At 53.1% G+C, this 143,664-nt stretch overlaps 1 pseudogene; it reads left to right on the top strand.

The window, feature by feature from the left end:
- The first annotated feature begins 31,781 nt into the window (after positions 1 to 31,781).
- LOC132215061 (U2 spliceosomal RNA) lies at positions 31,782 to 31,956 on the top strand (annotated as a pseudogene).
- Positions 31,957 to 143,664: the final 111,708 nt, after the last annotated feature.

Below are 143,664 nucleotides of genomic sequence, written 5' to 3'. Positions count from 1 at the left end.
AAGTTACATACCCTATGGAGTACTGACCTCTCCTCCATGAAGCCGAGACAACAGTGAGTACTTCGTAAGGGTTGTTGGGGCTCAAAGAAGATAATGCGAGTGGAGTTCCTAGCCCGGCACCTAGAAGGAGCTTAATGAATGAGGAAGGAGGAGGAGGAAACTTTGGGGGTGATGTTTCCAAAATGGGTGGCTGAACCCAAGGCAGATGCGCCCAGCGTAACAGGCAGAACTGCTTTCCCAATGCACAGCAGCTGGGGAGGGCCTGTCACGATGGGACCAGCCTGTCTCTCGGTGATGCTACTTGAGCATGAATCATCGGGTGCTTACCTGGTAGGAAGCTCAAAGATGCAACAGGCTGATACCAGCATGAGAGCAGGGGCCCGGAGAGGCCTCAGGGACCCTCCACGGGTTAGAGACCAGCCTCAGCTGACACTTTTCCCAGATGAAATACAGGGCCGGCTTCTGGTCCCACGGTGTGCCCGGCTGGGTGAGCAGCATGCCAAGAGCCTGCTCCTCCGAGGTGTGTGCCAGTGCCAAAGGCCAGATGCTCCCTCCCAGACCTTCCATCAGCAATGGCATCTGCTATCCTCGAGGCTGGTCCAGCTGCGTCGCAGGCAGGGGGCTCATTTCCAGCTCAGAGCCTTCTTTCTGCCGTCACCCCCACCCCAAGCGTTTCCTTGGGGTCATAGATTGTTGTGCATCCTCCGGTCTGCATGGCCTTTAGCTGCAGTGTCCACCTTCTGGTTGCCCATGGTTCTATCTGTGATTTCATTGGGAGCCTGAAAACCCCTGATTGTTTTATAATTATAAGGCAGAGAAATTACCAGGGCATCAAAGGTTGCTCCCAATTGCTATATGAATTGTACTTCGTTATCGCTCTGTATAAAAGATCTCTTGATAGAGACAAGAGCCAGCCAGCTTTTATTCTCAGCCACCGGACAAGAGCATGAGAGGCCATTGCTGGCTCCTGTTCATTTCCTCCCGAACACAAACCTCTGCTGCTCCTCACCCTCCACCCCACCCCAAGCAGGCCGTACCCAACCCAGGACCAAGAGTGAAGCCCAACACCACCCAGGCTCAACCACCCAGACCCGGGCTGTCTCCTGACCCAGCACTGACCCAGTGGCACATTCACACGTGCTTTTCCTCGAGTGCGGGGTGGGAGTATGTGTAGGGACACCATGCAATTAATCACCAGGGTTTATTGAGGACTTCCTATGTGCCAGGATTCATGTCGAGTGCTTTTCATGCTTCTTCTCTCCACAACAATAGTCATGATGGTATTTTCTACATATTTTTCAGATGGGGCTGGAAGGGGTCAAGTGACTTGCCCAAGGACACACAGCAATGGTGAGCTGGAGCCAGGATCCACCTGGGCGCTGACGGAGCTTACTCACTCTGCAGTGCTGCTCTCTGACTACGCCTCTGCAGGTGGGTGTGGGTGAAGCTGTGGGTGTGTGTGTGAGCATCTGGGAGTGTGCTGGGAGGCACAAGTCACCACAACAAGCCCTTAGAGGAGAGCAGTGGGCCAGCAGAAAAGAGTTCTGAGCCAAAGGCACGACTGAAGCGATTGTCGAAGTGCATCCATACATGTGTTTTATTTATTTTGTATTAAAGTATAGGTGAACGTGCAATGTCATATCAGCTTCAGGTGTGCAACATAGTGATTCTACTTTCATATACCTCAGGATGCAATCACCATGATATGTCTAGTAACCATCTGTCACCATGCAAAGTTAATATGATATTTTTAACTATACTAGAGGCCTGGTGCACAAGATTCATGCACTGGGGGTAAGGAGAGGGTTCCCTCAGCCTGGCCTGTGTCCTCTCACAGTCCGGGAGCCCTCAGGGGATGTCTGACTGATGGCTTAGGCCCAGTTGGTAATCTTTAGCACTGCCGCAGAGACAGGAGAAGCTCTTGCCACCACCACTGTGCTCACCAGCCATGAGCCTGGCTTCTGGCTGAACGGCGCTCCTCCTGTGTTGAGCATCTGCCCCCTGGTGGTCAGTGCACATCATAGTGACTGGTTGTTCCGCCTTTCAGTCGATTAGCATATTAGCCTTTTATTTTATAGGATTCCATATGCTGTACATTTCATCTGTGACTTATTTATTTTATAACTGGAAGTTTGTACCTCTAAGTCCCCTTCACCTTTAAAGGACCCAGCCATGCCTTGATTAAAACCACTGGGGTCTAGAGATGAATGAACTCGTGTTTTAATGCTCAGCTGCCTGGAGCACCTCCTTGTGCAGGGCCTGTGTCTCTGCTGTGCGTGGCCTGGAGAGGCGTGAACCGCAATGTCTGCTCCATGGGCTCCCTGCCCAGTTCCCAGCCACAGGTACAGGGAAGGGTTGGCATGATCTCTCCACCCTCGTAATCCTTCTGCATTTGAGCCTCTGCTTTGCTGGGAGGACCTGGGAAGGCTGTCTGGAGCTGCCTATAAGCCATTAATTTTTAAAGCCATTACCCAACGTGCCCAAACACCAGCCACCTGGCCAAGTTCTAGACTTCATCAACAACTGACTATTGTCAGAGCCAATAAGACTCTATGTCACTAATTCAGAATTTGGCTGTTGTCCTTTCACTGTGGCTATAAATTCATTAATGAAAGAACCACGTGTGGAACCCTTTTGTGGCCAGGCCTGGTGGAACATGATCTTAGGTTTCACAACAGCCCTCCACAAAGAGATGCTGATCTCATGTTGCAGATGAAGAAATTGTGGCCCAAGAGGTGAACATGATTCGTCCCAGACCACAAAGCTCATGAAGGGTGAACCATGGCAGGATTCGGGCACCACCCAGGCAACTCTAACATCATCTGATGCTTCGTCTTTACCAATAACACACATGGGATTATTTGCAAGCTTTGAGTTTCGAATGAGAAAATCCAAAGGAAGGAAACACCAGGGTCTGGAGCCAGGTTCAGGTCAACCAGTCTGGATTGTCACCAGATCCTCTTGACCTGGCCAGGATATGAGCCGTGGGAGACACAGCCGAGGATGGCAGCTCACTGGCAGGTGTTCCAAATCTGCAGGTGAAACTGCAGCTTACAGCAAAGCCAGGAGTAGCTGATTCCCCCAAGCTGAGTCCTGCCCCATCTGCTCTGGTCTGTTCGGAACCAGCCAGTGGCCACGGACAATCAGGATATCTCAGGAGTGCCAGAATGATGTGGAAAATAAGGGGTGGTCACACAGCAATGGTGGGCTAGAGCCAGGTTCCATTTGGGCACTGATGGTTCCACTTGGGACTTCCAAGTTGTAAGTGACAAATGCCTTTCTAAGTTTAGAGCTAAGAAAATGGCCTTTTTTGTTGGACTCACTGGTAGGGAGCTGGGTAATGATCCCTACTAGTAGGCAACCTGTTGTGTTTTACCCTCATTTGGAAGAGCCACCTTTGGTTGCTATCCTTTATCTCAGCATCTATTTCACCATATGGGTTTCTACTTCGCGCCTCACTCACGCAGTCTGTGAAGCGGGCATTATGGCCTCCATTTCACAGATAAGAAAGCTGAGATTTCGAGAAGTGAGATGGCTTGCTCTGATTGTATCCAACCACAGTCCCTCCAGTCACCAAGCCCTTGATAGCGTTTCCTTCCCACTGGAGTCAAATGGGAGCCTCTCAGCCCGCTCCACAAGGCCCTCTGTAGCCTGCCCCCGCCCACCTCGCCCTGTCATCTCCCACCTCGCTTGCTCCCTCTCACTCCAGGCTCCTGCCACACGGACCCTCATTCTGATTCTTTGAACCCACCATTCTTACCCATGACCACTGCTTCTGCACTGCTGCTTCCTCCTCTGGGAATGCTCTTCCTCTGGAACGTTGCGTGGCTGTCACTCATTATCCAAGCCTCGGCTTAAAGGTCACTTGCTCAAAAAGTTTTTGATTACTCCACCTATCCTGGTCTCTGGTAGCTCCCTGTCATGGTTTCATCCTGGCTTTGATCTCCCCGGTCTGGAAATAAACAATGCTTGTTTACACCCTCCACCAGGGCATAAGCTCCATGCAGGCAGGCGGGGTGAGGCTTGCTCATCACTGGACACCCATCACCTAATGGGACCTCAAAGTTTTGGTGAGTGAATGAACCAATGAATGAATAACTCCCTGGGGCCCAAAGAACCCTGTGGCAGAACCCTTTACCCCTCAACCAACAGGACTCAGAGGCAGGGGATATGCTCATAATTTCACAAGGAATATGCAGGGTCAGCGTCTCAGGGTCAGTAGCCAAAGCCAGACCAACTCAGCTCTGACCCAGTAGCAGATAATGGGGTGGCTGGGATGTCTGCTGGGGGTCCCAGGACAGCTCATAGCATCAAGCTCAGGCATGCCCAGCTCTGAGGAAGCAGTGCTTGCCAGTAGAATTGGTCCAGCCTGGTACAGAGGACACTGATGTGGCCAGAGGTCTCCAGTGTCGGCTTGGTTAGCAGCCCTAGTGAGCAACTAGGATACCGAGGATACAGTGGCTGCATCAATAATGCATGAAGGAACCGCACTCTTAGCAATTTCTAAAACACCAAGGAAGGGAAGTTTGTAAGGCCCTGGAATCCCCATGCAGCTGATGAACTCAGAGCAGGCGAGACACAGGTGGGTGATGATGCTACAGTGAGAACCTGTCCATGAGCTCCAGGCCACTCGGGTCAGGATTTGGGGGAACGTCCCCTTGGGGACATACGGATGGGTTACCAGGAGCTTTCAGGGCCTAGGCGGGAGTTCTGGAGCCCAAAGGAAGCCAAGCCAGGGTGCACGGGCATTAGAACCTGAGAGGGGAGCAAGGCCGGGCCAGAGCCTGCAGTGCCGGGCCCAAGTCAGAGGAAACAGGAAATCAAGGTGAGAGCCAGCTCAGGAACCAGGTCATGGGCAAGACCAAGTGTGTCAGGGAAGGAGGCCAAAGGCAGGCCAAGGCTGTTAGTGATGGAGGTGGTCAGAGCGTCCTCGGCAGGCCCAGCCACCAGGCCTCCGTGGCGGGCATCTGACGGGCGAACTGGGACGCAGGCATGGGCGGAAGCCTGTTTGAACTCCCTCAGCCCTGTATCTGAGGAGGGAATTAAACCGTTCTGTTCTACCAGGGCGTTTCATTGACTTCTGGCAAAACACGATGTCCTGCTTCAAAGGAAAGGAAACACACAGGCTTAGGAGGCTGGTTGGACATCAAAGGGCTATTAGAGAACAGCATCCTGATGAGCTAATTGCAAATGCAGCCCGGGCAGCCGGCGCACATGTGCCCAGGAACATATGGGCTCACACATCCAGGGCGAGGGTGCCGGGGACAAGAAGTGCGTGGGGCTTTGCTGAACCCAATATGATTGCAAAATAATTGAAGACGTGGCCTCGGTCTGGGCTGCTCTCCCTTCTCACATTCCATCAAGCCGGGGCGGAGGGGAGAGCAGGGTTCCTGGTGCCTCAGAAAGAGAAGGCCCCCAGGGAGTGGGTAGGGAGGACTGGGCCTAAACAGACCAGAACATTCCCCCCAGAGCCTGGGGAGATTTAGGTGGAGAATGTCTTTTTTCGACTCCCAGAGGCCCCTCCTGACTGCATGCCTGACTGAGAGCAGAGTGCCCATGGGCAGGGGTGGGCCACTCCCCTCCCTGACCCCATCCATCCAGTCAAAGGCCCCCCATGTTCAGCCCCTGAACCAGGTCACAGGCCCCCCATTTTCAGCCCCTGAACCCGGACACCACCCGGCCCAGGTCACCCGGCGCAGGGCTCCCCAGTTGAGCCTGTGCTGCCCAGACGCTCGGCCATCACAAAGAGCTGAGCAACTCTGCTTCTATCTGGTTTCCACATCAGGATCAGACAAGGTTTTCCTTGGGAAAGGGAGATCCAGGTTATTAATAAAGCTGCTCCTCTGAAACAGCTGCTTCCTCTTACCCGGGAGGAAACGGAGGCCGCGATGGAGGCGCAGAGCAAGTTAAGGACGAGGCCACGAGAGCCCAGGACCCCGGCCTGCTCCAGGCCAGGCTCTGGTCACCCCACCAGCTGCCCATGCCTGGGCAGGTTCAGCCAGCTTGCCCCTCAGTGCCCCCAGCAGGCTCGGGCCCCTAAACACATAATTTCCCTTCCGCCCTCGAGGGGTGAGAGGCTGGGCTGAGGAGGAGCAGGGCAGCGGGGGGCCAGCGGGAGCTTCCGCAGCGGAGGCAGGGAGATGGAGAAACCACACGTGAAGCTGGTGTTGACGGCTGAGTGTTCGAAGACACAGGCTGGGCGGCAGCGGGGAGGGAGACAGTGGAGGAACAGAGCATCGGAGTTGCTGCAAGGGGCTTGGAGGCGGCCTTGTCCTGCCTGTTGGTGGTACAGATGGGAAATCCAAGATGAGAGGGCAGGGCCCACCCAGGTTCCCTGCAGGTCTGTGGCTGAGCCCTGCTCTGAGCAACAGGCCAAAGGCTTTAAGCACCTGCATAAAACCCAAACTCCTCTGTGTGGCCACATCCATGCAGCCAGGGGTTCCAGCCTTGTCTCTCCCCCTCCCTCCTCACTCCCAGCTCTGTCACAGCACCCAGCCTCTTTCTTCCCTGCTCTCTTCAAAGTCTTAAGTGGTAAACTTACTTGCTTGGTTCTTCCACTACTTCTTGTCTCCTCCTGCCCCAGATAGGAGTTGGTATGCTTTGCTCGCTAAGTCCTCAGTGCTCAGAATGTACTTGATCAATGAATGAGTACATGAAGGCTCTTTCTGACTTAATGCCTGCCGGGACCCTCCCACCCCTGTGATGTCACGGGTGCACCCCTTAAGCAGTACTGAAGCCATTCATCGTCTGATCGAGGTCCCTTTTGGGTCTCGTCCCCACCATGGTTCTCTCTATCCTTGTCATTACCCCACTCACTGGAGGGGCTCTGGACAGAGACCTGCCCTCAGAGCTTGAGGCCTAAATATCCACCTTTATCTAGATGACAGCTTCCCAGTGATTCTTCCGTACCAGCTCGATGTCCCTCCTTCCTCCCCGGTCAGCCCAGGCCCTAGGCAGCACAGAGGCTCCTCCTTAGCAGGTAGCACAGGGCCACCAAGTTACCACAACATAGCCTCTCTCTCTCTCTCTCTCTCTCTCTCTCTCTCTCTCTCTCTCTCCCCCCACTACAACTGGTGCTTTCTCCCGGCCTCCCTGCTGACTACCGTGCCTCAGGTTAGCCCCGGCCCCCAACAAGGAGGGTCCAGAAGGAAGCTCAGTGATGCCCAAGTGGCAGGACGTACCTTTGGGCTCAGGCGACTTTCCTCAGAGCCCCTGTGCCCAGCGGCCTGTTGGCTCTCACCCAGAGAAGAGGCTCACGCTGGTGGCCCACAGCCCAGACCTTTCCATGGAAATATTGAAAGCATTATGCAACGCTGTGTGGCCTGCGCAATGCTTTTCTAAATCAGTATCTTTTGTAAACAATTACAGATTTTCACTTTCTCTTGAAAAAGAAGAAGACCACACCTTTTGGAGGCACCTTCTCACTACCCGTCAGTTGGGGGAAAACAGTAGCCGCTTTGTGTTTGCACAGAGCCTGCACGCTCTGGTTTGCCACAGACCACACTACTCCTTATGACCTATCAGATCCCCCCGGCTTCACTGATGACTCAGCCTGCCTGGCCCCTTTAGTCATTTAGGTCTGCGACCTAGAGAAAGTCATGAGAGACTTTGTTTGCTCCTAAGTCAGATCATTCCTCCAGCCCATTGCCTCCCTTCTCATTTGCCCCCTGATCACACACACACACACACACACACACACACACACACACAGTTGCTGACTCTGAACCAGGGTGCAGTGGAGCCCATTAGCCCAATTGCTGAGCCTGAGGAAATGAGTGTTCCACATCGGGGTCTAAGGACAGGGAGGCTCAGGGACAGGGAGGGGACCAGCATAGACATGGGTGTGGAGACAGGGACGAGTGTGCAGGCAGGAGCACAGCATGCAGAGGAAGCCAAGGAGGCAGGGCAATGCGGTCCGCATTCCCGCTGAACGTGAATGGCCGGCGGGCTGCTTGGACCCGTCCTCCTGCCCCTTGCGGACAAGGACTGAGTCTCAGTTCGGCAGCGTGGGGAGCACAGTCAGAGCGACAGCTCCTGGCACACTGTATCACCGTGTGAACTGTAAAATGCTAACACAGCCAGGGTTAAGACGGTCGTCGCTGCTGTTCGTTGAGAGCTTTCTACCCACCAGGGACTGTGTGACATCCGGTTTGCAAACGCTGTTGCGTTTATCTTCACCGCTCTGAGGGCGGACTTCACAACAGCCAGAAGGACAAGGATCAGAAGAGCAAAGCAGCCCACCCCAGGCCTCACATTGTCCTCAGGGTGGGCATGCCAGGCGAGGGCAGCTGGAGGGGCTCAGCCTCGCCACAAAACAAATCCCTCGTGCTGCTTCCCCCAGACCAGCGGTTCTCAACCTGTGGGTCGCGACCCCTTTGGGGGTCCAACGACCCTTTCACAGGGGTCGCCTAAGACCATCAGAAAACACATATATAATTACATATTGTTTTTGTGATTCATCACTATGCTTTCATTATGTTCAATTTGTAACAATGAAAATGCATCCTGCCTATCAGATATTTACATTACGATTCATAACAGTAGCAACATTACAGTTATGAAGTAGCAACAAAAATAATTTTATGGTTGGGGGTCACCACAACATGAGGAACTGTATTAAAGGGTTGTGGCATTAGGAAGGTTGAGAACCACTGCCCCAAACGGATGGACGTGGAAACAGCCCTCCCGGCCACTCCAACCTCTGAACGCAGGGCACAGTCAGAAGCGAGTTGGAAATTTTCATAAAAACCAAACCTGTGCGGCGTTTCAGAGTGCGGAGTGTGGGCCGAGCTCTGCCACCTCCTAACGGAGTGACCTTTGTGAGTTCCAGAACGGCTCTGCCTCTGTTTCCTACTCTGCAAGGCGGAGGTAACAGCGATAATGAGAACAGCGGTGACTGTAGTAATACCTCCCGGCGAGGGGTGCCTGGAGCAGCGCCTGGCATGCGGCAAGGGGGTGCCTTACAGAGAATCTTCCTCCTTCCTTTCCATCACCTCACATCTTTGCTTTTCATTCTCCTTCGAGACAAGGTGGGAGGTGCCTTCTCATCTTCCTTTCCCCGCCTTGAGGGGTCGGTGTCCTGCGTCCTCACTGCTCTGCTCCCAGAAGCTCAGCTGGCCACTCCAGTGGCCCCCCGAGCTGGGTGCATCCCGAGATGAGCCCTGGCCAGGAGCTGGCCCTGGGCCCAAGGAGAAACTGCTTGGCCCCACACACTGCTCTGCTGTGCACGTGCTCCTGCCACACTGGGCCGTGCCCTCAGAAGGCCATGCAGTCGCCGCGCTGGCCTCCCGAGCCCGTGACTGCATTCTGTCCCCTAGTCCCAGGCCTACGATCCCCAAAGACGCAGACCATCATGTGTTTCACCGGCTGGTGGCCCAGAGAGACAGGGTCCCCCCTCCATCCCTCTCCGGCCACCTTGGGAGGACCCTCAGAAGGATAAGCTGTCCTAGCCCTCCTGACACCTCGTTGGGTTTCCAAACCCCATGTTAGGGAGGGAAAAAAAGGGAAAACAATGAGGAGTCACCAGGAAGCCTGCAACCTGCGCAGCATCATCTGGGGCAGGAAGAGAGAGGAGAATCGCTTGCGTGAGAACCCAGCACAGCATGTGGCCGGAGCACAGGCTCAGAGGACCCCGGCTGCAGCCCTGCTCCTGCCATTAAATGATGGCAGGAGACGCCATCATCCTCGGGGTCGTAAACTGTGTCACCAGGCGCCTCCGCGGCAGGAGGATCCAGCAGCAGGCAGCTGCTCATAATTTTTCCCAGGCTGCTTCTTCGCTTTTTTTTTTTTTTTTTTTTAGGACAGCGATGCCAGCTCTAATTTTACTGCAAGGTGGTAGATTTTCCTTTCATACTCTCTGCAAAGATTGATTCACTGGAGTGGAAAAAAGGAAAAAGAAAAGAACACACAGGCGCGGGCACACACACACACACACATACACACACTCACACCCGGGCATGCACACACATACACCTGGGCACTCACACACACGTGCATGCGCGCGCACACACACACACACACACAAGCACACACACCCCACCTTGAGGCGTCCCACATTCTCTCTTCCAGATCATTTCTGAGAAATCAAATCTTACAGCGTAGTGGTTTTCAGGGATTTTTCTTTAAATAGTTTTTTAAAGTCACTGCTATTAAGATTCATAGAATCAGAAAAAGGAACAGGGAGAAGAGTCTATGGAGCTCATGGTACCGTCACCACCCACTCACCCCTCCCCCCCACCCCCAATGACTTAGAGTCAAGGACACTGCAAGCAGAGAAGGGACTTTCCTGACACCCACAGCGGGCACTGAGCAGGGCTGAGAACGCACACTTTCACCACTTCACTTGGCAACATGGGGCTGAGGCTTGAGGGAAGGGACATTTGGGTCACGGGGAGTGCGGGGGGCGGGGGTTGGGGCAGCTCTCACTGCAACAGGACCGGGCGTGCCTGATGCCCTGCTTGACTGAGGCCGCAGCCTCAGGTGAGGAAAGGTAGGCAGGAGGGGCAGACAGACCAAAAGACCAACAGACTGGGACCCCCTTCTCGGTGCTCTTCCTTTGTCCCCTCCCCCGGGGCACCCCTTGGACCAGGGTGTCTGTACGTGGCCCGTCTCCCAGAGGTGAGTGACACGTGTGATTAGCCCCAGACGGGGATGCCTGGGAGGTAACAGGTGGTCCTGGGAGAGAAGGGACGGTGGACAGGACCCAACGGTTTCCTGAAAGGTGGTGTCATATCTCCCCACGCTTTATTCTAGAAATGGCAGAAGGCTGTGAGCAATATCTGTCCCCAATATCTGTCCCCCCACATGGTTGGGCGAAACTTATTCCTAGGAACTCCCGAACTCTGGCGGATGCGGGTTACAGTGACCAGAGGAGAGTATCTGGTGGCTGCCGCAGGGCTCTGCTCTCTGCCCTGGGCTACTGACAACTTTACCAGGTTCCTAAGTGGGTTCCTAAGTCCTTGCTGATCCCGTCAGACGAATAGGAAAGCAAGTGTGAGGGTGGCAGTTTCAGGGTCCAAACGGGGTCCCTGCAGGGCTCATTAAGTGCCCACTCTGTGCACAACTCCTCTGTCCTGAGGTCTCTGCCCCAAGGACACTGAGGGGGACAGGTGGGCCCGCTGAGGGAGGCCAGCCCAGAGATGCAGTTGGAGCCGGCGATGGAGGGGACCCCGGCTCCACACTGCCTCCTGGCCCTCAGGTGGGGGCCGGGCCTGGAAGGGCAGTGAGGCTGGAGCAGCAGATGGTCACCCCTGAGCCGGAGACAGCATGCCTGTCCTGTGAGCACCCCGCTACCCCAGCTGACAGTGGAGCCACTTCAGGTGCCAACTGCTAAGAGATAATCCTAGAGCCAGAGTCCATGTTGCCACCAGCCTGGGTGGTGAGGAGGAGGAGGTGGAGGAACGGCCACCACTAGCCACTGCCACTCACTTTTCAGACAGAGCGCATGGGCTCTGTGACACTGTAGACAAGGGCACCCAGAGGTAGCCCCATGGTGGCCATTCCTGCACCCAGAAGCTCCTCTCTAGCCCTGTCAGTGCTAGGCCCCTCTCTCCCCCTTACCAGTCAATCCCAAACACCACCACCCACTCCCAGCATTTAGCTTGGACTGTCTCCCCTGGGAAGCCTGCAGGAACCCAGCACGGCTCTTCCTGCAGGTGGGTGGCCGGCTCACCCAGGGTCTTTGCGGTGCCTGGTAACCATGCTCAGAGACCCCACAGGAGCGGAGCAGCCCTGCCCCACCTCAGCCCAGCACTCATCACCCCTTTGTTTAACCCTCTGGGTCATACCTTTTCAGTTCCGCAGACACAATGTGAGCCACAGTCTCCCTGCCCAGAGTGGATGCTCTGTGATTTGCTTATCCTATATAATAAATGGGTGATATGCAAATTGACCTTATGGCTGAAGGACCGGAACACCTGTGGCCCCTTGCCCTGGCCGACCCCATCCCCAATAGCCCCCATCGGGGCAGCCCGGCTGGACCCCACCAGCGCACGAATTCATGCACCAGACCTCTAGTTCTATAATAAACTGTATGCCATGCACTGAGCTAGGTGTTAAGGTGCCCCAGGGAACCAGACACCAGCCCCAATCTTGGAAACTCACTGTCTAGTCAGGAACAGATATCAGCAAATGAACAGTGACAATCCAGGGGCTATGCGATGGGAAGACAAACATGATAGCACCCTCCTGGTGAGGGCACCCAACTCACATCAAGGGTATCTGACCAGGCTCCCGGGAAGAAGTAACATGGACACTCAGCCCTATAGGATGAGCAGGGACCAGTCAAGAGAAGAGAGGGAGAGTGTGCTTTGCCAACGTGCTGCCCTATGTTTTGAATGTCTGCTTTGCGCCACACACTGGAGATCAGCAGCAAACAAGGCAACACATGGCCCCTTCCTCGATGGAGCTGAGAGCCTGGGGTGGAGGCTGGTATGACAGCAGCCGATTACAACAGTGTGAGAGGAAAGGCTCAGGGTATTCAGAATGCAGAGCGGGAAGATCCTGCTGGACTGCAGATGGAGATGGAGGCCCTGGGAAGGTGCATTTAGGCGGAAGCTTGAAAGAAGCCAGGCAAAGGGGAATGCCAGGGGAAGGAAAAGAATTTCAGGCAGAACAGCCTGTGCAAATGTCCAGAGGCAGCAAGAAAGTTACTTCTTTAGTGAACCTGAAAATAGTGGGTAAGGCAGAGAGTGCAGATGTTGTGCATTGCGGCAATGCTCTACTCTTTACTATTATTAACATTGTATGAGGATTTCAAAGGTTCTCAGGTTATCATGTGTCTCTCCCATCACAGTCATCACAGGTCATGGTGGAACATTCTCCCCACCTTATAGATGGAGAATTGAGGCTCAGAGAGGTGAAGCCCAAGGTCATGGAGCCAGGAAATGGGTTTCTGGATTCAAATCCAGACCCATATGGCCCCAAGGGAGCCTCTTTGCCCCTCTCCCCATGACCCCGATATGCGTCCTGCACCACTTCCTGGCTTGCTGTGCATGTGAGTTTGTAGGCTCAGACCTGAGGCCCAGGTCTGCAGCCTCCAGTCACAGGAGGTGTCCTGGCCCCCACCTCACCAGCCATGCCAGGAGCATGCTTACTCTGCCTCGGATTTAAACACATTGCCTGTGAAGCTTTTCATCTCAACTAACCCCAGCTGTGGCCTAGAGGGAAGGGGCTTAGGAGAGAAGGTTGTTAAAGTGTGGAATTTGGGAATGGCCATCTCCTTCAAAATAAAAGCCTGTTTTGGCTACAGGCATCTCAGGGGCCTCTTGTCTCCTCAGTTACCCACCAAGTACGTGTTACATGATTCCATCTTAATCAACAATTCAATTGGTCCAAATTACATTGGGTATGTCAATGTCAGTTGCAAATCAGCCTGGCTTGGCCATCACTCTCCTAGTCCCATTGCCCTGGTCTCCAGCTCCGGGGCCCACCCTCTCTCACCCTCTGCCCACTGAGGAAGCGGCCCTCTGGAGACCAGGCAGTAGAACAAGGGCTGAGCACTGCACACCACAGAGTGGAGCTGTACTGAGGCAGAGATTGGAGGTAAGCAAGGGTCTGGTGCAAGTTGGGTTTCTACCATCAATTTCCAACAAGAGCAAACTGGGAATGCACCTGCAATGGAGCCACCAGCCTCTGACTTCCAGCCCAGGCAGCTCCTGCGTACACTTGACAGTGACCCACCAGAGAGACATTTGTGTAGAGCAGCTAAGAACATGGTCTCCGGAGCCAGACTGCCTGGGTTCAAATTCCAGCTCTACCACCCATCTGCTGTGTGACCTTGGGCAGTTTGCCTAACCTCTCCAGCCTCACTTTTCTTTTCTGTCAAATGGAGATAAAATGGCATCTTCCATATAGGTTAGTCATGAGGCACTGCGTAAACACTGACTGTCATCATCATCATCATCATCATCATCATCATCATGACTACTACTACCACTACCTTGCTGCTCAGCATATGTACCCGTTAAGTGTCAGAGTGAGTCCACTAAACTCAACAGGGTGCAAGCTGGAAATGAACTTAATTTTCCTCCCCACCAAGACTGGGAGCAGAGGGAGGCACTGGCCTTGGGAGCAAAATTTAAGAAGGCATCAAAAATTCCTGTAGTCAACACAAATCATATTTTAGCACAATATTTTTTAAAATCAAAATTAATGCAAAAAAAGGCCATGATGCACAAACTATCAAAATTTAAACTAATTGGTGGATGGTATGGTCCTTTCCCTGAGCTGAATGAAATCTCAATAGGTCAGTGCCATATCTATTTCCTATTACTCTTGGGTAATAAAAAGTCATCTTCTGATGTTGCTTCCCTGACTAGAGTAGCAGGTTCAGTTCGGATCACACTCTCATCCCATTTTCAGCCCGCCCTCCACCAGTGGGGGCACCAAAGGCCTTGAGGGACAAAGGTAGCCTAGCTCCCCTCTCCTCTGTCCTCTGACCTCCTCCTTCAATGTATGACCTTGAATTCTGACCCCCTGGTGAGGCCCAGAGGAAGAGGGAGTCAAGCACAGGGTGGCCAACCTCCTGCAGCAGGGCATCTGGGACCTGAGGTGGAGCTCTCTGTGGTTGTTGGGTGAAATCTGGCTCTTTCTCACGCATGGCTGTCAGGGGTTTGCAGATGAGTCGTCAGCTGGGAAATGCGTCATCTCAGCTCCTGCTCATCACCCACCTCCGGATTCTTTGCCCCTGGGGATTTCTGGGTCCTCTTGAGGCCATACTGCCCTTCTGACGAGAGAAGGCTGCTCAACCTCCGTGCATGCCTCATTGTCCCTTCTGCCACCTCAGACCCTTCTAATCCCCGCTGCCCCCTTCACCAGACACCTATCACTATGTTTCCCAAACTTTGGGGTACCCTTGTCAAGCCCTCTGTCCGGGTTAAGGGACACCCTGTTTCACTGGTAAAACGTCATTTTCTGCGTGTGTCTGTGAGGGTGTTTCCAGAAGAGATTAGCATTTGAAACCAGTAGACCAAGTAAAGATCCATCCTCACCAATCACCAATGCAGGCAAGCATCATCAGTTCCTTGGGGACTAGGATAGAACAAAAAGGCAGAGCAAGGGCAAATCTCTCTCTTCCTGAGCTGAGATCTCCATCTTCTCCTGCCTTCGTACGCCAGAGCTCCTGGTTCTTGAGACTTCGGACCCTGGGACTTACTCCAGCCCCCTCCACTTCCTCCAACTCTCAGGCCTTGGCCTCAGACTGGGAATTGTGTATGGGTTTCTCTGGTTCTCAGGCCTTCAGATTCTAACTAAATTATACTACCAGCGTTCTTGGTATTCCAGTTTGCAGGCAGCATATCATGGTCTATCTCAATCCCATAATCACATGAGCCAATTTCCATAGTAAGTCTCTTTTGCTTATCTCAATAGATAGATAAGTAGGTGGAAGGATAATGAATGAATAGATAGATAGATAGATAGATAGATAGATAGATAGATAGATAGATAGATAATCTCTATATCCCTACTGTTGGTGATGTTTCTCCAATACCTGCCTAAAAGCCTCTCCCTAGGCTGGAGGAAACGGGGGACAAACACCGCAGCACCCCCACACTTCCTCCGAGGCCACTTCTGTTGGCCTCCTCCCTATTCCTTCACAAAACCCACTGTCACTGTCTCCCTGGAAGCCCAGGGGCTGGGTGGCCCCTCCTTTGGGTCAGAGGGTCCCCAGCATTGCTCCCTTGGTGCTCAGCCTTGGGCAGCTTGGCCAAAATTGAGACAAAGAGTCATGTCTGCATTTTCTAGAGCCTCGCCATACCCTGAAGAGCACATCTGATTATTCCCACTCACAGATGAGACATCTGGGGATGCACAGGCCAAGCACAGGCCCACCAGCAGCCAACTTTGGGGCTGTCCAGGGCACTGGTTAGAATGGACAGTAGGCAAACCTTTAGCCAGAAGAGGAAAGTGCAGGTGACTGCATGTGGGGATTGACAATCTTCAAAAGGACATGATCACGCCACGTGTCTTAGTTAGCACCTGCTGGATGCCCAAGCCCAATTCCTGACGTCAGTGAGCGTAAAGGCCTGAAGACTGAGACGCGGCCACACGCAGAACATGAGGGGAGCATAACCTGGGGGCCCCACCCCTGTGACTTAGTCCTCAGGGACCAGAGAAGCTTCAGAGGACAGAGAAGCCCAGGAAGCTGCCCCTGGGCTACTCCGTGGCCAGGCAGGCCCCCAGCCCCAGGTGGGCACTGTCCTAGCATTTGGGATGATGTGGGGGAGGGACCTCCTGCCTTCTTCGGCCAGGCGCAGGCTCCTCCGTCACCAAACACACAGGCTAAGTCATCAGTTTAGTGCTGAGGGGAGCTGTGTGCCCTTTGGCCCACGTCTGGGCCTTTGTGAGCCACTGAGCCTCCACTTTCACAGGCTGTGTAATAAGGGTAATAACGGGCTGGGGGAAGAATAAAATGGAGTAACGCACACCTGGGCTGAGCAGTGTCAGGCGCATATTTGAACGTCCTTTTGTTAGCAAAGCAGTGCTCCCTGCTGGGTGCCAGGGCCCAGTGCCACCAGAGGGCGGGGGCAGGAAACACTGAGCCAGGCCCAGTCCCTCAATGCTCATCCTCATTTCCACAAAGGAGAGAGAGTGCTGTCCAAGTGCTGACAAGTCCACATTCACTCAACAGACACCTGCCCCAGGTCTTGGCCTTGGACCTTGCTGGTGCTCCGTAAGCAAAGAGTCCCTAATACAGCTGACGAGCACAGAGCTGGTCCAGCGGAGAGCCTGATGGGAAAGCGGGTAAAGGAGGACTTCCCAGTGGAAGTGCCGTTTGACCAGCCTTAGAGAGGGAATGGGAGCTGCAGGAAGACGAAGGGAGGAAGGGGCAGATTACCAGGGTGAGGCTCAGAAAGCTCCCAGGAGCCCCAGTCAGAGGTTCACTGCCTGTTACAAGGGCAACTGCAGGCTCTCCAACCCCAGGGGAGCATAGAACACTGCCCTCCTTCTCTGCCTCCCCTGCACCCTGCATTCTCAGGCAGGACCAGGCCCACCCCGGTACCCCCGTGGCCCCGCCCCCAGCTCACTGCTGCCTCTCAGTAGGTGCTCAGGACTTACTTGTCTAACTGCTCTTAGGCCTGTGGAGACTGCACTGCCTCTCTCTGGGACCCAAACCCACCTACTCACTTGTTGAACCGTGATTGTGAAGCACCTACTATGTGCTGGGTACCTCTCCAGGTGCTGAGATACAGTGGGGACAGGGCATGAGGCCAAGAGTCCCCAGCAAGCTGTGGTGGCCCTGGGAACCAGGGGCTGCCTCACCCTCCCAACAACCCCCACAGGGGACAGGGGCACCCCAGGCTTGGTAGGACCTGGCAATGAGGAGTCACAGAGAAGAGGGGAAGCAGCTGTGCAGGCAGGAGTGGTGAGGGGAACTGAGGCAGATTACATTCACTTCAAGGGCCCTGTCAGCCCTGAGGCCCTCTGAACCCTTGACTCCTGGACCCTGGGGAATTAGAGAGAGAGTCTGACACAACCAAGGCCTCTGATCCCAAGGCGAAGGGCACGGGAGAGCCTGGGCGACTCCCTTCTTTCTCGGGAACAGCAAAACGAAAGGCCTGGGGAACATGGCTGTCAGGATCCTCTCGGCACAGGGGCTCCCAGGATCCTTCGCTCTGCTCGGGGCAGGGGATGCCCCTCCTAGCGGTGTGCACTTCACAGTGCCACAGGCAGTCCCCCAAGGCCGCACTGGGGACCAGGCAGCCACCCCGCTGGGGAAGGGGTAGCCCTGGTCCAGGCCTCGGTGGGTGACTGGCCTGTGTCCGGCTGGGAGTAGGGTGGGTGAGAATTCCAGCCCAAGCCTCGGTCGCAGGCTGTGGAAGGCACCATCCCGGCCACCACTGCCCAGCCTGTGTCAGACGCTGTTCCTGCTCTGGCCAGGTCCCGGGGCACCCGCTGCTCGGGAGGCTTTGGGCCGTGCGCACGACCACTCCCTGCTGCCATTCTCTCTTAGCAGCTCCGGCAACTCCACCGTCTCTTCTTCGGCCCTCCAGCCGTTCTCTGTGCCCCGGCCCCTCCAGCTGCATGAATGCCCCTTTCCAGTCCAGGCAGGGACAGTCCTGCTCCACCAGAACTTCCTTCCAGGGAGGCACGCGGGTCTCCTGTAGGCCGCCCACCTCAATCCCACAGGGAGGCAACCTCCCCCGGCGTCCTACTCAGGAACCCAGGGCTTTAGTACCTGCAGGTACTGAGCATCCATCTCTTACCAGCCTGACAAGTGGGCAAGGCAGGTGAGCAAGCAGGTGGCAAAGTGAGGGGCCGAGAGAGGATGAGGCTCAGCCAAGGCCCCAGGGCACACAAGGGGTTGAACTGGGTTTGCTCCCACTTCTCCAGAAACCCAAGGCAGGGCTTCTCCCACACTCCACACAACTCTAGTGGGTAGTGGGGTGGGCGGGTGCCTACCTACCCAAGAGCCGAAAGATTTTGTTTGGCTAACATTTTAGATTTCGTTCGGCTAACACAGCGGTTCTCAACCTGTGGGTCGCGACCCCTTTGGGGGTCAAACGACCCTTTCACAGGGGTCGCCTAAGACCATCGGAAAACACATATATAATTACATATTGTTTTTGTGATTAATCACTATGCTTTCATTATGTTCAATTTATAACAATGAAAATACATCCTGCCTATCAGATATTTACATTACGATTCATAACAGTAGCAACATTACAGTTATGAAGTAGCAACAAAAATAATTTCATGGTTGGGGGTCACCACAACATGAGGAACTATATTAAAGGGTCGCGGCATTAGGATGGTTGAGAACCACTGGGCTAACACTTTTTAATTCTGCATTTCAGTGTTGTTTGTGGGGCAGGTACTGCTCAGTTCTCCATGGGCCTCTTCACTCTGTGGTCTCCCTCCTGCCTCCGTTATTCACTTCTATTATCTGCCTGGCCCCTGAAGGCGTCAGAGTTTGTCAGCCCAGCGTCACCCAGGAAAGCTGTTCCTTGTGCCTGTGCCCTCTACTCCCCGGATGTTCTCTGCACTCCCACCTGCTCTCCCAGCTCTCAGCAATGACACCGCCCTCCCAGCCCTCATCCTTCATCCATCCACGCTGCTCTGCCCGGTGTGCCTTCTCCACCTTCCTTACCTGAAAATGCTCATCCGTTCACTCATCCTGAGCACAGGTACCAAACACATCACCCCATGTGGCAGGCACTGCTCTAAGTGATGAGAATTCACGAGTAGCTAAGACAGGGCCCCTTCTGTGTGCCCCCAAAAATGGGTCTCTGGGAGGGCTCCTATCACACTGATGGTGGAAATGTTTGAGCTGGGATCAGAAACAAAGATAATTTCATTTCAATATCCCTGAGACTTAGCACAGTCCTGGTGCCTGTCAGGATTGGCTGAATGAATGAATGAATGAATGAATGCCATTATCAGTCGTTCCCTGGTGGATATGCTTATTTATACACACAGAGTGGTGTGTATAGGTGTTTCTGTTAAGCTAACCAGCCCTGTGAACACTTACAACCTGCCCGCCCTGTGTGGGGCCAGTGGACATGTGAGGCGTGGCTCCTGGCTGCAATGGCAGGGGCAGCAGGGCGGACAGAGCCATACACACACGGCTGTCCCCAGCGGTGTGCACTCCTCACCCTGGGGGAGACGTGCCTTTCGTCTGAGCTGTGCCATTTCACTCGTATCCCCGCGTGCTCATTGCCAACGTGCCTGGCGCGTCCATCAGACCCCTCATCTGGGAGTCGTGTGGCAGTGATTTGGATGATACGACAATCTAGCCTTGAGCAAAAAGAAATGAGAAGGAAAAAAAGGGCACTTCTGTCCGTGGAGCAGGGAGCTTGAGTGTGGCCCGGAAAACAGGAACAGCGACTACGTGAGGGCAGAAGAGAGGAAACGGAGCAGCCCCAGCAGGGCCTGCAAGGGGCCTGGACAGTGACTGTGAAATTGGAGTAAATTGGAAAATAAGAGGTGCCAGCAGCAGGGTGACAGACCAGTGCCAGCAGCGGTGCTGCGAGCTCCGTGCCCGCCAGGCGCTCTCCCAGCCCCCCTTCCCTCCTCCTGCCTTCCCCACTCAGTGCCACCTCCCAGAGGTGCAGAGACTAAAGGTCTTGCTCGCCCAGCAGGCAGCACGTGGATGGGAAGTGGCATTTGGTGGAGCCCTGATCAGGGGTGAGAACACCACCGCTTCCCCAAATTGGTTTTCCGACAGTAAATTATAATTGCTCTGAGTGTTCTAGAACGCGGGGACTGAGATTAATTACGGCTCCGTATCCTATGGCGCTCTGAACTTTAAGCACAGCGTGGTGTGCAGGTTGTTAATAAGGAGGAGGATCTGGGAGGACTTTTCCGATGAGCAAATAAAGAAGAAAAACAATTTGAATTGGCTTCTGCGCCTGCCAAGGGGGGACCCTCTGGGCCTGGAAGAATGTTTGCATCTTTCCAGCCTGGCCACAGACTGTTGGGGGTGACGGGAAGCACGCAGGGGCTCCCAGCATGTGGGGACCTGCGGCAGGCCTCCACCAGTCTGGCCCAGAGTGGATCCAACCATCGCGCAGGTCAGCCCCTTATGGGACTAAGGAGGCCAGTGGTCACACACTCAGATGTGACGCAAGTCAGGGAAGGACAGCCAGCAGATGGGGCTTGCAGGCAGGAGACACAATAGGGAATGGTGGAGACTGGGGAGCAGGGAGCCTATTCCTTCAGGCACAACCTCTACTTGGTTCCAAGGAACCAACCTTCATTACGTGGAAATGCAACCTGGGCTGCTGAGCCTTCAAGAACAGAATTCCAGGTTTCTCCATAAAATATCTCTGTTTTTATAGTTGGAGGTTTATTATACGTTTCACATATTTTATGGGGCCAAATAAAATATATCCAGGCTGGAATTTGGTCCAGGGGCCACCATTTGGAAACCTCTACATCCTAAACCTGTGTCTTCGGTCAGGTGAATGGCAGGTTGGGCCTCGCTCCTCCCAGGGAAAGCAGAGCTGCCCCCTCTGCCTCTGGCTCCTTTACTCACACCGCGTTCTCTCTGGCCCGCCTCCCTATTAAACTCCTTGCCAGCATGGAGTGTACAGCGCTGTACTCAGAGCGACTAACGAAAGGCCCACAGAGGAAGGGCTCAGACAGTGTTTGTGGAAGGAATGAATAAACGTATAACCTCTCTGCTTTTGCTCATTCTCTTCCCTTTACCTCAAAGGTCCTAATTCGAAACCTGACACATGCATCCAGTCCAAGCCAGTGTCTCCTCTGTCTGGGCAGCCGTGGTTCAGATGAGGAAACCAAAGCCGCAGGAAGAGATGACCGGCACACTGCCAGGCCAGGAGCTGGCAGCCTCATGCCTGGAGTAGGCCTGTGTGAGGTGTGCCCCTGACCGCTCCCTGCGCCCTCTCTCCTTCTCTCTCAGTAAGAGCACAGCCCGTGCAGTGGGGGCCAATCTCCCCCACCCCAGCCACCCTAGGGAGAGAGCTGCCACAGCACGAGTCCCCAAATCCCACTTCCCCAGCCACAGGCCTGAGCGCCGCCTCCACTCCAGCCTGCACTCAACTCAGGAAGTACTGGGACAGCCACTGTGTAACAGAACACAGAAACTACTCTTTAGAATGTGAAATTAACTTATTCTATTAGAATGTGACATTAATTTATTCTATTAAAATGGCTGCTCTATCTCTCTGCTGTCGGTTCTGAGGGTGAGCCCCTCTGCGGACGCTGACTTGAGCCCAGGGCCTGGCTAAGGCCCTGGCTACGACCCACCCAGCCCCAGGGCAGCTACTTGCTGTGATGGTAACACTCGGGTGTCACCTGGATACAAGAAAGAGATTGGAGGGAGCAGCACCTTGTGCTGGGGGCTGGCTGGCTTCCCTCCCTCCTTCTTCCCCCCTCCCCCCTCCCCACCCCAGCTGGAAACCTGGAAATACAGAGAAGGGACCACCCAGTGTGAAAGGGAGGCAGGGAGTGTAGAGGTCAGGGCCATGGGCCTCAGAGCAAGACAGACCTGAAGTTGAGTCCAAGCTCCAGTGTGCACTGTGTGACCTGGTTCCCGCCCTTTCGCCTGTCTCTGCCTCAGCTTCCATCTCTACAAAATGGGCATGTGGAAAAGAGTACAAAGCACTACATGTCCGGGCCGAAAGAATGCTAAGCATCGTCCATACGTCCGATTGTTTAATCCTAACAACCCTAGGAGACGCGTACTATTATTATTGGCTCCGTTTTATGGAAATGGACACTGAGGCACAGAGACACACATTGGGTGGTACAAGGTAGCACAGCCAGTGAACAGCGGAACTGTGATCAAACATAACTACGCATAACTCGAAAACCCATGCTCATCTTTTTTAATTTTAAAGAAATCTAAACAAACAAAACACGATGCAGAACCGGAAAGTGTCAAAGTCATACAGAGCAAAGCCCCCTCCTCATCACCAGCCGCCCGCATCTCCAGCCACTCCTCTCAATGACTTTCTTCTGCATCACTTACTGTACAATGCAGTGTCTTCAGGTGCAGACAAGCAACCAGCCCAGACTTCACCTGCTCTTTCATATAAGGTCAGATATACAAATGTTGTTCTGAATACTGTTTTCTAATTTATAAATAATTTTAATTTTAGACTCTCATGAGAGCTACAAATATACCACAGACATTCCATGTACCCTTCCTCCAGCTTCCCCCAAAGACATCTCATATGGGCATAGTACAACCAGCAAACCAGGAAATGGAAGGTGGGCGGGGTCACACAACTGAACTGCAGACCTTATTCAGATTTTAGCAGGTTTTACATGCACTGATTTTTTAGGGTTTGGTTTTGGCTCTATGAAGTTTTACCACTTGTGTAGATTTGTGTAAGCACACCTCCATCAGGACACAGAACTCCTCCATCACCCCAAAGAAAGTCCCCCGTGCTGCCCTTACAGTTCCACTGCTCCCCCATTCTGCCTGCTGGTGACCACGGGCTGCTCCCACCACCATCCCGTGTCACTTCAGGGATAATAAACAATAAATGGAATCACGCAGTACGTAACCTTCGAGATTGGCTTTCTTTACTCAGCGTCCTGCCCTTGAGATCCATCCCACATGTGGCATGCCTCAGTCGTTCATTCCTTTTCCTTGCTGAGGAGTATGCCATGGTGTGAATGTAGCACAATGTTTATCCGTTCTCCCGTTGGAAGGGCCTGGATTGTTTGCATTTTTTTAACTATTGCAAGTAAATCTATTACGAATATATTTGTATAGGTTTTTGGATTAGCATAGGTTTCCACTTTTTCTAAATACCTTAGGAGTGAAGTGCCTGGGTCATATGGTTCATTTAAGAAACCGCCAAGCTGTTCCAGATTGCCTGTTGGGTCCTCACCAGCACTTGGGGTTGTCACTATGTTTTATTTTAGCCATTCTGATCAGTGTGCAATGGTATCTGATCATGCATTTTGTTTATTTATTCTTTACTTAAAACAGCTTGGAGATATTTCTACTTTTTTTGGAGGAGGGGGAGATATTTCTATATCGAAATGGAAAACTACTCATTTTTTTTTTTCTGCAGCTGCATCATACTTCCTTGTATGGATACACACCAACATTTCTTTAGCTAATCTAGTTTTGACTGGCCTTGGAGGTATTACCAACCTTCGCTATTTCAGACCTTCAAGCCCCAATTCTCAGCCACCACATCTAGCCGCCTTTGCAAATATCACAGGAGCCGCACATGCACGTCTTGTCTTTGCCAGCGAAGGACCCTGTTAACAGCTTTTTATTTTAAGTGAAAGTAGCCTAATGTGAAGCAGCTTGAATCAAAAGGCAGGAGTGATGGGGTCAGGAGACTCAAAACCAGGCCGCAGTGGCACCAGCCCTGGCTTGACCTCCTTCGTCTCTCCTTGCTCATCTCTGGGGCTGCCCCTCTCTCCACAGGACAGCACATGTGGCCCCCAGGAGTGTTAGGTCGGACAGCTCTGTGCGCTGCGGGGAACCGCCTCTCTCTGCCAGATCTGAATCACAGGTGTCAGACAAGGGTGCCAGCCCAGGTGGGGGTGGGGCAGTGCTAACCAGTCCCGGCCACCTCGGGTAAAGCAGGTCCTGAGGTGACTGTGCACAGAGGCGGGGTAGAGAACGCACCCAAAGACAAAGGTTTCATTGACAAAGGTCCTCTCTTGGCATTGCCCACATCGGATTCACTCCCCCACCTTCCAACACAAACAGCCACGCTCGGCGCACATTAGATGCTGAAGGCATGCAGCTGGTGCTGAGCAAGACACTTGTCAATCAGGCAGGCCTTCTAGCAAATTGCCTGTCAGTTCTTCGCACGCTGGGGGAACCCACCATTTACAATGATGCCCTTAAGTCCCTCTGGGAAGCAGGCTTTCTTCACCTAACTGCGCACAGCAGGGTTGGCTGAAAGTGGGGTAGGCCTGCAGTCTCTGTTCCTGGGGAAACCTCTGATTTTCCTGACAACCCACGGAGAGAGGCAAGGCTATTGCCAGGGCAAATGGCTAATGAATGTGAAAGCGCTCTATGACCTGTAGGTGGTGCATAACTGTAGGGCCTTGCCATGACTGTGATGATTATCCTTATTGCATCTCTTCTTTGAAGAGCTTTACACTGTAATTTTGGAAGTGGAATTGGAGTCACCTCTCTTACAGTTCAGCCTCACACCTCTCCTCCCAGGCTCCGCCCTGGGTCTCAGCATCCTTGCCCACCAGCCTCTTGGTTCTGTTAGCTACACCTAAAGAGACTTCCATCACCAAGGACTTCCTGGTGGGAACACAGCCAGGCACTGAGGTGGGGGCTTCCTGGGGCACATCTAACCATCTCTAACCCTCCTTACACCAGAACAATCCTTTCCACCCAAGTTTAGGGACCCACCTAACTGTGTGCCTCGCCCTGTGCTGGATGCGGGGCTCCCAGGAAGCCCGCAGTCTGGGAAGGCAGTGTCTCCAACTCACTGCTCCCTCGGCAGTGAAGACAGGGGCAGAGATCCCCTGAACAGGGGTTGGGAAGATGCCATGGAAGATGATGGAAGATGATAAACATTTGAAGACACTATTGACCCCAGCAACGACTTCAAGCCTTTCCAATCCTAGGGCCCTCTTAGTTACCCCCCCCAAAAAAAAAATCCTTCCTCTCCTCCTCTACCTCCTCCCTAACTTTCTCCAGATCCCTTCTGCTCCTTTCCTTTCCCTGCCTTCAGTCCTCCTCCTCCCCACTCCCCCTGCATGGCTCTGCAGAGAATCCCACGACCCGAACCTCCCCTCCCCTCCCCTCGCCTGCTCTGCTGGGCCACAGTGAGATGTATTTAGCTCCGAGAGCCTCGGTCATAAATCAGTCCCTCTGGAGGCTCTATCATGTTTATTGCTCTTCTGTGAACATCCTGTCATCCTCGCTGTGTTTCAGATACCGGCAAGCGGGGGACTCACGGCCCTGCGCCCAGCCACGTATGCACGGTGAGGCCTCCCATCACAACTTTTGGCAGACACCCCCAAAAAGCAGTTAGGGTCGAATCTACATTATTAACTAGAGTCTCCCAGGACCTCACGACTCCCGTCCTTCCTTCCTCCTCATTCCCGTACGGGGCAGCACGTCTCAAGGATGCCCCGGAGCCATGGCTGAGACTGGGCAATGGTGCTGGTGGCCAGCCTGAGCCCTTCCCCCAGAAAGAGGTCCTAGCGCGTTAGAGCAAACACCACGCTGGCGTCAGGAGTCCTTGCATGGACTATTTATGGTGCTTCGGAATGTCAGTGAGTGGGCAATAGCGACCAAAAGGAAGTGTTATATGGCGGGGGTAACACACCGCAATGGTTAATAAACACAGGCTGTCTGGAGTCGAGGGAAATATACAGGTCACTAGGACCTGGAGGACATACAGACAAACTGAGGAGAGAATTGCTGCGGGCTGTTTACGTCTCGCCACCTCAGTGAGGGAGCTGAAAATGGTTGGAGTTGACGAAATGAAGCAGGTAACCCAGCAGAGCCTGGCCCATGCACGAGCTCTCCCACCTCACAACAGAACACCGAACTCTCCCATCTCACAACCGAACACCAAACAAGGAAAGTGACACCTAAGTGCAGCATTAGAACTTGGACGTGGACCCACAGGTGTTCTCCTGGTTCCATCTTCAGGGCTTGGGAAAGGTCTGTGCTACGGACAATAAGGAAATTGAAGGTGGAGCATTTGAGATCTATGGTTTCTCCCACTGACTTGGGTTGAATCAGCCTAGATTACGTCAGCTGGCCCCTAGTCCATGCAGACCTGCCCATTCTGTTGATTGGCATTGCTGCCTGATAGCCCTTTGGTCCAGGGGACCCTTGTCAGTCAGCTTAGGTGCAGAGCACTTGTAGTGATTTGATGCTGAGATGCCCTACCTACCTTATTTCTCAAAGAGTTAGTTGGACCCTCCTGAAGGGAGTTAGTTGGAATAAAACAGGAAGTCAAAAGGTGCAATGCATGTATTCCTTCAGATCGTAGTTATTGAAAATCTACTATGTGCCAGCTTCTGTGCTGGGAGCTAGGGTTACAACAGCAAACACAACAGACCCAGAGATGAGTAAGTCAGCCCCTGCTTTCATGGTGTTTGAAGTCTAGTTCCCGAATATTTTCTAAAAAGCAGATGACACTGAGGATAAAATTAAAGTTTTTTCTTCCTTAAATCTGTCCTCCTCCTCTTACAGTCCCAACTACAAAATGGTTAATATAATAAAACACATAAGCCGCTGAACTTAAAATGTAGTTCAGAGGGAAAGATAAATATGTTACCATTAAAGTGGGAATGTTGTTAAGCAAATCCACTCACTATTTCATAGTCAAGAACTGAACAGCAACTCACTATGTTAGGTACAAACAAGATTAAAATAATCAGCACGGCAACCATGTAAACATTGTTCAGGAAAAAAAGAAAAGAAAAGTAAGAAGCAGATAAGGAATCCAGTCCGGGAAAAAAGTAATTCCAAATAACAGAAAAACATTTCCCCTATTAAAATAAAACATAATTAAAAAACATAAATGTATGGAAATAAGAACCTAGCCCTGGCCGCATGGCTCAGTTGGTTGGAGCATCATCCTGTAAACCAAAAAGTTTCCAGTTCAATTCTTGATCCTCAGTCAAGGCACATATGATGTTTCTTTCTCACATCAATGATTCTCTCTCTCTCTCTCTCTCTCTCTCTCTCTCTCTCTCTCTCTCTCTCAGATCAATGAACAAATTCTCTGGAGAGAATTTTTTTAAAGCCTAAAAATCAGATGATAAAATAATAGAACAACTCCCATTTGTAGCCAAGATTAAGAAACGGGTATCAGATTCACTTCAAACAACAAGAAAACAGACAACATATATGAAACGACAGTTTTCGAGCCCCGGGACAGGCAACAAGGGACAGCAGTCCCTAAAAGATGGGCAAATGAGATGAGCCTTGCAATAGCCCAGAGTTCTGCCCGGAGAGCTCTCAGGCACAGCACATGCAACTGCTCCCGCAGGCCTGGGAGCAGCGCCTGACACCCAGGCAGAGCCCACAGTCATTTAGAGGGTTTTGCTTCAAGTCGTGGAGTGACGTTAGCTCAGGGCTAAATGCTGCCCTGGCCAGGCCTAGCAAAGCTCATAAACAAGACACAGAAGGACTGAGTCCTTAAGAAACAATTACATCCCAGAACAAGGCTCAATAAAGTACGAAGAAATATAAAACTATCCAGTGCCCATAAGATAAAATTTGAAATGTCAGGCATCCAATACAAAATTATCAAAGAAGCAGGAAAAGATAAGGAGAAAACCTGATCAATCAAATCTGACCTAGGAATGACACATAACATAATTAGTACATAAAGACATTTCAACAGTAATTAAAACCGCATTTCTTATGTTCAGGAAACTGAAGGGGGGAAAATGTGGAGACTGGTGATATAAAGAACAAAATCAACATTCTAGATATAAAACTATAATGTCTAAGATGAAAAGTACAGTAAATGGGATTAACAACAGATAAATCATCACAGAAAATGAATACTCATAAACTTTAAATGTAGCAATCAAAGCCACCCGAAATTAAACATGAAGAAATAGAAGTTTTCAATACAGGAACAAAGCATGACTAAGCTGTGGGGCAAACACAAGTAACCTAAAAGATGATTAATTAGAGTTTGATAAAGAAATAAGAAAAAGATATTTGAAAAGATAAAGGTCAAAACTGTCCTAAATTTGGTTTAAAAGAAAAAAAAAAAAAACTAACAACACAAATATCCAAGAAGCTCAACAAACCCCAAGCTCAGGAAACATGAAAAATACACCAAATACATGTTAATCAAATTAGTTAAAATTACTGACAAAGGGAAATAAAAGGAGTCAATGGTAGGACAAGAATGCATTTCACAGCCATTTTGGTCAATAACCATTTGGTCAATGACGAACTGCATATACAACAGTAGTATAGCACATAGCCTAGGTGGGTAGTATGCTATACCATCTAGGTCTGTGTAAGTGTACTCTATGATTTTCGCACAATAACAAAATTGCCTAACAATGCATTTCTCAGAAGGTATCCTCATCATTAAGTAGGGCATTACTCTATACAGGAATAAGTATAGTAACAGGTTTCTTTACAGAAACAATAAGAGCCCCCCAAGAAATGGAGCAGCATCTTGAAAGTGTTGGAAAAAAAGACCTGCAAACCCATAATTCTATACCCAGCAAAATCATTCTTCCCAAATAAAGGCAAAGTAAAGACCTTGAATGAATACATTACTGCTAGATCTATCATACAAGAAATGATAGAAAATTATTCTGGCAGAAGAGAAATGATACCATAAAGAAACTGAAATCTATAAAAGGAAATAAAAAGTGCTAAAAATAATAACGATATGACTAAACATAAAATATTTATTATTTAAATTGTTTAAAACAAAAATAATCACAATATCTTGTAGAGCTTATAACATATCTATAAGTAAAATGTATACCAACAATAGCTCCAAAGCTGGGAAGGAGAAAGGAAGTACATGGTTGTAAGGTTCTTAGACCATGCATGAAGTTTTATAATATTAAGTAAGGTGGACTGTGGTGAATTAAAGGTGTATACTACAAAACTAACAACAATACTAAAATAACAAAATTCTATACTAATAAAAGTGTAATATGCTAATTAGACCAGACATCCTTCTGGACGAAGCCAGGGCTGCTAGGGAAGCCCGGGTCCAGGGTGCCAGAGGGAAGCTGGTGCCAGCAGCCAGGGAAAGGAAGGCCTACTCTTGCACAAATTTTGTGCATCAGGCCTCTAGTAACTAAATAAAAAGGAATAGCTGGTAAACCAACAAAGAGGTAAAGAGATTACCAAGGATGCAAGGAAACTTTTTCAAGTGGCGTGAATGTTCATTATGTTGATTTTGATGTTGGTTTCATGGTGTATTCATGTTAAAACTTAGCAAACTGTCACTCTAAATCCTTGCTAATAATATATATATAATTGCAAGTGATAATGGAAGAACATACTCAAAATTCTTACGGAAGGAAAATGTAAGCCAAGATTATTATCTGCAGCCAAAATATCATTTAAGAATAGAGGCCCCAGGAAGACATTTCCAGGAAAGAACTGAAGAAATTACAGTCTGAATGCTCCCTGGTTAAAAAGCTATCTGATGATAAAATACAGCTCGTAGTGGTAGAAATCCAGTGGTAGAGACTTATTAATGGACCTCCCACCATCTAGTTTTGCCTTCTCTTTGGTCATAAGAATCCCTGGTCACATTGTCAGTGACCTATAAGACTATATTCCTTAGTCTTTATTGCAGCTAGTTATGTTCAAGTCATCAAATTTTATACTAACTCTAAAAGATATATGCACCCTTATGTTCATTGCAGTATTATTTATCATAGCCAAAATACAAAAGCAACCTAAGTGTCATTGATAGATGAAAGGATCAAGAAGATGTGGTATAGGCCCTGGCCAAGTAGCTCAGTTGGTTGGAGCATCAGCCCGATGTGCCAAGGTTGCTGGTTCAAACCCCAGTCAGGGCACATACACAAGTCAAACAGTGAATGCATGAGTAAGTGGAACACCAAATCAGTGTCTCTCTCTCTCTCTCTCTAAAAATCATTAGATTTAAAAACAGTTTTAAAGAAGTGGTACATATATACAATGGAATATTACTCAGCCGTAAAAAAGAATAAAATCTTGCAATTGCAACAATATGCGTGGACCTCTTATGCTAAGTGAAATAAGTCAGATATAGACAAACAAATACCATATGCTTTCACTTACATGTGGAATTTAAAAAAACAAAATAAATGAACAAACAGAAACAAACACATAGATACAGAGAACAAACTGATGGTCACCAGATGGGACAGGGGTTTAGAGGATGGGTGAAAAAGGTGGAAGGGATTGCAAAGTGCAAATTGCCAGTTATAAAGATAGTCACAGGGAGGGAATATAGTCCGTAATACGTAATAACTGTGTATATGTCAGATAGGTAGTAGACTTATTGGGGTGGTCATTTTGTAAATTATATAAATGTCTAATCATTATATTGCACACCTGAAATTAGTATGATGTTGTATGCCAGCCATAATGGAAAACTAAATTAATTTTTAAATAAATAAATAATTTGTTTTTAAAGCCATCCAGTTTTAGTCAACAATCTAAGCAGAGGGTGGGTGTGCAACTTCCAGGAAGTCAACCCATCTTCAGCCTTCATCCATCCTGCTCCCGACAAGGTAACTGTGATGGAGGGAGTCCTGGCAGCCCAGCCAACTTAAACCGTGAAGACAGATGCTAAGCCCTGGTGATGACAGAGAAGTCAGCTGGAAGTGGCTACCTAATAAATTTGTGCACCTGCCAAACCTCTCTGGGCTTGCTGCTCCAGGCTTATTTTATATGAAAAGATAAACTTTTATTTTTTTTTAAGTCACCATTTGTTGTTATTTTGTTGTGACTTGCAGTGGAACAAAATTCTGACTTATATGTCTATCTGGAGAAGCTATGGTTTTATACACAGAGTTCACTAAATATTTTTCTGATACTTAACAACTGACATAAGTATGCCCATGGAATAGAATAAAAATGTTGTGGAGTTTAAAATTAGAAATACTAATATGACTAGCAATATCAGACAGGAGGCTGGAGACGGGAAGTGTGAGAATGCTGATCTCCTCATCTCTGGCAGGAAGTTCATCGATACTATGAGCATTTAAAACACGTCATTTTATAACTGACTCCAGCCTCCTGTTCTGTGTAATCCCTTAGAGGGGATCCGTTCGAAAATGATATTTCTGGTGCTGAAGAAATATCTGTCTAAACGGAGCAATTCCTTCCACTTCACTGTAGCTTCTTTTTCTTCTTTTAAATGGAAATAAAATTAAATCTAATACTCTTTTTATTAAAAAGTAACTTGTGTGGTGTAATCCCACTTTATATTCCTGGCCATACAGACTTCTATTGAGATATTTGCATTGTTGATTTCTGGGGCATGTTCTGTGGAATTATTCACTTTTTTCTTGGTAGTTTTCTTAATTTCTTAAATTCTTTATGACTAGAGGCGGGGCCCTAGTGGCTGCTGGCTGCCAGCTGGGGCCTCCCTCCCTTCTCCTGGCCGGCCCCGCCCCCTGGTCGAACTCCCAGACGAACCCCGGGTCGAGAGGACAATTTGCACACTATGCTTTTATTATATAGGATAAGCATGTATTATTTTTTAATATCAATGGGGTTATAGTGTATATTCGGCTGTATTCACCGAAAAATTACCAAGGGTACCTCTCCAAGTCACTGATTAATATTCTATAGCATGGATGCACTTCATTTATCTAAATACTTCTTTACACCTGAACAGTCAGGTTTTTTAAATGTCCTATCTCACATCGCTTCTCGGCCTTTTGGCTAAGATCAAGTGTAGTATCTGTTCTTATCAGTTTAAATGTCCTATCTCACCTTTTTACATCATAACTTTTTGGTAGCCTAGATTCCCAAATAGTATATGCACAATTTAAATCTTAATAGTTAAAAGAGCAGTGTTAATTATACTCCCACCCACTACGTATGAGCATGCCCATTTTCCCTTTCCAGTAATGAATACCACAATTTAAAAACATTTTAATTGATTTTAAGAGAGAGAGGATGGGAGAGAGAGAGAGAAACATCAATGTGAGATCAAAACATCAATCATCTGCCTCTTGCGCACCTCCTACGGGGGACCACCACCTGGGCGTGTGCCCTGACGGGAATCAAAGCTGACCAGGAATCAAAGCGGCAACCTTTCGACACCCAACCAACTAAGCCACATTGGCCAGGGCTGAAAACATTTTTAAATTGGGCCAATTTGGTTTAAAAACTAATATTTTGCTGTTATTTCAATTTTTATTATCCTTTGTTAGAAAAGGCCTTTTTTCCTATGGTTTCCTATGGTCTTGGTTATGTGGCTTTTTCCTGTCCATTTATCTATCATGTGCTGTCTTTTTCTTATCAACTCATAAAAAGCTCCTTTTAGATAAAGGCTATCCATCTTTTATAATACATGGCATAAATCTTCTGTTCCAACATTTATCATATATCTTTTGATTTTGTTTATGGTATCCTTTTTCAGATATAAATGCTTAATTTTCATGTAGTTTATATTGCTTTTACCATAACAGTGAGGTCATTTTTTTAAATGCTCAAAACAACAGGAAAAGCAATGCTCCTGCCCCATGGCCTCACTCTCCACCCCTTCCCTCCACCTTTTTTTTTTTTAATATATTTTATTGATTTTTTACAGAGAGGAAGGGAGAGGGATAGAGTTAGAAACATCAATGAGAGAGAAACATCGATCAGCTGCCTCATGCACACCTCCCACTGGGGATGTGCCCGAAACCAAGGTACATGCCCTTGATGGGAATCAAACCTGGGACCTTTCAGTCCGCAGGCCAACGCTCTATCCACTGAGCCAAACCAGTCAGGGCTTCCCTCCACCTTTGGAGTCCAAGTTTCCCAAGGCAGCTTACAAAGCCCCCACAAGCGCCCTCCATGCCCTTCCAGGACCCTGCCCCTCCTCTGCAGACCAGCTCCCCCACACGGGACAGCCACTGGTCACATTCACATCCAGGGACCTGGTTTCTTGGAACTGGGCCTCCGCTGTTCCCTGCCCTTAGCCAAAGCCCACTTTCATCCAGTTCCCTCTTCTTCTCTACAGAGGTTTCCCTGAGCCCCACCTTCCTGCACACCAGCCAGCTGACTCTCTGCTGGGCCCCATCGCGCCCTGAGCCCAGCTGGCGTTCATCCAGTGCCCACCATACTGACTGGTCAGGGCCTGCATATTACGCTGTTACTTATTTTTTAAAATATATATTTTATTGATTTCAGAGAGGAAGGGAGAGGGAGAAAGAGATAGAAACACCAATAATGAGAGAGAATCATGGATCGACTGCCTCCTACACACCCCGCACAGGGGATCAAGCCTGCAACCCCGGCATGTGCCCTGACCAGGAATCAAACCGTGACTTCCTGGTTCATAGATTGACACTCAACCACTGAGCCACACCAGCTGGGCAGTTGTTACTTATTTTTAATTTCACCCATGACCTGAGCAGCTCTCTACTGACTGTACAAGAATACACACGTTAATCCTCCATTTACGTTCCTGTCCTCCAGACCACCAGCTTCCTGGAGGCTGAGCTGTGTCTTGTTCATCCTGGATGATGAGATGAATGGGTGAATGGGCGGAGGGGAGCTCCTCAGAGGTTTGTCAGCACAAGTGTCTGGATAGGCCGGGCAGCGGGCAAAAGCCGAGACAGGTGACTTCTGAAAATTAGTGACATGTCCACCTGATATCTGCTAAAGGCTTTACTTTCTCTGTCAGCACCCCACTTCCAAACATTCCATCACAGAAACAAATGAACCCGAACAACACCATAAACACATGCAAGCCACTCCTCTCTATCACCTATTTCTACCATCAAGCATGTTCTCAGCTATTCCTGTTTTACGAATCACTCTCATATCCATTGCACCCTTGCGATCCCTGAAGACTTCCATGAGGGAATCATATAACCATTTTACAGAAGACAAAACTAAACCTGTGAGAGGCCAAACGAGTGGCTTGACTCTTGCGATCTGAGATAATAAGTCATACATAGGCTTGGGCCCTGGAAACCACTGGAATATCATCTTGTCCAATACTGTGTCTTCGGATGGGTAAGGGACTGTATCACAAAGGGCCATCTCAAAGAGCCTACCTGTTTTCTGGTTTGATATTTCAAGTAGCTTGGGATATGAGGTGCCAACACTCCAGGATGCTCCAGCAACCAGCAGGAATCATCCCATCTGTGAGCTTTTAGCAGTTAACCGAATGTCTCCTAATTCAACTACCTTAATATAAATTGTTCTCAAATATTATTTTATAAATATACAGTCTCCAATAACAAATAGTATCTTTTTGTGAAATTAATTTCAATTTAGCCTTAACTAATACTGAATTGCTATGGAATTACATATTACATACACATTACAACAAAAGTTCATCATGATTAATGTTATTACAGTGAACACCAAAGGAATTAATAATGATTTGCAGTTATTATAAAGTGGTACTGGTGTAGGAAAAAAGGTTAAGTCTAATTAAATTCTGGCAACCACTTTAGGGCTCTGCGGCAGAGAGGACGCTGGGCTTTATGTTAATTAATTCTGTATGAAAGGTTGCTGAAGTGTTTTAACGTTGTTCAAAGAGCCACGGTTTTACTACCAGCATGTGTTTTGATTTTTCCCTCCACAGTGACCTGTTGGCGTGGGTGAGGCGTTGAATTCTTGGTGATCAGCAGGTGTTAGGAGGCTGCGGTTCCTTACGCTGCGTGGTGGTAAGAGCAGGGTCCCAGGGCCCTGCCATGGCTCATGCTGGGACTGGACCTTGGGTTGCCTTCTGGTCAGACACAGCTCCACCGCCCCTTCACTTGGGTGTAGTGGGCAGCTGGACATCCCAGAAAGGCCCTATCTTGCCCAAAACAGGACTCGGATAGCAGTGCCTGATCTTGCACTATATTATGAATGGAAGTCAGCGTGAGTGAGCTCCGAATTTGAGAGATTCAGGCTTTGTCTTGGTTCTGTAGCTCATGTCCCTTGTAACTTGGGGCAAGTCATTTAAATTCTGAGTCTGAATTTCCTCAGACTTCACAGTATTGTTGTCAGGATTAAATCAGAAAATGGAGAAGAAAGAGAGGTGGGAAGCTCTGAGAGTTAAACAAATTAATGTGGTTATTCATGACCATCTCCTGGGTGAAGTTCCACTCTTAACACATCTAATTCCTACGCCCGGCCTTCCGGCTCCTCAGTGATGGGACCAGACCTTTAATTTAAATATCACACCTGTTTCGTGCCACACAAATATTCAATCTAATATTTCAGATCGTGATGTTAGGTGGAAAGTTGTTTCAATTAAAGCAGTTTTCAATCCCTTGACTTTTTAAGTTAATCAAAGCACACAAGTTGGTATCTCTGGTTGCCTGAAGCATAGCTTACTGCTCGGCACAAAGTAAAGGCTCAGGAGATTCAGTTGAAAGAAAGGATGGGCCCAACCAGCGTGGCTCAGTGGTTTAGCACTGACAACCTATGAACCAGAAGGTCAAGGTTTGATTCTGGTCAGGGCACATGCCCGGGTTGCAGGCTTGACCCTCAGTAGGGGGTATACAGGAGGCAGCTGATCAATGTTTCTCTCTCATCATTGATGTTTCTCTCTCTCCCTTCCTCTCTGAAATCAATAAAAAACATATTTAAAATAAAAAAAGAAAGAAAGGATGGATGGATGGGCATCCTGATTTGTCTGACCCAATGCAGAGAAAGCATTTGTGATCAAGGTCAAATCGGACCCACCCCTGAGCACTGCTCCTAGCATTCGCATGCTTCCTGAGCACCTAGCAACTACCGGCTCTACACTGTTCATTTCTAACGCCTTCAACCCTGGAAGCCTTCTCTAAGGACACACACAGCCTTACCCAAGACGGCCTTTCCTCCTCTGGGCCCATAGAGATGGAATGTCTAGCCCAGAGAGTTTTAACCCTTGCGGGCATGAGAATTGCCTGGAGGGCTTGTTAAAATACAGATTGTTGGGCCTCATCCTCGGAATTTCTGATTCTGTGGGTATAAGATGGAGTTGAAAATGTGCATTTTAACAAGTTCCCAGCTGCTGCTGCTGGTGGTGGTCTGAGGATGGCACCTCCTGAACCTCAGGTCTAGCCCATCAGTCCCTGTGGAACTTACTAGAGCTAGTAACTTTTTCCTTAGACGGGGGTAAGTTTGAGTAAGGAATTGGCTGAACACCAGCACGGCACCTGCTTTTGCCTTACAGCAGCATTCCGCAGATGGTCCAGTTGCACCCTTAGCCTTCAGAAGGGGACATAGCTCTCGGCAGGGAGGCAGCACAACCAAGGTCCTGGGCATCCAGATCTTCTCCCACTACCCTGGGCTCATGGTCTGGCTGGAAGGGCAATTGCCACATGAAAACAGAGCATTTCTGCCAGGAATAGTGGCTGAAACAACGGACTACAGCACCTCTGAGCTCCACAGCGTCTCACGGGTGGTGGGTGGGCAATGGCAGTAGACTATTGATTAAGGGCCAAGTGTGGCAAGAACCCTGGGAAGAAGTTAGCCCAGGTCACCTGACCAGTTATGTGACCTTTGGCAGGTCAGGTAACCTCTCTGGGCCTCCCAGGTCACCTGGCTCATAACTCTCACCTTCTTTCCACCTCTGACTTCTGAGCACAGGCAGGTCCGCATCTGCAAAGCCAGGAGCATCTGAGAGCCTGGTGAAGTGAGCTCTCCCCGAGGGCTTGGTGCCCTCCACCACCCAGGACAGTGAGGAGGGGGGCCAGGGCCACTCTTTGGGCCCCATTGCTCCCTCAGTACCAGGGGAACCTAATTGACCCTCCTGTGGCTTCTGTAGGACCAAGGGGGAAATTACCAGAAGCCAGAAATGCAGACAGCCGGTGGCTGATGTAAAGGAAACCTGTTGTGTGGAAGTCACTTTTTAAAAAGGCACCATGGCTCCTCCAGTGAACTCTGCATCTCAGGGCTGCGTCATCATCCCTGAATCCATTCTGAGTCCATTAGCAGCCTGTGCTGGCGCTGAGGCCCCCAGACTCCTTGGAACCTCAAGAGAGAATCTCCAGGGAGCTGACTCAGCCTTTTGTCCTCCAGAGGCAGGGAAATTGGATTCCAAGCCACAGAGGATGCTGGTCTGCATCGGAAGCCTGGAGTGACAAAGGACTGCTGCCAAAGAGGAGAGCAGTCCAATGTCCCCATCTAGAGCAAAGGTGAGGCTGAGGAAAGGGGGGAGGGAAGAGGGAGGAAGGATGGGAAGAAAGTAGGAAGGGAGGGAGAGAGGGAGGGATAGAAGGAGGGAGCGAGGGAGGGAGGGAGGGAGGGAGGGAGGGAGGGAGGGAGAGAGGGAGGGATAGAAGGAAGGAGGGAGGGAGGAAGGGAGGGAGAGAGGGAGGGATAGAAGGAGGGAGGGAGGGAGGGGGAAGAATTGATTTACTGCCTACAATTCCATGGCAGGTGCATGCCACCTCATTAATCCCAACAATGACAAGCTTTCAAGGTAGATGTTATTATCCCCATTTTACAGCTGTCATAACTGAGGCTCAGACCGTGGAGTGACTTATGTAGCATGGTGAACTTGGGAATTTGTCTTCAGATTGTCTAATCTCTAAGGTCATGCACATTTCACTGCTCCATGCAGTGTCTCAGGGTTGGCTGCCAAGGAGGGTCTATGATGAGAGAGGAGAGGGGTGCCATGGTCTGGCTGGAAAGGCAATCGCCACATGAAAGGCAATGGCCACATGAGTGGCCCTGGACTGTCACCTGATCTCACCTGGATGGTGCCTCCCAGATACCCAGGTAAGGCTTGCCAGATCCTGAGAAATGTAAACAACAGACCCTAAAAAGGCCCCTGTGGCTGCTGGGCCTGGGAGATGGATGTGCATTTTGCTCAGTAGTGCTCACTGCAAACCAACTGGCAGTAATGTTACCCAAAGCACAGAAGTGAGGATCCCTCAGCCCACGGGCACTGTGGGCTAGTCTCATCCATAAAACACACGCAAATGTGAAAAATCCCTGCTCATGGGGAATCCCCACTGACCCTCTCCGACTCACCAAGCAGACTCACCAGGATAAGCCCCGCCCTCCAGGGAGCCTCGTATCTGGGCCTGTCTTCAGCTAACTGTGCCAGACATGACGTCTCTCCCACCTGACTGTGAGCATCTTGGGGATAGAGTTTTCTCTCCTCAGCTCCGCAGCCTCCTCACTCCCATGCCAATCAGCACGGGGTGCAACAGAAGGAGCCTAGACCACAGCTGTCCAGGAGACCTTTCCCTGCTGTCCACATGGGGCAGCCACCAGCCACGTGTGGCTGTTGCACTTGTGAAGTTTGGTTGTTGCAAGTGAGGGACTGACTTCTTTATTTATTTTAGTTGAGTTCATTTAAACTTAAGTGACTACAGGACTAGACACTGCATAAATATCTGTTGGATAAAAGAGAGAAGGAAAAGAGAGAGAGGGAGAAGGAAAAGAAGACACTGAGGATATAAAATATATAGTCAGAGCAACAAAGAAAGGAGGGAGGGAAGACTGAGGCAGGAAGAGGAAGTACTGATAGCAGCTGCCAGCAGACCACCCAGGGAGAGCTGCACGCTGGGGTCTGGCCCAGGTTGGAGCCTTTGCTGTTTGCCTTGGAGTGATAAAGACAGACGCGCAGACCAGCCGAGCTCCCCTCCCGACGCCTTCTTAGCCATGGGTGAGCCTAAGGTTACAGATCTCGAACCCTGGGACCAGAGAGGCTCCTGTGTCAGACAGAGGTCCTCTCAGCTTGCCTGCCCTCCTGTTGTACAAGTAGGAAGTGAGCCCAGAGGTGTGGGAGGAGTCAAGCTCCCGCCCCACCCTCACCCTCCTCCCTCCCTCCTCCTCCCTCTGCCTCCATCTCCACATTAGCAATACATTTCCAGGACACTCTAATGAAGTACATCTTGAGTCTCCTTCTCATGGCTAATGAGGAGACAACAAGAATTTGACTAATACCAGGACAATTACTGGAGCAGTGAAGCGAGGGCCTCTGATTAGACGTGATAATTTGCGAGGCTGGGCTCTTCACATTAAGTTTGCAAACAGTTTAAAAATCACTTCCTCTATTTATCCAGCTAATCCCTGTTTAATGACTCCAGACCCAAGAAAAGAAAGGGGAAATGTCTCTTTAAAAATTAATAAATAAATAAATTAAGATATGGACAACCCCACCCTTATTTGCCCATACGGTAGGGATGGCACAAGTGTAACCTGATTGTCATCTTCTCACACAGGCTCCTTGAAGACTGCAGAGCTCCAGAGGAGTTTGCCATCCCCACACCGTCATCCTGCATTTGTTCCAGATGCTCACCCAGCCAGGCCACTCACACAGCCCAGCCTGGCCATTCACCCAGCCTGGCCACTCACCCCACCAGCCTGGCCACTCACACAGCCAGGCTTGGCCATTCACCCAGCCTGGCCACTCACCCCGCCCAGCCTGGCCACTCACCCTGCCCAGCCTGGCCATTCACCCAGCCCAGCCACTCCTACCCCTAACAGAACTGCTTGTCCCACATGGAAGGACAGGCTACCTCCCTGTTGAGGGGTTCAATGACATGATTCAGGAACTGCTGGGGGTGGTCGCTGGTCTCCAAATGCTGTGGAAGGATGGACACAGGAGAAATTCTATTCTAGCTGAGGGTTCTTTATAATGTCACCCCTCAAAGTGTGGTCGGGGACTGGCAGCATGGATGTCACCTGTCACCTGGACCCCCAGATGGGTGTCACCTGGGAGCTTTCTACAAATTCAGAACCTCGGGCCCCACCAGAACTGCCAAGTCAGAATCTGGATTTTCACAAGCTCCGGGGTGAGTGCACGTGTGCCGGCATTTAAGAGCACGGCTTTATGACATGTCATTTGCCTGGCGCAGAGGTGCCCGGAGACACATGGTTTTGTAGATTTCCATACTATTGATTCGTGGCTCTGTGCTTGTCAGAGTGCCTCCACAGAGATTTACAGCGGGGATTATGCAAAAGAAAAGTGCGTTTGGGAAATGCTGGGTTAAATCAAATTGAGTTTATTTGTTTACTGCAGGTTTTACAGCCTCTTTATAATACCAATAAGCATTTTGATGTCCATAAGGCTGATACTGTCTGCAGTGATTCCCAAACTCAGTTGAAGCAGGAACTCCTCTTGATGAGTGAGATGCCTTGCAGGTTCCCCCTGGCACCAGCTCAGGAAGAACTACTACAGACAGTGGGCGATTTCATAAGAAACATGGGGTTCTCTGGCCCCAGACATGGGCGGTCTTCTCTACAACAGAGACACCCAGGAAAGCAAAGCCAGGGGCTCCATGGCTCTGCCGAAGCTTTCCTCTGCCACGCCTTCCTCCAGCACGTTCCACCAGGAAAAGCCACCCAAGTCCCAGGTGCCCAGCGGACAGCATCAGGCCCAGGCCTCTGGGAAAGGAACAGGATCAGGAGGTCGGAGGTGGGGGATGCCACCCTCCTCTTCATAATAATGTGCCTTAGAGGTGGTGACACTCATGCTATTTCTCCACTTCTTATTGAACTAAGAACTGATCATGTGGGACATGCGAGGTCACGCTGTGCCAGGGGCTTTCTCTGCTGAGTCCATCAAATCTCCGTGAGAGCATGGAGGTGGCCACTCTCATTGGCCCATTTCACAGGTGAAGAAAACGAAGGCCGCTGAGGTTATACGGGTTTTCAGGTTGACCCAGCGAAGCAAGCGGTGGCACTGGGACTCAAGCACAAGCAGGGCTACTAGGCCCTGCTCTCTCCACGCAAAGTGTGGAGCCTCGATTGTAATTAAATCCTGATTAACTCAAGCACCCACATGCTCCAATATAGGGCCCTAATCCCCAAACACTCTTGCATAAAATTTAATTCAGGTTTGCATAGCTAACAAATATACATACGTAGGACAACATGTAGGGACATTTCTTTTGCCTGCAAAACTTGAAAATCACAGAATTGGGAAGAGCTTGGTACAGTTTCCAAAGCGTGCAGCTCATTTCATCCTCATTATGCCCCCGAGGGTAAAACAGTCAGTCTTATCTCTACTTTATGGTAGGGAAACTGAGGCCAGGGGGAGGAGGCAATTTGTCCAAGATCTCACACTCAACAAAAGGCTCAGCATAAATTTAGCGTGGATTTTAGGGTCCCTGGGGCCTGAGCCCACACGCAGGCCACCAGCAGAGGCGGCTGCCTACCTCAGGCCATTTCGGCTTCATACACCAAAAGAATCTAAAAGCCACTGAGGACATATGGGACTGTGACACTCTGTCTCTGGGAGACATAGAAGGGTCCACACCAAGCGCTCATGGAGTAAAGGCAGTGGATCTATGTTTAACATTCAGCTACCACACACACACACACACACACACACACACACACAATACACACATACACACACAATACATGAATGCACACACATATACACACAATACACACACATATACACACAATACACACATACACAGATAGTACACAAACACATACATACATAAACAGTACACACACAATACACAAACATAAATAATATGCATAATACATGCATAATACATGCACATGCATGGCATACATGTAGATATGTGCAATATACGCATCCATAAACAGTGCCCATGCATACACATAATACATGTGTGTGCAATATACACATGTAGCATGTACATACACACAATGCACACATTACATGCACTAATGGTACATGCTTATACACACATACACACATGATACATAGAAACATACATACCCACATACACAAACAGTACACACATACACAGAATACATACATAATGCGTATATGCACACATACACAAACAGTACATGCATACATGCACAATACACACATGCCCACACACATACATGTGCACACCGCCCTTGTGTTTTACTAGTACACTGCCCACAGAGTTATTTCAGCTGCTGATTTTGCCAGGATTTCATGCACAAGCCACCCCGCTCCCCCCTGCTGATGGAGGCCAGTCTTAGCCACTGACCATTCATGGAAACGGGGGCTCAGGACCATGGGCCAGAGCTGGAGGAGCCAGGAAATGGTCATCATGAAAGAAGACAAGAGGAAGCTTGAGAGGGACATGCACAAAGTGAGGACGTGGGAAAAGACAGAGCACGGCCAGGTAAGGAGGGTGCTGGGGGGGTGGGGGTGCGGGGGGGGGGGCAAACTGGGCCTGGCCAAAGCGCAGACTACAGTCGGGGCCTGGCCGCCACCCAATCCTGCGGCAGGAACACTGTGTGGCCTTTATCCTTTCTCCTGCCACGGGTGTCCATCTGCACAAAGAAGCTGATAAATGGGTCAACAGTGAGCTGCTGGGAGCCTGACTTCAAGCTGGCAGCAGGCAGAAGAGCTACCGTGGGCTTGCAGCCCTCTGCCCAGGAGTTCAGGGAAGGAGAGGAGTCCTGGGTAGCCCTTCGCCTGTGGAGGAGCTCTGGTGCTGGGCCTGGTGGAGAAGTGATCCCTGACCTCAGGGAGCCACTGGTGTGCAGCTGTGTGAGCTTGACCAAGTCACCACCTCCCTCTGGGCTCAGGAGCTCCGTCTGGCTCCTGGAGATGGATGACCACGTAGCTCTGTCCTCCCCAGCAGTGTGACATCATAAAGAAGGATTCTAGAGGAGCCTGATCTACGTTCAAACCCCAGACTTCATCACTTACTAGCTATCCCTTAGGTATGTAACTCGATTTCTGTTCCTCAGTTCCCTCCCCTGGAATATGTGACTGGTAATGACCACATGGGAGGGAGGGAACATTGAGGGAGGCCGTGGGAAGCAACGGGCATCAGCAGGGCAAGACTCACACTTGGGGCAGGGGGGCTCCTCGGAAACAAATATACAGAAAGCCTGGCTGGGAATCAGCACAGTTCTCAAAGGTGCCTGGGTTTAAAGACTGAAATAACTGTGGCACAGCCCCTCCTAACAGGGCTCTGTGCAGACCTCGAAATCACCGGTGTGGAGTGATCTCCAGTAATGGGGGCAAAGATGCAAAATGATGCACACAAAATGGTCCTGCTGAATAAGAGATGCGGGAGAGCCAAATGCAGGCATGTAGCTGCCTGTTTTGCAAATAGAAACACTGGGTGAATAAATAAAAACCATGGGAGCGAGGGGCCGTGGTGGATGAAGCCGGCTTGAAGGGAGTATACCTTTCCATTTAGTAATCACCTTTGAGTCACATTCAAAAATAAAATAGAACGAGCTCAAGCTGCCTTATAGTAGGCAAAGGGCCGAGGGACTGGTGTGAGCAGCCAGTTTCTCCAATCCATATGGACAAGCAGACAGACAGATAAACAACCATGAGACCAAAGCCCCTGAGGGTTGAGGAATAGGCAGGCAGCCAGCCAACCACCCCCTGCCCACCCGAACCCCACCCAGCAGGCAGCCCTAAGCCCTCTCACCCCTGCCTGCGGGAGCATTCCACTCCTCAGTTCTTCCCGGAATGAATGCTTTCTCTAAACTCATTGCAAAACATCTTGGCTGGAGCTGCAAACGGGAATCCAGAGGCACCCCCTGGAGAGAGGTAACCCGCTTCCTGAGGACATTCGGCCTCTTTGAGGGCTGCATCAGGAGCGGGCGGCGCAGGCCAGGCCGCCATTCCCTAGGCAGAGCTTGGGGCCCCACAGCGCAGCCACGCACCAACTGGGCGCCCTGCCTAGGCTGGACCAGCCACCAGGTTCAGGCAACACTGGGTGTTCGAGAGCTTCCCCAACCCCCAGCCCATATTCATCCTTTGGGGCTTGCCCACCGAACAGCCTTAAGGGCTATACAGGGCTTGCTGAGGGAGAGGAGAGACGAGACCCCTAATATAAGCTCCATCAGCTCCCACCCACATCTCCCCAAGAATATAGGGAGCATCATGTCACAAGGCAGAGGACTGAATCTACCACCATGATGGGTCATTCAGGCAGGTCTCTTCTCTCTGGACATCAGTTTCCCTACCTGTATCAGGAACGGGTATCTTAGCATAGAGCTCTATTTTCAAATGTCTTACTTAGGACCTGGCATGTAGACAGATCTATGCTGACTCTTCTGGGAGAGCTGGGTGGGGAGCAGAAGCTGCACCACACTGCCCACCCAGCCCCTGGGCAGCTTCTGGCACTTCCTTGGACCCCTGGTTTTCTTTGCAATTTCCATCCCCATTCTGCCTCTTCTACACACCTCTCGAGTCCAGGTAGTCACGAGCACCCTGACTCCTGCTCTTGTGCCTCTGTGCACTCTCCGAGAGAGTGCTTGCCCCCACTGCTTCGCCAATGACTTTCAAACCTTTGTCTTGCTGAGCTCCACACCTGAGTGCGCGATGCCTACGGGACACCTCGCCTAGAAGCCCCAGGCATCTCAGACATGACTTGCTCAAGAGAAAAACCATCTTCTCCTCCTATGAGCCAGCTCGCCGTGGCTTCCCAGCTCAGGATGAGGGGCTTCGGACACTCTAACACTCTGGTCATTCCTCTCCCTCATGCCCTCCCCTATCCAAATCTATCCGGCCATTAAATGCTTTTAAATTAACTCTTCCTCTTCGTCTCACCTCAGTTGTCCACTTAGAGCTCACCATCAGGATCAGCATCACCATCATCATCTCACCATCATCATAGCCACCATTATCACCATCATCATCACCCTCCTCACCCACCATCGTCACCATCACCATCACCATCCTTACCACCTCCATCACCATCTCACCATCATCATCACCACCACCATCACTGTCATGAACCTCATCACCGCCATCATCACTATTGTTACCATCATCACCACCACCACCACCAGCAAATATCATCACACCATCATCATCATCATCATCATCATCACCATCATGATTATCACCACCATCATCACTTCAATATCATCATAACCACCATCACCCACCATTTTCACTACCTTCATCAATATCATTATTATCCTCACCTCCTCCTCAGTCTCCATCATTTGTATATGCCCTTACTGACCAACACTCTACCAGGCATGTTCCTTCTGAATCACAGATATGACCATGACCATCATGGTTTGTAACTGCTCACTGCCCTCAGGAAAAAAAATGCAAATGCCTTGGCATTTGGCCATTCGCAATCTGAGTCCAACCTAGTATTTTAACCCCATCTCCTAGCAAGCCTATCCTGTACCCCAACACCACCAAACCCTTTCATGAGCATACCTCACCTTTCCCCCTCTGTCTCAGTACATACACTTCCCGCAGCCTAGCATCCCCATCCCCTTCTCTCACTCCTGAATCCTACTATTCCCTCAAGACCCAGATCCAATTTCCTGCCTCTAGGAAGAAAGGCCAATCTCCTCACCTGGGTTCTGAGCCCTTGCTCTAACTCCCACCTGAGAATCCAGTTATGTTCACAGCACCTGACAACACTACCGTTATAGTCAGTGAGCTCCTGTGACCCATGGACTGCACTCCTCTCTTTGGTATTAGCTTTGCCATATTCCATCCCAGCACTGGCCTGACACAAGGCAGGAGCCTGAAGAAAGTTTAATAATTAGGGAATGGATAAGAAAGTTGGCACAAATGGAGGCAGGGGAAATAAGGAAGGAATTTTCCCCTAACTATATCTATAACAGACCCAGTATCCGGCCCAGGTATGAATCAGCCACTTTCTTAGTGCCAAACTCCAGACGGTAGGAGAAGCTATGGAGGCCACCCCACAGAGAAAAGAAGGTCTCTTACCTCCCAGGTTCCTCCTCAAACACAATCATCCTTCTATCGTCCCAGGTCATGCCTGAGGAAGGGGCTGCAGAAGGAAACAGAGGGTTCATGGCACACAGTAGCCTAAGCCATGGTGCTGGCTCCAACTGCCTGAGCTTCCCACGGTGGTGCCATGTCCAGACCCTCTGCATGGAGGTTGTGTCGAATTTCAAATGACGGACTAGGAAACAGAAGCATGGCGAAAATGAGACTTTTAATAGCACTCTCAAGAGCGGGCGTCCATTGTACAAGATCACACGTAGGGCAGGGAACATACCCTATTTATTTAGACCCTCCTCCAGTTCCTCGTTGGCTGAGTACTATTTCATCACCTATTTCCTAATAGGTCGCCTAGGTCTTGCTGTCTCCCATTGGGTTACTTAAAAATGTGCGGGGCCTTCTCTAGTCACCTTCACCACCCTTTGTCTAGAGGAATCTTCCTAGGACGTGTGCTATCAGCCACATGTACAGCTCTCATCCTCTCTCCCCACCCCCACATCCTCTTTGCTCTGGGGAAAGTCAGCAGCCACCTGGCCACGTGCTGTTTCTTTTCTATGAAGATAAATTAGAGGCATATTTCTTACAGGTGAATCCATTCACAAATATTTATTATGCACCTGCTAAGTGCCAGACCTTGAACTAGAGTTCAGCAGAGGTTGACTCAGGCTTATCCTGCCTTTTTCAGTTGCATTTTGAACGGAAGACCAGACACCATCACTGCTATTCTCACCACCTCCATCACCCCCTTCAGTTCTGCTCCGAGAACTTGCGCACCCAGTGCCTCCATATATCTCTCCTCAGGAAAGGCACCCGTGTTGCTTAAACAGACCTTGGAACAGGCTATTGTCACCAACATTCTCAAGTCAAAAGACTTGCAGTTCTGCTCTGGCTCTAGAAAAGACCACCTAGTAGCATGACCTTGGACAGAAAATGTGACCTCTGAACCTTCTGTTAAAAAAGATGTCCTCCCGCCCTAACCAGTTTGGCTCAGTGGATAGAGCATCAGCCTGCGGACTCAAGGGTCCCAGGTTCGATTCCGGTCAAAGGCATGTACTTTGGTTGCGAACACATACCCAGTAGGGAGTGTGCAGGAGGCAGCTGATTGATGTTTCTCCCTCATCGATGTTTCTAGCTCTCTATCCTTCTCCCTTCCTCTCTGTAAAAAATCAATAAAATATATATATTTTTTTAAAAAGATGTCCTCCTTCCCCCAAACCCAGAGGGTAGCTTAACTCCTACCCCCAAGAGGCCCCAGATCACTCCAGCTGGAGGTGCTGCGGGGAGGCCAGATGTGAGCCTGGCAGGAAGGGGTGAGAAAAGTGTCACTTCTCTCCAGCCCTGCCCACAGGAACCTGGCCACAACCCTGGAGAGAGGGGGCTCCAACTGAGGGAAGAGAGGACACTGTGACCTTCAGCCAAGTCTCCTCCCACTCGCTTCCCTTGACCTTTGCACGGCACCCCAGCCCAGTGCGGGCTCCTGGTGTGGATTCCTCACTAAGCAGGGGCCTCCCCTTTAAAAGCAAAGGCAGCCCTAGCTGGTTTGGCTTACTGGATAGAGCGTCGGCCTGGGGACTGAAGGGTCCCAGGTTCGATTCCAGTCAAGGGCATGTACCTTGGTTGCAGGCACATCCCCAGTGGGGGGCGTGCAGGAGGCAGCTGATCGATGCTTCTCTCTCATCGATGTTTCTAACTCTCTGTCCCTCTCCCTTTCTCTTTGTAAAAAATCAATAAAATTATTTTTTTAAAAAGCAAAGGCAGTGTGTGGGTCTCCTGGCTCCCTGAGCACCTCTCTCAGGAGCCTCAGGTTCCAGACCACAGCCATATGGCTGTCTTGGGACCTGGTCCAGTTTCTTACAACATAATACTGACACCTTGGGAGTCACCAGGGCCCCAGTCTTTCCTGGGCCAAGATGGGGAGGAGACCAAATCAAGGGGCTGGAGGTACTAGTGGACAAAGGCCTTGAGCACAATAAGCAGGCACTGGAAAGATAGGTAAATCAGTTTTAAAATAACCATGGCAAAGGTTATTGGTCGTGGCTGCCCTCATTCAAGGAGACAGGGCATGAAACCAGGCTGCCTGCATCTCAGAACTCACTATCAGAGCCTGGAGACAGCGCCCATTTGCAGAGGAGAAACTGAGGCCCAGAAGGAGGACTCTGCTTAAAGCCATTCAGAGATGTAATGCAGGCGAGGCCCTTGGCCAGGCACCTTCTGTCACACCCACCTCTGCACAGAGCCCGCCCATGTGGCAGCAGGTCGCTTCCCTTCAGAGCTCAAGGCTTCTCATTGGGCCTTCTGAGGGCAGGATTTGGGTGTGTCCACTGGTGGTGGCGGGTTTGGGGACACAGCAAGACGGCCTTCCCTGTAGGTAGCCCTGAGACACCTGGCTTCCAGCTCAAAGCAGGTCAAACAGGAGAAAGGCCAGCGCCAGGCTGCAGCACCTCACTCAGAGCGAGGGCCAGCCAGGCTCTCAGTCCCCCCATTTCCTACCTCCCACGCCTCCTATGTCTCCATCTGTCCCTCTGTCCCTAGACCCCTTTTTTGACCTCTTGATTTTCCCAATTCTCCCTGCCTCTCTTCCTTGCCAAAAAGTTCCTTTCTCTCTCTCTCTTCCTCAATATTTCTCTCTCGCTCATATTCATGTAGTTCTCTCCCCCCATCTTTCTCCTTGCTCTCTCCATTTCCTGCTGTCCATCACCCGCCCCCTCCCCACACCCAGGTCAGCCCTCAGTGGCATGGGAGGCCCCAGCAGAGGGCACACAGCTTGGAGAATGAGGCCGCCCCATGTTGCTGTGTGTGTCTGCGTGTGCACACGTGTGTGCATGTGTTCATGTGTGCTCTGTGGGCTGGATTGTTGACGCTCACAGAGCAGTACAATTAGGAACACATTTTCCCTATTATTGCCTCATTTTCTCCTGACGACTCTGTGAAGACGGCAAGGGAAAGGACAGGACAGGTGATTATTTCTGTGTCCAGGGGATGCAGAGGCCCAGAGAGCCTGAGAGACTGTCTAAGGTCACACAGCTGTCAGGACCGCCTCCCTACAGAGCATCAGCCAGTACTGATCAGAGCATCTGTTTGCCCCATGGTCTGTCCTCACAAGCGCCCGGCACTGTTCAGCTGCCTGCTGGTGTGGCTGCAATGAGCTGCCTACACCCTGAACTTCCCTGGGCTCATTCTGACCCAGAGTCCTGCAGATCAGCCAGCCTGACTCCTGCGGGACAGCTCCCCGTCCCCAGATGACCTGGACATGCCGGTAACTGGCCGAGCAGTGGTTCCTGGAAGTGAGACTCTGGGGACCATGGCCCAGCCCTGTGGAGGGGGAGAGGCATCTGGTCCCAGGGGGGCGAGCAGCCGCTGGGCTGCGCTGGTGAGCAGCCCCCGTAGAGAGCAGCCGGGCCTGGAGTGGCGGGTGCTTTGTCCTGGCCTGGAAATTGGCCAGCTGCTGAGCAGCCCATGAGGGACCTGCACTCAGAGTCACTGGGGAGGCAGGAATGACAGCATAGTTCCCTGCTTGGCCACTTCCTGTGGTTCCACCGGCACCCCCAACTCCCCATCATATCCAGACTCAACTCCTCCTCCAGCCACCACTCCCGACCCACTCTTCCTGGATGCCCCTTAAGAGAACAAAAAACACCACCACCCAGCAGTACCCCAGCCATCACCCGCGGGACATGGAGGGCTCCTTCAAACCCGTCACCCCCAAGCCATGCCCCGTGAGCGTCCCCTCCCCACAGGCTCTCCCTCACCTGCTCTGCTTCTGCGCTGGCCTCCTGCCTGGACTCCAGCCTCGGCCCTGCCCTCCCTGCCCGTTGCTATGCAGGAGCAGGACAGGAGCCAGGGCACGGGCTTGGTGCCACGGCCAGACCGACCTGTTCTTGAGCTCCCTGACACTTTCATAGTGTGTGACTTGGGGCAAATTACTTACTTTCTGATCATCTTGACACCAGTGAGTTCTCCTTGAATCTCTGCTCATGCTGACCAGGTGACCTCTGATTCTAATTTGACTTCCTCCTAGAAACATGCACGAGAAGAGAGGATGCAGAGTAAGGAGATGCTATTCTACTCCCCACGACAAGTGTAGCTCTCTTCATAACTCATTAGTTGGTATTCTTGTTTGCCAAAATATCAAAGAGAGAATAAGATGCCCAAATTAGATGGAGAAATCTGAGGATACACATGTAACAACAACAAAAATGATGAAGGCGGAGAAGGAGAGTTTGTATGACTGCACTGCTGTGATAGATAAGACTTAGGTTCATTTTTGCAGCCTTCAGACCCACATGTGGACAGATTTAAACTGAAGTAAGTACTACCTTGCTAAACAAGTAGGTAGTGAGCTGCCTGTCGTTGGAAGTATGCAAAAATAGGCTGTGCCAACCTCGGAGGGAATGTTGCAGAGAGGCGTGGTCCTAGAGGCTTCCCTCCTCCTTTCAATTGCTAGCACATCCACTCAGTCATGAAGGACTAAATGCTTAAAAGTTGTCTGTCCTCCTTCCCACAGCCACCACCTGGGCCAAGCCACCAGCCCCTCCTGCCTGGATGACAACAGCAGCCCTGGGATGCTCCCTTGCATACAGGCTTGCTTCCTCCCCTTCATAATTCCTCACCCAGGAGCTGGAGTCTTCGTCCTAAAGCAGGAATAAACTAGTTCTGTTCACCTATCTCCACCCACCGAGGCCTCCATTGCCCTCAGTGTAGAGTCTAAAGTTCACAGTGTGGCTACCGAGACCTCCCTACCTGGTCCTGACTACCTCTCCAGTTCACTGTCATCACCACACCCCACACCGGATGCCCAGCCGGACTGAACTCCCTGCTGCTGCAGCTGCCACTGCTGTTCCTTCTACCTCCTCCTTGACCTCCATTTCCTTATCCTTCTCTTCCTCTCTCCTCCCCTGATCTCCCCACCATCCCCAGCTCCATCTTTATCATGATCTGGTTCTCCATCTCTATCTGCATCTGCATCTCTCTTCCCCAATTCTGCATCTAGCCTGCTGCCTGTCTGGGTTTAACTCCTGGCCCCTCACACATATCTGTGGGGCTCTGGGCAAGGTCATCGCTCTGTGCCTCGGTTGCCTTTGCTGACACCACTATCTTAGCCTGCCACGCTCTCTATTTCACCCATCCCTGCCTGGCTGACTCCTATCTGTCCATCAGATCTGAGTCTCCGCCCCTCCCCCAGAAAGTCCTCCTAGGTTCCCCATACACACACCCAGCCTGGGCTAGGCTCCTGGGGAAGCCTGTATTTCTCTGCTTGCAGTCCATGTCACGCTGCATCCTACATGCCTTCCCCCAAGAAGTAGAATCAGACAGAGGTCAAGGGCTATGCTAGCTTCACCACAATGTCCACCCCCCCCACCCCCTCGCCTGCCATGCCGAATCAGTCAGGAGTGGCTGCTTAAGGCAGGCAGGAAGGGAGCAAGGCAGGCTCCATGGGGGAGGTGATGCAGCCAAGCTAAAGGCTACCCAGACGTCCTGCCTGACCTGTTTTCCTAGAGCTCACTTTTGACCACAAGGAGGGAGAGCTTGTCAGATCTGGTTAGGGCCCCCAAAATAAATTACTGCACTGCCCCTTGAACTGCTGACTGCCCAGGAGTGCCATGTCGCCATGCAGCAGAGGCCAGGTGGGAGGCGGGGGGAAGGCTGTGTGGGCCTCAGCCCATTTCCTGGGGATCTCAGGCTCAAGCAACAGTGCCAGGCCCAGGCCGGTGCCCAGCTGCTCCTAAGCACCGAGGCCTCTGAACACCATTTGGAGCCCATCACGGCCCCGGCTGCACGGAGCACTGGATCTGGCTAACATTACTGTGAAATTTGCAGGGCCTCACATGTATCCCCGGCTGGTTCCTGGGGAACAAGGACACAGAGACAGTCCACCTCACTCTGCATGCACCCACCAGGGGTGGCCTGCAGGGCTGAGAGGAAGGGAAGGATGAAACAGGCTGGACCTCAGGCCACAGCTCCCCATCTGGGCCCAGGCCCTGGGCCTTTAAGCAGGAGCCAAAAAAAAGCCGGAGTAACCACCCAGTCCCCTCCTCAGACCCAGTGCACTCCATTATGCTACAGCTACCACTGATGGGCGCTTAGAGTGCCAGACCTGATCTACACAGTTTATGCTATAAATGTATTTACCCTACAAGAACCCTATGGAGTAGATGCCATCATTAACCTTGGTGCACAGATGAGGAAACTGAGGCACAGAGCGATGACCTTGCCCAGAGTCCCACAGTTATATGTGAGGGGCCAGGAGTTAAACGCAGACAGGCAGCAGGCGAGACTCAGACTACTGTTTCTGGACTTTCCTCAAGCACTATAACCAGAATTAAAGGCCACAGCCAATGTTGAGTCCTTCAAACTTGGGCAATGACTGGCATTCGTGGGCGCTTTTCTCAGCCATCCTCTATGGCAGGGGTCCTCAAACTAAGGCCCGCGGGCCGCATGCGGCCCGCTGAAAACATTTATCTGGCCCGCATGGGGGCTTTTGCCGCCACTGCTTGTTGCTTAGCAGCCGACTAGTATTTTTAAAACTATAGTCCGGCCCTCCAACGGTCTGAGGGACAGTGAACTGGCCCCCTGTTTAAAAAGTTTGAGGAGCCCTGCCCTATGGGGTCAGCACCTTGCTAGGTGCTAAGAACTGAGAACAGCCGTCAGCCTCGGGGGCTAAGCAGTTTACAGTCCCGCAGACACCAGTGGGTGCCGTGCTGGGGCTCCCCTTTCTTTAGCGTGGCAACGCGGCTCGAAGGTCACAAAGGAATGATCAGAAAGACAGGGGCGGGAGGCAGCAGTGTGGTCCCGGCCTCGCCTCCGTCTCACCAGTTCACAGCCCCAGGCTGCTCATGGCACTGCACAACCTCAGCGTCTGCCCTTGTAAAGCAAAGTTGAAACCAACCTCCTGGTGGAGAGAGAGAGAGAGAGAGAGAGAGAGAGAGAGAGAGAGAGAGAGAGAGAGAATGACTTGGCCAGGGCCTGTGCAGAGTAGGCCCTTGGTCAATGTGCAGAGGTCTGGATGTGAGAACAAAGTGGACACAACTTGCGCCCCTCGGCCACCCTCGGCCCCCCTCGGCCCGGCAGCCGGTGCTGGAGAAGAGACACAGAGAGCTGGCAGGCTGTCCATGGGGAAGGAGGCAGCGAGGCCCTTGGAAATGGGAAAGCCATGGAAGGGGAGGGGACAAAAGCCCACAGGTCCCCTCTTGGCTTTCGGCCACCTTTGAAGAGTCGTCCGAGAGCCCATTCAGCCGGTGGTTTTATCTTGTGACAGCCGAGGGAAGGGAGCTGCAGCCCATTATCCTCCACCCCACTCTCGGCTCACAAAGGAAATGCGGTGTATCGGGAATGTCCATCAGGGCTGGTGACCAGGAAAGGGGGGAGCCTGGATGGCAATCCCAAGGGGCACTTTCCAACGCCCACAGAGGAAAGGCGTGCTCGGCAGCCGTGGGCGCCTGCACGCAGGAGGCAGGGGTGGCCAGAGCCGAAGGTCCTGCTGCAAATACCGAGATTCCCCCCTCCCCGCCACTCCCCCCCACACACACACACAACACTGGGCACAGGGGAACGCGGGGCCACAGGGAAAAGGACCGGCCAGGGCACCCGGTGACGTGGTGACAGAGCCGGGTCTAGTCCAGGGCCGCCCAGTCAAAGCCGTCCCCGCCCGCCGAGGAAATAACCCCGCAGGGGAGGACCCCACAGTGGAGCTTGAGAAGCAAGTCTGTGTGCTGAGGGGATCCCAGAGGTCCCTGCCCAAAGCTCGGAGCTGTGGGGACCCACAAGGAGACTGCCCCGCGGTGGAGAGAGGACGGGGTCTCAGGCTGCCTGCTTCCACCCCTGCCTCCCCACCCCGGGAGAGGTGCGCCAGAGCCTAGTACCTCCGCCCTTGGCTTCCTCGTCCAGCAAAGGGAGGAGGGTTGTTGCTTCTGAAAGTTCCTGGAAAGATTCATAACCTGCAACAAAGCACACCCCGAGCCAGCGCCCAGCCTATGGAGTAGAGCCGATGCTGAGTGGATGGTTCCCGCACACAGCAGGTCCCGGCGGGCTGGGGGTCCAAGCCAGGCCCCTGCCTAGACCTGAAGGGGTGCTTTCTCCTGATGGTCCGAAGCCCGGCCTGCCAAGGACGGCATCCATCCTGCAGGATGGAACGGTGCAGCAGAACGGGCACTGAGCCAGAGTCAAGACATGGTTTCCATGCGTGAGCCCCGCGAGTGGCTTCCCCTCTGTGAGACTCTGGTCCCCGCTCTGCAAAAGCAGATGTCTGCCTTTCACCCTCTTAAAGTGCCATCGCTGCTCTAACATCACAATATAACCAGGAAACCGCACTGCTCCTTCCTGAGCCTCAGTCTCCTCCTCTGCGAAGTGGGCGCAGCGTCACCGCCCCCTCAGGGTGGTTCTGCTCCCAGCTGCTGTTGATGTGCGGGAGGGCACAGCCCTGACAACACAAGTGTTGTGAGGGGCCCTTTCCTTCCAAAGGCTGCTCTTAGACATCTCCCGGAAGATACCAGGGACAGTACGGCCCATGGGCGAGGCTGCAGAGGCATCAAGGCCTCCGCCAGCCACCAGAACCCCCGCAGTCCAGAACCCAGGCCTCTCCACCATGCTTCCTGGCGCTTCTCACACCAGTGGGGCCGCCTGAGCAGGACGCAGCATGCACAGTGCAATGAGGAGGGAACCAAAAGACAGGGAAGGCACTGCCTCAACTCTTGTCTGGGGAGCAGGAGGGTCTGTCCAAGGCCCCACTGCCACCTCAGTACTCTGGTGCCCAGGGGTCAGTCTCCCTGAAGGGCAGACCCCTCATCCAGCCACCAGTGGGCATCTCTTTCCACCTGTGCCACAGACAATTCACACTCAGCTCAACCAAATCCCAGCTTCCCGTATGACCCAGCCTGCCTCTCCATCTCTCTGTCTCTCTCTCTCTACTCTCCATCTCAGGGGCAACTCCACCATCTAGACACAGGGCAGTCACTCAGAGTTCCTCTCTCCCTTATGCCCCTCCTGAATGAACTAAAGATGGTCCCTGAATTAGTATGGTTCGACTTACAATTTCTGACTTTATGATGGTGCGAAAATGATACTCATAATAAATTGCGTGAGATATTCAACTCTTAATTATAAAATGGGCTTTGTAGTAGATGATTTTTTCCCAGCTGCATGTGTTCTGAGCACATTTAAGGTAGACTAGGCTAAGCGTGATGCCCCATGGGTTATATGTATTAAATGCATTTTCGACTTATGATATTTTAAACTTACTGTGGGTTTGTTGGGATGTAATCCCATTGTGAGTTGAGGAGTCACCAGCTGGGGTCCATTCTGTGGACGAAAGGGGCCACATGCTGACCTGATAAGCTCAGGGAAGGCCTGCAAGGCAGTCTTGCAAACTCAAAGACCTAAAGTAACCACAAAGGATGGTCTGAAATTAAACTTTAACTAAAAGCAGTTATGGTGGGTGGTTATGTCCTAGGCCGGTATCTTCACAGAGAAGGTCAACCTTTACCTTAACTGAGCCTGTCTGTCTTTTTGCATCTATGATAACATACCCTTGAAATACCTGGGTAACTTGTAACTTCCCTTTTTCTGGACCTAATGTGCCTGAGTGCCAGGACAGATACCACAAATTCCTTCATTGTTATCATGTTAATTGTTCCTGCACCCACCTGAGTGTGTGCCTATCATTTTACTTTTTATCCAAGTGGGTCCCCCCTCCCCCCCACTTTGCTTTCTCCCGCTTCTCTAGTCTATCACCAATGGATTTCATGAACCCACCTATGTCCCTCCTTTGATTGCAATGTGTAAAAATAGAGGAAAACCCGCCATTCTCAGGAGGATTATCTCAATTTGTTGAGGTTCTGCGTCCCGGCAATTGTCCACAGTTTGGCTCAAATAAACTCACAAAAAATTCTTTACAGGTTTGAATGTTCTTTTACGTTAACAATTCCAATTCCTTAACCTCATCCCAGGCCCCCTCAACCCCTCATTCAGGCCTCATCACACAGTGGCCTGTTTCCTCCGCCAGATTGAGAATTCCTAGAGAGATGGGCAATTTCTCACTCATCACCTTACCCCTAAAGCCCAGATCATTGGTATCCAGTAGGTACTTAATAAATGTTTTCTTCATGTTGGAGACACTTAAAGAGACTGTAAAGAGTGGAAGTTAATCCAATGCCCCAACCGGAAGGAGTGTGGAAACCAGGCCCTCTGGCCCCGTCCCCGGGCAGAGGGGCCCACTGCAGAGCCTTAGAGGTGTGACGCAATGACACCGGGTGAGGCAGCGGCCAGTGCCTACAAGGCCTTGAAGGCTGCACTAAGGAACTGGTTGGCGGAGGGCTGACTTTATTTACTTTCCTTTTAGATTTGTCTTTTAGGCAGAGAGCACTCTGACAGCACTTGGGAAGACAAATTGTGAGACTAGACCAACACTTGGCTCTGAAAATCCTGCCCTGGCCTCTCATGAGATCAGATTTCCCTGCTTTGGGCCAAACGCTTTAAAGCACTTTGGCATTGGGTGAAAGATTGTCGGGGCCTAAGGGCTGGCGGGGGGCAGCTTGGATGACACCCAGGGTCACACTGGTGCTTTGCCCTGCTCCTGCCCTTCTTCCCATCCTGGTGGCTCCTCTGAAGCAAGGAAACAGGGCAGAAGCAGCCGGACTGGGCACAGCGGTGGCATGAGAACCACGGGTCCCACCCGGCCAAGGGCGCCTGCTGCTGCAATTGGAAAGCTCCGTGCTTGACCCCTTTGCAGGGTGCCACCAGCTGGAGCAGCCTTCGCCTGCTCTGAGTCCATCTCCAGGATGTGTCGGCAGCCTCCGCCCATGCTGCCTCCTGAAGCATGAGTCTCTCTAGACACAAGTAGCCATTACCCACACCGAACGACGCTCATGGAGATGGTGACCCCAGCATCACTTCCCCTTCCATCGCCACCCAGCTGGACCATGCGCGGGGCACACACACGCAGCAGGGGCCTTCCTTCCCTGAGGTCCTGGGCTGCTCTCCCCCCCCGCCCCCGCACCCCTCCACTTCCTCCCCTGCCCTCTACCAAAGCTCTGGCTCACTGCTCTGAAGTAACGGAAGGACACAGGCGGCTGTGCCCTCACTGGACTGCTCTTCTGGAGGGTGCACCTCACTCATTGGGATGCCCTGAGCCTGGGACCAGACAGGTGCTCAGAGATGTCCCCTAAGCCCAGCACAGGAGCCTATGCGGGAAGGTGGAGATGGTGGCCGGGGAGGAGGGGCCGAGCTGTGGGGGCAGAATAGTGTCAGCCAAGCATGAATGGAGGAGGGCGTGGAAATGACCGGCTGGGTCAGTGGTCCTCAGATTTGCCCAGAACACAGACCCCAACCCAGAACTTCTGATCGGCAGGTCTCGGCTGGGGTCCAGGAACTGCTGATGCTGATGCTGATGCTGCGAGTCCCAATAACTCTGAGAACCTGTCGGGTGAAGCCAAGAATACAGAAAAGGATGAAGAAATCAAAAGGAGGAGGTGGGCTGGAGCCATGCTGTGCAGGGCCCTCCAAGGTGGCTTGGGATGTCACAGCCACAAGCAAGGACAGGTGGACAAGGAGACCAGAGACGCCCTGTGCCCGAAGGCCGCCGGGAGGCAGACACAAACAACTGTGGGTCTGAGTCTCCATGCCCCCTGACTCGGTGCGGCATTGGCCAGCTCCCCACAGGGGGCCTAAGTCCCCTCCCGTGTGAAAGGCATGCAACCCCTCCCAGCCCACCTCCTCAAGGGGCAGGTGTGCCTTGCAGGGAGAAAGGCCACAAGAGGGGTTTGCACACTGCAAGGCCCTCAGCAGATGTGACATGATTATTATAATCCCCCTCCCCCAGATGGCATGGTTGCCCCCTTCTCCGCCTGCCAGGAGGCCCCTCTCAGCAGTCCCCAGGGATGTAAAGGGCCCGCAGGCCCCTGGCTTCCTCCCGGCCTCCAAGCTCAGTGTGGGCCAGCCTCCAGCTCACAGCGTCTTTCTTCAGGTGCAGGGACCCAAGTAGCTGTCAGCGGGCGGCTCCTCTGCAGGGCACCTCGAGGGGGGGTGTCAGGGGTGGCTCTGGCAACCCTGGAACAAAGGCCGGCTGGGAGCTGGCAGGGCGCCATCAGGGTTCAATGCACAATGGCCCTGGGGGCTGGCGGCTTCGCTCCTGGCCGGCATTTGCATAATGTCTGGGGCAGGAACAGGTGCCCGGTCAATAGGCAATTGTGAGGCTGTTCTGTCAAAAGAGAAGGGGCCTGTATTGAAGGCTAGGCTCGCCTATTGCAATGCAAATAGCATTCAAAGCGGACCAGCCCAGCTCACTCCCGGGAGCTCCAGCTTCTTGAAAGCCACCGAGCCTGCCCGGCTGCTGCCGCTGCTGGTGCCCGCTTTGTCTGAGGCCAAAGGGTGGCATCAGCAGCAAGAGCTGGGAACCCGCAGCAGGGAGCAAGAGCAGGCCAGCCTGCCATCCAGGAGGGCTTCCTGGAGGAGGAGCTGATGGCACTGAGCTTTGACCAAATATTAGAATGAAGCTCTGCAGCTTCTGTGAAGAGCACCCCAGAGTAAAGCTGCTACTCTAGCTGCTTTCGCCATGGTGACATACGCAAGGACCCCCAGGCCAAGTCACACCTCTCTTCCCTCTGCAAGGGCCCAAGCCCTGAGATGCAAGGTCCTTTCTGTCATAGCTAACACTCACTGACTGCCTACAGTGGGGACATGAAAAGATAATTTTTCTCCCACCTTCTAAGTCCTTCTAGCTGGGCTAATCAAATTAACAGAGATAATTAACAGAAGAAAATCAAATTTTAATGTGTGTGTGGGGGGGTGAGCGATCCACATAAGCATGAAAATGCCAAAGACAGTGAGGTAAAATGAGGCATATATCTCATTTTGAACAAAGAAGGAAAGGAGGGAGGGGTCTGGGGTTTCTAAAGGAGAAATAGGTAATTCACATGTAGCAAAGAAAGTGGCAAACAAATTCTTGCCAAGCAACTCAGAACCATGGGTCAGAATGAAATCTAATGGCCAGGTTTTCGCATGGACCCTCCCAGTCTACCATACTTAATATGTTGAGGTGATTATGCTAAAGTTCCCTTCCTGAAGCAGCTTTTTCTATTTGGATTTTTTTAAGAAGGAAAGGGGGTGCTTTAAAAAAATAATAATAATAACCTCTTTGATTTCAGCTCAAAATAACCTGCATGCCAGGGGGCACCTCCTGGGGAGACTCTCCTGGCCCCCACACTATATGTAGACCCTCCCTGTTGTAGTGGCTTCATATGGGTTAGCGCCCATCCAATACTCACAGCAATCCTATGAGGTACAGGCGTTATTATCTCATTTAACAGATGAGGGGACTGAGGCATGGAGGAGCTCAAGATTGTCAACTAATCTGTGGCAGAACTGAGGGGAAGAGCCCAGGCAGGCTGGCCCCAGGAGCCACATCCTCACGGGCTGTGCTGGGCTGCCTGTAGGGTCCCCTCACTGTTTGATGCGGGGACGTAAGTCCAGAGGGGAGCAGGGACCCTCCTTCCGGGCTCCCCGTACGGCCTGTTTCTTACTCTACAGCTACAGGCACGTCGGGGAGGTCAGGGCTCAGGACCAGCGGGGACGGTCACCTGGACGGCAGGAGCAGGGGAAAACCCAGAGATGATGTTCCCCAACCTCAATGATGAGAGAACACTTCAGTTCATAGAAATAGTCTAAAGGGGGGGGGGGGGGCTTCCACTTGGCATGTTGTGCTGGTCTCCCCAGAAAAGAGGGGACCTCAGAAGCTCAGTTCTGTTCCCTGCTTTATCACTCACAGGCCAGGTGACCTGGACAACGTGTGTCTGCTCTGTAGCTGTTTCCTCATCTGTGAGTGGGGGATTGTGACAACTCACACTCCAGGTATGTGAGGTGACGCCTCCGCACAGGAGGGCCCTGCTTGTGTCGGCTCCTGTCCCCACACGGTCGGCTCTGGAAGACGGAGCTGCAGACATATCCTGCCCCACCCAGTTTCATGTTGACGTGAAGAGGGAGCACAAGCATGCATGTGGGTGTGAATTCATTAAGTCACTCGCTTGCATTCCATTGACTTTGCAAGAGTCATTCCTTTTTTTTTTTAATTTCGTAAAAATGTTCAGGGAACTCCCCAGTGGAAGACTCGAGTGTCTGCCGCACAATACTTGAGATGCTTGGACCAGATAAAAGGAAACTCCCTATTGCACTGGGAGGACCTAGGGACTCTCCGGGCTCCCCTCCAGCCAGGGCCTCACCCCTGCACCTCCCTTCTCCAAAATGTCAGGGGACATCACAGCTCAGCCAGCTCAATAGACAACAGGTCTCCCCCCAGCCGCTGTGGCGGGCCGGGGGCTGTGTTGAGAAGGATTCTGAAGCAGCGTCCTGGTACGGCAGGAAAGAGTGCCGTGACCTAGGGGTGAGGTCTGCTGCCAGCCCTGCATGGCATAGGGGCCGTGTCCATGCTCTATACATTTGTCATTCTTGGTAGAGTGACTATGTGGGGAAACAAAGCCAGAGAAGAGAAATGCCATCCCCCAAATCATATGGTGACAATCTCAAAGCTAAAAATCTTAAATTTTTTCTTAAAAAATATCCCCTGAATATTTTACAGTGAGTCTATACTACTTTTAGGATTAGAAATATAATAAAGCACTTTCAGTTGAAAATTAAAGAAAATCAAGACCATCAGAAAGGAAGGCACAGTGTGGGTGGGCTCCAGTGGGGTCCAGAGGGTGGTATTAATGGCAGGGATGGTTATGTAATTACCGCTTTTGCTGCATACACTCATACACACTTTGCAATTTTCAAATCTCATCCACTTAGCTAGTTGGTTCTCCCCAAAATGCTGTGTAGGTAGGAAAGCAAGCAGGAGTGACTCCCATTTTTGCATATGAAAAAAATTAAGGTCAGATACTTGACAGGACTTACCCAAGGTCACAGAGTGAGTTAGTGGCAGAACTGAGAGCTGAACCCAGGGGTAGCGTTTTGGGAAAAGTCAGGAGGAGATCGAGGGAACCTAGAGGCAGCCTGGGGACCTTCCATTCCCACCAGGAGCGTTGCAAACGAAATCCAGTCTCCCCGCCCCCCCAGCAACCCAGGAGGACCTGCTCACACTGGGAGTCTGGGCCTTCCCCAGAAGTAGACCAAGCGGCCTCTCCTTCCCAGGCCCCTCCCAACCTCCTCGGCTGACCTCACCAGCTCCCAGGACACAATGCACCCTTCTTCTCCCCGGGCACCCCTCCCCCAGCTCTTAATTAAACTAGTCGGTGATAGTCTTCCTAGCAGAGGCCCAGACAGCGCCTTGTTCCTGAGCTGCCCATTGTCTGCCTGCAGCCGGCCCAGCCTCCAGCAGGCACCCACTCTGCCCCGGGGCCAGCAGCGGGCTGATAGCCCTGACACCTGGACACAGTGAAAATACCAGCCTCACAGGGAATCTGGATTTCTCTTCACCGAAAGTCTGTGAAAGAAATCACAAGCCGTTCATGGGTTTGTCTCATAAGAAACCTAATAAACCATATTAATAGCAAGAAAAGGAAGTGGCTGGGCTAGAAAAATCCGGAGTCCAAAGGCAAGGATTTGAGACCTGATTCTACCATCGACAAACCAGGTGGCCTTCGGTGAAGTGTTACCTCTAGGAGTCTCAGTTTCCACATGGAGAAAATGGGGGCGGCCGATAATGCGGGCAGAGAAATGAGAGGAAAATGCAAACCAAATGACCAGGAAACGTAGAAGGCTCCGCTTAATTGGAGCCAAATGCATCTCCCCCAGGCCCATCCGCAGGGAACCTCCTTCTCACCGGCTCCAGCCTGCTAGACGTCTGCCTCTGACCTTTGCTGTGTCTGTAGAAGAGGAAACCAGTCATAAAGAAATTTGCTGCCTCTCCTCCAACGGATAAGATCAAGAGCTTCTGCCGCGGATGACAGGAGCCGATGGGAGAGGGGCAGGGGCCTGGCGGGAGCTCCTTGATAAGAACCTGCAGTTGCAGCCATTGACTTAATTGGCTAAATATTTGAAGTTAAAGGGGCCTGATGCTTGGCCACTGGAATCCCAGCCCTCAAAGCACACATTCAGAGCTCAGGCTCCACAGACCTGAGTTTGAATCCTGACCCTAAGCCGTAAGAACAGACCAGTTTACTCAACTATCCTGAACCTCAGTTTCACCATGTGTAACAGAGTTCATTGCACCTACCTATCCGTTATTGAAGAGGAAATGAGCAAAGACCAGGAAAAGTGAGGTGGAAAATTAGGCACATTTCTTCCCCCCAGACCACTGTCTCCAGGAGGTTCTGCCTAAAAGATGACCTGTGACCCACCCTTGCTTAAAACCCTCAATAGCCCTTTGCTGCAATAAAATCCCAAATCATTCACAGGACACATAAGTCTATTGCATCCATTTCCTGTCTTTCTCACCAGCCACATTTATATTAAGATCCCCCAAAACTATGCTCCACTCATACCCTGCAGACCACGCTACTGCATGTGGTTGGAGCATAGTTAATGCGACGATTTCTCTGGGCTGCAGGCCCTTTCTCCATCCCTCACCTGACCTGTTATTCGCTGACCTCGACCTGAGCTAAGAAAGGCAAGGAGGACTTCTCCTTCACCTCTCTCTTTTTAAAAATATTAATGAGTTATTTTTTTAATATGTAATACATCTAAAATAGACAAATCCAAAATGATCCCAGTGGCCAAAGGGGTACATGGTGAGAAGTTTCCTCCTACCCAGGCCCCAACCTCACAGTTCCTGACTGCTTCCCGGAAGCAGCCATCGTGCCGGTCTTTGTCCTACTGGAAGTGAACGTATGCAAGCATGTATGCATATATGTGCATATGAATATTTAAGGTACATGCTACATATTTTGTATTGTTCATAATACATATATATTCACTTCTTCAGTTTTACACAAATAGTAGCACAATTTGCATCCCATTCCATTGCATGGCTTGCCCTTTTCACTTAAAAATGTATCTTGGAGCTCAGTGCCTACTGAGTGCATACAGGTGCACAAAGCTACTCCCTATAACCTTTCCCATGACTGGGTAGTGTTCGATTATGCAAATCCACCATAAATCATTTAGGCCATCCCCTAGTGGTGGACAGTTAGGCCGTTTCTCATCTTTGGAGGCACAGAAAACGCTTCGGTGAACAGCCTTATACATGCAGAAGAGTCTTCTACATGCTGAGGAGAAAGAAACTTCTAGAGACAGGTTTGCTGGCTAGAGGCAGTGTTGAGATATTGCCCAATCATCACCAGAGGAGCTGGGTCAGATGAATCCCCTTGCTACTTGTACCACTGCCAACTCTGCCTGGCTCCGCAGGCTTGGGGTGGGCGGGGTGGGGGGGCGGGGGTGGGGGTGGGGGGGGCGGGAGGTGCCGCCTCAGTGACATTTCCAGATACACTTCTCTCATCAGAGTGAGAATCAGCCTTTTTCACACGTCCTTGGTCTTAGAGCACTGTGTGTTCCCTTTTTGTGAATAGCTTGTTCATTTCTTTTGTCCAGATTTCTATTGGGTTGTTTATTTTCTTAATGATTTATGTGTTTTTAATTGAATTTATTGGGGTGCCTTTTATAGGTTTCAGGTGTACATACAATTCATCATCTGTATATCGTTTTGTGTGTTCATCACTCAAAGTCAAGTCTCCTTCCATCACCATTTATCCCTCTTCTGCCTCCCCACCCCCTTTTCCCTCTGGTAATCACCATACTGCTGTCTATGAGGGGGTTTTTTACTTAACCCCTTCACCTTTTTCACCAGGCCCCTCATCCCCCTCCCCTCTGACAGCTGTCAGTCTGTTCTCTGTATCTATGAGTCTGTTCCTATTTTGTTTATTAGATTCCATAAGTGAAATCATATGGTATTTCTCTTTCTCTGACTGGCTTATTTCACTCAGTACAATACTCTCCAGGTCCATCCTTACTGTCCATCCAAAAAGTAAGATTTTTTTTCCTTTTTTACATCCAAGTAGTATTCCCTTGTGTAAATGTACAGCAGTTTTTTTGTTTTTTTTAATCTACTGATCTACTGGTGGACACTTTGGCTGCTTCCAAATCTTGGCTATTGTAAATAACACTGCAATGAAATAGGGGTGCATATATTCTTTTGAAGTAGTGTTTTGGGTTTCTTTGGCTAAATTCCCAGAAGTGGAATCACTGGGTCATAAGGCAATTTCATTTTTAATGCTTTGAAGTAACTCCATACTGCTTTCTAATCGGCACCCCCTTAATTATTTGTAGGAACTCTTTATTTGCCAAGAAGATCAATCTTTTGCTATGGCTTGACTATTTTTGGTCTTGTGGGAAGGCTTCTTACAGAAGGTGAATTAGGCATCTCTCATCCAAGCTATGAGACTCCTGAATGAATGATGGATACGTGGTTGAATGAATGAGTGAGTGAATGCATGAATAAGTTTGTTCTGCTCAGCTTGTCAGTTAGCTAAGTAGACAAATCAGAACACCTGTGTCAGTCAAGAGCAAATTGATAATATGACTGAGATCCCACGGAGCTGAGTAGCTGCCCACCTGAGCTAAGGTTCCCAAGATGGGTCCGGAGCCCCCTGGAGCCCCCTTTTCCTCACCCTCCCACACAGTCCCCTCTTCCCTGGACAGACCTGAAGGTCTGCCTGAGCGCCACGGGGCAGGAGAACAAGGCTGCCTCTCCAATTACAGAATTCATCTCTCTTGTCGGCCTGTCAGAACAGAGAATTTATTGCCTCATTCACTTTGAACAAAACCTGTTTCTGGAGATTTTTATGATGGAGGAGTAAGGAAAGGAGTAAAGTGAGGGAGGAAGTGTCGATGGGAGGGATGTGGCCCAGAATATATAATCTCACAGAGAAAAGTGTTTCGGCAAGAGGCCAAGTGTGGGCCCCGAGCATCTCTGGCTCTCCTGGGAGCCTCGTTCCGGGTGGGTGGAGAGTCACCTGTCAACGTCTGCAAGGGAGAGGTTGGTCTTTATCCCACAGAAAACAAGGGGCTCGGTCCCCCCTCAAGCCCTAGAGCTCTGATCGCCCTGTCCCTGTCACTCTGTGTCCTCCCCACTCAGCCCAGCTCCAGGCTGCCCACTCGGCTCCCTCCTGAAGGCACTCCCTCCGCAGGCTCTGCCAGGCTCCTCCACATGTGTGCCAGGCAGAAACAAGGCCGAGAGGGCTGCTCACCTCCTGGAGTCCATCCTGGAGGGAAAGAGCCCACAACGTGAAGAGAATGAATGCCGAGCGCTCACAGGGCGCTGGCCCGGGGCTGGCAGGGGTGTGTTAGATCCTGCAGTTTTCCAGTGCGTCCTGGGTCCGGACAAAGGTGACCCCGCTTACAGCACAATGACAGAGGAGTGGCTGAAAGACAACCAACCTTCCCAAGGTCGCAGCTAGGATCCAAACGCAGGCAGGCTGGTCCCAAGCCATCTATTCAGCCTCTGCGTGCTCCTGCCCAGCAGGCATCAGCTGTGAGGAGGTTGCCCAGGGAAGAGCTGGGCACTGCAGGTGGGTGTCCAGGGCAAGCTACCCACATGGGTCTGCTGGGAGAGACCTCCCTGAAGGATATGCAGTTCTGGGAGGATGCAGAGAAGGAGGTGAGGGCAAGAGCTTTCACGGACGTAGGAAAAGCAAGTCTAGTGAGGCTGGAAGACAGGAAGTGGTGCCAGATGGTGGCATGGGAATGGCAGGCATGGGCAGGTGTGAATAGGTGTGGGCAGGCTTGGGCTAGCTGTGCATGGGCCTCCCTCTCCCCTCCCTTGGGTGCCTGCCCCCCCATCTTCAAGATCTGCTTCCATTAGCCTCCCCCTAAAGCCCCCACCTTCCCGGATTCCCCACCCCCGGCAGCACCCATTCAGCATTCCTTCCTCCTTTATTCACTCAGCAAGCCTGTGTGAGTCTTGTTTCAAGCCAGGCCCTGCACCAGCCACTGGGAATAAGACCATTAATAAGGCACAGGAATAAATCACAGCATCTTCTAAAAAGAAGAGCCGTTCTAAGTGTTATAATAAAGTGGTGTGTGAGTGCAGAGGAGGGAGCAATTAAAACGTCTGGGAGAAGGAGGGCAACGTTCGGGAAGGCGCGCTGAGGCCTGGCACTCCAGCTGGACCTGAGGGCTGGCAGACAAAGCAGGAGGCGGCTTCACCCAGGGCCAGCTGCCCGGGCAGACAGAGCAGCCTGTGTCTGGGAGCCCTGGGTCCGACGGAGGGACAGAGGTGGAGAGAGGGAGGTGGAGCCGGGGGACCTGGAGTACCCTGGAGGGAGAGGGCTATTTCTCGGGCCTGGGATTGTTGATGGAGACAAGTGTGTGCTCAGATGCACATGCGAAAAAGACCCCTTTCAACACCATAGAGAAGCAGCACCTTCTAACCGTGGGCTCCCTCCCCCTCCCCCCACTCCAGCTTTATTTCTCTCCATAGAACTTATCACCAGCTTCATACTTTACTTATTAAACTATATAAAATGGCTCTTTTTATAGGTCAAAATGGTGGGTTATTAGCAAGCTCAAATAGTTCAACCTGTCATTTTATTTATTAGTCCTTCCTTTACCTCCCTCCCCAGCCCCCATTAAAATTTGAACTCCACGAAGAGAAAGACTTGAATCATTCTTTGGCTCATTGCTACATCCCCTGTGCATAGAACAGTGCCTGGCATAGAGTAGCTGCTCATCAAGTATTTACAGAATGAATGAATACATGAATGAATGAATGATGAACGGAGAGAGACTGGGGAGGGGGAGGTCGTGGTTAGCCTCTGGTCCTAACCATGGAAGCTCTCAGAAGGTAGATCTTTAACTCCGTGATCAGAAAGCAGCAGAACCAGTTCTGTTCTTACTTTCTGCCGATCTCTGGGCAAGTAACTGACTTTTTAAAGTTCTGGTTTCTTTGCCAGTAAAAAGGAACAGGAGCAGATGCCTCAAGTGATTGTTATCAAGATCATATCACAAACCATGGGAAATGCCCCACATAGTCCCAGGCATGCAGCAGGCACAACATAAATGCTATTTCCTCTTCCTCCCTTCTTTATATATTAAACCCCGTTCATCCACAATGAGTGGGTTGTAGTGTGGTGAAAAGCAGTGGATGCTGAGCCAGGGGTCTGGGTACCATCTGCTTCCCGCCCCCCCCCCCCCCCTGCATTGGCTCTTTGGCTCTAAGCAGGTCATTCAGCCTCTCCCTTCAACTCCCATTGCCAGCTCGCTCCATCCCTCTCTTCTGCAGCCACTACCTGGCCCCACTCTTGCGGTGGGAAACCAACCAGCAATGGTGTGAGAAGTGGGAATGAGACAAGAAACATAGGGAAGGGCCAAGGACACTCCAGAATTGAGTAGGCGGGCAAGGGTGTCTGTTGGGCACATTACTAGGAAATAAAGGGCAACAATTTTCATTTTGACGTGGGGACTTCGATCCAGCCAAATCCAAATGTTCCCCTTGTCAGCACACCCGTGCCTTCCAGGAAAGAGACTCACCCTCTAAGTTTTAGGCAAAGCTGCAGCCCAGGGAATCATCAGGGAAACACAAATCCAAACCACAGTGAGATGACCTCACACCTGTTAGCATGGCTATCATCAAGGAGACAAGAAATCGCCAGCGTGGGTGAGGACTTGGAGAAGAGGGAGCCCTCATGCCCTGCTGGTGGGAATGCTGATTGGTGCAGCCACTGTGGAGAACAGTATGGTGGTTCCTCAAAGAACTAAACATAAAACTACTACATGACTCAGCAATTCCACTTCTTTCCAAAGAAAACAAAAACACTAACTCAAAAAAATATTTGCACTCACCGTGTTCATTGCAGCATTATTTGCAGTGGCTAGTGTGTGGGAACAAATTAAGTGTCCATCAATAGGTAAATAGTGATATATATACACAATAAAATATTATTCAGACATCAAACAGCATCAACAGTATGCATGGGCCTTGAGGGTATTGTGCTAAGTGAAACAAATTAGACAAAGAAAGGCAATATCATATGATCTCACTAATATGGGGGATCTAAAAAACAATGCAGGCTCATAGGTACAGAGAACAGGATGGTGACTGCCAGAGGCAGGGGGTTGGGGATTTTAAAAATTAGTAAATGACTTGGTTTTTGTTTTGTTTTGTTGTTTGTTTGTTTTTTAGTTTAAATACATTGAATAAGAATATTTTTTAAAAAAATGATGAAGAGCCCGAGGCTAGGAGAACGTCCCCACATCCCTGAACTAAGCTATAGGGAAACTGGAAACTAAACTGAGTCCCCTGATTCCATATTCCAAATTCTTGTCACCCTCTTGTTAGCCGTAGAAGGTGGGTTATACTAGTGTTGCCCCCTTTTTACGGATTAAAAAATTGAGGCCGAGCGAGTAGAAAACCTGCTCAAAGTGTGTGCACCTCTTGCCAGTAGTGGAGAAGAGTCTTTGGACTTGGACCCAGGACAAGGGCACCTTCTGGTGTCCTGGAGCAGAGGTAGTGGCAGCTTGTGGGAAGAGCTGGGGAGCTGACATCAGGGGGAACAAGAATGCAGAGAGCCAGGGAGAGCAAAGGAGGCAGCCCCTGAGGGATGGGAGGGAGGCCACTGAGGAAGGTGCTGCTCACCTCCCCCAGGAGGCAGATTTCATGGCAGTAAACAGCTCCCCTCTGAGCAAGTGAGCAAGCACTGTGACAGCACACACAGCTACTGTGGCACCCCAAATCCACCCAAACCCCATGCATTAAGCCACAGGCCCATCCAACCGTCCCTCGCCCAGGTTCTTCTGCCCATCAGACAGATGTATTCAGAGGAGCCGAGAGTCCATGTGAGCCCAGTCATACCACCCACCCGCTCACTCCCAGCACGCGGACCATAGGAGACAGAACACACAGGGTGGGCAAAGGCAGATTTACAGCTGCAAGTACATGAAACACACATTTATTCTTGTAGCATTATTTCTGTATTCATTGTTGTATTTATTATAATTATAATAATTATTGTTGTTGACCCACTTTTGCCCACCCCTGTATGTAAGATCACTTGGCGATGGGAAAAATCGTTCACAACATTCTCCAAATAGCCGACCTCCGCTTTGCAGCAATTGCCCCCTTGGCCCAAAGTCAAATCCTGCTGCAGAGCAAACCCATCTTCTCTCTTCCTACTCTTGCTTTTGATGAGATGGGCAGTAAAAGGGGGCATGGACAGAGAAAAAGCACAAAAGGCACAGAATCAGGACCTAACCTTGCAGCCTGGAGCAGACAAAGCAGGGAGGGGAGGTGGGAGGACCCGCTGAGGTCCAAAGGGAACAGGTCAGGGTGGCTGCTGGTCTGTGTGCTGAGTCAGGGCCCAGCGAACAAGGACGGAAGACACACTTCCTGGCGTGGTGAATCTTTTACTCGTGAATCTTTTCCTGTGGCTGCCTCGTTAAATGCAAGCGGTGGAGCTTTGATAGCGGCGTGTGGGTTGTCATTATCGCAGCCTGGGGGCCATTAACCTCTCCAGGGTGTCAGAGTGCTCCTTGGGATCAGGAGACGTTCAAGCTCCCCGTGCGCCGTAGATGTGGGTGTTTCTCTGGCCACCACCTTGGGGACCTTCCCTTTTTGCTCTGCATTAGGGTTCTCATACTGGGCACTGCTGACATTTGGGTTGGACGAGTGTTGAGGGGCTGTCCTGTCTATTGTGGGATGTTTAGCAGCATCCCTGATCCCTGCCCACTGGATGCCAGTAGCACCCACCAGTCAGGACAATCAAAATGCCTCTCGACATTGTCACATGTCCCCTGGGGAGAAAACTGCTCCCAGTTGAGACTCTGCATACATACCCTCCTGGGGTCCAGAGGACCAGACCCATCTCCCCTCCAGTCCCAGGCCTCCCCAAGCTCCCTGCTCAGCCCACACGGCCATCTGCCTGCCGGATATTGCTCCATGGGTAACTGGAGGCATGGTCTTCCCCCAGGCCACCTCCCCAACCCTCTAACCACATCCGACCCCCACCCTCCCACTGAGCCTCTCCCTCCTCCAGGGGTGCAAGGCCCCTGGGTCTGAGCCACGGTTGTTCTAATAAAAAGCTGATGGTCTCCACTCACCTCTGCTCACAGCCTACATCCAATCCACAGTCAAGACCATGGGCACTGCCCCTGGACCACTTCCCAGCTGGCCCCTCTCTCCTCCCTGCCACAGGCTTGGTGAGGGCCCACTTCTCACGCTCTCCCCGCCTCTAGATGTGCCCCCCTCCTACCCACCACCCAGGCCTTCCCTACAGGGCACTTTCCAAAGCACGAATGTTGTCGGGTCTGTCGTCTCAGAGATAAATCCAAACGCTAGGGCCACAGGGTCGGTCCTCAGGCCCCACCTGAGCATGCTCACAAGCACACGTGGCCTCGTCAGCCTGATGATGATAATATACTCAGAGCAGCCTTGGGCACTCTGGGCACTTTTCTTATCATTTTAGAGAGAGTCTTTTGTTTAAACCTCACAACTACCCTGATCAGCAAATACCCACCCCTATAGTCGTCATTTGCCAGTAGGGAAACTACACTCCCCATCCAGCCCCTTCCCTTGGAACACCCTTCCTCCATTCAGATCACCACGGTCAGGCCGCCCCTGTCAGCGAAGCCCTCAGGCATGACCAGGGCTCCGTCTCCAGAGGGGGAGGCCTCCCACCGCCCAAGACCCAAGGGTAGCCCCCCTCCTGGAGACGGGACTTGGCCCAGAGAGTGCTCAGCCGATGGGAGCTGATCTGACCTGCCATGCGCACAGGCTGGGCCCACAGACCGTGTCCCCACTCTTGCCGCTGCTCCCCGAGACCAGCCTCCTCGATGCGGGGCACCTTCCCTGGACCGTGCGCAGGCCAGTCCCGTGCAGACGTCCAGGGCGGGCTTCTCGGTGAGCCTGTCAGCCGGCTTCTGGGCTCCTCACCAAATCGTGTTCTGTTGTTCGCAACAGGCACACTCTTCTTGCCTGTGTTTGCAAGTCTCCCTTCTCTCTCTCTTTTAGAAGGTTCCATACACTTTTATCTACTTTTCCAAATCCTCCTAGTATACCTCAAAGGCCACCAACCTCCAGGACACCTTCTCTGCCCACACAACACAATGCCATTGGTGAGCGGCACCTCTGTGTGACCGGAAGCCACACCCATGCAGGCATCTCCTCTGAAAGGTGGTGTGACGACAGTAACCGCCCCCTAGGGCTTGGGAGCAACAAAAGGATATTGTGTAGGAAAAGGCACCTGTGAGATCATCTGTCTGCCATATTCTGGGAGTTCAATAGACGTTTATACAAAAATCTTAGAATATTAGGCAATGGCCTTAGGATACCTTCCTCCAGGACAGTTTTCATCCACGTTTGCCCAAGGAACTGGTGGGTGGGATGGAATCCGGCCTATGTAAGAACCAGTCCTGAGGATGTGCCCAGCGTCTCTTTTTGGAACAAGAATTATGCTACAGCCAGCATTGTCTAAAGTCGGGATTCCCAGCTGAGACTAGGACCCAGCAGAAGCCAGCACCATAGTCTGAAGCGCGGCCTAAAACAGACATTTTGCTGTAAAGGAACTGTCTTGGTTGTGTGCTCCTTAGCCACCATGAGTTCAAGCCCCATCTCCCGCCCCCACTGCCTTCTCCTTTGCAGAGTAACTGTAGGCCCGTCTCTTCCCCTCCCTGGGCCACAGTGAGTGCCCTTATCTATAACATGAGCCGTTGGCCTACATGATTTCAAAAGCCTTTCCGGGAATAATATCCTGGGGGTCAAATCCTCAGCCTGCTGCTTAGTTCCAAGAATGGGGTATGTGTATATGTGTGTGTACACATGTATGCAAGCATGTGTGTCTGCATTCATGTATGCAGTGTGTGTGCCTACTACACCTATGCAGTGTGTCTGTGTGCACATATGCAGTGGGTCTCTGCGTGCACATATGCAGTGTGTGTGTCTACTGCATGTATGCACTGTGTCTGCATGCACATATGAAGTGTGTGTGCCTGGGTGCATTTATGCAGTATATGTGCCTGCGTGCATGTATGCAGTGTGTGTGCCTGCATGCTTGCTCAGGGCATGTGCTGCACGGTTTCAGTGTCCTTTCACTTGATTGATGATGCCTCCCATCAGATGCCAAATATAAACACAGGCTACAGAGACTTCACTTCTCGCATCCACTGCCTTCAGAACAGATAAGGTTCGGGAGAGGCATGCCGCCGCTGACATGCATAAATACGCTGGCAAGCGTCAGAGCCCCTAAGGTCTTTTTTTTCCTGGCAGGTACGCTGGAAATATCCACATAATTGTGTGACAAATATCGCACACAGCTTGGCTTAACAAAAATCAGGTGTTTCATTTGCCCAGGAAGGCGGATGTGCCATCTGATAAACAAGCCTAAGAGACTCACGTTTTTTCCTGAGTAATTATATTCTGATGGCTGCCTGGACAGACCATGAGAAAATCAAATTATTTTTATAAAGCAAGAAGAAAAGTCTAGTTAAATACACACAAGCACTGCCACTAGAATCACAGGTGAGCCCGCTGGGAACACAGCCTCTGATTCTATGTAAATAACAGAATGATTTGAAGACCCATTGTTCTCCCCGTCATGGTGTATTTTTAGGTTAGCTGGTCCCATATCCCTTCTTAGGACGTCATTAAATGTTGTTTTTAAAGCAGGCTATCACAAGAGCCTTCAAAAAATTCCTTTCCTCTCCCCTAGAGTCCACATTCTACCCACAGCCTCAGGAACTGACCTCAACTTAATAATAAAATGGTGCATTCCCTTTCTCAAAAATCACCGCTGGCCTCTACCAGTTTGAAGTCCAAATCCCCTCGTGTCCTTCAGGCCCTCAGCCTCTCCTGCTCACCCCCTGTCCTGTCAGTTTTCCCCATCTTCACTCCCAGGGTGTGCTCCTCTCCCCATCAGCCAATGGAACCCTTGCCTGGCCCCCCAACACCCACGCTCTTTCTCTCACACCCCCAAGCCTTTGTTCTGCCTGTCCTCTCCCAGCCCGTTACCCACCTAGAAACCCCTGCCTCTTCTTACGGCCCGGCTCACACGTCCGTTCCCCAGGCGAGTCTTTCCCACGCGTCCTCATTCACTTGGTCAACAAATATTTGCGGTGGAGCCCGGGTACCAGGTGTTAATGATACAGACGTCAATAGTGAGGGCGACACACTGAGACACAGGAGAGGTCATTTGGAAACCAGAAGATGTTACCAAGTAAGCAAAGCTGAGTCCCTGACAGCAGTGCCCCTGAGTGCAGGGCCTGGCAGAGTGTGGGTGGAATGAAGGGATGCCCCAGGGATGGGCGAGGGATACACCGGGGAGGTGGGGAAGCCACGGGGCCCTCTGGGGAGCTGGTGAAAGCAGCTGTGGGCAGATCCCACGTGGTGCCGCCAGGAATGTCACCCCAACCCGGGCAACTGGTCTGGCTGCCGGTGCTGCCAAGGCCCGGGAGCAGGGCCCCACTGAAGCCACACGGGGTCAGGAGCTGGCCAAGCAGGCGGAGGCGAGGGGACAGGGCCCATGGGGCTGTGGAGCTGCTGAGCCTCCCCCTCAGGAAAGGAGAGGTGACCCCAGCAGCCATGGGGTATCTGGGACACCAGTCCACTATCTCCTAAGCAGCAGCAAACGGGCGATGAACTTGAAGGGCCATGAGCAGAGGCTCCTCCGCCCGGCTCAGCCCTGGACGCACCCACGACAGGCAGCAGCCAGCACATCCCTGCTGAGTGAGGTTGGGGTGAGCAGCACCTAAACAACGAAGTGGGCACTGTGAGAACTCAGGGGGCATGTAGATCCTCCCTCCGTTCCCCTTTAAAAGCGGAGGCTCTCAGGGCCTGTGGCTGAGGACAGTGAGATGGGGGACACGTGAGGAGGGGAAATGGAGCCCCCAGAGGAGCGCACCAGGGGCGGCTCCTTTTTCTCCTCTGAGGCCAAGAAAGAATGGGGACAAGCCCGTGGGGTCCTTCCGGCCTCGGGAGCTGGTCCCAGAGGCGCTGGGTGAAGGGGTTCTGACTGCTTCCTTGGGCCCTTTATCTCTGCTGTTGTTTTAAGAGCGTGACCTCTGTCCCAACCCCATCCCTGCCCCAGGTCACACTGCATCTGCCCTCCCTGCTGTGACTCCACCAGCAAGCTCCTGCTGAGGGCGGTGCCTCTTATGAAATGCTCCTTCCATAGGAAAATGCCATATGTACAGACACAGAAACCAGCAAAGTGCAGCCAGGAGCTAAGCCTGCCTGGGCTCTGAGGAAGCCCAGAGAGCCCATCCCGTAGAGCCAGCAACTCATTCCTCTTCCCACACAAGCAGCTGGGAAAAGTCCCGCAGGCAGAGTGCACACCGCTCAGGGACAGGATGGGTCCTGGCCCTGGACCAGGGTTCAGGCAGAGGTGAGAGGGAATTAAGACCAGCCCAGGTCCCGGGATCCTGCAAGGGACTCGGGCTCAGCATTCCCTCTGAACAGAGAAAGTCACGCGGCCACATGACCTGCAGGGTGTCCAAGGAGCAGGGAGCAGAGTCAGGGACAGAGTGGGGATGACAGTGGGTAAGCTGAGGACTGACACGGGCTGAGGAGTCTGCCTGAAGTGGACAGGGGCTGGGGAGACAAGGGAGCCTCTGGGACAGAGGGAGTGGCAGCCCGAGGTCAGCCAGAACGCAGGGGAGAGGCCGGAGCGGGAAGCGGCCCTCCGAGGGCTTTGCCTTGTCCACAAAAGCAAGCAGGAAGAGGGCTGGCGGTGGGCACTGCAGTGGGCATCGCAGCAGTCCGAGGGCGGAGCATCATTGGCATTCCATCTGGCTGTAGGCAAGGTGGAGTTGGTCTGAAGCCCAGTGTCAGTTAACAAAATGCCCGTGGCGGGGGCTTTACAAAGGTTGTTGAATGAAGACTCGCCTCTAAGTCCTGAGCCTCGGTCCCTTCTGCTGTAAGACCTGTCACTAATATACTTGGAACACGGTAGGAGCCCCACAAATGGCTTCGTTAACTATCCTTCATGGGTAAAGAAAGTGACCAGTAGAACTCAAACTGTGAGAGGGAATTAACACCGGATTGAATATCTGGACCACAGAGTTCTGTCACTTTTATAGCACTTTACGTTCCAAAACGTGTTCGTGTGGATAACTTCTGGAGGGTCCCAAGCATGTGTGGTTACTGTTGAGACTGCTCCAGCAGAGAGTTTGGTCGTTTGCCTAAAGTCACATGGTGGGCCAGACTAGGGGCCAGATGCCCTGCCTCCAGCCCAGGACCAGCCCAGGCCTTTATCTTGGCTCCCAGGTGAAGAGCTCAAAGACAGCAGAATGTGTTAGAGGGGCTGTCTTCTCAGCAGGCCAGTCCTCGGGGGGTGGGGGGCCGAGGGGGCTGGAGGAGAGCAAGGCTGGAGAGTGGTGAGCAGGTGGAATGCAGGGGGACTTCCTGCAGAGGCCAAAAGGATGCATCCCTCTTGGCCTTGGTTGAGGTTGGTCCTCATTCCCAAGATGGTGACTCCAGCACCCTCTGGGCTATGATGATGCACTCTGGGTTGTCTCTGGAGCAAGCCTGGGCTTTGGGGTGGACACTGGGAGCAGGAATATCCCTTTAAGATGTGACTGGTATAAGATAGAGAGGGGTGACACAGCTCAGCCAGGCAAGTTGGGGTTCAGAGCTGGGCTCAGCCAGGAGGGCTCAAAAGGCAAACTGAGGCGGGATTTATACCATGCAGTTTCAGTCAATACACCTCACCAGCCCTGCAGATTCTGAGCCAAAACCCACCCAACTACTTCCAGGCCTGCCTGCTAACGGAGCTGAGTCTCCTGAGGTCTCTGGTCCTGTCCGATTTGTGTAGACCTTCCATTGCCGGGGAAGAGCACGGTACCTAGAGAAGCCCAGTGCTTCTGAGAAGCCACAGCTCATACTACAGGAGCCTGGGGCTAGGTGGGTTTGAAGGTCAAAGAGCTCTGGTCTCTCTTGACATCAGTCTGTAGTTCTCTAAGATGTAACCATGGGCCAGGCTGGGTGAAGGACCTCTCTGCACTATGTTGCAGCTTTCTGTGTCTCTAAAATTATTTCAAAATGAAAAGATAAAAAAATCATGGAGTCATGACATTGGTCTGCAGCACCTGATGCCACTCACCTGAGGACCCTTTGACAATCCCACCAGCATCGGAGCATAGACTCAGACCCAGTCAGGACCTTTCGGGAAGAAGCATCCCAGACTTCGGTCCTCCTTCTCCCACTGCCACTGCTCTGTGTCAGACTTGCATTTCTTCTCACATAAACCCTTCCTACCAGTCCCTGTCTCCACTCTCTCCTTCCACTGTCCATCCCCTACATCACCACCAGACGGGTATCTCTGAATCTCTGCTCTACTTCTAATTCTCCAGGGGCCCTTAATCCTTTTGGGATGAAGTCAAGCTCCTTAGAGAGTTCTTCAAAGCCAATCACAATGTGGTCTCAACCACACACCTTTTAGTGTCATCTACCCACACAGGCCCCACTGTTATCAAAGCCAAGAGCCCCTGCACCAGCCCCACCAGACCTCCAGACAGTCCTCAAACACATGACCAACTCGCCCAGCCAGTGTGGCTCAGTGGTTGAGCATCGACCCGTGAACCACAAAGTCATGGTTCAATTTCCCATCCTCAGAAGCGTGATCAACTCATCCAGCCTCTCCTTCTTTGCCCTAACTGTTCCATCCACCTGGCAGGCCCTCCCTAATCTCTCTCCATCAGTCTTTCTCTTGCTCAATACTTAGCTCAAAATCCTTTGCTACTTTCCTCCCACCCAGTAGAAGAATGCTTTTCTCAAGGTCCCCATCTCTCTAAGGGGTCGGCACCTAAGAGACAAACAGTCCCCTTGTCCTCCATCAGGCAGTTGGGTCCTCGCTATTGGGAGTGATCTGGGAACAAGGCCCAGGTCTGGTTCACCTTTGCCCCCCGGCTGTCTTGCTGGATGGATATTTCTGGAATGTACTTTTTGAGGGAACCCATCCTCAGTGCAGAGAAACAACATTTGGGCCCCGAACTGTGCAGGTGTTTTGAAAAGAAGTGGAAATTACTGACCTTCAAAGCAAATTTGAGCTGAGGGTGTGCCTGAAACAAAACACAAAAGGAAGTGGGAACAGGGAGGGGACCCGAAGCTCTTCCAGCTTTATGGTCCCACCAGGAGAACATCTTCCAGAGCCAATAGCAGGTGGAGTTCGGAAAAGGTGGGAGCAAAGCCTCTTCCCTCCTCCTTGTGGTCTTCAGGATGCTTCTGGGTGTTTCATCGCCTTTTTCTTGGAGTGGGGTAGGGGCTGGCTTCCTCTGAACAGGTTCTCCTGCAAAAGGGGCCTGGGGGACTGGAGGAGGCAGGATGTGAACAGGGCTCGATTGAGTGAGGCCAGCAAAATAGTGAGGACAGCAGCATCGATCCACCACGGGTGGGAGGAGAGCTGGTGGGGTGGGCCTGCTATGCTCAGCAGGTATCTCATCTGCTCTCTCCTTGGTCACACGGCCTTGAGTGTCTGTTTGCAATTACAGACTGTTTTGATTATTAGGTCAGAATATTCATCTCCATGGGCTTATGATAGAAAGCCAGAGAAAAACAGCATTCCTCATTTCAAACTAGGTCTCCCTTTCTTTGTATGTGTGAGTAGTTTTTGCTTTTTCCTTGTTTAACCAATGCATTCAGTTCTTGACTCCAGGAGGGTGGTGGCTGCAAGAGGCACCCAGAGGCAGCGAATGCAGTGGCCCTGTAGGGCAAGAGTGGGAGGCCTTGGCTGCTCCCTCGGAGCCCCACCCAGTGAGGAGGCCAGAGCTGGGCGGGCTTTGACTCATGCAGAGGCATCTGGCTGCCAAACGCAGGGGCTGATGTTGGGAGAGTCCTGGGAGGCCAGGCCTGGCTGGGAGGGACCTGGAAAGTCAACTGTGGAACCTCCACCAAGTAGTTAAGCAATCATTCTTCCTATTCCTCCAGGGATGAGAAACTCACTACCCCTTGGGCCACCTGATTCATTGGGCATCAATTCCAGAGAGGAAAATGCATCCTTACTTACAAGAGTGGTGAGTCCTTGGCCTCCAAGTCTTCTCCAGACCAAATATCTCTGTTTCTTCAACACACTGAGTTTGATAGATTCTAGTTTCATTATCATCCTGAGCAAATGTAACATCCCCCATGTGATCTGACTACTCAGAACAATCAGGACTTTCACCTCCTTCCTTCCAAATATTATACATCTCTCATCATGGAGCCTGTGCTGCTTCTCAGTAGACTCAGGTCTAGGCCTGAAGGAGGAAACGCCCTCACAGGACACAAGTGTAAACACTGCCCCTTTCTCCCTCTGAGCCCTTTTATGGGTCCTCACAGCCCAAGCCCCCTAAGATTTGTCTTCATTCTGAGACTCTGGAGTGCCCCAGTGTCTTCAGAACAAAGAGGAAAGGGGCAGAAGAGGAGAGAAAAATCACTACTCTCAGTCCCAGCGTAGTCAATATACTCTCCCTGCCTCCAAACATGGTGGCCTGGTTTCAAGGGATGGAGTGGGGGCCGGGGGGAGTCAAACCCCTGTCCCTCCTCCTCGTGATCCTTGGGATGCTGCTGGATGTGTCATCACGTTTTCCTTGGGGTTGGGCCAGGGGCTGGCTTCCTCTGAGCAGGAGAAGAAACAGAGAGACACACAGACAGAGACGGAGAGGTCACGGTCTCCTGCAGAGCCCTTGGGGACTTACAATGATCTTTCTCACCCATGCAGTGTCCTAACAACTATGGGAAATAGACACTTATGTTACTTATATGAATCTATTTTGCAAAACTGAGATTCAGAAAGGCAGAGGTCGCCAAGCTAATGAAGATTGGCTCTGGGAGAAAAGACAGAGAGGTTCTCTGAGCCAAAGCTTGGTTGACACCCCTGCTGGTGTGGCTGTTGGTTGTGCATCATCAGTGCACTGAAAGGTCACTGGTTCAATTCCCAATCAAGGCACATGCCTGGGTTGAGGGCTCGATCCCCAGGAGGGGGTGTGCAAGAGGCAGCTGATCGATGTTCTGCTCTCACATTGATGTTTCTCTTTCTCCCTCTTTCTCTCCCTCTAAAAATCAATAAAAATATATATTTTTAAAAGCTTGTTGACAGTCAGAGGGGCAGACCCACAGAGTGCTGAATTTGTTTTAGATGCATGATGATATAAGCAATCTCATTTATCATCCAAACTGGGTCTTTGGGACTGAACGGGGGCACTATTAATGTTTACACAAGACACCGCCCATCCCTGGCAAACCAGGCTATATGTCCTCCAGCCATAGAGTCCTCCAGTCCCAGGCCCCCCAAGCCACCTCTCTGTTCTGCATGCCCACCTCAGAGAACAACCCAGAAGCACCACTGACTGACACAGTAGTGTCGCTGAGGATGACTCGGTTTCCTTCTACCAGCTCAGACCTTTCTAAGAATCAGATTGTTCCATGCAATCGCCTCTTGGACACCTCCTCCTAGGTGATCATGGGCCCCACCCATGAGCCTCTCCAAATGCTGTCCTGTGCGAGTCACAGTTGCATGTGGGCATCTGGTCTACTCCACAAAACACACACACACACACATGCACGCGCGCATGACACAGTATAACCCAGCTCTAGGCACAGATCCACAGCCTTGAGCTCAACTTCACCCAGTGATGCAGGTTACCCAGCAATCCGGACTGCTCTCATCACCCCGGCCAGACCCCTTGGTTTGTTCTGCAGTTGGAGATGGACTCTCATCTCTCATTTTCTTCTCCCGTTTCAGACCGATTCTGAGTTAGGTCTCAGTTTTCCTGCCCCTGGCTTCTCTGAGGAGCCAAACCACTGCCCATCTCCTGTCTGACTCAGGTCTCTGCTCACCTATGTCAGTTCCCACCCTCATCCGGGGCTTGATTTCATCATATTCACCCCCACGGTCGCTGCAAGCCAAACACAAACCTGCCCAAGTGGACCCACAACCTCTCCTCAGAACTCAGTTCTCCTGCATTCCTGGTGGTAGATAGACCCCGCCAGGCACCTGGTCACCCAGGGGAGGCCTGCTAGTGGCCAGAAGCACAGTGTTACAGTGATGCATCCCCTGTCCTCATATTCCCAGGAGAATGATCACATGTGTCCAGATGTCACCCACCTCGTTGTGCCTTCTCCCCTTCCCTGTGCACAGTGCCTAGCACAGGGCTGGCCTGCGGTCAGTGCTCGGCCATCCTCTGCTGCAACAAAGCCAGCAGAGGCCCGATCGGGAAACGTGGATTCGTTGTATTCCAGTTGTTCCAAAAGATTGAATTGATTTAATAGGAATGCTTCCTAACGCGTGAACAATTATTATTGTTTTAAATTAGCAAGAATAAAATTCCACCATCATTCTCCCCGAAGCTACTTGCCAAGATGCTGAGCCGTAAATTCACAGCACCCGTGAGGAGCTAGACAAACCGCCATCGGAGCCGCGAGGAAGTGCTGCAACTGAAAACATCTCCAATCCATATTTTTCCCTTAGGGAAGGGGAAGGAGCGAGAGAGCAGGGAGGAACTTTTTTCTTTTTCTTTTAACAGGAAATCTTATAACTTGCCCCTGCCCTCCTTCTAGCTTCACAAGAGATGCCTGAGGTTGAGCATGTTTGGCTGACTGAGGAGGAAATCACGAAATAAATTCAGCTAAGCGAAGCAGCCAGTGGCCTTCACTGCAAAAGCCGACAGTGTTATGTGGTCTCACGCCCACCTCACCCCTGCTGCTCCCCTCACTGCATGACCTCAACTCTCTCTTCTGACTTTGATTCCAGCCACAAGACTGGGCTTAGCATACATGTAACAAGCAATCTGAGGTGTACTCTCAGCCCCACTCACTGGGTAAGCCGGTTCCCTCTCTGGCCTCAGTTTCCCCCATCTGTCCACGGTTCCTGACTGTGAGGTTCTTAGCTGATAGTGTCTTTGGTTGGTTTTTGTCCTCTCAGCCCTGAACCCTGCACTCCTCGGAAGAACAGGCACTGTAGTGGTTCAGCTCATTTGCATGTGAATTCCAGGACCCAGCCCGGGGGACTGTGCAGGTAGTTCTCATGGACAGAAGCCCCACCTGGAGCTGTGAGGCATTGCGGGATCAGGCTGGGACCAGGCTGTGCTCCAGCTTGACCATCTGGTTACTGCAGCGAGTCCCCTCCCCACAGAGCACCCTTATGTGCTCTGGGGTGACTGGCACAGTCACTCATTTATCCGTCAGACTCTATGGACACTTCCCCACATTTCAGAGCCTGAGCCAACCATGGGTGCAGCAAGGACACCCCGTGAGTCTGTGGGGCAAGGACAGACACAGGGGCATGGCTGGGCCCTTCGAATGCAATGTGGCAAGTACTAGCATGGAGGCAGGGGGAGGTGCCAGCACAAAGGGAGGATTCCTGTTGGGTCTGGACAAGCCGTCCAGCTGTGGAGCCATCTGAGGTTTAGAAGGGGGTCTCCAAGCTTCCGGATGGAGGTGCACCCGTCCTTGGCAGGGGCCAGCAGGAACAAAGGGTCAGAAAGCACCGCGAACTTTCCCGACCTGCCTAGCGACTGGGACGTTGTTCTAACGGCCTCAGGACCACAAGAAGGTGTGACTAGAGAGGTGTCCAGCTGTGGGAGGTCGGGGAAGACACTTGACCTCTGATGCCTCGCTCTTCTCATGTACAAAATGGGAACAAAGAGAGCGCACGCCCCTCAGAGAGGCAGGGGAAGATCCTGATGCCAAAGGATGCCAATGTGCCCGGGCAGCCTCTGGGGCACGATGGTCCTGGGAGCACAGTTACTGAATCTAAATGCTTTCACCCACGCCTGGCCAGTGTGGCTCAGTGGCTGAGCATCAACCTATAAACCAGGAGGTCACAGTTTGATTCCCGGTCAGGGCATATGCCCCGATTTTGGGCTCAGTCCCCAGTAAGGGGTGTGCAGGAGGCAGCAATCAGATTCTCTCTCATCATTGATGTTTTGTCTTTCTCTGCCTCTCCCTTCTTCTCTGAAATCAGTAAAAATATATTTAAAATAATAATAAATAAAGGCGTTCACTCACTCCTCTCTCCGAGACTCACCGAGTGTGCTTTGTGCACACGCTCACCCACTCCCACTCCCACGCACACCCCCGGTCACCCCAGCTCCAGCTTCATCAGGGTCTCCTGGTAAGACGTTCCTCTCAAGCTCCCAGCTGGTGTCTCAGCACTGTCCCCGACCCCAGCCCCACCACGCCCTCCCTGGCCGTCCTGGTGGAAAGTCTTGCTGGGCAGGGGTGTAGCCACATGTACACATAAGCTAAATAAGCAGGCCAGTGTTGTCTGTGGTCTCATAATTGCGTTTCCTCGGGAACAGAGAGAAGTAGGAACCGAGCTCCTGGGGCTGAGGTGGGGGGCAGAAGGGGGTGGGAGCAGGGGAAGGAAGGGGGACCCTGGGAGGAGAAGGGTCCTGGGAATGAACCAGTTCGAGTGCGTGGCCCAGGCCGCTGCGTGGGGAATAGGGGGAGGTACAGGCTTCCTTGAGCCAAAGGAGAACCCTTCCTGGGGCCATGAAGCCATCCTGCAGTTTCTTGTCTCGTCTCTGTCACTCGCACGGCCCTTCTCCAGGTCCCGAACCCTGAACCACACGGGACGTGGCTCGCACAGTGGGAGAGGGGGCCTGCCCAGGGCGCAGCCTCCTCCCCGTGGGGCTGGCTGAACCCTGCTGCTTGTCACCTGGCTCCCAAACCGTTAGCCACAGCGGCTGTCTTCCCACCCTGCTCAGGTCCACTTTCTTCCACGGTCCACAAGGCCACAAGCAGCAAAGCACCGTGACTGCTGAGTATCGCACCGAGCACAGCGGGACACGGTACAGTGGATGATGTGACAGGTAGCCAGACACAGCCGGCTCCTCCCCTGGGCACAGCCTTGGCTGGGGCTGCTTCTCCCTCCAAGGGAGGCTCCCTCACTCTCCTTCCTCCACGTTCCTGCAGCTCCAACCCCTCCTTCTGGAGCTCAGGGGAGAGCCCCTACCTCCTACAAGAGAAGAAAGAAGCGGGGAGAGAGGGTGGGCCTTCTGAAAGCCTGTGTGCTTGATTTCACCAAATCTTTCCCTAGAAACATGGAAGAACTATTCCCTCTCTCCAGGGGCTCAGAGACGGAAGAGGCATTGCCCAAAGGTGCAGATTTAGGAAATGGTGGAGTCCGCTCTTTCCACCCACTTACCACCCATTCATTCAAACCTTCATTGCCCTACTCAGAGGCGTGCATGGGCCCAGAGTCACTTCACAGCAAGCCTGGGAGTGGGGGCTCTGGAGGGCCAGCGGGGGCCGGGGCCCTGTGTCGTTACCTTCCCAGCTGGCTCTGGCTGGCCGCGACGTCACATCTCAGGGAGCAGCGTGCCATGCGCACAGTAGGCTCGGGGAGTTTAACCAATGTTTATAAAACCTCTCCATACGCAGTTAATGACCCTTATTAGAACCGAGAAAAGCAGTCACTCATGCCACGTCCCAGCTTTAAGGAGCGTTTTATTGTTACATGCCACTCCACAAATGAATGAGAGCAGCCCTGGCCCATTTGTCAGGGGGGCCAACGCCCAGGGATGCTGGCGGAGAGGCCTTTGTCCCGGAGCTGACTGGGCCAAATCTGCTGCTCCACCTGCCCTCCCTGCCACCCCCAGACACCCACCACTGTCGAGCTGCCAGCCCACCAGCTGGCATGCCTGGAAGGGCCCACCTTCAGTCTGCTGGGCCCCAGATCCCTGCGCCTGGAGCCTGAGCCCCAGCAGGCCCCACTGTCTCTTCCCTGAGGCACTGCGGGTGGGGGTGAGAAACACAGATTCCTGGCCCCAGCCTAAAATCTGAATTCTTTTCATTTTTTAAAATATATTTTAAATTGATTTTAGAGAGAGGAAGTGAAAGGAAGAGAGAAACATGGATTGGTTGCCTCCCACACCACCCTGATTAGGGTTTGAACTGGCAACCTGGGTATGTGCACTGACCGGGAATTGAACCAGCAACTATTAGGTGTACAAGACAATGCTCAACCAACTGAGCCACACTAGCCAGGGCCAAAATCTGAATTCTTAACCAACCTGCAGACCAACATAGGGAACCACCAGGGTCTGAGACCTGAGGCTCTCATGACCGTCCTGGCTCCGCCCACGCTGAATGACCACAGGCAAATCACTTGTCTTCCTCAGTCTCCCTATTTGTCAAATGAGGACGTCAAATCTACCTCCAAGTGGTTTTCATAACGATGACTTCACCCGGTGTGGCCAAAGTGCATTTTGCCAGGACTCGCCTGCCTCTGCTGTCGGAATCATGGAATCATGAAAGCACCAAGGTCAGGGTGAAAGCAGCCAATGGTTGCACAGTACTGTGGCTAATATTTTATATTATGCAAATTTTATTTCAATACAAAATGATTAATTTTATGTCATGTGAATTTTACCACAATAGGGGAAAAAAACACAAAAGCACCCAAAACAGTTTCTTTCCATCTTAAAAAGGACATGCTTACCAGCCTCTGAGCCTTTGCCCAGGCTGTTCCCTCTATTTGATTAGCTCCTACTCATGGCTCAGGCTTCCTTTCGGGAATCTTTTCCTCAAAGGCTCCTCTGCTGGCTCCCAAAACGCTGTGTCCCCTCCGGAGGGGACATGACCACAGGCTGTTCTGGGTCCATTTGCAGGCACCTCGCTGAAAGATGGGCTTTGGGGCTGGGGAAGGGCAGGTAGGTCCCTGGCACAGTAGCCGCTCATCGGGGCACAGTAGGTCTCAGTATTTACTCAGATGGAAGAGCTGGCTCCAACCAGCCCTGGCTTTAGAGATGAAGCAGGAGCAGCTGCGAGGAGGCCAGGCCCTGCCGGCCACACCACCGCTCCTGGGCACAGGGGCTCGGTCTCTGCCTGTCCCTTCCCTGTCAGCAGCTCCCCCCGGGCGGAAGCACAGCCCAGGCGCGTCAGCCTTCGCAGCCATCCGCTAATCTGGCCACGGACAGTGTGCCAGGGCCTTCTGTCTGCCCTTCCTGTGTCCCCGGGACACAGCTGTTCATGTTGTCAGCCTTATCGCAAGCAGGCAGGCAACGGCCCGTGTCCTCGGGACCCTCGTCCCTAGAAGCTCCTACCGTCTCAGGGTCTTGGCCACTGGGATCCTCAGCTCCCGGGTGCACCTGCCAGAAACTGCCCACACACAGGGCCTCAGTTTCCCCACCTCTAACACGACAGATGAATAGCCACTGGCTGACTTAACACCACTGTCAAGGAGGTGGCTAAGGGAGGGGCCTCACCATCTGACCACCTGGGTCTGAACCCAGTTCCACTCCTCACAGCGGGACCCTGAGCAGGAGATGGCACGAACAGAGCCTCGTTCCTTCTCTGTGAAATGGGTATGATCCTGGGGGCTGCTTCCCAGGTACGTAGTACTCTGCGGCACTTAGACCCCGGCCCAGGGCACTGGAGGCACTATGGGTGCGAGCTCCGATTTCAGGTCCTGCCCCTGCCCTCTGTGGCCCTTCCCTCACAAAGTGGAGGGAGTGGCACGTCTTGGTGCTCACCACCGGGTGACCCAGAGAGTCAGATACACAGAGCCCATGCGGGGAAACCCTGGGCGTGAGTCCCGGCACCGGCATCCTTTAGCCACTCTGACCTCAGGTACATCATGGAAACAAAGAGGGAGTTTACAGAGGACGAACCAGAGCGGCTGCCCTCAGTCACCAGCTATACAGAGGCCGTAGGGATGAGTGGGAAGCGAAAGAGACAACAATGCAAACATGGGTCACATGGGGAGAATGCAGCGTGGTGGCCTGGGCGTCACGGTGGGGAGAATGCAAGCTTGGGGCAAGGGAGTGGGGTCCTGCCTGTGTCTGGGTGGTCCGGCCAGTCCCTGCCCTCGCTGGGCCTCCACCTCCCAGATATAAAGTGGGCACATTAATCCCCACCCTGCTCAGCTCCCAGAGGGGCGCAGGGAGGGGGGGGAGGCTGTAAGCTGTACCCCCCGCAGGTGTCGTCCCACTGGCAGGACACACCCAAAGTGCCGCCTCCCTCCAGTGGCCAAGGCCCTGAGTTGGTAAGAGGTTCTAGGGACCAGGTTCCCTGGGACACGGGCCGATCCACCACAACGTGAATCGCCTGATTGGCAGCTCTGCTCGGCGTCTCAAAGGCATTTAAAAGTCAATGGGGCCACAGCAGACTCTTCCTCCCCCTACCCGCTTGCATTTCTGCTCCTCTCCCAGCAAACACTTCTCTCATCATTCACCCAGAAACTCAAGGTCACAAGCTCTCCTCCTATATCCTTCCTTGCAGCAGGGCCTATCAACTCTGCCTTGAAAACAACCTCAAAGCCTCTTCTCTCGTTCTCAGCTGCCAACAACCAGGGCTGAGCCAAGGCATCTTGACCTGGACCCACCTTCAGCTTCAGCTCTCGGGCTTTTACTTTAATTCATGTTAAAAGTAACTAGAGACCGTCACTTCTCTGTTTAAAACACTCTTAAGTCTCCTCATCTGGTTAGAATAAAACACAAGCCCCTTACCTGCCCCATATGCAATCTGATAGCTGCCTGCAACTCACTGCTCTCTCTCTGGCCCCGCCCCAGACACAGGGGCCTCACTCCTCCCCTCCAACAAGCCCCATCCTCTCCCTCCTGCGTGCTCGCCCTGCTCTTTCCTGGCTGCCTCCTTCTCATCAGTCTCGCCTCAAGGTGAAGTACCCCTTCCTCATAGAGGACGTCCCCACTGCCAAGTACGGACCTTGTCTGTGACTCAAACATCCATGAGACCCTCTAAGGCAGTGGTTCTCAACCTTCCTAATGCCGCGACCCTTTAATACAGTTCCTCATGTTGTGGTGACCCTCAATTTCATTGTTACAAATTGAACATAATTAAAGCATAGTGATTAATCACAAAAACAATATGTAATTATATATGTGTTTTCCGATGGTCTTAGGCGACCCCTGTGAAAGGGTCATTCGACCCCCAAAGGGGTCGTGACCCACAGGTTGAGAACCGCTGCTCTAAGGCCTCTGCATGGAGAATGCTCACCAGCTGACATTTTCTTATTTGTTTGCGTTGTTGTCTCTCTCGCTTTCCACTCATCCCTACGACTCACTGGTGGGTCCTAGCATGAGCACGGAGCCTGGCACATAGTAGGTGCTGACTGGATGGCTGGAGGCATACGTGGTTGGATGAAACATAGCTTCCAAAGGTCCACAAAGGCAGGTTTACCCGAAAAGGGCACTCGAGCCTTAAGCGAGTAAATGGAGGCACCTCGAAGGCAAAGTAACAGAAGCAAATGGCTTTCCACCACCAAGTCTCACCAGCACTGTATCTTCTGCCACAAATGTTCTACTCCCTCTTCACCCGACTGCACCTTCTACTCATTTCCCAGTGCTCACCTCCTCTCACCCTTCACAGCCCTTCCCTGCCACCCCGCAGCCGCTCCCGTGCATTTCTGTAGACCCCTGCTGCCTCGAGCCTGGCTCGTCATCTGCACAATCTTACAGTCTGTGACCCCTTGGGACCTAAAGCTGAGGCTGACTCACATCTGGGTGCCCTCACAGAGCACAGTGCTTGGTACCATGTTGGCATTCAGTAAAAGTTTGCCCGTTATCCAAGCGGCCAACCAACAAGACCAGGCCAGGCTTTGGGGACGTGGTGGGTAAAGCTGAGCTCCCTGACCGCCAGGAGCTTGCTTGCAACCCACTTGGAGAGACAACGATGATCGTCTGACAAGCTAATTGCTTTCATAGAGATGGGCATAAAAAGTGCAGTGGGGTCATAAGAATATGCAAAAATAAATCAGTTATAAAATGGCACATACAGTCAGACATACTTTAGTAAAACTTTAAAACCTGAAAACCAACCAATGTGTTGTTTATGAACATATAAATACATGGCAAAAAAATAAATACAAAGTGCATGAGAATGAGAGATGCCATTTCTGAAGAAGGAGGAGTGGGGCAGAGTCGTGGAGGCTCACATACGGTACTTTAACCATATCTATAGTGTTCTGACTCTTAAAAAGAAAAATCTGAAGTACCCTTGGCATAATACTAAGGTAAGATAAAGTTGGGTGGGTGGTCTTTGTTGTTTGCTATAATATGCTAGTAGAATCTAAGGGTTTGGAAAATTCTAAGATCATTTTTATATTAAATGCAATGTGATTAAAGAGAAAGCATCAATCTGTTGAATGCGTGTTTAATGGGTAGATGGGATGGGTGGGTGGATGGATGGATGGATGGATGGATGGATACATGGGTGATGGGTGGTTTGAAGGATAGATGAATGTGTAGATGGTAGTTGGATATGTGAATGGATGGGTGGGTTAGTGAATGATGAATAGATGGCAAAAATAATGTTAGAAATTTTCAGGTTTATCCTATTCTCTGCATGTATTGAGTACTTAACCACATGTCAAGCCCCATGCTAGTCCCAGGCCATGTTGCATACAGGATTCTGACAAGTCACTTGCCCACAGGAGTTCAAAGCCAGAGCCCAGATTCAGGCCCAATGAGGAGACAGTATTCACTGCCGCAGGAAGTGTGGTCAGAAGTGTGTGTCTACTATGCTAAAGGCCAAAATAAAAAGAGGGACAAGCTCCCGTAGGGGCTTCTCCATGAGGAAGCTGAATATCTGCTGTGTCCGTGCGGATGCCTTGTCCTCCTGGAGACAAAGGTGTCCCAGGCAGAGGGATGGGGCCAGGGGCAGAGAAGTGGGACCATGGAGAGTGTAGAAGAGCTACCAGCAAAGAAAAGCTGATGAGGGGAAGAGAGACAAAGTTAGCGGGGGAGTAAGACCTCCTCGGAAGGGTCTGGATTGTCCTGCTCGGAGGTGGGACTTCACCCATACGGCGGAGTCTCCCAAATCTAGCCAATTGTCAGAATCATCCGATTGGCCCAGAAAGGGGCTAAGGCCAGGAATTCATATCGATCAAAATCTGCCTCTGTCATCAGCCAGTCCCTTCGCTCCGCCCCACTCCGGTTCATGAAGGAGACCAGTGTTAACCGGCTCAGCCGCGGCCTGGAGGAGATGGCAGGTGCCCTCCATGGGCCCTGGCTGTGTCCCTCTCCCATTGGGTATGACGGTCCCAGCACCTGGCCTGGTCCTCAGGGCCCGGCGGGGGAGGGAGGAGGAGAGCCCACGTGCACGTCGGCACGTTGACCCCGATGGAGCATGTTTCTATCTCACCAAACAGTTCTCCAACAAGAATCTTTATTGCTCAGCACAGCTAACTGGGAGAGCATTTTTCTAATTACATTTCCCTTGAAATACACCCGGGTTTGAGTTAACACCTCTTCAGTCTGCCAAAACCCAAGTCATTTTAAAATTAGTTCTGGAGGTTTTGCAAAAACCCCACCGGGATGCAGCGTGCCTTTCCCACCAAGCCGTGTGCTGAAAGCGCTCCCCAGACGCCAGGGCGGTTCTCCTTAGAGACGGTGGAGAGCACCCGGGAAAGCCCACTCCTGGCCCTCCCGCCTGCCTCTCTCGTTCAGACCGGCTGAGCAGCCCTCCCGGTGCTGCAGGATCGATGGAACCATAAATGCTTTCTGCCCTAAGCAGTCTCGCTGATACTTTTTAAAAACCATACGGTGGGAGGGAAATGTGATCCATATGGTTTTGAATCATTAACACTTAAATCGTCAAAATTGAGATTTTTTTTTTCTCCTGGAGAAATTTCATAGCCAAGGCACCCTTAGCGGCTCTTTAATAAACTGTTTAAAATTCTGTTGTTCCCCCTAAAACACGCAAGCACATGGCCACATATGCAGTACACGTATGCACACTCCGCTAACTCAGAAAGGGCATCATTGAGGAACACAGCCCATTAGACACCATCCATCCCCAAACAGGGAGGGTTAAAAGGCGTGAGAGGCACCTGTGAGCACTAGTGGTCAATGACATCCACTCAGTTCAATTATTCAGACGGAAGAGTTCCACCGAGCTTTGGAGCTCATCTGGACCAGCCCTTTAATGGTAAAGATGAGAAAGCTGAGGCCCAGCGGAGGCTCAGACTCCTGAAGAGTGGGTGGAAGTCACGGAGGAGTATTTTAGGGAGTGGCAACTTCCCAAGCAAAGCGTCTCCTATTGTTGCCGCATGTGACTACACGGTAGAGTGTGAGGTAGGAATACGGGCGGGGGAGAGAGGCTAGGGCTGACCATGGAGCACTTCCCATGGCTCCCTATAGCTGGAATACAGCAGCCTCCTCCTCTAGCCCATACATCAAGGTTGTGGGAGAGGGGACCACCTTCTCCATAAAACACAGGTCAGGCCCTAACTCTTGAAACAATGGGAGGGTGGCTCAGGAAGACAGGTGATCACCTGAAAGAGCATTGCAGAAACCCCTGGGAGAAGTGATGACGGGCTGGGCTTGCTGGTAAAAAGAAGGGAGAAGACCTGGAAGACGTTTCGGAGAAACACTTGATAGGACCGGGGACCTGATGAGTGTGACCAGTGATGCAGAAGCAGCATCAGGATCCCATCAGTCCCTGTGGCTGCCCTAAAAGATGCCCTTAACTCACCTGCTGAAAACACAGCTTATCCAAATGTACAGATTTAGAGGCCAGAAGTCCAAAATGAGTCTTCTGGGGCCAAAATCAAGGTGTCAGCAGGCCCATTCCTTCTGGAGTCTTTAGAGGAGACACCATTCCTTGCCTCTTCCAGCTTCTGGTGACTGTCAGCAGCCCTTAGCCTGTGGCTGTGCAACTCCACCCTCTGCTCCCTGGTCACATCGCCAGCACTCACCCCGACCCTCCAGCCAGCACTCACTCTGACCCCCCCAACTCCCTCTTAGAAGGATGTGCAACTACATCAGGCTCTCCTGGGTAATCCTGGATGATCTCCCCATCTCAGATCCTGGGCTTAATCTCATCTGCAAAGGGATTAGGATGTCAATATCGTGGAGTGGGGAGGGGCATGATTCGGCCCATCACAAGAATGAAACCCAGATTTCTTCCTTTGGCAAGTGATGCTTTCAACCAAGAATGGAGGAGACTGGTGAGAAGATGATGATGAGCTTGATGTAGGAGATGCTGATTCTAATTAGAACTTGGGGGATGTCCCAGGCAGGGCGTCCCCATTGGCAGTAGTCCATGGAGAGTCAGAGCAGAGGACTGAGAGGTGCTCTGAGAGTCTCACTTTCAGCTGAATGACCAGCAACAAAAAAAGTTCTCCTTCTTTCACACTCACTTCCTAGGCAAAAGGGCCCAGGCTAGACCATGGAAGAAGAGCCAGTTTGGGGCATCAGACCGAGGAGCAGGAATTGATGGAGACTGAGGAAGGGTCAAGTAGGTGATCCAAAAAAGGGGAGTATGACTGATGACAGGGCAGGGCTGGGGTGGGGGGTCACAGTGTCAGATACAGGACAGAGATCAAATGGGATAGGACTCGGTTTTGACAACTCATTGGCGACCTCAAAGCCACTGGAGCAGAGTGGGCACAAAGGGCTGGGTTGGCAGAGGTGTGAGGCGTGGCTCGCCACAAATCTCTTGGAAAAGTGGGAACAGTAAGAGAGCTGAGGTGGCATCCTCAGAATTGACTTGGTCTGTGGGCAGAAGGTGGGAAGAGGTTGGTGCTGCAGAAGAAAGGGATCCAAGTGGCTGGAACCACTGTCGGGGTATCAGAATAGACAGGGGAAGGAGAGGGGTGCTGTCTCTCCTCCTCCTCAGTATGTGAGACAATGAAAGGCGAGGTGGGCGCCAACGATGGCCAGTGTGAAGTGGAAAGGAGAAAGCTAGTCTCAGTTTTGTACAGAGACAGGAGACGAGGTCGGGCCTGTGGGCTGCAGGAGAGAAGTGCCCAGAGTGACTCCCCACAGAGCCCAGGCCTTTGAGCTTCTGGTCCCTCAGAGCTGGGAGGTTCCAGGTCTCCTCCCTTTGCACTTTCCTAGATGTGAGTGTGAGCAGGTGGAGCTCCTGCAGGGCAGCTCAGAGGCCTGGCCTCCTCTGCTTTGCTTCTTTGTTTGACCAGTGACAGTGACCTCAGGTGAAAGCCAGCAGCTGAGTCTGCAGAGGGGAGAAGGGGCAGGAGCCTAGAGCAATTTCCTGTGAACCTGAATGAGCCCCTCCCCCCCTCATCCCACCCCCTAAGGACCTCAGCCTCGGCCCCTCCCTTCCCTGTTTCTCAGACCAGACCTCAGTGCTCAGCACGACCTTGGCCATCTCGCTCACTGTCTCTGGGCTTCCCTATGAAATGAGAGACTTGCAGGTAGTGACCGCCAAGGGCCTTTCAGCCCTCGCGGCCCCCAAAGCACAGCCTTGGATGTGGAAGGGCTGTCTGAGTTGCCGCTGGAGTCCCAGCCTCCTTGGAGTTGGGCCCAGGCCTCTGTCATTGCGTAAACACGATGCAGGCCTGTTTGGGGCCGCATAGCTGTGGTTTTCTGTTTTCTCCAGCAGTAGCTCCAAGGCTGGGGCTGCAGCTGAGAGGGCCCAGCAGGGAAGGAGTGGGTGGTGGAGGGCAAGAAAGAGAGGTTTCTCTGTGCTGCCTCCTCTGCTTGGCTTGGAACGTTTGCCAAAGGGAAAAACATGCCTACGTGTTAGCCCCTTCCTCCACCTCCCCCACCAACCCCGAAGAAAGCGAGCTCCCTCGGTAACAGAAGACGCTCCAGGTTGTCTGCCTCTGCTCTGGAGCAGACACCTTCGCGCAGCTCAGCCCTCGTGATCTTGGCCGTGGGCAGGTCTTGGAGCAAAGAAGCACCGCCCAGGGATCAGACGTGGGTGAACGTGGAAGGCTCAGCAGAAGCAACAGCAGCCCCTGCCAGACAAGCCTGGTATCTATGGACACTCAGCCTGCCTGCACCCTCGCCAGCCTGGCACACAGTAGGCCCAGATAGTCTGATGTTCATTAAGCCAAGCAGAATTGAATCTGGGAAGAATCCAAGATGGCCCCTAAAGAGAAGAAAGGGCCCTGGGGGTGTGACGGATGTGATCGGTGCCCACTCAAACCCCCTTGCTTGTGCACCCATCCCCGGCTGCTGAGGGGTGGGTCGCTGACTGCACACAGCACCCTTCTCCACAGAATTGCCTGGGAATTTGCCCATCCCCCCAAGGGGCAGCCCTCCACCCATGACTTATGAATGCTGGAGTTTAAATCCCAACCCCTGCCCCCTGCTTCAGGTTGAGACAAATCTTTGGTGCAATTCACACCCAAGAGCTCCCCATGGGCTAAGACTGTGAGGTCACATCTCTGCTAGCTCCTCCCCTCCCCTCCCTTCTCTGCCTCCTTCACTGCCCCACTGCTTCTCCTGCAAATGCCCCTCAGCCTAGCGCTTGCCCTGGAATCCCTGTTTCAGCCTCTTTCTGCTGAACCAGGCCTAAGACAATGGACAGCTTTCCAGACAGGACACTGCTTGGGGTCCTTTCCTAGCTAAAGGCAAGGCAGTTGTCAAGCTGCTCACGAGGCAGCAGGAGAGAGCAGAGGGCACTGGACAGCTGGCATATTGCAGGGTAAGTGCTTATCAGGGCCTCGCTGCACCTGGGGGGTGGGGGTGGGAGGGTGGGGGCTGACATGCAGTAGCAGGTAAAGTTAGAGCCCAGCCCAGCTGGCAGGAGCCTCAGAGGCCAGCCAACGCTGCGAGGAAGAAGACCCACTGGGGCTTAAGCACTGCTGGCCAGTTTGGCTTGGTCAGCTGGGGACCAGCACAGGCAGAGATGGAGCCTGCAGACAACCCAGAGGAGAGCATCACCAGGTAAGAAACTGGAGCCAATTCTAAAGCCCGGACCTGGCTGACCCCAGAGCCAGCAAACTGCGCACATATTTACAACAAAGGCAAGCGCAATATAACAGCAACTACAGTGGATGTCCTGTGCCAAGTGCCATTCTGCCGCCCTTTGTTTCATTTGGCCCTCCCGCCACTCTAGGTAGGTATCTCCATGGCAGATAAGATGGTGGGCACGCCCACTGGCATAGCATGTGTAGTCAAGAACATGTGTAGGTGCACACAACGTACCACCCACATGTCCCTGTTTCTGTTCACTGTGGAAGAATGAATGCTGTGCTGTGCACAGAGCAGTGTGTGAGGCACCACCTAAGGACAGCAGCAGGAGCTGTCCCTGCCCTTCAGCTCTGGCTCACAGCCCATGCCTCCCCCGGACGCTCCAATAGCTGCTGCCTGGCAGCCCAGGGGGCGCACACCCAGCACCCAGTACACAGCCACCTCCTGCCCAGCTCCCTCTGGTCTCCAAAGCTGTGGCCTCACCCCTTTCCCAGGGTGGGGCTGAGGCAGATTTGAGAGCCTGTCCGAGAAGGCGATAGCAGAGGTATGCGTCAATCAACTGCAGCAGCCGCGGGCACATCCAGGGCTTGTGGGCCTGAAACTTACACAATGTAGGGGCCTTCTCTAAGAAAAGCTGTACAAAATTACCCATGCAGAATGCCACAGCGGCTCCAACACTGTACACAGGAATTACAAAAATAGACTGCCATGGCCTCCCAGCGGGAGGGGCCAGGGCAAGTGACAGCGCCGGAGCCCACATGTCGTTAGCTTCGGGGTAAGTTGGCATCTGCCAGCCTGGAAGTAACACATCGCTGTTGCTCAGCATACACTGGGCAGAACCAGGACCGGGAAGTCTCAGCACAGGGGGCAGGAAGTGCGCGGGAGCCCCTGGCACTTGCGGGCACTAACCATCTCCAACAGACACTGTGTCATGGCAGCTGGTGAAGAAAGGTCAGAGTCGCCGCGTCAGAGAGTGGAGGCGCAGCCACATGCAAATGCAGAGTTCCAGAATGATCCATGTTTTTGCCAACTTGCCTCCGGAGGATGGCATAAGGGAGGGTGGAGCAGCGGAGCTCTGTCCAACCCAGAGTCGGAGGGCTGGGCGCTAGTCCCAGAGATGTCCTTTCTCAACAGAGAACCGGGTGACTCATGCAACTTTCTGGAGCCTCGCTGGCCCCATTGCCCAAGTATGTAAACCGATCCTGACCTTCTAACACTGTCGTGAAGAGAAAACACCATCCAGGACTGAAAAATGCTGTGCAAATGGCCCGGTCTGTGCAGAAGTGAGCCCATTGCAAGTCTCTTTAGCAGGACAGCTGTCATCCTTCCTCACAGTCACCTATACCTGGTGGTCCCTTTCCCATGAGCCCTTGGGGCTTCCTGGGCTACGGAGGCCAAGTCTAGGCACCCCCAGCTCCTCTCTTCTGGCTGTCTGGCCTCACCCCATCTGCATCCCTGCCCTGGGGAGACAGGCGGGACACACAGAGCATTCTCAGTGCTTTGTGAACGTACTGTATGTCTAGGGAAACTCTAGAACAGGGGGCTCCAACAGCTCTCTGGAGGTCAGCTTATCCATTTGTGGGTGCTGGGAGTGCTCAGCTCCTCCAGGGCGTCCCCAGCAGGTGTGGGTGGTCAGCACCCACCCCGCAGCACCCCAATGGAGCTGTTTTTAAGTATTAGCGTGCCCCCCTCCCCACCCTCTCACTCTGGAATGTCAAACCACATCAGAATGAACACATCAGGATTCATCTGCACCCCCTCAAACCTCATTTACATGTAACCTCACAGGAGCTGAGATGAGTTGACTTTAACAAGTTGACATGATGTAACGTTTCGCACATATTCAATTAAACATCAATTAATTTTGGTTTTGCAGTCATTTTTTGAAGTCAATGATTTTTTTCAGGTATCTGAATAGTTTTGGAAGGATCGAAACTGTAGGGCTTGGGGTGCCCGTGGATAAACCAGCCCCTGGACCCCACTCTCTGTCCTTCCAGAGGATGTGACTGCCAAGGGGCTGCCCACCTGTGTCATCCCCAGCGCAGGCTGCTGGTGCCTCTCAGAGTCGGGCACTGGCCCCGGCTCTGCCAGGTGAGGGACTGAGAGCTCATGGGTCCCCTGGCAGCTGTGAGGCTGCGGGAACTGTGGCCAGAGCAGAGGCGGGAGGAGGAGAGTCCTGTCTCGGCCAAGACCACAGAGCTAGCTCCCGCACAGCCCCTGCCTCCCTGCTTCCTTGTTCCTGGCTCCCAGAACTCTTCATTTCCTTCTAGAAAGTGTTCCCCATGCAGCCGTCATCCTGGCCTGCCGGCCTGGCCTGCCTGCCCTGGGCTCCCACGGAAGGGCACTATTGTCCTTGAGAACAAGACCAGGAAGTAGGCGACTCTGCCCTGAGGGAGTCACACCTTACACAGACCCTCCCCTGTCCTTCCTGACCCCAGATGAAACCTGGGAGGTGAGCGTCATCACCCCATTTTGAAGATGAGCTAACTGAGGCCTCCCAGAGACCAAGTGACACGTGAGAGGAGAACCTCCGTTAGCTTCCCGGCCCCACACAGAAAGGCAGGTGGAGTGGGCCCTGTGGGCGTGCCTCTTCCCTGGACACATCTTTCCCTGGCTTCCCCCCTGGCCCATCAGGATCCAGAGTCAGGGAGGAGTCAAGGTTAGTGTTTTTGTGCCAGGCAGCTGGGAGTGGGCAGTAGCGGGAGGGATGGCACAGAGCCGCAGCTCTCGGTAAACCAAGTTGCTGAGAGCCATGAACGTGTTGGGTCTCGCCTTAGCCCGATGCTGCCAGGATTAGCAGTTACAGTCCCGGAGCCAAAGAGCCATCTCCTCAGAGCAGCGGGGCAGGGCAGGGCAGGGCGGGGATGAGGGAGCTACTCCTGGGTGGGAAGTTTCGGGTGGCCCTGTTCCAGAGCACTTGAGGTCACCGGTCCAGGCCCCTAGTCCCAAGCTGGGGCATCACTGGTCCTCTGAGTCTCATAACCCCACTGTGTCTGCACCCAGACCACTTGCCAGGCACACTCATCACCTTGCCCACTCCTCACAGGAGCCCTACAAATGTTACTTTCATGGCCATCATGTGGATAAGAAAACGAAGGCCCGGGAAGGTTAAGTGACTGGTCCAAACACACACAGTGAGTTGGAACCAGCAGCAGAGAACCCGGCTTCCATCCAGCTGGTCCCAGAAGAGCCTAGGATACAGTGGCCACTGGCATCGGCTGTGTGTGAGGAGCTGTGCAGGCGCTTCTCAGGTAATACCTCTTTTATACCTTCTAACGAACCGGTGAGCACAGGGCACCACGTCCATTTTGGAGAAGAGGACAGACTCGGAGTGGTTCATTTGCTTGCCCAAGGTCACAACATCAGAAGGTAGCAGAGCTGAATCCAAACCCAAGTACGCCCGCCTCATAAACACCTAATGCAGCCAGTTGCTCTTCCTAAAATACATATCTAATCAGGCCTGGCCTCTGCTCCCCACTGTCCCCTGGTGCCTGGACAACCACAGCCTTAACCTGGCATCCAAGGCCCCACCACCTGGCCCTGAGCACTGCTCCCCTCCTCCGCCCACCCCGGCAGCCACAGGGCCACAGTTCCCTGCACGTGCTATGCATTTGCAGAGCTCTGGCCTTGGCGAGGCCGGGTCCATCTGCCAGAAATGCCCTCTTCTCTGCCCGTCAGATTCCCATGTCACATGGTGGAATCAGAGAAAGTGTCCTAAGGAGGTATCACTCGAGTTGGAGTCAGCTAATCCTCTGGGTTCATGAAACCACTTTCACATTCATTACAATGTGATATTGCTGAAGAGACACTGGTGTTTATTTGAATAGCTGGGCACTAGACTGGGAACACTTGGCAGGCTCTCAGGGCAGAGATGGTGACCTGTTCATCTCTACATCCTAGCAACCTGCACACGGCCTGACCCAGTGCAAGTTCTCACCTAGAATTTGTAGAGGGATGGATGGATGGATGGATGGATGGATGGATGGATGGATGGATGGATGGATGGAGAGATAAATAGATACATAATGTAATGGATGGGTGGATAAATAGATGACTTGAATGGAAGATGGATAAATTAATGGAAGGATGGATGGAGCTTGGAAGGATGAAAGAAGAAGGAATGGGTGAATTACTCACATCAACAAAACTATTCAGTATGGAGGGAGTGTATGAGCACCCGTTCTACTCTCCACTCCACCACACTCAGCCAATAACTCGCGAAGCCTCAGGCTTACATGCCTTACAAGCCTTTGTCCCCGGTTGAAAAGGGCCTGGCAGGCTCCTCTGGGCCAGGAGCAGACAAGTGTCTGCGATCGGTGGGAAAGGACCCCCACCCTCCGCTCCGGCTGAGCTCACATCCTGGAAACCCATGGCTGCACTCTAGGAAGAGGCAGGCCTGCCCGTCCCCTGAGATGAGCTAAGCAGGGAGGAGCCCGCAGTTCCATTTTTCCATTAGCTGAAAGCCCTTCCAAGCCTGGCCTCTCCCAGCTCCGGATTCCACTGCCCGGGATAATTGGATCTGGGGCCTGAGCCCAATGTTGCTTCAATCCCAAAACCAAAACCACACTGGCCGGAGGAAAAGGGGCCTTGGGGTCAGCATCCAGGAGGTGCAGGGACAGAAAGAAACTGGACCTATAACTGGCGACAGCTGGAGGCAGTGGGGCCACCCTCAGGGGTGGTTCTGAGAACAACAAAACAGCTCTGAACACAGGGCAAAGGGTGTGAGTCCTCTTCTCTCCTCTCCTCTCCTCTCCTCTCCTCTCCTCTCCTCTCCTCTCCTCTCCTCTCCTCTCCTCTCCTCTCCTCTCTCCTCTCCGCTCGGGAGCACGGGGGCCAAGGCGCGGGATCCTCCTGAAGAGGGGCAATGGCGGTGGCTTCGCTCTGAGTTCCACCCACCCATCAGCATCCCCACCCACCCCAGCAGCCTCACATCTGCGAGCAAGGCCCTGCCAAGTAAACAGCTGCAGCCCACGCTCCAAGGCTCCCCAAACCCCAGCACAACCCACAACGGCCAAAGCCACATCCCATCTGTCCCCCAGCGCGGCCCGAGGGAGGGGAAGGGCTCATTAATCACAGGGAACGGGCTTCCGGTGGCCTCGAAGACAGGCTGAGGAGACCCGAGCTGGGCGGGAGCTCCCCACGAGGCCCCCAGGGAGGTCAGCTGCCGCTCTGACCCGGCACAGAGTCCATCAGCGAGGGCTTTGCCTTTCAGTGCCTGGGCCTCCCTGAGAGCCACCCACCCACCCAGCTTGTGGCCTGGGAACAGGGAGGGAAAGGCCACATGTGCTCTGTGTCACACCGTCCTCCATCTGCGGAGGCATCAGGCCCTGCCTCTGTGGTCAGAGAGGGAGTCCTGGTCCTTTGCTGGCCTTTGGCTGGTTGTGTGATCTCAGGTGAGTGATTTTTCCTCTCGGGGCCTTGGTTTCTGCAGAGTGGGGAAAGCACCGTGGCCCTGTGTGCGCATCCTAAAATTACTCTTCACACTGTGGGAGGGCCCCTGCAGATGCCCACACCCACCATGCCCAGGGCCACAGGAGAGTCAGCCATGCTCCTTGGCCCAATCTAAGTCACCATCACCGGCAGATGGGTGTGATGGGCCAGCTGGATGCTTTTAAAACTTATGCATTTGAATGTCTTTGGGTAGGACCTGCAATTTTCAGTCAGACAACCCCCCCCCTCACCATTGCACATGCTTGAAACCCATCCCTTCTCATACTTAACTTGCCTGCACAGCCCCTGAAATCCATCAGGATGGACTAAGTTTTGCTACAGAAAAGTCAATCTCCACCCAAATCTCAGTGACCTGCCAAAGCCAAGTCAACTTTCCACTCCTGGCACATGTCGGACCTAGGACGGCAGGGTCTCTGTATCCACAGGCTGACAGAGCCTCCATCTGCCATGTGATTCCACAGCCACCAGGGCAGGGAAAGGAAAGTGGCAAGTGGCACTCCCACTCTTCCCGGCTTCCACGCAGAACTGGCACCCTTTGGTTCTGCCCCCCTCCCATTGGTCAAAGAAAGTCGCACAGCCTCACCTTCCCTCAGAATGGGATGGGGAGAGCAGTCTTACCATGTGCCCAGCGGAGGGAGGACCACCCGGATCTCTGGGCAGCGCTCATGACTACCGTATCCCGGGGGCAACGACACAGCCTCTCATAGACTGTGAAGGCCCATCCTGCAACATGCAGAAGCACCGAGGGCAGCACACCCCAAGCAGCTAGCAACCCTGCGGCAGCGACCCCTGAGACGCCCCCTCCCTGGGGTGGCTCTCCTGGGCCCAGAACTGTATCCCTGGGATGCTGGGAGGCTAGGCCCCGGGAGGATGCAGCGAGGAGTGGAGCAGAGACCCAGAACTCCCTGTCTAGTTGGGACACACATCACATTCTGGGGCACTTTCGGTTGAGTTCTGTCCCTGTGGCTGATTCACGATAACAAGAGGAACAACCATCTCAGCCATGCTTTTCCTGGTCCCTCAGCCAGAGGAGATGGCATTCAGGATGAGTTCCGAAGGAAGTGTAGATGTCTGTCAAGTGGGCACATCAGGGAACAGCAGCAGTAAAGGCATGAGGAGTCACGGAAGGATTCGCGGTTTGGAGTGGCTGGAGTGGAGTGGCCGTCAGGGAAACAGAGACATGCGCCAGAAGGAAAAGCTGGGCCACATCGATCAAGACCTTGGCCATCATGCTAAGGATCCATCTCCTCTCAGAATGTATCCTGGGGACAATCTGTGAGCTCTTTGAGTGGGAACTCCAAGCTTTGGAGAAAAGAGACGGAATTTTGACCTTCTGAGCACTTCCTCTGTGCTGGCCACATGCTCAGCAGATTGCAGTGGCCATCGCCTTGAAGTCTCGAGCAGCTCCAAGCCAAGGGCTGACCATTGCCCCAGTTTACAGTGGGGAACCTGAGGCCCATAGGCAGGTACCCAAGATGACACAGGTGGAAAGTGGCAGAGCTGGGACTGGGTCTTTCTGATCCAGGGCACCCACGAGAACCCAGGCAAAGATGCTTCACAGATACTTTATTTTTCCCCAGACCACATCTGGCACGCATCACCAACCATATTTTATAAGTGAGGGCATTGAGGCCCGGAGAGTTCACCCAAGAGCAAGTGGTTAACAAGCTGGCAGGTCTTGGTCCATTGTGATTGGGACCCAGGTCTGCCGGTCAGCAGAGCAGGCTTGGCAGTGGGGATCACCCAGTGCAGCCCTGGGGGTCTGAGCAGGAGTTAGCCAGGGCAGAGGCAGGAAGTCGGTGCAAGGCAGGAGTGAGGACAGACGTCTCTCAGAAGCTGGTTTCTACTCGTGCTGCTCGGACCAAGCCCCATTTCTCCATCCTCGCCCTGTCTTTGGTGCCAAGGGCTGTGGCCTCCTCCTGGAGCACATGAACCTGCATGTCCCACAGGGACACACCTCACTGGGCAACCAGGAGCTCATAAGCCAGCAAAGCTGGAGAAGGACCTGCTGACCCTGGACCTTCCCATGTGATGACCTTGGGCAAATTCCTGACCCCCTCTGAGGACAATGTGGAAAGAGGGCATAGAGATTCCTGGTGCCTCTTCACTAAGGTCACTGGCATTCCGGGGTCAGCCAGCATGTAGGTGGGCTGGGCTGAGCCAGCCATCTGACCCAGCAACAAGAGGCAGACAGCCCAGGACAGCCGGGCAGGGCTGGTGGGCAGAGCATGGGGGACCTGGGGGGCTGCAGCAGGAGTTAGGCCCCCCACAGGCCAGGGAGAGGGGGTAGGGCAAGTAAGTTTTCAAACAAATCTCTGCTGCGTCCCTCCCAGTTACCAAGCTTCATACTGAGCCACTGGCCGCATCACCACTGCACTGTGAGGAACAGGTGTGACCAGGTCCCCTCCACTGCAGAAGCCACTGAGGCTCAGCGGGGACAAGAGGCAGGTGCAAAGTCACCAGCTTAAGTGTATAGAATCCAGATTTTTAAACTCCATTTCACCACCACTTCCCTAGGGGTCAGAGGCAGGACCCTAAGGACAAGAAGAAACCAGATGGGTCCCAGGCAGAGGCACCATCCCAACTCCTGACTCTGGAGTTAGAGAACAAGGCAGGGGCTTTGACTCTTGGAAGAGGGCAAGCTGATCTCTAAGTCTCACCCAGGCCCAGGGCTCCTTGCATTTTGTATCCTGTGGGCACCTCAGGCACAAGGGGTAGATAACCAGGGCTCACTCTCCACAAGAACCCCCCCTCCCCCGCCACACACACACACACACACACACACACACACACACACACACACATACACTCTTTGGGCAGTAATATCTTCAGAGGGCACTCCCACTGCTTGCACACGGCTACTTAAAGAGCTCACACCCGTGGAGCAAATTCTGCTTTTGTTCTTGGTTTTGGGAGAAAGGAGCCAGGGATGGAGGGGAGGGATTGCTCTCCCAGGGAAAGTGGGTGAGATGGTCTCCGAAGCCTGTCCTTCTCCCATCAGCTTCCAGCTTACCAGGCACAGCTCCCAGGTTGGAAACCATGCTTACTAAAGGTCCTACCTCCCAGCAGGTTCGAGATCCCAGGGCTGTGCTGTGACTTCTGTCTCACAGCCCTCACTCGCCCCAGCATGGGCTGCTCCCGGCCTCCACCCTGATTTTCCCCCAGAAGTTTGATTGTTGATTTGCCCGTGACCTTGGGCAAATCCTTCCCACCTCTATGCCTCAGTGTCCACATCTGTCAAATGGAGGAATGATCTCTAAATGTGCTCCCTTCTCACCGGCAAAGATTCCTCAACTGCCATCTTCCAGATGGATGGAGGGACAGGGTATGGGTCAGCTGGGCCCCTGGTTGAGGCAGGAAAGGGAAGAACAGACCCCAGGCCCACTCGGGTGCCCATTCCATCAATGCCTGCTTTTGTCTGCAGTGCTCAGCAAGCAGCTGAGTTCATTTTCCATTAGGGACAATTATCTCTTCATTTGCATATGCTAAATGTGACATTTAAGGGAACAGTTCCTCCCCACCCCAAACCGGATAAAAGTCCAATGACAGCCAGGCAACCTGCAGTTTGGGGCCGAGGTGTAATTGGCTCTTATTAAGGGAAGACATGGGAGATACAGGTTTTGAAATGCAAATGGCAGCATCCCTCCTCCACTGGGGGAGATGGGAAATGATGAAGGCTTCCCAGTGCCTGTCAGTCTACATCTGGGCGGGATAAGCCTCCTGACCCACAGAATAAGAGAGAGAGAAGGGGAAGGCTCATTCTACTGGGGGAGCAGGACAGACCAGCACCTGACCCTCCCACAGCCTCACCTTACCCCGGAGTCATGCAGACTCTGCTCCTGATGTGGAATCCGTTAGCATGTCCGGCCTTGGATTAAGGACCCCTACCAACAGCTTCATCTGTGGTGAAATCTGCCAAATTTCAGCCACAAAGAGGAAGGCAGGGGGCCCCAAATACCCCACCTCCCACTGAGCCATGGCCATTCTCAGTGCTTGAGACATGCTTCCCTTCCTGCCTCTCCACCCAGCAAACTCACTCTTATCTCAAACCAGCTCAAAGGGCACCTCTTCAATGAAACCTGCCCCAGAGGCCCAGGCTGAACCAATGGTGGCCTCCACCAGAGCCCTGGCTGCCCCACCGGGACGGAGAGCCCCAGGAAGCAGGTGTAACTCTGACTCATCTGGGTGCAAATATCTGCTCAGAGCTGGCTCCCCAGAGGAACTGGTGGGCTCTGTGGGTGCACAGAAGAAACCCAGGTGGGTAAAGGTGTTTGTGCGCTTCATCATAAGGCTTTACCTTGCACTTGCCCTGACGATGACTCATAGCACCTGCCATGTTGCATATGGGGAAAGCGAGGCTGGGCGAGTTAGAGACTCCATTCCCAACTCAGTGAGGGAACTTGGATAAGCAGGGCCTAGAACACCGATCCTGACTCCACACTGGCAGGAGCCTCACATCTGGCCACCCCATCGCATAGTTCTCACCAGTCAGCATGGCCCTGGCCTCCGGGCCTCTCAGACCTAACCGCTGAGACTGAGCTGATCCTGAGATGGTCGTCCCTCTCTCACACGCCCGGGCTCCCACCTGATTGCTCATAAGTGAAGAGAGTACGGTCAGAGGCCTCCCCAGCTGCCACTGCAGGATGGAACCCCAGACCCCAGGAGAGGGAGCTGCTTAAAACCCTCCTGAGCCCCAGAGCTATCCTCTGCTTCAGGAAATGGCGGGGGCAGCAGGGAGGAGCAGAGAGAGCAAAGGTGCCCTGGACCCACTCTGCCCCCAAAACCCTGACTCCAGCCCCCACCCTGCCTGCCTCTAGTGAATTGTGCCTCCTGCCATCTGCACGGTCTCCTCCACGCGCTGCCCCAGCTTAGCAGGCAGGGTCAAGGTTTAGCTTCCAGGTTGCTGTCTGTGAGGCCTGGGGCAAGTTTGGAACCTTTCAGAGCCTTGGCCTGCTCCTCGGAGATCAGGGAAGCCAGGCCTTTCCACACAATCAGTCTCCCTTGGTCAAGTTCATCCTGTGAAGGCCCTGAGCACAGGGCACCCAGAGGAAAGCCGGGCCTGTGATTGACTGTGAGCCCCCTGTGCTGGGCGGTCAGTGCGGTCACAGGATGGACAGCTTCCCAGCCTTTTCCTCTCTTGGCCACACATTCAAATCATCTGGGAACTCTTACATCTCACAGAACCAACTAACTCAGGGTGCCTGGGTTGGCACCGGACATCAGAATGTTTTAGGATCCCTCCGTGGCCCCAGAATGCCTCAAACCTTGGGAACCACTGGGCTACACGATGGTAGTAATTGTGGGCAGCTGGCCAGACTTGACCCTGTTCAAAGCACTTTCTTATCCATCGCCCCATCTGGTCGTCGTCTGCCACCAAGCAGCCTCGTCATTATACCCATTGTGCGGAGGAGGAGAGGGAGGCTGAAGACATCGCCATGTCTCCTGAGGCAAGAGCCAGGCCTTCAAGCCTGGGCTCTTCCTACATCGGCACAGTGATAGTGGGCCCTTGGGGATAGTCACAAGGAGAGAGGACCCTGACTTCCAGGGCTCATGGGTTCTGGGGACCCCCCAGCTCCTCCTGGAAGGAGGTGCTGGCCATAGTGGGCAGAGCAAAACAGGAGTGGCCCCGACGCAGGAGGGTGGGGCTTGCAGGCTGGGCGCCGGCCAGCGCACTGGGCCAACTCATGCCTTGGCCCCAAGTAGCTCTGGCTCTGGCCCAGGCACTTCCCCCATCTGACTTCACCCTGGGGTGTGTGGGGGTCTATTCCGGGATGATGGGGCCCAGACATCGCCTTTTTATCTGAGTCTTTCCTGACACCCTCTGATAACAAAGAAGGAAGCTTAACTGAGAGCGGAAGGTTTACTGGGGATTTCAGCTTCTTCCTTTAGGTCTGTGTTGAAAACACAGCCATTCGCATAAAGCCCAAGGCACCATTGGCAGGGAATCAGAGGGTCCACGTCCGCACTAGGGCTGGCTTACCTCCCACCACCCCCAGTCCTTGAAGACTCTCAGCACCCACCGGCCCAGCCCACTCCCTCCTGGGCCCATCCATTTCAGGGGACGGAGGAAAGTAGTGAAGATGAGACCAGCCAGGTTTCCTAGTGCAGAGCAAGGCACTGCTTACAGCCACCCACACCCAGTCCAAGCGCCATCTCTGCTATGTCCTCTTGCTGCGTGATTTTGGACAAGTTGCTAAACCGCTCCACACCTTGGAGCTTTCATCTGTAAAATGATGGTGATAATAATCCTCACCTCCAGGTGAGACTGGGGTTAAACACCATCCATGCTTGCTGTGGGCTCCTGGACCTGTTATTTTACCTGCCTTGCCTCGGCTAACCCATCTTTACAATGGGAACAATAGTGCCTATTCACAGAGGTGAAGGGAGGATTAAATCCACTCAATGAGTTAATCCACATAAAGTCCTTATAACAATGCCTCGCCTATCCCCAGCGCACAGTGCTTGCTCCCCCTTACAGCCCTCCTAGCATGGGGCCTGGCACACAGTAGTTCCTTAAGAAACATCTGCTTCCTTCCCCCCCTTCCAGCCACTTGCGGGACGCGGAGTGCAGTCAGCTGCCTTCCTCTGATGCCTAGTGACGGCTCTGAGCCAGCTCCTTAAAACGTTGGAAGCGTTGCCCACCTTCTCCTCTCCCTTTTCATAGAGTGATCACAGAACAGAGGCATTGACCTTGGGCAACCTTGCACTGGAATGTTTTCCAAAAGGCAAAACACTAGCAATCACTGCAGGAGAGCTTGGCACACCACGCACGCCCCGCCTCCCGCAGCCGACCCACCGGGGAGGGGTGGCCTTGTGGCCACTGTTTTTCCTCATGGAGAAGATGCCCCCCAGGGCAGAGGGAGCCGTGAACACCTAGACGCCTTGGAGTAGTGAAGAACCTTGGAGATTTTTGTTCAGACTCAAACAACTCGTATGAAGCAGCCGCCTGTGCCAGGCACCAGACAGGGCCCGCTGGCAGCGTTTCCTCTGGTCCAGGGCAGCCCAGGGGGGCGCGTTCCCAGCAGTTCCGGAGGGAAAACAAGAGTCAGAGCCTTCAGGAACTGACAACTGGCCTTGGAGAAGTGGAGCAGAGGGAATCAAACCATGACCCGCACTCTGTGCCGCCCTCCTGTCCTCCTCAGGCCACACTCTTCCAATTCCAGTAGAAGCTCCTGCAGGGGAGGTGTCCGTGTGGCGGGCGAGCGGGGAGGCCCCAGCAGAGTCACTGCAAAGCAGATTTCAGGTCCGAGTCAGCACCACATCCAACAGGCCAAAGGGCGCAGAGACGCAAAGGGCTGCCTCCGCAGGCGGAGCTCCCTGGCCCCCGGGGAGTGCAAGCTGGGGCCCAGGAGGGGTGCAGAGGAGTTTCCATGACACAGTTAAGACCAAGAGTCCTTCTGACTGGGCGTCTATAGCACCATGAAGTTCACTCGTTTCACAAATGTTCCCGAGTGCCCTCGGCTCCAGCAGGGCTCCGGGCACAGGGTCGACAGGAAGCAGCCTTGAGTTTGGGAGCTTACATTCTCGTCGGGGCAGTGGGAGGATAACCAAATAAGTAAGAGCTCCAAAAATAGCAAGCCAGGGCGATGGGAGAGCGAGTGCATGGGGTGGGTGATAGCAGACCCCGTGGTCAGCGAGGGCCTCTTGGAGGAGTGTCGCTTGGGCCTAGGTGAGAAGGACAGGCCGCACAGAAACGCAGGGAGAGGATTCCAGGGGCAGGAACACCACACAAGGCCAGGAGATGGGAGGGACAGGGACGTCAGGGAGGAGAGAGATGTGAGCCGAGGCACAGTGGGCTGGGAGGGCATGAGGGGTGAGCAGGACCAGGTCCTACAGGCTGTACCCACTAGATCCATGGTGCAAGTCCCATGGGGGCAGGGGGCACGCTCTGAGTTGGTTTGGAAACCTCTGGCAGCTGTGTGGGGAAGGGAGCAGAGGGCACGGGAATGGACTCGCAAAGCCCCATCAGGAAGCCGGTTTAGTTTTCTGGTGGGCAGAAGATGAGGTGGGGACAGGAATAGTGACAATGGAGATGAAGAGACAAGGAGAGATTTGGGATCTAGGTAGAGACAATAAAACGTTGTTGGGTGGAATGAGGGATCAAGAGGGACTCAGGGTGAAGTGGGAGCATTCACAGCGACTGGCCTGGGAGAAATCAAGAGTCCAGGTTAAGCCAGGATCATTTTTGGATGGGTTACCACTGAGGGTCTGACCAGCCATCTGGGTGAATAAATGTCCACCTTAGGCCCAGGAGATGTGGGACCTGATGCTGGCCCCCCACAGGAGAGAGCTAGAGGGGGGAGCCCCCCTCGTTCTGGGCCTGCTCGGAGCAAGTAGGTTGGACCAGGACTGCCTGTGGGGCAAGGCCAGTGCTTTGCCCAACCCACCCCCTCCCAGTGAATCTCTCGCAGAGAAAGAAACCAAGAAGCAGGCCGACAGTGCCCAGTGTCCCCAGTGAACCAGAACTGGAACTCCTGGCTCCCAGCTGGCTGCGTCCCCGTCCTCACCCAGGCAGCCACGGTGTGAGCACTGTTCCCAGCAGAGGTGCAGAGGCCTGCTGGTTCCACCTTACACTCTGCCAGGAGCTGACGGGATAAGCCACACACCGATTCTGGACAACGAGGCTAAAGAAAGGACAACCAGGACAGTTGCCCTCCACCACCCACTTCCCTCCTTTAGACAAAGGAGGCGATACCCTCCTGCTCAGGACACCTGCCCGCCTCCAGCCTCATCAGAGAGGGTTGGTGGCACACGGCTAGCAGGAGCCTGGAGAATGTAAGGGTCCGGAGGCATGCGCAGTCAGACCGATGAGCAGTCAGCTCTGCCACTCACTCAGGGTGTGATGATAGGAAAGCTGCTCGTGTCTTTACCTGCCACGCATTACTCTCCTCACCCATGAAGTGGGGAGAGTAGCCACCCCTCTCACAGGGTTCCTGTGGAGATGAAACACCCAGCTCACCCCTACTGCTCTCAGTGATTGCATCTCAGAAACATCCCTGGCTCCCCGGAGTGGAGTGAGCTCCTGCTACATTGTCCCATCCTAGAGTTTGTCATGCTGCGTGTTGGCTGACAGATCACATGTATCTCCTGCTCTGACCATTCTGTACACCATCATAACCCCGGAGCCTGGCACAGTGTCCAGCATGGCAAATGCTCAGTAAATGGCTGAGTGAATGAGTGAATAGATGATGAATAAATGGATACATGAATGAATGAGTGGATGGGTGGATAGATAGACGAGTTAATGATGTGATGAATAAAAGAGTGAGTGAATGCAAATTCCAACTCTCTGAAGAAATGTCCCTCGGGGTCTTGTCACCCTGCACATTCCATGCAAGGCTCTGAGGCTGGGCTGGGCTAAGCAAGAACCTCAGCTTGGACCTAATTTGCATCCGATCGTTTGGAACCTTATATAATCCCTCAGTGTCAAGGAAGCCGGCCCCTAGGGTCTGGGCTGGGAGAAAAGTTGCAGCTGGGAAACCTCCCCCAGCCAGACCCTGTGCCAAGAATCAGCAGTAACTGGACAGAAGTCTGGGGCGCAGAGGCCAGCCTGCCCACTGCACAGATGGAAAACCTGAGAGCAGGCAGGCGGGGCCTTCCCCAAGGTCACAGCAGTGTCGGTGGTAGCTAGCACTACCGACAGGCTGGGTTTCTGGGCTCCTGGGCCCTGGGAGGTGTGTGTGGGGACAATTAGGGCCGGAAGCCGGCCTCCCCATGGCAACCTGGGGCCTGACAGGCTGCCCAGGCCAGAGATCCGCCTCCAAGGCCTCCTCCAGCAGCCACGGCTCCCGCAGACGCCCTGCTGCCTTTCGGAAGCAGCCAGCTCCAAGCAGGCAGATGGCGGGCGGGCCCCTCGCCCAGCCCTCAGGCCCAGATGGCGGCCTGGGCACTAGGTGGGATGTCGCAGCAGCAGCAACAGGAAGCCTGCTGCCCGCCAAGGCCGCGCGGCCATGGAGAGGAGAGCACGGCTCCAGCCATGGCGCCCTGCCCTGCTTCCGACCTCACACACAGAGCCCGGGTCGAGCCACACTGTGGGGGCCTCACCTGGGCACTGCCTTTCAGAAACCAGCATCTCCTCCCGGGCCAGCCCTGCCCCGCCCCGCTGCCTGTTGTCCACGTGCAGAGGAACCGTGCCTCTCACGGAGCCCAGACACAGGAGAGCCCCCTTCAGGGCTCAGCATCGCCAGCAGGACATCTCGGGCCCCGAAGAAAGATTGTAACAGTGATAGTAATTGCTAATATTTCTTGAGGGCCTGCCACGCGCTGCATGCTCTTCTAAAAGCTTTGTAAATACAAACTAAAGCCCTGCAACAGCTCTGAGGCAAGGTTTTTACAATCCCATTTTGCAGATGAGAAAACGGAGGGTCAGAGAGGAGAACTAATTTGCCCAAGTCACACAGCTAGGACGAGGCAGAGCCAGGATTCAAACCCAGGCAGCCTGGCTCCGGGGCCCCTGTTCCTAAGCATCACATCATTCTGGCTGGCTCGCATGACGCGTCTACACAACACCGTGCCGGGGGCAGAGGCGCCCCTGCCTACAGTAGTGAAGGGGAGGTGATTTGCTAGGCAATGAGCTGCCCGTCACAGGCGCCTGCCCACCGTGGCCAGAGTTCTCCATGCAGGGGCCTCCTGCGAGGGCCAGGACCAGCCCGGGGTGGCCCTCAGAGGCAGATGACAGGGGCTGCTGGGGACAGGCTATAGGTGTTGCTGGGAGGAGGCATGGGGACCTAAAACAGCCAACACACTGACACACTGACACACACACTTACACTCCAACGGTGGCACCCTGAGCACAGACTCCCCCACACATGAGTGTGTGCACGTGCACGTGGCACAGACACACCCGGGCAATTCTGGGGGAAAGTAAGATGCCTGGGATGACCACACAATGAGCCTGGGCACCCACAGACTGCCAAAGGGGGTGCCTCTTCTTGACGTTTGTCCCCAAGAAAGCATGAGGTAGCCCCTTCCTGTCTCTGAGCCTCAGTTTGCCCACTGGTTTAAGGAAGGGTTGCCTGAGGTCATCTCCAAGGTCTTGGGCTCCATGCTGCCTGGCCAATCACCTGTGACTCTCTGTCCCCAGAGCCTGGCAGGAAGCTGTGACTCAGCAGCAAGAAGCCGTGCAAGAGTCTCCCTGCCCCCCTCCCCCCCCACACCCCTTTGCCCAGCACACACAAAGGGCATCTTGTTACTGCAACCTGCCAGCAGCAGGGCGGAGAGGGCTGGGAGGGGAGAGGCCAGGAGCAGCCTGTGTCAGCAGGACGGGGAAGGGCCAGGGAGGGCTGTCCAGGCAGAGCCATTGGCCCTCGGCTGTGCTGGCCCACAAACAGCGGGACAAGGTGCTCTGGGTCAGCAGCCCCGAGTGGGTGGCCACTTGGAGAGGCTGCCCCCAGGGCCTCTGCACTGCAACTTGGTCATGAAGTTCCCCTTTTTAAGTTACAGTCTGAAGGAGCATGGCTCTCCTCGAAGAAGCTGCAGACGCGGAATTTCCCACAGTATGAGGCAGAGCCCACAGCCCAGGGCCTCAGCTCTGAGCCTGTGAGTTTCCATTCTGTGCCGTCTGGGATGTGGGGACCCTGTGAAGGAGCGCATGGCCAGCCCGTGCCCTCTTCCAGGCAGTGTTCCCTGTCTGTAAAACGGGGTGCTATGCTGGGGAGAACTGGCTGTCCTCACACTCTGCAGGGCAGCCCCAACACAGGTACAGACTCAACCCCTGTGACATGTGACCCCTGAGGCACACCTGCTGCTCCTGGCTCTGCCACTGCCCTGCTGTGGGCCCGGGGCAAACGCATGCCCTCTCCGGCCTGTGCCCCAGTCTGTGAAATGGTGAGGTAGGAGGAGACGATGTGAACTGTCGGGGTAGACAGGCAGGTATGTCCCATGATGACTGTGTCCATACTGTGGGCCATCGAGGTCATGGCCCAGGCAGAACAACGGAGGGCAGAGGGTTTCCAAGGCCACTGTCCTCATTGCTCGGGGACTGTCTGGACACTAGTGACTGATTTGAGAAGTTCAGGTAAGTTGGGGCCCTGCAGCTCGCACTGTCAGCTGTCTGTCTGACCCTGTCCACGCATGGCCACCTGGCTCTATGCCAGGGGTACACCGATGAATGGTGTAGCCACGTGAACGGTGGTGCCTCAGAGTTGCACCCCATCATGGTGCCCTGAACCTTCACATGTGGGTACATCATCTCCCAAGAGCCCATTCGGCTTCCATGTCTCAGAAAATGGACTCTGCATTTGGTCAGGAAACCTTACATGACAAGCGATTACAAGCTGTAACGTGCAGTGCAAGCTGGTTATTCCATCAGACCCTAAAATGCCACCCATCTCATAAGGTTCTTATTCTCATTGACAGATGCAAGAACTGAGGCCCAGATGAGTGAGAAAGAAGATTTGCTGGGTGGCTTGATAAAGAGACATCAGCACCAGGTTTGTGGGCAGAAGTAGACTCAGGAGCCAGACACAGCTGGGAGCGGCATGCAGAGCACCCTCAGAAGCCCAGGCTGAGCCAGGAGCACAGAAGCTCCCTCGTGGCTGTGGACTTTGGGGCAGCCAGAGCCCCATCATCAGGCCAAGGAGACCAAGCAGCCTGTGTGCCAATGCTCTGCGTGCCCAGGATTGATCCTGGGAGGCCCTGGTACACTGGACTGCCTCTCAGGCAGAGACCAACCTTGAGGGTTCAGGCTGCAGGCGCACCTCACGTGGCCTCCCCTGCCTGCTCTGCGTCAGGGCCTGAGAGGACAGTAAAGCCCAGAGCGGGCAGGCGTTTCCCCGGGGGAGGCAGGCTGGTGCAGGATGGACACAGAATTTTCTGCCACCAGAACATCCCACAGGCAGCCTGAAATGAGGAGAGGTCACGTGGCCTCTTGAGTCTACAGTAGATGAGAAAAGGTGCAGTTCATGTTCGAGGCATTTTAAATGTGTTATTACCTAGCAAATATTCACTGAGCGCCTTTGAAGTGCCAGGCCCTGGCAAGGTCCTGGGGATACTCGCCCCTTCCTTCATGGACCTCACAGACTAATGGGGGAGGTCAATCCTAAACAGAGACCCACACATACAGATAAGAGCCACTGGAGAAGAAATTCCACACTGGGGGGGGGCGTGACAGGAAACAGTGGCCAGGGAGGGCTTCCTGGAGGAGGTGACATTGATCCCAAACTTTCTAAAGGATGAACAGGAGCTATGAGGGCAAAGAGGGGCAAAAACCACTCAGGCAGAGAGAATCTGGAGCAGGGGGAGCGGAACCTTAGTGCCTGTAACTCCCACAATAACTTTATGAGATGGGAACAGGTGTCCCTTTGTATAATTGAAGAAACTGAAGCTTCAAGAGGTTGAGTTACCACAGACCCCACACATCCAGCTGGGGTGCATGACCCAGAGCATACAGCCACCCCATGCATTTCCAGTCCCCAAAGCCTGGCACCTGAACCCTGAAGCTAAGAAGCAAAGGTTGTGGAGGGAAAGGCCCACACGCATGCAGGCGAGTGAGGGCTCCCCTTGCAGGGGGAAGACCCAGCCTGTTTTCTTGCCAGGGCGGGTGAGGTCCCATGACAGAGCCAGGCATCTCCCCTGAGGGCTTTGGAGCTGCTCACAAGGTCCAACGAGGCCTCGTCCCAAAGCCGCGGGCCCCTCACCACCCGTATAGCCGCATAAAGCACAGTGGCCTCCACGTCTCACAGACACTCTTATGAGGACAGCAGGTCCGGTGGGGACAGCAGTGGGACAGAAGGCAGGACATACAGAGGGTACAGAGGGCCCAGGCCTTCTTCATGCAAGGCTTCCTGGAGGAGGTGGCCCTGGAGTTGAGCCTTAAGAACCGAGAGGATTTCAAAAAGGTTTGAATGGAGCAGAGCGGGAGCCCCAGGCATGGAGAATGGGAAGCAGGGCACGGCTATGAGATCGCCAGCAGCATTCGGGGAGCGATGAGCAGTGCTCAGTGCCTGGAGTGTCCAGTCCTCTCAAGGACCACCAGGGCCCGGCTCCAGAACTGCCCAAGTCTCCTGGTGTCCCCGATCTAGACAGCAGAGCCCAAAGGATGCAGATGGAAGACATGGCGCTCCCTTCAGTTGGTGTAACTCCACTGTGTGCAGGGCCTGGCACTGGGCCTCTCTGCCTGAGCCCCGCCCTCATGAAGCCCCCAGTGCCTCAGAGACCACAGGTGCTCAGCAAGCACGACAAGCAAGAGCAGCGCCGTTCCTTTCATCCGTCGGTCATTCCTTCATTCGGGGTGAGGCACTGGCCACAGGACGGTGAACAGCAGACGGTGTGGAGGGGGCCATCCTCATGGAGCTCAGAGTCTTCAGAGTTGCACCCACTCCCTGCTCCATCCCAGAGCCTGGGCACCAGGCCAGCAGAACAGGACAGGCAAGCAAAGGGTCATGGGAGCTTTGACAGACATCAGCATCTTGGGTGTCCTCCTAACCACCACAGCTCTGTCAGATATATTGATGGTTCCAGACACAGGTATCCACACTTAATTTCCATAAAAGCTTCTGTGCTTACAAAGGGACCCCGGCTGTCTCTGCTTACAAGGTGGAGGGGAGGGGTTGTCCGTGTGCTTTCAGGAGGGTGACACTGCAGCCTGGGGGGGCAGGAGGTGAGGTCTCAGGTGGCTCTGCTCCCTCATGTCCTCACTCTCAGGAGACCATACCAGCCCTCGGGGATCCCTGGCAGGACCCACTGTCTCCTCTTCATTCCCAGAATCCAGCTGTCTCTGGGTCCTCCCTTCCACCCCATAGCCTCCCACCAGGTGCTCCCTTCTTCAATGGACACTCGGCAGGATTCTGGGCTGATTTGAGTCCCATCTACCCCTGGCCACCCACTGTCGGTCAACTTCCTATAGCTCTCTTATCATCAGCTAACTGACCAGTCCAGCCCCTACCTCTAAGCCCAGCTCAGGTGCCTCAAATCCCATCTTAACTAAGTCCATGTCCAAGGTTTCTATTTATTTGGAAGGCCACATGAGACCCATGTGATAATAGGCGTGTTCTTAAAACAGGAGTGGCTAATAAATGTCACCCCACAAGTCAATCCAACTCATTAGCATCAGCCCCCTAGAGGTCTATATTGAGAAGGATTCTGATGCCATGTGTGGACTCAAGGGGAAAGAGTGTCATGATCGATTAGTGATGTCTGCTGTGAGCACCTTATTAGAAGAATGCACCACTGGTTTGCCATACCAGGCAAGATTCTTTAGCCATTTAAGGAGATGCTAATATGGGAAGTATCAATTCCCAGTTCTGTGCCCTAGCATCTATGGACCCCTAGCTCTGTGCTCAGCCTTGGGGCATACATGTGAGGAAAGCCAAGAGGAAGAGAAAGTTCTGGCCTTTGACACAAGTTATTGACAGAGGGACTGGGAGTTGGGAAGGGGGCACCCAACGCACTGGGCTGAAGGACTCAGAGTGGTCCCGAAGGACCTCAGGTCCAGAGAGACTAAGTAAGTTGCCTCCTGAACACACCCATGGCGCTGGGCAGTAGAAAAGGAAGACAGCAGTTTGAGCTGCAGTCCGAGGACAGAGCACACAGCATGGGCCAGGTCAGGAAGGCTGCGTGGGTCTGTGGAAGGGGGTTGGGCTGGAAGGCAGTTAGAGTGATAGAACTAGGGGAGGCCTGAGTTGTGACCTGGGGCCAGGATAGAATCCTGCAGCTGGCTCCATCCTCAGGGCAGATTCAGGCTGCCTCCGCCCAGGATCCCTTCTGCTCCCTGACCTCCTCTCCCCACACAGGCTGGGGGCCTCAGAGACTTCTCCCACCACTCAGACTAAGGAGGTCCCATAGACCCCATTGTTCTCCATCCCAGCACCCTATTGGTATTAGAATTCATCATTCCTTCTTTTATTTATCTGTTCAATTGGTTTTCTCTGTCTGTTCTGGTGTCGCCCTGTCAACAACTTGAGTCAAAAGGCAGAACTTTCCCTTCCTCTTGGCTTTCCTCACAGCCTCTGACCCAAGGCTGGGCACAGAGCCAGGGTTCCATACTTACTAGGCCATGGGGTTTGGAGCTGACACCTCCCATATATGCCTCTCCTACAATGGCTAAGGAATCTGGCCCGCGATGGCAAACCAGTGGCATCTCCTTCCCATATTGTGCTCACAGCAGACATCACTAATCAATCATGACACTTTTTCCCATTGAGTCCACACATGACATCAGAATGAGCATGTGATGGTGAAAACTATGCCTATCTTATTCTGTCTCCATATCCTAACACAGTCAGCAGCTGAACTGGTTCAAATCAGGGTTGTTCAATTAATGAATAAACTGTGGAGGGCAGGAGCCACACACTTGAGCACCTGCAGGGCCAAGCAGATAACATAATGAGTGAGAGAGCCAAGTGTAAGAATACGGTGCAGACAGTGCCCACGTTCCCCAACGCATCCTTAGGGACACATAGATGCTAATGGTTTACATGTAAAATGAAAGGAACATCCTCCATTTTCCCCAAAGAAATACAGACTTCTCCATTTTGCTTGAAAAAAAATGATACTCTGTCTTTTTGTATCTTTCTACTTTTGCTAGAGTTCTGAGGACAGAGAAATATCTCCCTATTCCCTAGGGAAGCAGCAGGCCACGTGTGATGATATATGGTAACCAACAGTTGGCGCCAACGTCAGGGAGGGGCAGGAGAACTCAAAGTGGGTCCCTGGACCAGCAGCAGCAGCATCGCCTGGGAACTTGTTAGAAATAAAATTATCAGGCTACCCCCCTCCCCCAGCCCATTAAAATAGAAACTCTGGGGCGGGACCCAGCAATCTGTTTTACCAAGCAGGTGATTCTCAAGTATGAGAACCAGTGCAATAGGGAATGGTAGGGACTGCGGAAAACTGGAGAGCACACATCCTGCTTGAAGGGGCCCCACTTCTCAGCTCCAGTCCCTCGTTGCCACATAGAAATGAGTGCAATGTGGCCAAATCTCCCAATTATTCCAAGAAGTTGAAAAGCCACATTTTCATGTGAAATATCTTCATTCTTAAGTGCTGGCTGTTATTTGTTGTTGTTATTGTTTGTTTGTGGTTGTTTTTTTTAAATCCATGTAGACCAATGTGTCTACAAGTCAAGGCCAGCCCAGGCACTCTCAGAGTGTGCCCTGAGGATGGAGACTGCTCCCAATAGGGAGAGCCCCAGAGATACGCTGGGTCCCAGCTGACCTGCCAAGATGGGCCTTGCTTGGAAGTCCAGGCCCAGACCCTGCCCTGCCCAACAACTGTGTGGGACTGCCTCTGAGCCTCAAATTCCAGACAAGATCCTGGCAAGCCTCTGTGTCCGAGGACGAACAAGATTGGGCAGGTGAATTTCTGGGCCCTGATGGTCTAGGTCAGTGATGGCGAACCTTTTGAGCTCTCGGCATGTCAGCATTTTGAAAAACCCTAACTTAACTCTGGTGCCGTGTCACATATAGAAATTTTTTGATATTTGCAACCATAGTAAAACAAAGATTTATATTTTTGGTATTTATTTTATACTAGAGGCCCAGTGCACAAAAATTTGTGCACTCGGGGGAGAGGGGGGTCCCTCAGCCTGGCCTGTGCCCTCTCACAGTCTGGGACCCCTCAGGAGATAACGACCTGCTGGCTTAGGCGTGCTCCCGGGTGGCAGAGGGCAAGCCCAATCCCTATGTGCAGCCCCTGGTTGGGCTCAGAGCAGGGCCGATTGGGGAGTTGGGGCACCGCCCCCTGTCATGCACAGAACAGGGTGGATTGGGAGGTTGTGATGCCACCCTCAGTCACGCTCAGGGTAGGGCCGATGGGGTGGTTGCGGCGCCACCCCGTCACGCACAGAGCAGGGCCAATCAGGGGGTTGGGGTGCTGCCCCCTGTCACACACAGAGCAGGACCCATCAGGGGGGTTGGGGCTCCGTACCCTGTCACGCACAGAGCAGGGCCCATCAGGGGATTGGGGAGCTCCCCCCTGTCACTCACAGAGTAGGGCCGATAGGGGAGTTGGAGCACCGCCCCGTCACACACAGAGCAGGGTGGATCAGGGGGTTGGGGCGATGGGAGGTTATGGCTCTACCCCATCACAGAGAGAGCAGGGCCCGTCGGGTAGGGTTGGGCCACCACCCTCTATCACCCACAGAGCAGGGCCGATCAGGGGGTTGGGGCGCCACCACTCTCACACTCAGGGCAGGGCCGATGGGGAGGTTATGGCTCCCCCCTGTCACTCACAGAGTAGGGCCGATAGGGGAGTTGGGGCACTGCCCCATCACACACAGAGCAGGGCGGATCAGGGGGTTGGGGCGCCGCCACTGTCACACTCAGGGCAGGGCCGAGCAGGGGGTTGGGGTGCCGCACCCTGTCACACACAGAGCCACAGGGCGATCAGGGGGTTGGGGAGCTCCCCCCTATCAGGCACAGAGCAGGGCTGATCAGGGGGTTGGGGTGCCTTCCCCTGTCAGGAACAGAACAGGGTGGATAGGGAGGTTGTGGCCCCGCCCCCTGTCACACACAGAGCCACAGGGTGATCAGGGGGTTTGGGCGCTGCCCCCTGTCATGCTGATCCCGGTGCCAGGAGGCCTCGCAGCTCCGCTGATCCCAGTGCTGGGAGGCATATTACCCTTTTACTATATAGGATAGAGGCCTGGTGCACGGGTGGGTGCCAGCTGGTTTGCCCTGAAGGGTGTCCTGGATCAGGGTGGGGGTCCCCACTGGGGTGCCTGGCCAGCCTGGGTGAGGGGATGATGGCTGTTTGCAGCTGGTCACACACCCTTCAGGGTGGGGGTCCCCACTGGGGTACCTGGCCAGTCTGGGTGAGGGGCTGAGGGCTGTTTTCAGGCTGGCGGGTGACTGAAGCTCCCAACTGCTCCTTTTTTTCTTTTTTCTTTTTTTTTATTCTGGGCCAGCTTTAGCTTTGAGGCTTGGCTCCAGCTCTTAGGCCTCCGCTGCTGAAAGCAGGTTTCTGGCCTTTGTTTACCTTCTGTATTTGAAACAATGTTGCGATCCTACTGGCTGAAGCCCGGCGGACTAAAGCAGGTTTCTGGGGTTTTGTTTAGCTTCTATATTTGTAACATAGTTGCTTAGAGTTGCAGCTCAGAGGCCTGCAGAGGCAGGCGGGGAACGTTGGAGTCCTCCGTCACTGAAGCAAGCAAGCCTCATGTTAGTTTCAAGCTGCCTGGCTGCCGGCCGCCATCTTGGCTGGCAGTTAATTTGCATATTGCCCTGATTAGCCAATGGGAAGGGTAGTGGTCGTATGCTAATTACCATGTTTCTCTTTTATTAGATAGGATATTTAAATACCATTTAACAAAGAAAAATCAACCAAAAAAATGAGTTCGTGTGTCACCTCTGACACACGTGTCATAGGTTCGCCATCACTGGTCTAGGTGCAGGGCAGGGCTAGGGGTGGACAAAGAACACACTCTTCTTTTCTGAGCCCCTAATCCATGCCAAACTGGTGTTCAGGGGCCTTAATATTTGCTACCACCTCATGAGGTAGGGGTCAGTATGCACATTTATGAGATGAGGGAAGAGAGGTTCCAAGAGGTTAAGTGACTTGCCCTAGATCACACAGAGAGTGAAGAAAGCCAGGCTATAACCCACATGTACCTGCCTCCCCACCCATGTTGACCCAAACTGCCTGCCAGCTGAAGGATGGGCAGGGGGCTGGGAAATGGCCAGGTAGGCCTGCTGCCACCAGAGCCTGCCCTCCCTGTCAGGGCCACAACCAGCCTACGATTCCAGTGTCAAGAAACCAAATTCGGCAAGTAGACGCTGGCGGTGGTGCTGCAGGAGAGGGCGATACTGGGGGGTGACAGCAAACTCCCACCCTGCTTCTGCCTCAGGGGGGTCTGCCCCTGCACCCAAATCTCTAACGCAGAGCTGGAGAACTGTAGGAGCTGGGCCGGGCCATGGACAGGAGCAGGGCCAGAGCTGTCGGGGTTCTGAGCCTGGCCAAGCAGCAGGGCCTAGGCTGTACCTTGCGTCACAGCCTTGCCTCCCTCTCACCAACCTTCTTCCTGAAGGCCTCGCTGTCAGCATTGGCCCTAGGGGACCTCTGTGAGGGTGTGTGGTTGCCAGGGAAGCCAGAAGAAATGCCGGACTCCTGCCCCTGCCTCTGACCCCATGGGGCAGGCACCTTTCTGTGCCCGAGGCCTCCACAATGCCTGAGCTAGCGCAGACCTTCTCCCCAGGCTTTAGAGCTCCAGGGCCCCACAGGCCTGGCTCAAAGTGCCCTCCCCACAGCGGGCTCACCAGGCCTGAGCTCTGGTCAGACTGGGCTCTGCTCTGGCCAAGCATGAGTCAGCGCTGTAAGCCTGCGTGTGGCCACAGCTGGCTGGACGCTGGGGCCAGCCCGGCCCGGCCCTGGAGGTCTGCTGGGGCCCTGGGGCCTCACTAATGGGGAGAGATGGCCCCAAATGACCCATGGGATCACACTAGGGAAAGGAAAAAGGACCAAGTAAAGAACTGAGCACAAAGCAAGCTTCTCTAACCTTAAAGTGGCAGAAACAAATTCAGAGTGAAACACACACACACAGACACACACACACATGAGATGGTGCCACTGATGTAGACACACTCTTGTGTATCCCAAACACCATGTACAACACACACCATGCACACGTCCTCCCTGTGTCCCTGCGTCTGCAGCACACACCAGACACCTACATGGGGGAGAAACCTCACCAACAGCCCTGGGCAGGCATCCCAGAGCCCAGCCCTGCTTCAGCCTCAGGGGGACCTGCCCCTGCACGCGAATCTCTAACCCAGAGCCTGGCCTGTCTGTGCTGCTTGCCTTTTGTCACAACCCTCAGCATCAAGAACAGATAGGTTTGGGGACATCGTGCCACACTCACTCTAGCTGTAGGACGATTGTGAGGGCTGTGGTCCAGGCCAGGCCTGGTAACTGGGGCCTGTGCAACCTCCCTGCCCCCTCTCGCCACGGAGCTGGGCGCCCAGACAGCCCTCGCCCACCCCGCCAGCCTGGCTTCTGTGCCCGCCAGGAGGTCTCGGAGCTGAGAGCGGCCAGGAAGTCAGCTCGGAGTGACAGCTCCCCCATGCTGTTTGTTTATTCATGACTCATTCGTCTCCACAGACTGGCTCTTCTTTCTTTCGGGAGGAGGGGAGAAGGGGAAGGGAGAGGGAGGGAGGGAGGGAGGGCGAACGCGAGGGAGGGGGCGGGAAGGGGGAGCGCAGACTCCACAATAAACAATGGGGCAGCTGAGCCGGCGGGCGGAGGAGCCCACGCGGGGGCACAGAGCAGGACGCGGGGCCGGGGCCTCCTGGAGGACAGACGGCCCCCGACCCAGCGGCCAGCCCGGCTGCTGCGCACAGGATCCCGCTCTGCCCGCCCCGCCCGGCCCGGCCGCCCCGCCGCCACCCCCTGGCGACCGGGCAGGAGCAGCCGTAATTGGATCCGCGCCGCCTCCTCCCCGCTCCCGGCCCCCAATCGGGAAGCCGGATAAATGCCGGGTACCTTGGCACAACAGTCGGATCCGAACCTATTATTTGGCTAATGGGCTTCCCTCGTGCGGCTCGGCAGCACCCTGCAGACCCCTCCCCCACTGCGAGCGTCCCGCGCCCTCCGAGCCGTCCCGGAGGGGCTGGGCGAGGGCTCCGGATAACTGGAGGGAGCGCGGTTCGAGGCTTCAAGGGCCTCATTGTTCTGCCTCGAGGGGCACATTGAAAATGCTCCAGGATTTGCTTCCTGTGAAAACAGCCTGGGAGGGAGGGGGCGATCCGCGCTGGAGAGACATTATCCTCCTGGAAGCTGCCCAGATTACCCAGGGAGAAAAGGGCTGTTTGGATTCTTGCTGCCTCTTTCTTTCTTCCTTTTTCTTCCCTCCCCCCCCCCTTTTTTTTTCCCGTTCCTTCCCTCCTTTGCTACCCTCTCCGGGCTAAAGATGAATCTTTACAGCTGTTGAGCAAGTTGGGAAGGACGGGCTGTTTTCTGCATTAAAAGGGCTGGCGAATGGCAGAGCCAGATACAAAGTCTGATCAGAGAAAATCAGAAGAGCGCAGGGGCGATGATGAGGTGGGCAAATCCAGGAAATCATTTCCCAAGCGTGCCCCTCTGAGTCACATCTTGCACCATGAGGGGAAAACACATCACGCCACAGTATGTCACATGCCTGCAGCAGGGGAACAAGCCTGGTGCCGGATGCTCAGCTCCTTCCTCAGCCTGGGGCAGCCCATCCAGCACCCCCCCCCCCCCCCCCCCCCCCCCCCGCCTAGGGTCAGCTGGGAGGAGGCAGGGGTCAGCTTTGCCATGGGTCAGTCCAAAACCTGCTCTCTCCCCTCCTACCGAATGACCTTGTCCAGTAATAATAGTCACAATGAATGCTGCCACAGCTCCTACTCTTGCTGTGCCCTGGCCTCTGGGTTTCACATATATTATCTCATTTAATCACCACCCCCCTATAAGGCAGATGCTCTTACTATCCCTATTTCCAAATGAGGAAGCTAAGGCCAGAAAGGGTAAGGCTCTGCCTGAAGCCCAGCCAGCAGCTACTGAGGGGGGAGGAGGCAGGGCTGGGGTGGGGGGAGGGGGGGTGGAAGCAGCCCTGCAGGCTGGCTCTAGGGTCCAGGATCTTATGCTGACACTTATGAACCTCACACTCCTCACCAGGAAATGGAGATGATGACACTGACCTCGTTAGGGGGTGGGAGATGCACCGAGAACATCCAGGCAGTGTACAGGGCAGCACGGAGCTCTAGCTCCTTTTGATTCTGCTCCTTTTCATGTAAACCAGGACAAATGAGACGGTTCCTTCCTAACTCCGAGGCTCCTCATGGGGGCTCGCAGGCACTGACTAAAGGGTCGGTCCCTAGCACCCTGCCTGGCACAGGCAGATGCCATGATATTTGTTTTCTTGTCCTTCCTTCTCCCATCACGTCTCACCAACCTGGAAGATACTTCTTGTCTAAAAATCCTACTACGAGCCATCCATCGGGGTAACCATACAGGTGCCCCTCCCCACTTCCCTCCGCTACCTCTCGCCCATCCATATCAATCCATGTGGAATCTTCCCCAGACCCAGACCACACCTAACCTGGGCTACTCTGACCACCATACCTGCAATTTCAACCTCCTGCCCCAGCCCCCTGCCCTGCTCCGCTGGGAACTCCTGGCCCGTCCTGTACTGCTCCGCTGCTGCTTTTTCCATAGCCTCCTCGCCCTCTCACATACTCTCAAATTTACTTCTCATCATGCTATTTTTCTGTACCCCCCCGCCCCATCTGCCTTTATTCCCCTAGTCACCCTGCAGGTCCCTGACTCTCTGAAACCTGGCACCTGCTTCTCACCCCTTCCTCCACCCACCCCCTAAAGGCCAGGCTCCCCATTTGCAAACCTACATTTCCAGCTTGGGCCTCTCCTCTCTCCTAACCTCCAGACCCTAGCTTTCCAGCTGCCTCCTGGGATTCTGTCCCCACCTTAACACCTCACAGGCACCTAAGACTCCATTTCTCAACCTGAGGTCAGCCTTGGGTCTCCCAGTTCGCCCCACCCCCTGAGATCCTGGCGGCTGGGGTTGCAACACTGCTGAGCTCCTGACTCCACCCCCACTACCAGCAGCCCAAGGTCAAGCCCTCATCTCCTCCTGGGTGATTGCAACAGTCTCCCTGCCTCCTGCCTCTGCCCCCTCTGAGTCAGCTGCCACACCACTGCCAGGGCCAGCATTTACAACGCAAATCCAAACAAGTCACTCTCTCGCGTAAAAAACCTGCAGGGTGAACTCAGACTGCTCAGGGTGAGTGGTCAGGCCCCATACCTGGTGCCCTGCCCCAGCCCTCCCGTGCCTTCTCCCTCCACCCTTGAGCTGGGCCGTGGTTTATCGCAGCATAGAGCAGTAATCACTCTCAGGGCTTCCTGCCTCCTGGTTTTCTTCACGCTGTTTCATCTACTGACAGCACCCTCTCCCTTTTCTGCCCTTAAATTCTCTCTCAGCTTTATGGTTTACCGCAGGCACCTACTCCTCCAGGTAGCCTTCGCTGACGGCCCCTCCCACCGTCCCAGGTTAGGTGCTGTGCTCTGTGTGTAGGATTATTCTGTTATAGGTGCTTGTTTAGCCAGCCCTCTTCTCCATCGGTTACAGAGTCTTTCTTGACACATGTACAGCACCGGTTAGGTGCTCACAGAGGTCAGATGGAGAAGAGAAGGATGCTGGGCCCATATCGGGTGCCCAGCTAATGCCTAGTTCTCCTCCTCAGGCCTTGCCCCAGGGAGAGACTACGGGCAGCTCCTCCTCTGAAAATATTTAAAATGTTACATCACGTTCTTAGATTGGACATCGTCTCTAGTGCAGATGCAGGTGATTTGGGGGGCACGGTCCAGGTTTTAACATGAGTAATGGACAGTGTTTGACCAAATCTAAGCCAGACCTTCCCCCAACACTCAGTCCCAGCTTAGCGTTAGTATCTCGCTGCCTCTCCCCCTTTTCCAGTTCCATCCTGGCTCCAGCATCTCCCCTCCAGCACCGCCCTGACTCAGTTTGGTCCCCATGCACAGACCCAGGCGGGGGCCAGGAAAAACACCCCAGCAGGCAGCAGGAAGCAGGGTTCTACTCCTGGTATTGCCACTGATCCAGGTGTGATCTTAGCTGGAGCCTCCCCTCTCTGGGCCTCAAATACACCCCCCCCCCAGGAGGGCGGATAAAACCAGAGGACCCCTGGGACCTTTAAGTTCTGCATGTAAAATTCCTGGAGGCCTAGAGGTCACCAAGGGGCTCACGAGAAGTCTGTACCCATTCACAGGAACCCCTAGACACGCCACTTCTCTTTATACGTCATGCACTTCACCTCTGGCCACACAACATCTCTAGTGGTTAAAAATAAAAACAAGCCAGAGCCACCAGACCCAGCTACGACAGCTCTCTAACGCAAGGGAGAAGGGGCTATTTTTGTTGCACTCACTAAGCTTGAGTCTAATCCAGGGAACCGGCCTGACCCCAGCGATGTAGGTCAGTCCTGTGGTGGCATTTGAGAGACTCATGCCAACATCACAGAGTGAGAGACGGAGCAGGGTTCATGCGTGCTCGGATGGTCAGCGAGGTTGGGTGGAGGACACCAGATGCACAGCTCACACAGCCCCCGGAGAAAGAGGGCTGCCACCACGCTGGGCGGCAGCCACACCTGTGCCTGCCACCATTGCTGTCCTGAGTCGGGGGACTTGGAACACTTGGGAGAAGCTCCACAGAGCGGCAGGGTTTGAAGATGGGGTGAGCAGCATGTCCAGAAGAGCTAAGGCGTGCTTTTGATCATGTCACTCTCCTGCTAAGAGCCTGCCTGGGCCCCCACTGTCAAGTAGATAAAGTCCAGACAACTTGGGCTGATGTGCAAAGACCTTTCCACGCTGACCCCGGGGTGACCCCTCCACTCCAGCATCCCAGGACTGTGCCCCGCCCGCCCCTCCCTCACATGACCTGGGCGTCAGCCTCTTCGGCGTGCTGCTCTGTAAACGTGCCAGGTTCTCTCGCTCCCTGGTGGCTCTGTACATGCCATTCCCAGTGCCTGAGGCACCCTGCCTGCCCCTCCCAGGCTCCGCCTTTATCTCCTCTCCACGGAAAATGCCTTCTTGTTCCTTCAGGCCCACTTCCAACGTCCTTTGCTCCCCGGTGCCTGCCCCAAGCCTCTTAGCAGGATCCAACGATTTGTCCTCCAAATCTGCGCTTTATATTCAAAACAAACCAACCAGCAAATAAACAAAGCTGTGCTCTGAGACAAAAATAATCCCTGTCAACGCGGAGCCTGGGCCACCCTGCTTCCATGATGGCACCCACCTGATTCCCAGTCTGTGAAGTAGGAAGGAAAGCAACCTGGCACAACCGAGGAGGAGGCACCTGAGGCTCACAAGCCTCAGGGGACTTGGCCAAGGCCACTGGGCCTCTCTTTAGACTCACCATGTGCAAGGTCGGCGACAGGTTCTATTCTGATTCTGTTTGCCCATCTTTCGACTGCTGCTCCCTGTCTCCTCAAGGGATCCCCTCCCTCCTTGAGAGCAGGGGCCTTGCCCACGTCACATGGTGTCCCTAGAGCATGTAGCTCTGTAAGATGATTTCCAACAAAGGAGCGGAGTCTGAGCGGTGCAGGGGGTGGGGGCAGAGAGAAGGGGTCCCCTCTGCGCTGCCGAGAGCAATGTGTCGGGGACAAGTGGTGGGCAGACTGGGCAGGCAGGGCGAGACCAGCCAGGCTGTTCGTGCCGATGCCCGGCCAATGGGGAGCCATTGGAGGATATGGAGAGAGGGCTGCTTTAAAGGGACTCCTAGCCAGAGCCGAAAGGGAGGAGCTGCCACTGTCCAGGGGATTTCCCAACTCAGGCCAGAGCCCCTGCTTCCCCCAGCTCAGCTGCAGCCTTGTAGGGGGCCAGGCCCAGGAGGGGCTGCTGCCTCCCCAGATGAGAGACCTTAAGACCATGTTGTGAGGGTCCTGGGTCCCACATGGACCCTGGGAAGAGAGAGGGGCAGAAGTGGCAGAGCCCAGAGCGGCACCCTAAGTGTGCCCCTCCCAAGGGCTTCCTGCAGCCCAGGGTTGGGAAGGCGGGGCTCCCTGGGAGGCTAGGCTCCCATCCCCAGCCCTGCGAGTCCCCCATCCCACCAGGCCCCATAGGAGTGGGGAGAGAAGCTCTCTGTGCCTGGGCCCAGACACACACAGGCAGACAGCTCCCCTCCTTCCTTGCGTCAGCTTTGCTGAAGGCATGGAGGAGGGTCTGGGTTTACCCAGACAGTAGTCTGCCAGGATGGCCAATGGGTGGGAAGGTGATGCCTCCGGAGGGCTTGCTGGGCGGCAGCCTTGGTGCCCAGCCACGGGGGCACCTCTGCTCACTGGACTGCATTCCTCACATGCTGCAGGGAGGTCCCCTGTCAAGGCTAGGGGGCCCTGGACTTGCCCTCCCCTGGCCACCAGCACCACTCATAGACTGAGGTTCCAGCAGGGGCCCCAAGTCCTGCTGATGCCCAGATACCTGCCAAGAGAACATACACCAGTTCCGTCACGGGCCCTGCACAGCCAGCACTGCAGCCTAGCGGGGCTCCCACAGACACTGCACGTTTGACCCCAGCCCCTCCCCCCACAACCTCTCAGGCTGATGCCTTCCTGGATCCCCACCTCCAGGCCATTCTCCCCGCTTGGATTAGGGTGGCCAAGTAAAATGGAGGACGCCCCCTTAACTCTGAATTTCAGATTAACCATGAATGTTCACATGACACACTACTGTGTGGGACACGCTATATAAAACTGGGCACCCTGTATTTTTATTTGCTAGCTGTGGCACCCCTAACTTGGACACCTCAATCCCTCAATCCCACCTCTAGTGACAGGTGCTCTTCCTCAGCTAATGGGTGGGCCCTGCTGGCTCTGCCTCCAAGGTTCTCCGTCTTCCATGCTGTTCCAGTTTATATGCTATGTAATAAACTCCTCCAAAATGTCGTGCCTTACAACAAAAGCTGTTTTACTGCACCTCACAATTGTGTGGGACAGGAATTCAGGCAGGGCTCAGCCGGTGACTCTTTCCAGCCAGGGGATGTGGTGGAGGGCCCCCAGGTGACATTCAGCTGGGAGGTGGGCCTGTTTGAGGCGCCACATGGACTTCATTCGCAGGTCTGGTGCCTTGGTGGGGACACCGGGAGGCAGAGCTCAGCAGGGTCTGTGCCCCAGAGCACCTGCACGAGACCTTGACAGTATGGACGCCTTCGGGTAGTCAGACTTCTTCCACAGCAGCTCGAAACTTCACATGGAGTCTCCTGGGGGCCCAGGAAAACTCTGAGGTTTCTTCTGAGCCAGCCTCAGGAGTCCCACACATCACTTCCGCCTCATTCTGTAGGTCAAACAAGTCCCTGAGGCCAGCTTCTACTCAAGAGTCCGAACTCAGACTGAACCTCTGGATGAGAGGATGGGTGGAGAGTGCACAGCCGTCTGAAATCAAATATATATTTATTTCAGAGAGGAAGGGAGAGGGCGAGAGAGACAGAAATATCAATGGTGAGAGAGAATCATTGATCGGCTGCCTTCTGCACACCACCCACTGGGGTTCGAGCCTGCAACCCGGGCATGCGGCCTGATCGGGAATCAAACCATGACCTCCTGGCTCATAGGTTGATGCTCAACTACTGAGCCACACTGGCCAGGCTGCACAGCTGTCTTTAACCTGTCACATATCACCTGTCTCTGTCCCCTCCACACAGCCGTAGCTCAGAACCTCAGTCTTTCCAGTCTCCTTCTGACCAGCCTCCCTGCTCTGCCTTCTGAACCATCTTTCATTTCAGCTACCATCAGACTCAATTTGTCCAAGATCCCTGCCTGACCATGTCACTCATTGCTCAGGCAGTTTCGGTGGGTCCCTTGTAGACTCTAACCTCCACAAGCCCGTTTTTTTTTTTTTCACCAGGGTGTACCCAGCACCTGAAACAGAGCCTGATACATGGTACGGGCTGAGTAAATATTAGTGCAATAAATGTCTGAATAAATAAGTTACAGGATAATGTTCAAACTCCATAGCCTGACATGCACAAGTGTTTGTAATATGCCACCACCTATCTTGGCACCCTGCATGCAAACTACAGAAAGAACTTCTCAGTGTTCCTTAAACACCCTTCACTCAATGACTTCTCCTTGGCTGTTCCCTTGGTACAGACTGTCTTTCCTCTCTGCCTACCTTGTAAACTCCTAGGCATCCTTCATTGCCCTACTCAAGTGTCACCTTCTATCTGAAACCTTTCCCGACCTTCCCTGCCCCAATTTCCATTGCTTTTTTCATGTCCATTAATAACATAGGAGTGGGCAAAAGTAGGCCTACAGTTGTTCATATGGAAAGATATGCAGGTGATGATTATTACAATAGCTTTAGTAACTGGGAAGAATGCAACTGTAAATCTACTTTTGCCCACCCTGGTATATTTGTTCCAAATACAAATTCCCCCCTGGGATCTTGCTTTCCAAATACCCAGCAGGGGTGAAGAAATTCCTGAGATTAGAGACAGCCTTCCACTAAGTCAAGCACATAAGTAAACATTTATGGAAAGCCATTAAAATGCCTTTCCTTTCTCTCCACGTATGCAGCGTCCTCTAAGGTTATGATTAGGCCTCACTTCTTATAGCAAACTGTTCCTGAACTCCACTACCCACAGATGCGCACTGTGGAGTCAGGAGGCCCCGCCCCCCCTGTATGGTTAGCCTGCACTCATTGGACACTCACTCTATGCTGACAGGCAGCTCCCTTCTCACTAATATTCCCCGAGCACCTTCTGCACTGGGTAGCAGGGACTCTCCCCTGCTCATGGAATTCACCATCTGGTGGAGAAGATGGAAAAGTAAACACGCAATACCAATGCAGAGCCCTGCAGTGTTTGTAAGGGCCCTGCTTCCCCCCATCCCACCCCAGAGGGACCCCATCCCAACTTGGGTTGGGGGAGGTTGCCAAGGAAATGAGGCCTACCTTGAGACAGACCCAAAGGAAAGTATCGGTTAGCACGAGTGCTTCTGATGGAGAAAACAGCTTGGGCTTAGGTTTGGCGGTAAGAAACCAGTTTAGGAAACAATTTAAAGATATATTCTGGCTGGAACATAAAGCAGAGAGGGTTAAGGTGGGAGAGGAAACCAGGGCTGGATATTGAAGGGTTTTACCTATAAGACATTAAGAGGACAATACTACTAATCCTATATAATAAAAGGGTAATATGCAAATTGACCGTCACATCCTCGTACAAGATGGCCACCCCCATGTGATCAAAGATGGCTGCCACAAGATGGCTGGCAGAGGAGGGCAGTTGGGGATGACCGGGCTTGTAGGGGAGGGCAGTTGGGGGCGACCAGGCCAGCAGGAGAGGGCAGTTGGGGGCAACCAGGCCTGCAGGGAAGGGCAGTTATGGGTGACCAGGCCGGCAGAAGAGGGCAGTTAGGGACAATCGGGCTGGCAGGGGAGCAGGTAGGCATCAATCAGACTGGCAGGGGAATGGTTAGGGGGTGATCAGGCAAGCAGGCAGGTGAGCATTTGGGAACCAGCAGTCCTGGATTGGAGAAGGTGCAGGCTGGGCTGAGGGACACACACACATACACACACAAACACACACACATGCACACACACACACACATGCACAGATTTCGTGCACCGGGCCTCTAGTTAATAATAATAATCACTGTCCACTGCTGAGCAAGTGCCATGTGCCAGGTAGCTTACCTAGAGTCAGTCCTCCCCCCACTCTGTAATGGGTGCTGAGATAACCACTCCCTGTTTGCACAAGAGGCAGCCAAGACTAAAGTTACTCTACACTTCACCTAAGGTCACCTGCTTGGGAAGAGCCAGAGCCAGGGTTTCAGCCCAGGGACCCTGACCCAGAGCCTACACCCGGCCCGTCCTGTTACTGTAGGAGGAGTTCAGTGCATGGGGGATCATCTCCATTAGCACAGTCATGGCCTTTCATCTTGGCAGGACACAGCACACCATCATTGGAGCCAGAGAAGGCCTGAAAATCCCCTAGTTCTTACTGTGCTGCCTCAGTTTCCCCATCCATTAGATGAGTTGTCTGGACGACCTGAACCCATGCAAGTATGGGATCTTCTCCAAGCCCTCCCTCCACTCCCGCCCACCGGCCCCCCAGGGCCATGCCCACACTCCCACTGCCCCTGGGCTCCCCAAGGACACCAGAGAGAAGGACAGGCCCCTGCAGGGCCTCAAGGGCATTCGGTCTGACTCCACTCCACCAAAGCAAATTCAAAGAATCCATCTTCCCTTTCTTATCAGGTGCTCTGAGCAAGCAGATGCCCTCACTCCACAGCCCCTGTGGGCGCAGCAGGGAGGAGGGATGGGGTCTCCCAGCAAACACCAAGGTGCTAGTGCCCAGAATAGCCAGAGGTTCTGAGAGGGGACCATATGGCCCAGGTCACATGGCGGGTCAGCAGCACACAGGGTCTGGGTGCCGGCAGCCCCTGCCTTGCCTCCTCCTGCCAGCAGTTTTCTCTGCTCACACCTCCTCAGTGTGCCCACGGAGAGGCTGCCTTGGCCCTCTCCTCATCTGGTCTTCGTCCACAGCACTGCTGCTGCCACCCAGGCATTCAGAGAGAGGAAGCCACAGCCTGCCTCTGGCGTCCACAAAGCACTCTGCAGAGGGCCCCAGGCTGCCCTCGATAAAAGCAGGAAGCTGCGGTCACCGCTAAAAGCCCTTGAACAGGAGGCTGGAGGGAAGAAAGGTGTGCAGCTGGCTGGGTCTGGGTTCAAACCTGCCCCGCATTCCTAGCCGGGCCCTGGCTGTTTCCACATCTCAGTAGCTGTGACAGTGGCCCGGTGGGTTCTGTTGCAGAGATGCGTGTTAAAGTACATGAAGGTGGTAAGCCACGCACAAAGTCTGGGGTTTGCTTCATCCCAGAGCTGCTCCAGTGCTGTCACCCATGCAACCTACCCGCGCCCCCACCCCACCCTAGCTGGATGGCAGACTGACTCAGTAGGCCTGGGGCGGGGCCTCGGGCTCTGCATTTCTGACTAATCCCCAGGTGACACCCCTGCTGCTGGTCAATGGACGATGCTTGGAGGAGGTTTAAGATTCCTTAGCTACAGCAGCAACAAAAAGGAGGGAAGCAGGATGGGACTTGATAAGGATGGAAACTGGGGTAGGAGTTCTGTGCCCTCTCTACTGCTTTGCTGTGTGGGGGAGGGGGGCGGGGGTGACTGCCAGTGGGCACAGGCTTCCTTGGGGGATGATGAAATGTCCTACAATTAGATTATGGTGCTGCTTGCACAACTCCACAAATACACTAAAAACCAGTGAATTGTACACTGTAAATGGGTGAACTTTAAACAATAAAGCTCTTTAAGAAACATAAAAGAGCAATAACTCCTTCATGGGTTCTTGTGAGGAAGAAATGAGGGTATGTGAATGCCTGACTCCCTGGGAGGGTTCAGTAAATGAAAGTCCCTTCCCTCGAAGTTGCGTTTTCATAGACTGGGAGTCTCTGAGGCAGGACCCACATCTGACTACAGCTAAAACCAATGAGGCCCTGGAGCTCACTGCCAGGGGTGATGGGGTGATGGGGTGCTGGGGTGCTGGGGTGCTGGGAGGCCACCGGAAAATGCTGGGGACTCCGACTCTGAGGCATGGAGAGACCCGAGAAATAGCCTAAGCCTGGTGGTCTGGGCCTCGTACAGGAGCAGGTAGAGCCCACCCACCCCAGGGCCTAGCCTCCCCGCCGTCCTGCCCTCCCCTGCAGCCCGGTGATGGAATCCCGCTGCATCCAGGGTTCTGGTGGCCTGCTTGGCTCTTCCAGCAGGGCCAGCAGGAAGGGCTCCGCTCTGCTACCTTCTGTGTCTAGTGCCAAGGAAACCTCCTCCCAGAAGCCTTCCCTGACCTTCCAACTCCCTCTTCCTTAGAGCAGGGACCAGTCCCCCCAGTTGAAGCTTCTAGGTGACACAGGCTGATTCTAGAAGATTCAGTGGGCAGGTGGCACTTACGGAGTCCCCACAAGTGCCTGCTCTGACTCTCACTGTGGGGCATACATTGGGGATCATTTCCTCACGCATGAGTCCATTCATTCCTGGCTGGGCCTGCATCTGAAAGATCACTGGCCAGGCGTCTGGTCGGTGTCACTCACCTACCGCGTGCAGCCTCCTTGACTTTCACCCGGACTCTGGGGCAGGTGAGCCTGCACAGGTCCCTCAGGAGCCTCTGCCAGCTGGTGTCCTGGGCACCCTGGCTGAAGCTCAGGGCTGGAAGCCAGGAAAGCCGGGTCCTCTTCAGCCAGGTGACTCGGGCAACAGGCTTCACTTCCCTGAGCCTCAATTTCTCCATCAGTGGAATGGGGAGAAAAGCCTTGCCTGCTGCCCTCCTGGGCCTGGTGGGAAATAAGAAACAAGAGCCACATCTGGGAGCCCACTCAGCCTTTAGAAATGTGCTCCCACCTGTGAGGTCAAGGAGCCCAGGGGCAGGGAAAGGGGCCTGGACTGGAAGCAAGGCAGCCCACTCTCTTCCCCTGAAGAGCCTCAGTTTCCCCTTTGTCATAAGAGAATAACAGGTCCTCCTCCCAGGACTTCTGGGAGGAGAGAAGCCCGCAGGACCTGCCAGGCCCATGGAGTCAGAGCCTGCAATCAGGAGAGGAGAAGAATGGGGGAGGCAAGGAGGGCGCATCCTGCATATGTCATCTGGGGAAAGCAATGCGGTCTGGTATCCAGGACCCAGCAAAGCAGGGTCAGGGCGAGGAGGCAAGTGGGCATCCCTCCTTCGGGGGCTTGAGAGCATCGACTCTGGTGCACAAAGTCCCTGGGTTCAAATCCCAGAGCCTCACCACTCAGCAGCCGAGGGATACTTAGACTCCGGAACTGGTTCCTCACCCCCTCATAGGCTGTCAGGAGGAGTTGTTCTGTTACGATAGGTAGTTTCGAGCAGGGCCTATGCCTATAAATACCATGATGTGTCAGCTACCGCTGTTCATTTATTCATCAGGCACCTGCTGCTCTAGGCACTGGGAGCACAGCCAAGAGCAAGGCTAAAGGGGCCCCACCTGCACGGAGCTGAGTGTCCAGCAGGACAGACAGACCAAACCAAACACTCATGAACGGAAAGACAATGGCAGGGTGTGAGAGTGCCAGGGAGTGCCAAGCAGGAGGTGAGTGAGCTGGCAGAAGAAAGAGGGGATGTGATGCATTGTGTGGCAGTCATGGAGGGCCTCTCTGTGGAGGTGTCTTTTCAGCTGAGAACTGAAGGGCAGAGAAGAGCCAGGCATGTACAGTAAAGGGAAACGGAAAGGGTGTCCAGGCCGTGTGGATGCATGAAAGACCTGCACACCCAGAAGGGAGCCGAGGCAGACGGGCCAGGCTGCCCCGTGGCACATGCAGGCAGAGCCAAGCTACCACCTGTCAGTCCTGCCCACCCCCAACCTTGCCCCCTCTCACTCGGGGCTTTGCTCTCCAGACAACTCCAAACAAACATGTCTGACCTTGGGCCTCATGATCACTGATTGGTCCTGGGAGGACAGGCAGCACCGCAGTCCTGGGCTCTGTGGAACATGCCAGGACATAGAAGGGCTATGCCAAGTGTGAAGGCTGGAGTCAGGGGGCACTCAGAGCAGCCCAGCCCAGCCAGCTGGATCCCTCGGGGCAGAGCCTGGAGAATTCTGATCTGGCATCACTGTCCCCACAACAGCCTCTCGGGCTGAGAGGACGCTCTAGGAATCATCCAGGCCAGACTTTATCAGGTTCCCATGCTCCACCAAGGGGGACCCCGCAGAGGCTGTCCACCTCCAGACACACCTCCTGGAATGAGCATTCATGGCCGAGTCCTGAGCTTGGACTTGGCTTCCTCCAGTTCTGCCCTTTAGGCCCCAGAGCCCCCATCTCCTCCCTCTGCCCCAGAGTAGTCCCATAGAAACATAGTCCCACCCCACTCCCTGCCAGGGCCAACCCTCTGAGACAGAGCAGCCAGGCCCCTTGCTCACCGGGGATGCTGGCTCTGCTGAGCTCTGCCTTGCCTCCTCCCTCACACAGCCAGTCCCCCAGCAGGTGGACGCCCGGGAGCCATCATGCCTCTGCTGTACCTGGTGGCCCTGGGCTCCGCGTCTTACCAAGTGAAAACCTACTCCCAAGTGAGCATTCCTTGTGGTGATGGGCATGTGCCTAGCTTGATTAGGTCAATGTCAATGCCCCTGTTGTGATATTGTACTGCAGTTTTACAAGATGTTACCATTGCGGAGATTTAAAGGAACAGAGGACATCTGCATTGTTTTTCAAAACTTCATGTAAACTTACAATTACCTCAAAATAAAAGGTTTAATGAAAAATAATTTATAAAAGAATAAAAAGCATAACAATACCAAGTATCATTGTCATTATGATGGCTCTCCTGGGTTTTCTTCCTCATCTTCCCTCTCCTCATCCTCCTCCTCTGTCAGGCACATGGTTTTCACAGACGCACCTCCACAGAGAGGCCCTCCCTGACTGCACACAATGCAGACTTTTGAAGTGACTCAGTGTCCATGGCCACAGGTGTAGCCCCTCAGGTTCAGCCCAGGGGCCCGCCCTGGCTCAGGCTTTCTCCTGGGTCATGGCAGAGAGAGTTAAGTGCCCCCACTGGGGTGCGCTGAGGCCCTGGAGGAAGGAATGGCTCCCCCAGATCAGGCACACAGTGTGTTTGTGGCAGGGCTATTTCTGCGTTAGTCTAACTCTAATGATCAAGACACATGTCTAGCCCAGAGCATGGCACATTTAGTCTCCTCCTCCTTCGGTCATCCCTTCCCTCCCATTGCCTTTCCCCCTCCGGCTTTCCTTCCCACCTGAGTTCTGAGACTCAGAAGGCAAATACTCCAGTTAGCTGGTTCTGTGAACAAACCATCCCAAAACCCAGTGGCTCAAACCAACAATAGCCATTTATTTTGCTCACAAATCTACATTTAAGGCAAAGCCTACCACCAGCCAAAGCCGCACTGGGAGGCTGGAGGATCCACTCCTAAAACCCATGGCCGGCAAGTCGATCTCTGCACAGACCCCCACACAGGCCTTCGACGGGCTGCCTGGACTTCCTCACAGCATGGCTGCTGGGCTCCAGGAGCAAGTATCCCAAGAAACAGGAAACAGTCGCTGCTTGTTTCTAGAGGCCCGGAAATTGGCACAGCATTACTTCTGCCATAGTTTATTGGTCAGGAACTCCCAGAGCCAGACTCAAGGGTAGGAACATACACCCCATCTCTCAGTGGGAGGCATATCAAGACATTTTGGTTTTAAAACCACCACCACATGTAAATGGATATTCAAAAATCAATTGTACTTCTACTACCAATGGACAACCTAAAAGTAAAATTAAGAAAACCAGTCTAAATAGCATCAAAAGGAATAAAGTATCTAGGTATAAATTTAACAAAAGAAATAAAATAATTGTATATAGAAAACTATAAAATATTGTTAAAAGAAATTAAATAAGACCTAAACAAAAGGAGATTTAACTAAATGTCCATGGATGGAAAGACTCAAAATTGTTAAGATGGCAAGTTGCCTCAAATTGCCGTTAAAATCCCTCTCAAATTTTTATCAAAATCTCACAGGCTTTTTTTTTTTTTCCCAGAAATTGGCGAACTGATCCTAAAATATATATGGCAATGAAAATAACCTAGAATAGTCAAAACAATTTTATAAAACAAGAACCCAGTTAGAAGACTTGCACTACTAAATTTCAAATTCTACTATGAAGCCACAGTAATCAGGACAGGGTTGTATTAGTATACAAACAAACATACAGACAGATCAATGAATGCAACAGAATAGAAAATCCAGAAATATAACCACATGTGCATGATCAATTGATTTGAAACAAAGTGCCAAGACAATTTAATGAGGAAAGGAGAATCTTCTCAGCAAATAATACTGGGACAATTGGATATATCCATATTTTAAGAAAATTAGATTCTTACCTTACACCATATACAAAATTAACTCCAAATAAGTAATAGATCTAAATATAAAAGCTAAAACTATAACTTCTAGAAAAAAAGAAAACAAGGGAAAATCTATGAGACTTGGATTAAGCAAGATTTCTTAGATATATCAATACATGATTTGTAATAGAAAAAATTGATAAACTGAATTTTATTTCAATTTAAAACTTTTGCACTTCAAAAGACTATTAAGAAAATGAGAAGATAAGCCACAGGCTGGCAGAAGAATGCTTATAAATCATATATCTGATAAAGGATTTGTCTTGAGAATATATAAAGAACTTTTATAACAATAATAAAACAAACAACCCAATTAAAAGAAAAAGACTTGAATACACACTAAACCAAAGATATATGGGTGACTAATTGGCCCATGGGAAGAAACTCAGTACCATTAGTCATTAGGGAAATGCAAATTAGAGACACTCCTATATATCCAGTTGAATGGCTCTAATAAAAATGATAGACAATAACAAGTGTTGGAGAGGAAGTAGAGAAACTGAAAACTTTATGCATTGCTGCTGAGGCTATAAAATGATGCAGTCACTTTGGAAAACTGTTTGGCAGTTTCTTAAAAAGTTAAGCATAGCCCTAACCGGTTTGGCTCAGTGGATAGAGCGTCAGCCTGCGGACTCAAGGGTCCCAGGTTTGATTCCGGTCAAGGGCATGTACCTTGGTTGCAGGCACATCCCAGGAGGCAGCTGAATTGATGTTTCTCTCTCATCGATGTTTCTAACTCTATCCCTCTACCTTCCTCTCTGTAAAAAATCAATGAAATATATATATAAAAAAAGTTAAGCATACACTTAGCATATGACTCCTAGGTATCCACCCCAGAGAAATAAAAACATATATCCACAGGAAGTCTTATCTGCAAATGTGTGAGGCAGTATCATTTGAAATTGCCCAAACTTGGAAGCAACCCTATTCTCAAGACCTGGTGAACAGATAAACAGAAAGTGGGGAAGCCATCCAGGAGAACACGACTTGACAATAAAAAGAAGGAAGTGCTGACACCTGACACAACGTGGAGGTTCCTGAAAAAATGATGCTAAGTTACAGAGGCTGGGCTCAAATCACGATATGGCATGATTCCAAAATTTCTAGAAAAGACAAAACTAGAGAGAAAGAAAGTCGCTCAGCAGTTTCCTGGGGCCGCGAGCGGGAGCGGGGATTGACTGAAAACAGGCATGAGGGAAATTTGGAGAGTGATGGAAATCTTCTCAAACGGGATTGTGGTGATGCCTGTACATTTACCCTATACATGACTACAACTCAAGCTGACTGTGCATTTCCAATGAATGGCTTTTATGGTAGGTAATTTACACCTCAGCACAGCTGGTTTTTCTAAAAAAGCCACAGCAAGGTGCCAGAGTATGGCGGGACAGCGGCAGGCCTGGGGTAAGGCTGGCTGTGGAGAGGCAGAGCCCTGGACTCAGACTCCGGAGAGCTGTCAGATTCGAGGCTACAGACTGATTTCAGCCCCAGAGAGCCCCTTAATCCGGCCTGACCCCCTAGACCAGTGGTTCTCAACCTTCCTAATGCCGCGACCCTTTAATACAGTTCCTCATGTTGTGGTGACCCCCAACCATAAAATTATTTTCATTGCTACTTCATAACTGTAATTTTGCTACTGTAAACAATATGTGTTTTCCAATGGCCCTAGGCGACCCCTATGAAAGAGTTGTTTGACCCCCAAAGGGTTCTTGACCCACAGGTTGAGAACCGCTGCCCTAGACCCACCGGAGCCCCCGGTCCTGGACAACTCCGAGGCCTCTTTCCCAGCAGACCCGAGCCATTGCCCACTCAGCTGTGGGGCCTCCTGGCCCTGTGTGCTGCCCAGTGCCTGGACCCCCAGTGCTGTGTGGCCAGGTGCCCACTCCCAGGAGTCCCTGAAGAAGTGTGTGAGCCCCTCAACAGGTCATTTAATTTCCCGGGCCTCAGTTTCCTCACTTGCCAGTGTGGTAACAGCTGCCTGCTTCTCACAGGGAGGTGGGGGCAGTGACAGGATCCCTCGGGAGGGGTGAGATGATGCGTGGAGAACTGGCTAGTCACAAAGTAAATGTGGTGGAAAATTAAACCACTGAGCCATGAGGCATCCTGGGACATGGAAGAGAGGCTTCTGACCCCAAGTCCCACCCCAATTCTAGACCCCAAACCTCCAGCTCGCAGATGTCTGGTGAAGGAGGAAAACCCTTGGAGACCCCCATCCAACTTGTACCTCATCTGGGTCCCTCCTGGCACAGCCTAGGGCTGGTAGCCCAAACCAAGCTTGCACCCCACTAGCCCCGGAGACTTCCTGCTTTTCTAGGCAGTCCTTGCCCGTCTGAGCATCTCCAAAAGTTCGAAAACCTCCTCCTGCCCTGAAGTGGAACGTGACATCCCTGCCACCCGGGGCCAGGAGCCCACAGTGCATCTGACGCCCCAGCCCCAGCCATGGTCTGGGCATTCGGATTCTGGGTTTGGGCTGAGGCCCAGGATGTGTATTTGGACAAAGGCCCCCAGATATATGCGGTGCACACACCAACACGGAGAAGCACTTCCTAGGACGATGGGTCTCCACGTGTGGCCCTGGAACCTGCGCCATCAGCCTAACTGGGAACTTGTCAGAAATGCAGGTGTGGCCCCTCCCCTACCCGCTGAACTGAAACTCTGACACCCGGGACCCCCAGCTCAGGGTAACGGGCCTCCAGGTGACCCTGATGCATGCTGAAGTCTGAGAATTACTGTTGTCACAGAAGGAATGATTTGAAAAGAGATTTCGCCTGAGCCCAGGATGAAGGCCCCAAATGCCACCCACTGAGCCTCCCAGTTCCCCTCAGCGGCTCTTGGTTCGAAGGCCACCAAACATGATGCTTTGGGGAGCCATTTCAGTTTCCCCACTAGGAAAAAACCATTTGATTAAACAAAAAGCCCAACCTGAAGCTCTCCCTCCCTAAGAGAGGCGATGGCAGTGACGGCAGCCCGTCAGTCCAGGTGACGAGCAGGTGACAAAACATCAGGGTGGGCCAGGCAGGCCGAGTGTGTGCCCTACACCTGTCAGGCCCTGCCCGGCAAGCCCACCGTGCCCAGGGCCAGGCCACCAAGGCGGTTGGGGGTGCCGGGTGGCCATTGTCCCTGTTCAGCCTCCAGCAGGCATAGCATCCGAGTAATGACCCTGGAGTCTGACAGCCTCCGAGGAACCTTTTTGTGTGGCAGCCACGGCCAGTGCCCATAATTGATATGGATTGCGGGGCTGCCACCCTCGCCCCGGCTGGCAATTAGCACTCGTGTTGCTGGCTGTCAGAAACTCCTGACGTTTGCGGGGAGTGAAGGCTTGTCAGGCTACTGGGCCCATGTGGCTCGTTATGCCAGGGGCACGGGCTCCCCTGCCCCCAGACCCCTTTGATCCTCTGGGGGGAGGGGTAGAAGGGCAGGTGAACTGCCTTGTCATTTCCACTGTCTTTTCAAGAAGGTGGGCCGAGGCCACTGTGACAGCTTCCCACCACTTTCCCCTGTGGAATCCCTGCATCCTGCACAGGTTGAGCCAGAGAGGAGTGTCCGTGAGGGCAGATGGCCTGGGACATTGTGACCTTGGACCCTCCCAGCCTGGGGGTGGGGCTGGTCAGTCCTGTGTGGCCTTTGACACAGAAAACTGGGGCAGTGGACCAGATCAGAATTATCCAAACTGCTGCTCACATCCATTAGTGGATCATAAAACTAATTTAGTGGACTAAGAAACAGTTTTTAAAACTGATAATACAATGAAATGGGATGGGATGGGATGGAACAGAATGAATAGAATAGAATAGAATAGAATAGAATAGAATAGAATAGAATAGAATAGAATAGAATAGAATCTCAAGCATGCATTAAGTTAAGTATCATTTTCTAAATTTTCATGAATGTATCACATGCTTAGCGGGGTGCAATGTAAGAACTTTTCTTATGTCAGGTAACTAGAGTTTGAAAGCAGCCACAGTGGGCGAGCCCCTAGGCTCTAAATGAGGGCTGGATACCCCCATTCCTAATGCTTTCTGGGGCAAGAACCTGGAGGAGGGGAAGGAAGGAGAAGGTCCAGACTCTGGCTTTGCGGACCTTCTAGTCTCATTGGAATAAAAGGCAGATGAATAAGAGAGGAGGTCATGTAAGACCTCAAGGGCCAGGCAGGGTCTCATTGACTTGCTGTGGCTCCCACCTGCCCACCCTTGCCCGATGCCTGTCACCGAGGGCCCCTGAACATACCTTTTGTCCCTTCCACCCAGGACCAACGTGGGGGAGGAGGAGCCCTCACTGACTGTTTTCTGTGTCTGCTCCCTACTGCTTCCTCCTGAGCCCATCCAGCCTGAAGCAGTCACATGGGCTCTCCTAGATCTATGAATCCGATGAAAAACGCCCAATGGAATCCACGGTATCACATGTGATGTAGTTCATGTGCACAGAACTTGACAGTACGCGCTATCAGAATTGGGTGCTTTGACCCACGTGCAATACACCCAAAAACCCAACCGTGTGAAGCAAGGGCTGCAGTCACCTTTACCTGCTGGGCCACCTTCAAGAATGATCCTTAACTGACCCTCCCTTGCACCTGATGCAAAGCTCTTTCTCATGCACTCCTGCCCATGAGATCAACATCCCCACTCCAGTGACAGGTGAGGAAATCCCAGCTCAGAAAAGTGCAGGAGCCTGCCCACGTTCACACTGTTCACACCGCCAGCAAGCAGTCAAGCTGGGAGACTGCCCAGCCCTGGGGGGAGGGGGAGGGGCTGGCCTGTCCCCTCCCCCTCCCCCATCCACCAAGCCTCCCACCTCCTGTCAGTGTGTGGCCTAACAGCCCCTGCTATCCCTCCCCTTTCAGACAAGTGCAGCTATTTTAGAAAATCCTTGTTGAGCTAAGTCAGGTTCGACTGGGTCCAATAAAGGCTTTATCTTTTTCTCTTTGCTATTAAATCATATTTTATTCAAAAGGCTATAGCCCCACAAATCACCACTAAAGCAGCCTGCCCCATGCTGCTAGGCCGGCATCCATCAGCCTTCTCGCACTGGGATATGCAGATGCCACTCCCCCCCAACCCCCGCCCGCCTCCCCTCCCCCTGCTTTACTTAGTGGGGATGCATCTTATGACTATTATATTGTATCTGTCTTAAAAGCCAGCCCCTTTGCAGACACAGACACTCCCCCGCTCACATTTATCAGTTTTATTCCTTTAATGATTCAAACTTGGGCTGTGATGTGCTCCTCGGAACGAAGGATTTTATGGATTTAACAGTTTTATTAATTTAAGAGGTTTCCACTGAGCGCCAGAATGGCTCAGTGTGACAAAGAAGGTATCATAAATGAATTGATTTGTCACGTATCAGAATGCGATCCAGCAGTGATTTCATTATTGGAGTTATTTTCCTCCAATTATCTGCAAACTTCAGATGCTAAAGAGCAGCCCCTTCGCCCCACCCCCAGCAGCAGCCAGCCTGGTTCCTTTAAGCAGGATATAAATGCCAATCAATGGCCCAAATTCGCTCCCATGCCTCCCTCCTCCCCTCAGCCCTGCCACCCCGAGAAAACAAAGCCCAAACGAAGGCATGGCACAAAGGGTGTCTGGGGAGGCCTGTGGGCAGAGGCCATCTGCAGCCCCTGTGCTGTGTCCGGGGACCAGGTCTCCTCCTCAGTGGGTCCCAAGGCCTGGGGAAGCCTTGACCCCCATCCCATTCATTCCCTCGTGCTGTTCACAGACCGGCCTGCAGAATGGCATCTGGCCACATCCTCCTCTGGCTGCCCAGGCTTTTAGACTTGGGTTGGGTAGCGGTGGTGAAACACTCGGCCGCTCTGTGGCCCAGGCAGCTCCAGACCCCAATAAACTTTCCACATGTCCCAAATGTGGCTGCACGCTCTAACATCAGGGCCGCCATATGCTCTCCCTTCTCAGCCTAGAAGATGCCTGTCCCACCCCGCCCCCTCCTTGGCCTCCCACCCCTCGGCCCAGCTACCTGCTGCTCGGCATCTCCTCCTCCACCCTGAGCCCAGGCTGCGCCCTCCAGAGCTCCCAGCTCTGGGCCTCACCCGCCTGCCTGACTCCAGCCCACTGAGTCCCCTGCCTCCCTGGGACTTCTGCTTCCAGGCCTCAGTTTCCTCATCAGCAAGATCAGGGTTGGAAAGAAGTCTAAGTTCCCAGCCAAGAATAACGCCCCTGACTCCGCCAGGTCCCCGAGACCCTCACCCACTGATGAATTCACTTGTTTATTCTGCAAACAGCCACCACGTGTCAGGCAGCCATCAGGGGCTGAGGAGAGAAAGTGATGAAGCAGAAGGCCCCTCGTCAAAACAGGGACCTGGAGCCCAAAGCTGAAGTGCCTCGTGCCCTCACTGGGCCACTCAACTGCTATAGAAATTCAGACAGGGTGGGCCTGGGCGCTCTGGCTCCCCTGACTCATCCACCGCCCGGGCTCTGTGCTCCTCCTGCCTCAGTCCCTCTCGGACCAATATGAGACCATCTGAGCTTGCCATAGGGCCCAGACAGAAAGGGAACAGCTGGGCTCAAGGTTAAGTGTTGGGAGTGGGGTGTAGCATGCCAGAATTCTCCCAGCAAACTGGCTCCCACTTTCCACTTTCTTCCTGGCAAAGAAGACCCAAGCCAATTCCAATTCGCTCGGTTTTAAGGGGGAGGGACAGGAGCAAGCACCACCAGATGTGACCTGCCTGCTGAGCTCCAGAAAGCTGCTGGCCTTCTCCTGTCCTCTGACCTGCCCAAGGCCACCCAGGCGACCCTGCCCAGGTGTACAGGGGTGACCCAGAAGCGCTCCAAAAAGACCACACTCCTGTCCCCGCCTCGCTGCCCACCGGCTCTCAGCCCCTCAGCCTGTGCCCGGCAGAGGCTGCAGAAGCAGAGAGGAGACGTGGGCACAGTGTCCCCTGCGGGGCACAGGGCCTCCAGACCAACCCAGCTCAGTCCCATGCTCGCTGCCTGCCCTACGTGGGGCCCGCCCTCTCCTCATCTGTCCAAGGCGCTGAGCTGCTGCCAGGAACAGGAGCTTCCTGAGCAAGGGGAGGGACAGTCCTTGCTGGACTGGGAAGTGCTGTGCCTGTTGGAAGCAGGGTGCCCAGGTGGGAGCAGCCTGGGAGGCCAGCAGGCGCTCTGGGGCATTCTCCACGTCACTGCGTGCACCGTGGCAGCACACCTGCCTCCCTCCACTGTCCCGTGAGCCACAGGAGTGCTGGGAGGGGGAGGAGACTCCTCGACACCTTCCTGTTTATCAGGGAAGCTGGGACCCTCACAGCTCCAGTGTCTCCTAAGAGCCACCAGAAGATCAGACAGTGGCAGCCTGGGAGGAACTGGGTGCCTCAAAGGGCGCTCCTGAAGCATCACCAGCTGAGTGGACAGCCCCGGGAGAGGGCCAGAGACCCAAAGCCAGTCTGATTCCCTGCCCAGGGGAGCAGGGCCCAGGGCTAGGGGAGGCCTTGAGCAGCACCGCCCAGTTTCCTGGGCAGCAGCGGAGGTCTCTGCCCTAAGCTCCCCTGGCAGGGGGGCCGACGCCCAGAGGGGACAGGATTCACCCCGTCACCGGGCAATGCTGGAGTCTCAAGCAGCAGCCGGTCTCCCCATCCCGTGCAGAGGTCCCGGCCTGGGATCTGGAAGCTGAGAGTCCGCCCCGCACCTCCGCAGGGTCTGTCTTCCTTCCAAGATCCCCACCAAAGGGCCGGCTGCCGGGGTCCCAGTGGGCACCTCAAATGACAGAGCTCACGGCTCCACAGGGAGCCCGTTCTGTCGTCCTGCAGCTCAATGAGAAACTTCTTTGCATGTGTACCTGTGCACGGAAACCCGCTTACTTCTCACGCACAGGTGTGCACGTACAGATGAGCTTGCACACACATGCACCTGTACACGCACTCCTACACGTGTGTGCGCACCAGTCAGGCTCCAGTGCGCACCCGGATCAGATCTCCATGCAGACCCTCCTTCTGCCTGCCCCCCACCCCCCAACACACACACACAGCCCCGTTCTGAGTGCCTGATGCTGGATCAGGCCGTGGGCAGCGCCTGACAGATGAGCTGACACGGTGGGGACACGGGGGAAATGACCAGACTCAAGGGGAAGCGTGACTTCTTCCTTCTACCTCCCGTACTTCATTGCCTCCCTGACCTCCAGCGGCTAATGAAGGTGTCTAATTCGTGCGGCACTAAAATAGCCTCCTAATGTGCACCAGGGCTATCTCCTCAAATTAACGCCGTGACGAGGCGTGAGGGTCTCCATGAGCTCATATCTGCATGGGGGGGTTCTCATCTTCGCGGAGTGGGCTCACGTGCTTGGAAGTGCCCCTTCGGGGAGCCTGGTCTCAGAAGGCACTAGAACTTGTCACCAGAGTACCACAGACGAACACTGCCACAATCACTCAGGATAACAGTGTTGACCGAGAGCCACTGGCAGCCCTGCCCCAGGAAGGGCAGGCAGGCAGGAGGGCTCACCGTGTCCCTTAGCTGACCTGGGGGAGGGCGTACAAATGCGCCCGCGGTGGGACCAGGTGGGGAGTCACGGGTGTTCCCAGGAGGTCTTAACTCACTTCGCCCAGGGGAACTCCATGAAGGCTTCTCAGAGGAGGCGGTAGGGCCCAGCCACCCTTGTTCCATTTGGTGTTTGCATGAACAAGATTGGAGAATTGGATGGGGCCTCCACCTTTGCACTCTTTGATAGTGACGCTAATTTCTGGGATTCTTCCGAAGATACATTATCACGTCTGATTTACGATTCAGGGCACAGCCCCGCCCTCCAGGCCGGAGCCCCTG

The sequence above is a fragment of the Myotis daubentonii genome, chromosome 13, assembly GCF_963259705.1.
Source record: "Myotis daubentonii chromosome 13, mMyoDau2.1, whole genome shotgun sequence".
Taxonomy (NCBI): Eukaryota; Metazoa; Chordata; class Mammalia; order Chiroptera; family Vespertilionidae; genus Myotis; species Myotis daubentonii.
Note: the sequence above shows the minus strand (reverse complement) of the source record. Positions and strands in the feature narration are given on the sequence as shown.